The sequence below is a fragment of the Ranitomeya imitator genome, chromosome 2, assembly GCF_032444005.1.
Source record: "Ranitomeya imitator isolate aRanImi1 chromosome 2, aRanImi1.pri, whole genome shotgun sequence".
NCBI lineage: Eukaryota > Metazoa > Chordata > Amphibia > Anura > Dendrobatidae > Ranitomeya > Ranitomeya imitator.
The window spans coordinates 360,481,107-360,625,285 of record NC_091283.1 but is presented as its reverse complement, the minus strand read 5'-3'; the positions used below and the strand labels follow the sequence as shown (position 1 = coordinate 360,625,285).

The following is a 144,179-nucleotide window of genomic DNA, read 5'->3' as shown; positions in this document are numbered from 1 at the left end:
CGTACCTCCAGTGTCCTCTGAAGTAAATTACGCTACTGATTGGGTTGGCTCGTGACCCGCTATTGGTCATAGGAATAGGAGTTGGTGGCAGCAGATTGTACTGAGCTTGTTGGGTAATGCTGGCAGTGACGGAACGGGGTTTATAAGTGTATTGCTTGCCTGCGGCTGGGAAAAAAATATATCACCCTCACGGCTGCGTGTCCAGTAGCCAGTACATAGCAGGCAGCCTTTCTGGTGACTCATTATCCTAGGTGCAGTTCCCTGACTGACCTCAGGGTAAGGGGGCACCAGAGAACTGCAAGTTCCAAATCGGAACTGGGAAGTAGGATGTAAATAAATTCCTGCATAACGAACTGGGGGCAACCAAATACCCCCGGTTCATGACACTTTGGTGGCAGCGGTGGGATGATAAAAATATCCCCCCTGTGATTTGTGACAACCCCTGATTATATAATACTGGCTGAGAGCCCGGTGTTGCCTCGGCATAGTAACTAACTGTAATATAATTATTATATTGCACATAAAACCATTTCACATCATATACTCAACACTACAGATTTGCAACACAAATTAACTAAACGATTGCCTAAGTACTGATACTGTTTTATTTGCAACTCATTCAAGAGCCTTTTGATAAACGTTTTTGGTTTTTCCTTCAGGTGCAAAGATGAACAGATTTTTGGCAGTTCCAACTCTTGAACAGGCCACGTAAAGTTGACCATGAGAAAAGCATGGAGATTGCAAATCAATCCCTACTACCTTCGAGGACTGTCCCTGAGCCTTGCTAATGGACATTGCAAATGCCAGTAGACGTGGAAACTTGAAGCCTTTAAAATTAAAAAGCAAATAAGATGGAATGAGAGGAATTCTTGGAATGAAAAGGTCCTCTCCTTTGGCACATCCTGTTGCTGAGCTGTGTATCTAATTCTGTCCTGTGCAGGGACGCTGCTACCATTAGGCGATTTGAGCCCTTTGGCTCAGGCGGCAGAAGAGAGAGGGCGGCAGACTCTATAGTAACTGGATTTGCGCTGCTAGGTTTTTTTTTTATAAAACTCCGGGGTTAAGTGCCCGCCCCCCCCCTCCCTCCCTCCTAATGAAGACGTAATACTCACCTTCCTCCAGCGGTGGCTGCAACTGCGTCTCAGCGCCGGCAGCATGTCCGGTCTTCAGCGGTCACATGGTACCGCTCATTTAAGGTCATGAATATGCGCATATTCATGACCTTAATTAGCGCTATCATGTGACCGCTGAAGACAAGAAGGAAGAAGCTGCAGAAGTGATGCCAGGAAGTTCTGTTCTGTGCCGGGCTGTGAAAGGTGAGTATGACAGGGAAAAAGGATGGGGAGCCATGCACGCAGGGTGGGAGGATAGGGGAGGGATGCACGCAGGGAGAAAGATAGGGGAGCCAAGCACGCAGGGGAGAAGGATGGGGGAGCCATGAACGCAGGGGAGAAGGATGGAGGAGCAATGAACGCAGGGGAGAAGGATGGGGGAGCCGTGAACGCAGGGGAGAAGGATGGGGGAGCCGTGAATGCAGGGGAGAAGGATGGGGGAGCCGTGAACGCAGGGGAGAAGGATGGGGGAGCCGTGAACGCAGGGGAGAAGGATGGGGGAGCCGTGAACGCAGGGGAGAAGGATGGGGGAGCCGTGAACGCAGGGGAGAAGGATGGGGGAGCCATGAACGCAGGGGAGAAGGATGGGGGAGCCGTGAACGCAGGGGAGAAGGATGGGGGACCCATGCACGCAGGGGAGAAGGATGGGGGAGCCGTGAACGCAGGGGAGAAGGATGGGGGAGACATGAACGCAGGGGAGAAGGATGGGGGAGCCGTGAACGCAGGGGAGAAGGATGGTGGAGCCATGAACGCAGGGGAGAAGGATGGGGGAGCCATGAACGCAGGGGAGAAGGATGGGGAAGCCATGCACGCAGGGGAGAAGGATGGGGAGCCATGAACGCAGAGGAGAAGGATGGGGGAGCCATGAACGCAGGGGAGAAGGATGGGGGAGCCATGAACGCAGGGGAGGATGGGGGAGCCATGAACGCAGGGGAGAAGGATGGGGGAGCCATGAACGCAGGGGAGAAGGATGGGGGAGCCATGAACGCAGGGGAGAAGGATGGGGGAGCCATGCACGCAGGGGAGAAGGATGGGGAGCCATGCACGCAGGGGAGAAGGATGGGGGAGCCATGAACGCAGGGGAGGATGGGGGAGCCATGCACGCAGGGTGGGAGGATAGAGGAGCCATGCACGCAGGGGAGAAGGATGGGGGAGCCATGCACACAGGGTGGGAGGATGGAGTATAAATATGGAGTATAAATACTAGGCCCTATAGGGGGGACACAGTGTGAGAGGACAGTGTGAAGAGGGGGCCGGTATAGAAAGGAGAGGTCAGTGTGAAGAGCATGTACCATAAGAGGGACAGTGTGGGGGTCATATTTTGTGCAGACAATATAGTGAGGGGCAATTTTTTATTCCTTAGCATTATAATGACACTTGTATCTTTAAGGGCGTCTTATGGAGACTTTCTGCAAAAGATCGGAAAAGATGGAAGTCTGCAGAGACGGCTGTGGATGAGAAAACTCATCATGGGATCTGGACAAGATGAAGAAAAGCAGAACGGCTCCAGAGTCAACGCCATCTATAAGGTACCTGGATGTAAATGTTATTTGTGATACTAACTAATTCTCATGTTTTTATTTATGTTAGGAGCTTTAAAGGGGATATCCAGGTTTGTGATGAGTCTGCAGTCATTCTTTGTGATTGCAGACTTCTGACTTCTCACAGTGCGAACTGCACGCTGTCAGGATTCTCTCGTGCTGGTGATTTACATACATGCGGTCACGTGCTGACTAGACATGTGTAGCCTCCGTCATTGAAAATTAACTAAGCGAGGCCGGGCACGTCTAGGCGGAATGTGGTCAGAAGTATACAAATCACATGCTTGTGCTGACATGAACTTCCACCGGCAAGGGAGAATCCTAGTAGTGTGCAGTGCATGCGTTGTGAGAATTCAGAAGCTGCAATGTCAGGATCCAGGTCTGCAGGTTCCAGTAGTCGTCACATGGACACTTTACCCATATGCGACTTTCACACTTATGGTCCTGTGACAATGAACTTCTCTTCTGCTTCTCTCAGTTTTTCACTGAACATTGAGAGCATTGGGGGGAGCAGCTTGTGGGCACATTACTAAGTGTGCAAATCGCATACGTCCTTGGTGGAGGGGGGGGGGGGGCACCAAAATGAATTCTTGTCCCTGGTGTCAGAAACCCTAGATACACCTCTGCTGGTATGCTACTGCGAGCGGTGATTACCGGGTCCGGTGGAGAGATGTGTGTGCACAGGCAGTGAGGCAGGGACTGTGGGGGGGGCGCCATTTTTCCGTTCGCCTCAGGCAGCAGAGAGGCTAGGTTCACCCCTGGTCCTGCGTGATACTGGCTCCTGAGCCATGTATCTAATCCTATCCTGTGCGATACCATCTGCTGAGCTGTGTATCTAATTCTTTCCGGTGTGATACACTCTGCTGAGCCATGTATTTAATCCTATCCTGTGTGATACTGTCTGCTGAGCCGTGTATCTAATCCTATCTTGTGTGATACTGTCTTATGAGCCGTGTATCTAATTCTATCCTTTGTGATACTGTCTGCTGAGCTGTGTATGTAATGATATATTGTGTGATACTAACTGCTGGGCTGTGTATCTAATCCTATCCTGTGTGATACTGTCTCCTGAGCCGTGTATCTAATTCTGTCCTGTGTGTTACGGTCTGCTGAACCGTGTCTCTAATCCTATCCTGTGTGACACTCTCTGATGAGCTGTGTATTGAATCACATCCTTTGTGATACTGTCTGCTGAGCTGGGTATCTAATCCTATCTTGTGTGACAATATCTGCTGAGCTGTGTATCTAATCCTATCCTGTGTGACACTGTCTGCTGAGCTGTGTATCCAATCCTTTCCTGTGTGATAGTCTGCTGAGCTGTGTATCTAATCCTATCCTGTGTGATACCGTCTCCTGAGCTGGGAATATAATTCTGTCCTTTGTGATACTGTCTGCTGAGCTGTGCATCTAATCCTATACTGTGTGATACAGTCTGCTGAGCTGGGTATCTAATCCTATCTTGTGTGACAATATCTGCTGAGCTGTGTATCTAATCCTATCCTGTGTGACACTGTCTGCTGAGCTGTGTATCCAATCCTTTCCTGTGTGATAGTCTGCTGAGCTGTGTATCTAATCCTATCCTCTGTGATACTGTCTGCTGAGCCGTGTATCTAATCCAATCCTGTGTGATCCTGTCTGCAGAGCCGTGTATCTAATCCTATTCTATGTGATACAGTCTGCTGAGCCGTGTATCTAATCCTATCCTGTCTGATACAGTCTGCTGAGCTGTGTATCTAATCCTGTCCTGTGTGTTACTGTCTGCTGAGCCATGTATCTGATCCTGTCCTGTGTGTTACTGTCTGCTGAGCCGTGTATCTGATCCTGTCCTGTGTGTTACTGTCTGCTGAGCCGTGTATCTAATCCTATCCTGTGTGATACAGTCTGCTGGGCTGTGTTTCTAATCAGCTCAGCAGACAGTATCACACAGGATAAGATTAGATACACAGTTCAGCAGACAGTATCACACAGGATAAGATTAGATACACAGTTCAGCAGACAATAACACACAGGATAGGATTAGATACACAGCTCAGCAGATGGTATCACACAGGATAGGATTAGACACACAGCTCAGCAGATGGTATCACACAGTATAGGATATCGATACACGTCTTAGCAGACAGTATCACACAGTATAGGATTAGATACACGGATCATCAGACTGTATCACACAGGATAGGATTAGATACAAGGCTCAACAGACAAACACAGGATAGGATCAGATACACGGCTCAGCAGACAGTATCACACAGGATAGAATTAGATACACAGCTCAGCAGATTTTCACAAAGGATAGGATTAGATACACGGCTCAGGACACAGTATCACACAGGATAAGATTAGATACACAGCTCAGCAGTCAGTATCACACAGGATAGGATCAGATACACATCTCAGGAAACAGTATCACACAGGACAAAATTAGATACACAGCTCATGAGATGGCACAGCTCACCAGACAATATCACACAGGATAGGATTAGATACACAGCTCAGCAGACAGTATCACACAGCATAGGATTAGATACATGGCTAGGAAGACAGACACACACAGGATAGGATTAGATACATGGTTCAGCAGACAGTATCAAACAGGATAGGTGTATCTAATCCTATTCTGTGTGATGCTGTCTGCTGAGCCATGAATCTAATCCTATCCTGTGTGATACTCTCTGCTGAGTCATATATCTAATCCTCTACTTTGGCACATCCTGTTGCTGAGCGGTGTATCTAATCCTATCCTGTGTGATACCATCTGCTGAGCCGTGTATCTAATCCTGTCCTGTGTGTTACTGTCTGCTGAACTGTGTATCTAATCCTATCATGTGTGACAATGTCTGCTGACCTGTGTATCTAATCCTATCCTGTGTGATAGTCTGCTGAGCTGTGTATCTAATTTTATCCTGTGTTACTGTCTGCTGAGCCCTGTATCTAATCCTATCTTGTGTGATACTGCTTGCATAGTCATATCTAATCCCCTCCTTTGGCACATTCTGTTGCTGAGCTGTGTATCTAATTCTGTTTTGTGTGATACTGTCTCCTGAGCTGTGCATCTAATCCTATCCTGTGTGGTATTGACTGCTGAGCTGTATATCTAATCTTATCCTATGTGATACTGTCTACTAAGACGTGTATCTAACCCTATCCTGTGTGATACTGTCTGTTGTGTCATATCTAATCCACTCCTTTGTCACATCCTGTTGCTGAGCTGTGCATCTAATCCTATCCTGTGATAGTCTGACTGAGCCGTGTATCTAATCCTGTCCTGTGTGTTACTGTCTACTGAGCCGTGTATCTAATCCTGTCCTGTGTGTTACTGTCTGCTGAAAATATAAAAATCATACAGTTAATATAACTTCCTGTGTGAATAAGACATAAATTCATGAAACAGGTATTTTTTGTTCAATCCTTCCTTTGAAAGTAAAATTCTAAGGGAAAATGAAAGATAAAGGTTAATTTCTTATTTATTTAAAACCAAAATAATTTAAATATTTTATACATATGTATATATTTAATAAACGTATTTAATGTAATTCTAAATATTTTTTACTGGAGTAAATTTTAATTATTTCACTATACATATAAAAATACAGCTAATATAATCTCTACTTATACAAATATGCTACAGTATTTACTGTATATTATATTAATATATGTAACTGCAGAATTATAGTGAATAAAATAATTACATTAATAAATAATACATTGTATAACTCATCATATAATATACCAGTAATTACATTTTTAGCCAATTCCTAAACCAAAATTTACCTATTTGTTGATAATTTGTTGAAAACCTAAAACTGCCATCTTTAGTCTTATGAGCTGTGAAAACGGAGTGTTCAGCTCACCCCCTGAGATACTCACCTGCTTCCATTTGTCAATTTCCGCCATCTTTAGGCCGGGGACACACACAACGTATTAAAAAACGGTCCATTTTTGACGGACGAGAATCGCACAAATGTTACCAAAACAGTGATCCATGTGCAGTGCGAGGATGCGATTTTCTCGCAACAAATGATCCGTTTGACATCCGTGTGACATCCGTATGGCATCCGTATGGCGAGATTTTCTCGCAGGCTTGCAAAATGGACATATAACGTATTTTCCACCTGAAAAAATGTAAATCATCACCAAGAACATTATTTAATGGCCCTAAACACAGGTGCCACACACCAATCTATGCAGTAGAGTCCCTGCTTGTGTTGGTGCACTTCGGATTGATGAGCAACATGTCTGATCTACTGACTTTTAACACCACAGAGCGTGTGCTTTACAACTGGGTATTTTCCCAGCGTTTTGGCCAGCCATACCCAGTTATTGTAGATCCGAGCAGGCGGAGACGGATGTGGGTACATCCACTTATAAAGCAACGGATCAATAAAGGCCATTTCAGCCGTCTGTATGCTGCTCTGAGGTCAAATCTGGACAAGTTCTTCAACTATTGTCGGATGAGGATTCAAACCTTTGATATTTTGTTGGATATTTTGCGACCAGGGATCACGAAGAAGGACACCAGGATGCGCAAATCTATTTCAGCAGAGGAGCGCCTTATCCTTACCTTACGGTATGTCTAAATAATCTTTGTCCAAAATTATTTAACACTTTAATGTTGTTCCCCCTTATTCAAAGTAGCTAATTAAATGTTTAGGTAACTTCAACATCATTTGGCCTTCTTAGATAATATTTAATTTTGTCAAAGATGAAAGCCATCGCATGTCCTTAATGATTTAATAAGCATGCCATTTTTTTAAACATTTTTGTTGTTGCAAATATAACACTGTATTGTGTTCACTTTATATTTTTAAAGAATACTCGGTTTTCTTTTAGCTTCCTTGCCACTGGCCTATCATATGCGGCCCTGCATTTAGAGTTTCTACTGGGCAAATCTACAATTTCTGGTATTGTGCGGGATACATGCACGGAAATCTGGAGAAGACTCCATCAAGAGGTGATGCCAGAACCCAAAATGGCCGACTGGTTAAATATTGCTCAAGGATTTCAGGACACCTGCCAGTTTCCGCACTGTATTGGGGCACTTGACGGAAAGCACATCCGTGTGCGTAAGCCGCCAGGTTCAGGGACCCAATTCTATAATTATAAACAGTTTTTCTCTGTAGTGCTGTTGGCCCTAGTCGACAGCAACTACAGGTTTATAATTGTAGACATTGGGGCCTATGGGAGAACTGGAGACTCTAGAGTCTTCAGTTCTTCCATTATGGGTCGGCGGCTGCGCAACAATGAATTGGATCTCCCACCCCCAAGTCACATACCAGGTGCTAATTTGGATGCGGTGCCTTACATGATGGTAGCAGATGAGGCGTTTCAATTATCAAGGAACGTCATGAGGCCATATCCACGAAGAGGCCTGGACCACCGGCGCAGAATTTTTAATTTGCGTCTTTCCCGTGCCCGCCGTCTGGTCGAGTGTTCATTCGGCATTCTCAGTGCAAAATGGCGGGTACTTCAGTCAGCAATCCAACTGAGTGAAGGCAATGTAAATGGCGTGATAAAAGCATGTGTTGTTCTTCACAACTTTACAAGATACCATGATTGCCCATCATCTGCTTCCAATGAAATTGATTCTGCAAATACTGTCTTGACAACTACACGTGTTCTTCCTTCACGTCGTCAGCCCTCAAGCCTTAAAGTTCTTGATGTTTTAACAAATTATTTTGTGTCACCAGAGGGATCGACTGTTTGGCAAGACAATGCTGTTTTGCAGTAAAGTTAAGTTAGATTGTAAGTTAATAAATACCATAATTTTCCGGATTCTATTGTGTATTATGTATCTCAACCAGAAATTAGCTAAGTGTGTTAAGTTGACAAATCATGTATGTAGTTTGACCAATACATAACACTCCGATTTGCAAACAAATTTTTACTGCTCATATTATATATTTATATATTCTCCAAACATATTATCAGCATATGTAATTAGAGCCATATGAACAAGACAGATTTACATGCCAAGGTAAAAAAAAAAGGCCATACAACAGCCAAAATGACAGGACAAAAAATTTTAAACAAAATTACAGGTTCTGGTAGGTTGGGGGTGGTGATGGTGATGGCGGGTGTCCAGCATGTGCGGAACTTTGCCTGGGTGGTTGACCAACCAGACTGTCAACCTGTGTTAGTGTTGATCTAAATTGAGGTTGTTGTGGCAAGTTTCGATCATGTGTATGACTTAACACTTGATGTTGAGGGTAGAAGGGCATCAAGTCCCATTTGGTCAGACCCCCCAATATGGCCATGTCGAGCAGACATGTTGGGACCAGCCTCCAAACATGTGTCTGTTCAAGTGGTCATATTGGGCAGTTGCAGGATAATCATAAATTGCCCTGTTTTGTGGTTGTTGGGTGCTTTGGGCATACTGATGTTGTGGAGCTATAGGTTCGGGGGTGGTTCTGCGACAGTTTGTGATTGGTCCTGTGGAAGGTCTTGCACCGCCAGAAGGTTGGTAGCTGACATTTGCCACCGTTCCAGCTAATTAAAAACATCAGTGGGGTTGTTTGGGGTGTGGCTGCATCTATCAATATTTGGATACAACCTCTGGTCCGCAGCCTGAGCGAGCGTGGAATGGGCCGTAAATAGCAGGCAAGACTGCGGAAGTACGCTTCCTCCCCATCGTCATGGGCAGCTCTGGACAAATAGTCCAACACCTCTGTATCCACTTGCCTCCTGGTGCCAATGTTCGAAGCCACCCTTCTGCGCCGACCACGGTTTGGTCTGGTATTAGGCTGTGGTGAGGTATCCAGAGCCAAGGTTGGACTGCTGCTCTGGGCTCCTTCCTCCACCTCTGGATTTGCCTCCTGTGTGGCAGAAGACGCTGCTGCTGGTTGTGGTGGTGGTGGTTGGTTGCTGCCTGTTGTTTGCCCAGATGGTCCAGCCATTCTGCCTCTTCACCAACAGGGTCAATCACCAACTCAGAGTCAGATGCAGTCTCCCTCTCTGTCAGATTTGACTCTGTTCTGTATTTCACAAAAGATTTTTATTTAGAAAAAATACATACATATTCACGTAATAAGATGTGTCACATTTTTTGAGACATGCATGCACTTACGGTCTGAGCTCCATCACCGGTGCAAGAAAATTAAGGCGATCAAAATATAGGTATTTTCTTTTTTTGTGGCTGCATCACCACTCCGCCCAGGAAGTTGTCGTTCGCGCCGGTATTGGTCACGGCAACTCCGCCAGCGTCTAGTGACATCATTGACTGCAAAGATACAACATTTGGTATATAAAAATCACGCACATAACTCAAACAGGGTTTGCAATCACACACAGGCCCAGGAGCCAAGGGGGACATAAAATTCCTTGGGGAATATATTAAAGGACAATAGCTACTACATTTCATCCATATTTGTGTGTCTTGGTAATGTTTTTGCATCTTCAACCAAGAGCATGGATCATTTACTTCACTCAAACACACCACATATGATGTGTTCATGCTTATTTTTATCATGAACCCAATATAAAAACCCATTTTTGCATAAAGGATGGTACTTACAAATTTCTTGCTGAACCTCTTGAGGTCGATCATCAAAATCGGGGAACATGTGGCGACATATTGACCTCCATGCTGCGTCTTTACGTGCACGGTCCGCATAATGTGCGTCGCGTTGGTCCCATAATTCGGGTCTATCATGGACCAGAGCAATCAGCATCTCAACATTTATATGCCTGGCCATGCTGCTACAACAGTACACTCCGTGGAGGCGTGCTTCCTGGTTTGCAATCCAGCGTGGGCCAGAAATTAGCATGCCAAAGCTTCCTGATAATGGATGATTCAATTTCCTGTCACCTGGAGAAGTCTTCCGTATTTCTCGCAATGCACACGCATGGTCCGTATGTAATCCGATTTTTTCTCGCACCCATAGACTTGCATTGATGATTCTCGGCCGAGATACGCTGACAATCACAGCATGCTGCGATTTCACTCGGATCCTGAATACGGCCGAGAAAATATCGGATGATGGGAGCTGCCCCATAGATTAACATTGGGACGAGTGCTATGCGATTTTTTAGCGCATTGCACTCGTCCGTATTACGGTCTAGTGTGACCCCGGCCTTACAGAGAGATCTGAGCCTTCAGCTTTTAACCCTTTCAGAGGAACTTCTTTAATAGACTCCTCAATCGTTTCATAGGGTTTGTAGCAAATATGTAATTTTCTTCGTACTTCATAGATTTGGTTTTGGGTCAGTTTTGGAGATTTTGATTTTGGCTTTTGATAAGATTGAATTCTGCCTGTTTAAAAAAACTTAGTGTGATTTGTTTTCCTTTCAAGATTCTCGTGTTTTCTAGAAAAATCAAGGGATTGCGCACATTCAAATAAAGAATCTTTCTGTGACGCAATAACACGAGATACAGGATTTAAGAATTTAAATTTGTTTACAAAACAATTTATCATGGATTGTTGATTCAAATTCGTACAGACCAATTTGTAAACCCTTTCAAAAATGGACATAAAAGTAAACGTACATTCTTTCCGGCCAATCTTCAATTTTAGAAGAATATCAAGATCTGGATAATTTTCTTTTAACCCCTTCCCGACCTTTGACGCACCGTATGCGTCATGAAAACCTGTGCCATTCCGACCCGTGACGCAGCATATGCGTCATGGCCAGAATGGGCTCCTGCAGGCCGGGTGAAAGGGTTAACTGTAATTTCACCCGGCCTGCAGGGACAGGAGGAGTTGTACTTTAGCCCAGGGGGGGTGGCTTCACCCCCCGTGGCTACAATCGCTCTGATTGGCTGTTGAAAGTGAAACTGCCAATCAGAGCGATTTGTAATATTTCACCTAAAAAACTGGTGAAATATTACAATCCAGCCATGGCCGATGCTGCAATATCATCGGCCATGGCTGGAAACACTTATGTGCCCCCACCCCACCCCACCGATCGCCCCCCTAGCCCTCCGATCTGTGGTCCGCTCCCCTCCGTCCTGTGCTCCGTTCCCCCGTCCTCCTGTCCGCTCCCCCCGTGCTCCAATCCCACCCCCCGTGCTCCAATCCCACCCCCCTGCAGTCCGATCCACCCCCCGTGCTCCAATCCCACCCCCCTGCAGTCCGATCCACCCCCCCGCACTCCGATCCACCCCCCCGCACTGCGATCCACTCCCCCCCGCACTGCGATCCACCCCCCATGCTCCGATGCACCCCCCCGTGCTCCCCCCCCGTGCTCCCCCCACCCCATCATACTTACCGAGCCTCCCGGGGTCTGTCCGTCTTGTTTCCTGGGCGCCGCCATCTTCCAAAATGGCGGGCGCATGCGCAGTGCGCCCGCCGAATCTGCCGGCCGGTAGATTCGTTTCAAGTACATTTTGATCACTGTGATAAAACCTCACAGTGATCAAAATAAAAAAAATACTAAATGACCCCCCCCCCCCCTTTGTCACCCCCATAGGTAGGGACAATCTAATATATAATTGCCTAGAATACTACTTCCTGCAATTTGTGCCAACTTCCGTGGCTTTGTCCGGAGCTAATGTCCGGAGCTAATGTCCGGAGCTAATGTCCGGAGATAAGTGACGTCAACAGTGTCCAGTGTCTGATTGGTTGCCGCCTGCTGCGAGCGACCAATCAGAAACGTGCCGTACTGTGACACACTCCGCCCGCCATTTTGGTGTGATTTTTGAATTTTTACCTCACAGCAAGTTTCTACTGCGTGGAGGCGGGCCCAGTGACGTTGCTCTTCAAGCTCCTGCCGAATTTCGTCAAAAAAATGATAATACCATTTACCAAAACTATATACATTTAGTTGTGAAGTGGTTCAGTGACATTTTCACACCAATTTTGAACTTTTGTTTGGTGTTTTCTCCATATACTGCCTATTATTCACTGACTGTTATACTGAGAGACTGCCGTTTATTAACCTCTTCTTTGCCACATTGGGTATATTGCTCTATTATTTGCCACATAAGGACATTGTCCATTATTGCCCAGCAATTTCTCTGCAATATAAACTGCCTATTTATTAATATCTGCATTCCTGCAAAGAACTATTGCCTATTATTAACTGGCTATTTTCCTACTACCTGACACTGCCTCTTATTAACCTGTTGTTTGCCACCACCACGCTTAAAGCTGTTTAGCTTAGCCAACATGAGCTCTAATAGTAAGGATACTAATGACACAGAGCCCAAAGCTGCTGATGGCGCACGTAAGATTAGGTCTGATTGAAAGTATACTAATAATGCAGAGCAAAAAGACGCCGATGCCGCACGTAAGCGCAAACAGCGTGCTAACAAGAGTACAGAGGATAGATGCAAGCGCATGGACACTGTTAAGTATACTAATGACACAGAGTCCAAAGCTTATGATGGCGCACGTAAGATCAGGTCTGATATAAAGTATGGTAATGATGCAGAGCGAAAAGCCGCCGATGCCGGACATAAGCGCAAACAGCGTGTTAACAAGAGTACAGAGGATAGATGCAAGTGCCTGGATACTGTTAAGTATACTAATGACACAGAGCCCAAAGCTGCTGATGGCGCACGTAAGATCAGGTCTGATATAAAGTATGGTAATGATGCAGAGCGAAAAGCCGTCGATGCCGCACGTAAGCGCAAACAGCGTGTTAACAAGAGTACAGAGGATAGATGCAAGCGCCTGGATACTGTTAAGTATACTAATGACACAGAGTCCAAAGCTGCTGATGGCGCACGTAAGATCAGGTCTGATATAAAGTATGGTAATGATGCAGAGCGAAAAGCCGCCGATGCCGCACGTAAGCGCAAACAGCGTGCTAACAAGAGTACAGAGGAGAGATGCAAGCGCCTGGACACTGTTAAGTATACTAATGACACAGAGCCCAAAGCTGCTGATGGCGCACGTAACATCAGGTCTGATAATAAGTATACCAATGACGCTGAGCGAAAAGCCGCTGATGCCGCACGTAAGCACAAACAGCGTGCTAACGAGACTACAGAGGACAGACATAAGCGCCTGGACACTGTTAATGCTGCTTGCAATAAACGCATTACTAATGAGTCTTTTGAGGACAAAACTAATCGATTAAGTAATAAAGCTGCTGCTGCACGCTCTCAACGTTGCAAACATAATATTTCCACGTCCTCAGTCATAGATTCTGCCCACAATACAGCTTCTTTGTCTCCATTCATAGAATGTGTGCAGCTTGAAGCTCCTTTAACCGTTGGTAAATCTGCACGTAAGCGCAAACACTGTCCTACTTACACTCCAAATGATAAACGCCGTCGCCTGCACACTGTTAAGTCTGCTTATAAGACATGCTTCACACCTGACTCTTCTAAGGCAACAAACAAACCATTACCAAATGCAGCTGGTGCACGCCGTGAATGGCGCAAAAAAACCGCTTGCACCTCCATATTAATAAACTCTGACCACGATACACCTTCCAACTCCTCAGTGATCGTCTGATGTCTTTCATCCCTCCCCTCATAAGCATGTTCATGGATCCTGTGTAACTGTACCTTAAATAACAAGAATTGTCAAGAGCTGGTGAGTGCAGCCATTTTTTGTTCTTTCTTACTATTATTTATTAATTGTATTATTCTTACATTTGAATAAATAAAGTATATATGGATTCTAGACTCCCGATTCTTTAGAATCGGGCTGCCATCTAGTAATAAAATAAAGAAATTTTTTTTTCTTCCACTAATGTTGGGATTAGGATTAGGGTTAGGGTTAGGGCTAGGGATAGGGCTAGGGTTAGGGTTAGGGCTAGGGTTTCGGTATGTGCACATGTATTCTGGTCCTCTGCGGATTTTTTGTGTTGGAGGTAAAATTGAGGGGTTTCCACTGTTTAGGCAAATCAGGGGTCTCCAAACGCAACATGGCGCCACCATTGATTCCAGCCAATCTTGTATTCAAAAAGTCAAATGGTGCTCCCTCACTTCCGAGCCCCGACGTGTGCCCAAACAGTGGTTTACCCCCACATATGGGGTACCAGCATACTCAGGATAAACTGCGCAACAATTATTGGGGTCCAATTTCTCCTGTTACCCTTGTGAAAATAAAAAATTGCTTGCTAAACCATCATTTTTGAGGAAAGAAAAATGATTTTTTATTTTCACGGCTCTGCGTTGTAAACGTCTGTGAAGCACTTGGGGGTTCAAAGTGCTCACCACATATCTAGATAAGTTCCTTGGGGGGTCTAGTTTCCAAAATGGGGTCACTTGTGGGGGGTTTCTACTGTTTAAGCACACCAGGGGCTCTGCAAACGCAACGTGACGCCCGCAGACCATTCCATCAAAGTCTGCATTTCAAAAGTCACTACTTCCCTTCTGAGCCCCGGCATGTGCCCAAACAGTGGTTTACCCCCACATATGGGGTATCACCGTACTCAGAAGAAACTGGACAACAACTATTGGGGTCAAATTTCTCCTGTTACCCATGGGAAAATTAAAAAATTCTGGGCTAAAAAATTATTTTTGAGGAAAGAAAACGTATTTATTATTTTCACTGCTCTGCGTTATAAACTTCTGTGAAGCACTTGGGGGTTCAAAGTGCTCACCACACATCTAGATAAGTTCCTTTGGGGGTCTGGTTTCGAAAATGGGGTCACTTGTGGGGGGTTTCTACTGTTTAGCCACATCAGGGGCTCTGCAAATGCAACGACATCACTACTTCCCTTCCAAACCCCGACATGTGCCCAAACAGTGGTTTACCCCCACATATGGGGTATCAGCGTACTCAAGAGAAACTGGACAACAATTTTGGGGTCAAATTTCTCCTGTTACCCTTGGGAAAATAAAAATTGTGGGCTAAAAAATCATTTTTGAGAATTTTTTATTTTTATTTTCATGGTTCTACGTTATAAACTTCTGTGAAGCACTTGGGGGTTCAAAGTGCTCACCACACATCTAGATTAGTTCCTTTGGGGGTCTAGTTTCCAAAATGGGGTCATTTATGGGGGATCTGCAATGTTTAGGCACACAGGGGCTATCCAAACGCGACATGGTGTCCACTAATGATTGGAGCTAATTTTCCATTTAAAAAGCCAAATGGCGTTCCTTCCCTTCCGAGCCCTGCCGTGCGCCAAAACAGTGGTTTACCCCCACATATGGGGTATCAGCGTACTCAGGACAAACTGGACAACAACATTTGGGGTCCAAATTCTCCTATTACCCTTGGCAAAATAGGAAATTCCAGGCCAAAAATTAATTTTTGAGGAAAGAAAAATTATTTTTTATTTTCATGGCTCTGCGTTATAAACTTCTGTGAAGCACCTGGGGGTTTAAAGTGCTCAATATGCATCTAGATAAGTTCCTTGGGGGGTCTAGTTTCCAAAATGGGGTCACTTGTGGGGGAGTTGCAATGTTTAGGCACACAGGGGCTCTCCAAACGCGACATGGTGTCCGCTAACAATTGGAGCTAATTTTCCATTCAAAAAGTCAAATGGCGCTCCTTCCCTTCCGAACCTTACCATGTGCCCAAACAGTGGTTTACCCCCACATGTGAGGTATCGGTGTACTCAGGAGAAATTGCCCAACAAATTTTAGGATCCATTTTATCCTGTTGCCCATGTGAAAATGAAAAAATTGAGGCTAAAATAATTTTTGTGTGAAAAAAAAGTACTTTTTCATTTTTACGGATCAATTTGTGAAGCACCTGAGGGTTTAATGTGCTCACTATGCATCTAGATAAGTTCCTTGGGGCATCTAGTTTCCAAAATGGGGTCACTTGTGGGGGAGCTCCAATTTTTAGGCACACGGGGGCTCTCCAAACACGACATGGTGTCCGCTAAAGAGTGCAGCCAATTTTTCATTCAAAAAGTCAAATGGCGCTCCTTCCCTTCCAAGCCCTGCCGTGCGCCCAAACAGTGGTTTACCCCCACATATGAGGTATCAGCGTACTCCGGACAAATTGGACAACAACTTTCGTGGTTCAGTTTCTCTTTTTACCATTGGGAAAATAAAAAAATTGTTGCTAAAAGATCATTTTTGTGACTAAAAAGTTAAATGTTCATTTTTTCCTTCCATGTTGCTTCTGCTGCTGTGAAGCACCTGAAGGGTTAATAAACTTCTTGAATGTGGTTTTGTGCACCTTGAGGGGTGCAGTTTTTAGAATGGTGTCACTTTTGGGTATTTTCAGCCATATAGACCCCTCAAACTGACTTCAAATGTGAGGTGGTCCCTAAAAAAAATGGTTTTGTAAATTTCGTTGTAAAAATGAGAAATCGTTGGTCAAATTTTAACCCTTATAACTTCCTAGCAAAAAAAAATTTTGTTTCCAAAATTGTGCTCATGTAAAGTAGACATGTGGGAAATGTTATTTATTAACTATTTTGTGTCACATAACTCTCTGGTTTAACAGAATAAAAATTCAAAATGTGAAAATTGTGAAATTTTAAAAATTTTCGCCAAATTTCCATTTTTATCACAAATAAACGCAGAATTTATTGACCTAAATTTACCACTATCATGAAGCCCAATATGTCACGAAAAAACAGTCTCAGAACCGCTAGGATCCGTTGAAGCGTTCCTGAGTTATTACCTCATAAAGGGACACTGGTCAGAATTGCAAAAAACGGCAAGGTCTTTAAGGTCAAAATAGGCTGGGTCATGAAGGGGTTAATCCACAGAATATCAAAATTTTTAATCTTTCTACATCAGTCATGTCTTCATGGAACTAATCATTCTGCATTTTTAATGAAAACCTCCTGGAGAAAATTAAGGGAAGCCAAATTTTAAACAATTGATTTCTCTGCACATTAGTCAAATCAAACTTATCAGCAAAACTCTCAAATATCTCTGAATTTCTGCACACATGGATTTTGTCATCATATGCAGGAATGATTTTGCACAATTTTAGCAAGATTTTTCTAGATTCACCCTTCAAATTACAATCAATCTTGGGAACATCATTAATTTCCATTTCCTTAGAAATTCTTTCTACACTGAACAGCCGCACAGCCAGCTCTTCCCTCTCCTAGTGTATCCTCACCCACCCCCTGCAGACTGTGAGCCCTCGCGGGCAGGGTCCTCCCTCCTTATGTACTCGTGTGCCTTGTTATCTGCTCATGTTTAATGTATTTGTCTATATTTGCCCCGTATTCACATGTAAAGCGCCATGGAATAAATGGCGCTATAAAAATGTATAATAATAATAATAATAAATTTTGGACTTCTCTGTAACATACTTGTGAAATACATCAATCATATGTAAAATATTTTTCAGTTGCTCTTTTTCTTTTTTCCTAGATACTAGCTTAGAATCTAACTTTAAATTGGCGATTCTGCATTCTGCAAATAAAGAAAACCAAAATATTTCTAAGCTAGATTTGTATAAACTTCTATCTGACTTGATTTAGCATATGAATTAATCAAATCCATTGGTCTTACCTTGAAATCTCAGCTTGTAGTCCCTTTGCTGCACAACGCTGGGCTCTGGACTTCAGCACGGCTATTTTCAGCTCGTCTGTCTTCAGCACTTTCGATGCTAGAGCTTGTCAATCCATCTGACACCTGTTAAAGTCTCCTTAATTCGTAGGTTCTTGTATGAGATCTTTGTGACTTGAAGTTTTGAAGTGGAATTCCTGAATACTTGCACAATCTAGCGGAACTCTTCTGTCTTCCCCCGTGTGCAAGAAGAAGGAAATTCACGCAAAAATAGCACAAAAAATCAAAACTGGCTGGCTTGGCCAATGTTAAAAATGGTTATTTCGCAAAAATATTTAATCAAGACTTAACCAGGTGCGTTATTCTTAAAAGAAAAATGTCATGGTATTCTGATGAAAAGTATAGTGGTTTATTGAATTGTCCACAGAAAAACCAAATTGCAGAAAACATAAAAGTAGATTGTCCATGTGTAGATATCAGCGCTTGTCTTGTTACTCATCTTTCCCAAGGTCCTGAATGGTAAAACCGTCTGTCTGTGTGAAGTTTGAAGGTCATCATGGCTGCCAACTATCAGCTGTTGTTCCTTCCTTGTCGGACGTCCATGGAGAATGATGGTGAAGCAGGAGGTGACAACCCCCACGTGACAAAAGGCCCCACACCATCCTAAGAGACGTTTATATGTGTTCAACACAGATCACGTGTTCTCTGTATATGGTGGTAACTTATGCTCTGAGCTACATACACAGAAATAGCTTTTGGTAGTGTCAGCAAAAAGCAATGTGCTCAGTATAGAATAAGAATGATTCAATTAATTAATATTTAACAGATACACAACTCAGGAAACAGTATCACACAGGACAAAATTAGATACACAGCTCATGAGATGGTATCACACAGGATAGGATTAGATACACAGCTCACCAGGCAATATCACACAGGATAAAATTAGATACACAGCTCAGCAGACAGTATCACATAGGATAGGATTAGATACACAGCTCAGCAGACAGTATCACATAGCATAGGATTAGATACACAGCTCAGCAACAGGATGTGCCAAAGGAGGGGATTAGATATATGACTCAGCAGACATTATCACACAGGATAGGATTAGATTCACTGCTCAGCAGACAGAAACACACAGGATAGGATTAGATACATGGCTCAGCACAGTATCACACAGGATAGGTGTATCTAATCCTATTCTGTGTGATGCTGTCTGCTGAGCTGTGAATCTAATCCTATCCTGTGTGTTACTGTCTGCCTAGCCGTGTATCTAATCCTATCCTGTTTGATACTGTCTGCTGAGCCGTGAATCTAATCCTATCCTGTGTGTTACTGTCTGCCTAGCTATGTATCTAATCCTATCTTGTGTGATACTGTCTGCTGAGTCATATATCTAATCCCCTCCTTTGGCACATCCTGTTGCTGAGCGGTGTATCTAATCCTATCCTGTGTGATACCATCTGATGAGCTGTGTATCTAATTCTATCCTGTGTGATAGTCTCCTGAGCTGTGTATCTAATCCTATCCTGTGTGATACCATCTGCTGAGCCGTGTATCTAATCCTGTCCTGTGTGTTACTATCTGCTGAACTGTGTATCTAATCTTATCCTGTGTTACTGTCTGCTGAGGTGTGTATCGATATCCTATACTGTGTGATACTGTCTGCTGAGCCATGTATTTAATCCTGTTCTGCGTGTTACTGTCTGCTGAGCTGTGTATCTAATCCTATCCTTTGTGATACTGTCTGCTGAGCTGTGTATCTAATTTTATTTTGTGTTACTATCTGCTGAGCAGTGTATCTAATCCGATCATGTGTGACAGTCTGCTGAGCTCTGTATCTAATCCTATCCTTTGTGATACTGTCTGCTGAGCTGCGTATCTAATTTTATCCTGTGTTATTGTCTGCTGAGCCGTGTATCTAATCCTATTTTGTGTGTTACTGTCTGCCGAGCTGTCTATCTAATCCTATCCTGTGTGATACTGCTTGCATAGTCATATATCTAATCCCCTCCTTTGGCACATTCTGTTGCTGAGCTGTGTATCTAATTCTGTTGTGTGATACGGTCTCCTGAGCCGTGTATCTAATCCTATCCTGTGTGGTATTGACTGCTGAGCTGTATATCTAATCTTATCCTATGTGATACTGTCTGCTAAGACGTTTATCTAAAGGTACGGTCACACTCAGCGACGCTGCAGCGATATAGACAACAAGCCGATCGCTGGAGCGTCGCTGTTTAGGTCGCTGTAGCATACCTCCCAACTTTTGAGGAAGGGAAAGAGGGACAAAGTCAGCATAGCGCGCCGCGGCAAATTTTAGGCCACACCTCTGACCACACCCATTTCACAACTAGCCACGCCCCAACCACACCCATTTAGCACTTCTGATCAGAATGTTTCGTAAACAATAATTATAAACAAAAAAATATGGCCACACACGACACTCCATACTGTACAATGGCCCCACACGATGCTCCATACTGTACAATGGCCCCACACGACGCTCCATACTGTACAATGGCCACACACGACGCTCCATACTGTACAATGGCCCCACACGACGCTCCATACTGTACAATGGCCACACACGACGCTCCATACTGTACAATGGCCACACTCGATGCTCCATACTGTACAATGGCCACACACGATGCTCCATAGTGTACAATGGCCACACACGACGCTCCATAGTGTACAATGGCCACACACGACGCTCCATACTGTACAATGGCCCCACACGACGCTCCATACTGTACAATGGCCACACACGACGCTCCATACTGTACAATGGCCCCACACGACGCTCCATACTGTACAATGGCCCCACACGACGCTCCATAGTGTACAATGGCCACACACGACGCTCCATACTGTACAATGGCCACACACGACGCTCCATACTGTATAATGGCCACACACGACGCTCCATACTGTATAATGGCCACACATGACGCTCCATACTGTACAATGGCCATTGGCCACATTATGCTCCATACTGTATAATGGCCCCACATGATGCTGCGTACAGCATACTTGCCCCACGTGATGGTCCATACAGTATTATGGCGCCACATTATGCTTTGTACAGTATAATGGCCCCACACGATGCTGGGTATAGAATAATGGCCACACATAATGCTGGGTACAGTATAATGGCCACACATGGTTACCCCACCCCCTATCATTGCCTTCTCCATCACTACACACAGACACCTTTCACCGCGCTCCCTCGCAGCAGCTGGATGACACCCACGGCGCTGAATGGTGTCATCCAGCTGCGCCGCTGACTGCTCACGTCGCTGCAGCTGTGATATGCCACTGATAAAGACCTCCGTGTCTCCTGTGCCAGTCCGTATCAGAGCGAGGAGCAATATCTGCTCCGATCTGACACATGCGACTCCGCTCCATACACCTCGTACACACACGACTCCGCTCCATACACCTTGCACATGCGGCTCCGCTCCGTACACCTCATACATACGGCTCCTCCCCATACACCTTGTACACACACGGCTCCGCTCCGTACACCTTATACACACACAGCTCCGCTCCGTACACCTCATACACACGGCTCCTCTCCATACATCTCGTACACACATGGCTCCGCTCAATACACCTTGCACATGAGGCTCTGCTCCGTACACCTCGTACACACGACTGCGCTCCATTCACCTTGCACATGCGGCTCCGCTCCATACACCTCTTACACACACGACTCCGCTCCATACGCCTCGTACACACACGGCTCCGCTCCGTACGCCTCGCACACACACGGCTCCGCTCCGTACGCCTCGTACACACACGGCTCCGCTCCGTACGCCTTGCACACACACGGCTCCGCTCCGTACGCCTCGTACACACACGGCTCCGCTCCGTACGCCTCGCACACACACGGCTCCGCTCCGTACGCCTCGTACACACACGGCTCCGCTCCGTACGCCTCGCACACACACGGCTCCGCTCCGTACGCCTCGCACACACACGGCTCCGCTCCGTACGCCTCGCACACACACGGCTCCGCTCCGTACGCCTCGCACACACGCTGCTCTGCACACCTCGTACACACGCTGCTCCGCTCCGTACACCTCGTACGCACGGCTCCGTACACGTCTTACACACACGACTCTGCTCCATACACCTTTCACACGCTGCTCCGATTCATACACCTTGTACACACACGGCTCTGCTACATTACAGTGTCAGACTGTGACAGGGGCTTTGGTTTAGCCCTTTTTATGCGTGGGGGGGGGGCGGGAATAGCAGTCACAATAGCGTCGTGTTGTCACCCTCTCCCAGGGAGACAGACCTGTCAGGGAGTCATCGATCTCACTCACACTGATCTGCAGATAACACAGCAGTGAGCAGCCCAGGCACACAGAGGCTGTGAGTGTGTCCGTCCTCCCTGCTGAGCCCTGCTCATTCCAAGCACACTAGCCGGGCATTATAATCAGCAGCTCCAGTCCACTCACACTGCTCTGCTGCTTACATTGCCGCCGGCACCCAGGCTGTGTCCGGCTGTTACCTCCATCTAGAAGTGTCCCCTCTCTCTCCCTCTCTGACAGTGACGCTGGGAGACTCAGGAACATGGGGAAGGGGCGTGGCCTAACAAAAGGGGGTGTGACGGAGTTCTCCTGCTGTCTCCCGGGATCAGAGCGTCCTGCGCAGGACAGCGGGGCAAAGACTCAAATCCGGGAAAGTCCCGCACAATGAGGGACGGTTGGGAGGTATGCTGTAGAGACGTCAAACACAGCAGCTCCAGAACGATGCAGGAGCGATCCAGTGACGTAATGGCGACTCACTTCTCGTTTTCGCTGGTTGTTAGCTCCATGTCAAACACCTGGAGTGTACCGATCCGACACACATCTAGGGGCCCTATGCTCGTTGCTGGCGTCGTTGCTTTTGCTGTCAAACACGACGATACACGCCGACCTGGCGACGAAATAAAGTTCTGGACTTCTAGCTCCGACCAGTGATGGCACAGCGGGATCCAGATCGCTGCTGCATGTCAAACACAACGAGATCGCTATCCAGGACGCTGCAAAGTCACAGATCGTTGTCGTTCTCTTTGCAAAGTTGCTGAGTGTGATGGTACCTTAACCCTATCCTGTGTGATACTGTCTGTTGAGTCATATCTAATCCACTCCTTTGTCACATCCTGTTGCTGAGCTGTGTATCTAATCCTATCCTGTGTAATACAGTCTGCTGAGTCGTGCATCTAATTCTATCCTGTGTGATACTGTCTGCTGAGCTGTGTATCTAATCCTATCCTGTGTGATACTGTCTGCTGAGCCATGTATCTAATCCTATCCTGTGTGATATTGTCTGCTGAGTCGTGTATCTAGTCCTATCCTGTGTGATACAGTCTGCTGAGCCGTGTATCTAATCCTATACTGTGTGATACTGAGCTCCCCCTGCAGTTTGTCTCAGAGGGTGGTCTGTGTCGGCACGGTAATAAATGTTATTTCCAGCTTTACAGAAGGACGATAACACCATAGAAATGATAGGAGTAATAGGCCTCAGTTACCACAGCTGTCTACAAGGAAAACTGTTGCTCATAGCAACCAATCACAGCTCAGCTTCTTATAAACCCATAGAGGAAGCATTAGCGAAACAGCGCTGTCGGGGTGAGAGCACACGTGCAGTTTGGGACCTTCCACACTCACTCACATTCAGGTATGATCACGTTTTGTTTTTTTTTCCGCTGGTTCTCCATGTAGCAACCATATCTGCAGTATTGTAACATTGGTGTAAGGATTTCTAGACCGGTTATCTTCACCGTTTGTATTGGCACACATGTGCAATACGTGGCTGCACTGAGCACTAAGCACTTTATATTAACAATCATCAGCTGGTTACATTCATTTTGTGATTTACTTGATCATGGTTTGCTATTCATTATGTGGAGAGCATTTATTATATGACCTTTCATGAAATGATTAGCGCTTTCATTATTTATTTATAAAAAAGATCTGCCTTGTCAGACTGATTATTATCATCTTTTGTGCACACATGATTTTTGTAGCCTCTTCATTATTCAGTTTATTTAGCTGTATCTGACAGTTTGTTTAGCACCATTCATACATATATATTCAGTTTCTTTTGTTTGTAGGATGCAGCGGGCACTTTAAGTAGCATTTGCTAGCCGTCACCTTTGTAGCATTTTTTGCACATAAGGCGCATCATTTTTAGTATTAATATTATGTCAGGCTGACTATATATCCTGTTGCGCATGAAAGTTTCATGAATTATGGCATAAATTCTTGAAACATACCTGGTTTATAGACATTCATTTGGCAATAGGTCTCCTTGTCTGTGTGTTCTTCTTTTGTGTGGCTCTTATAGCTTTGTTTGGTATTTTTTACATCATTTTAATCATATTCAATAAAATTCATAATATTTTAATATTGTTGCTTTATCGTCTTTTCTACTCTTTATTTAAGTAGTAGTGTGTATTTATATTGTATCTGACGTTTTTTGCAAGGAATTTTTTTCAAGACTGTGTTGAATAATTATAAACTGCTCTGTAGAAATGAAAGATGCCTAGTGATTGGTTGCCGATACATACACACACATACACGTAACATAGTAACATAGTTAGTAGTAAGGCCGAAAAAAGACATTTGTCCATCCAGTTCAGCCTATATTCCATCATAATAAATCCCCAGATCTTCGTCCTTCTACAGAACCTAATAATTGTATGATACAATATTGTTCTGCTCCAGGAAGACATCCAGGCCTCTCTTGAGAGAGCGAATGATGGATATATATGGATATATATATCTATATATATATGAGGCATCGTGATTACTCGCTAATCCCACCCCCTGCACAGTAGCTCCGCCTCCCACCACATCACCACACAATCCCGCCCCCAAAACATCACCACATAATCCCGCCCCAACACATCACCACCCATAATCCCACCCCTTCACCCCATCACCACCCATAATTCCACCCCCCCACCCCATCACCACCCATAATTCCACCCCCCCACCCCATCACCACCCATAATCCCACCCCCCGTAATCCCACCCCTTCACCACCCATAATCCTGCCTCCCCACCCCATCACCACCCATAATCCCAACCCCCCACCCATAATGCTGCCCCATCACCACCCATAAACCAGCCCCCCACCCCATTACCACAGATAATCCCACCCTCACATTACCACACAATCCTGACCCCCACAACACTGCATATAATCCTGCCCCCCACATCACTCGTTAGTCCCGCCCCCTGCACAGTAGCTCGGTCACCACATCACCACACATAATCCCACCCCCCACCACATAATCCCGCCCCCCAACACATCACCACACATAATTCCGCCCCCCACCCCATCACCACAGACAATCCCACCCCCACCCCATCACCACACAATCCTGCCCCCCAACACATCACCACACATAATCCTGCCCCCCACCCCATTACCACAGATAATCCCGCGCCCCACCACATCACACTCGCTAATGCTGCCCCCTGCACAGTAGCTCCGCCCCACCACATAACCACACAATCCCACCCCCACCACATCACCACATAATCCCGCCCCCCAACACATCACCACACACAATCCCGCCCCCCCACCACCACATAATCCTGCCCCCACCCCATCACCACTCATAATCCTGCCCCCCACCCCATCACCACCAATAATCCCGCCCCCACCCTATCACCACCCATAACGCCCCCCACCACATTACCACATAATCCCGCCTTCCACCCCATTACCACAGATAATCCTGCCCCCCACCACGTTACCACACGTAATCTCGCACCCTTACCACATCACTCGCTAATCCCGCCCCCTGCACAGTAGCTCTGCCCCTACCACATCACCACACATAATCCCATCACCACACAATCCCGCCCCCAACACATCACCACACACAATCCCGCCCCCCACCCCATCACCACCCATAATCCCTCCCCATCACCACCCATAATCCCGCCCCCCAACACATCACCACACACAATCCCGCCCCCCCACCCCATCACCACATAATCCTGCCCCCACCCCATCACCACTCATAATCCTGCCCCCCACCCCATCACCAACAATAATCCCGCCCCCACCCTATCACCACCCATAACGCCCCCCCACCACATTACCACATAATCCCGCCTTCCACCCCATTACCACAGATAATCCTGCCCCCCACCACGTTACCACACGTAATCTCGCACCCTTACCACATCACTCGCTAATCCCGCCCCCTGCACAGTAGCTCTGCCCCCACCACATCACCACACATAATCCCACCCCCCACCCCATCACCACACAATCCCGCCCCCAACACATCACCACACACAATCCCGCCCCCCACCCCATCACCACCCATAATCCCTCCCCCTCCCCATCACCACCCATAATCCCTCCCCCCACGCCATCACCACCCATAATCCCACCCCCCCACCCCATCACCACCCATAATCCCTCCCCCCCACCCCATCACCACCCATAATCCCTCCCCCCCACCCCACCCATAATCCCACAACCCATAATCCCGCCTCCCATCACCACCCATAATCCCACCCCCCACCCCATTACCACAGATAATCACACCCCCCACCACATTACCACACAATCCCGCCCACCCACACATTATCCCCCCCACACATTATCCCCCCACCACGCATAATCCCACCCCCACCCATCACCATGCATAATCCCGCCCCCCAACACATCACTATGCATAATCCCGTCCCCCACATCACCATGCATAATCCCGCCCCTCCACATCACCATGCATAATCATGCCCCCCCACATTACCACACAATCCTGCCCCCCCACCACATTACACACATAATCCCACCCCCCCACCACATTACCACACATAATCCCACCCCCATTACCACAGATAATTAACGCCCCCCGATCCCATTACCACAGATAAACCCGCCCCAACCACATTACCACACAATCATGCCCCCCACACATTACAACAGATAATACCGCCCCCCCAACATTACCACTCATAATCCCGCCCCCCACCCCATTACCACAGATAATACCGCCCCCCACCACATTACGACACAATCCCACCCCACACATTACCACACATAATCCCGCCCCCACCACATTACCACACATAATCCCGCCCCCCACATTACCACACAATCCCGCCCCCACCACATCACCACACATAATCCCGCCCCCCCACATTACCACACACAATCTCATCCCCACACATTAAATTGTACCTGGTAGAAGCTCCTCTCCTCTTCTCGTCCAACTACATGCACCACCGACCCCATTCTCTCACACCTCCTCCATTCTCTCTCTCCAGTCGTCACAACTCACCTAACTACAATTTTTAATCTCCCCTTCTCCTCTGGCATTTTCCCCTCCTCCTTCAAACACTATCATTACTCCATTACTAAAGAAACCCACCCTCGACCCATCCTGCACAAACAACTACAGACCAGTCTCCAATCTCCCCTTCATCTCAAAACTCTTGGAGTGCCTTACCCGTTACCTCTCCCCTCATTCCCTCCTAGACCCTGCACAGTCCGGTTTCCGCCCCCTAACATTCGACAGAAACTGCACTCATCAAGGTGACCAATGACCTTCTGACAGCAAAATGTAACGGTGACCACTCTCTGCTCATTCTCCTCGACCTTTCTGCAGCTTTCGACACTGTTGACCACCCTCTCCTACTCATTAGGATCCAGTCAGTAGGCATTAAGGACACTGATCTCTCCTGGTTCTCCTCCTACCTTTCTGACCGCTCCTTCAGAGTTCTGTTCTCTGGCTCCACTTCATCTCCTCATCCTCTCACTGTTGGGGTACCTCAGGGCTTAGTCCTTGGCCCCCTTCTCTTCTCCCTCTACACAGCCCCAATTGGACAGACCATCAGCAGATTTGGCTTTCAGTACCATCTTTATGCCGATGACACACAACTATACACGTCATCCCCTGACCTTACCCCCGCTGTATTACAGAACGCCAGTGACTGTCTGCAGTCTCTAACATCATGTCCGCTCTCTATCTGAAACTCAACCTCTCCAAAACTGAACTACTTCTGCTCCCGCCTTCTACTAACCTCCCTAAATATGACATTTCCTTCTCTGTGGGTGGCACCATAATAACACCCCGGCAGCAGGCGCGCTGTCTGGGTGTTATGTTTGACTCTGATCTCTCCTTCACATCCCATATACAATCTCTTGCCCGCTCATGCCGCTTACACCTAAAGAACATCTCTAGAATCCACCCTTTTCTCACCATGGAGACAACAAGATCCACTCCCGCCTGGACTACTGCAACGCTCTATTAATTGGCCTCCCCCTCACTTGACTTTCCCCTCTCCAGTCCATCCTTAATGCGGCAGCCAGGGTTGTCCATCTGGCTAATCATTACTCAGATGCATCCGCTCTTCACCAGTCATTACACTGGCTGCCCATTCACTACAGGATACAATTCAAAGTAATTGTTCTCACCCACAAAGCTCTTCACAGTGCGGCACCCCCATCTCCTCCCTCATTTCGGTCTATTGGCCTAGCCGACCACTGCGCTCTGCAAATGACTTTCGGCTAATCTCTGCACTAATCCGTACCTCCCACTCCTGACTCCAAGACTTCTCCCGCGCTGCGCCAATCCTCTGGAATGCTCTACCCCAAGATATTAGGACCATCCACAACTTGCATAGTTTTCGGCGCTCGCTCAAAACAAATTTGTTCAGAGCCGCCTACCATGTTAACTAATCAAAGTCATTTCATGTTTGGGTGTGTAGCCCACTCACTATCTCCATCTACACCCCCACCCCCTGAAGATGGGTGGACCATCATTGTAAATACATCATTGTAAATACACACCTGTACTTTGTATCTCCCCCACCTCATTGCAGATTGTAAACTCTCACGAGCAGGGTCGTTTTATTTCGCTTTATTGTATTGTTAACGTTGTTACCTATGACTGTTTGAAACTGTTAAACTGTAAAGCGCTGCGGACTATGTTGGTGCTACATAAAGATTATTATTATTATTAAGGAAAGATCTTTGAATATGACGAAAATGACTATATATTTAATTGTGTTTACAGAGAAATTTTAACTTAATTTATGTTTCGTTATGAAATTTGTTTAGATGCTGGAATGAATAAAAAACGCACGTCTTACTGAATCCAGTTTGTTTTTGATTTTACACTGTGAATAAAATGTATTATTAGTATTATTCAGATTTTTAATGATCATTATTGTTATTAACTTCATTTTAAGTTAATTTACCACCTGCGTAAGCGCTATTGAATGTTGTCATTATTTACTTTAGTTTAATCACCAGCAGCGTTAGATAGCAATGAGCGTGCCGAGCGTTAGCTGGCTGGAAACAGCTAGTATATATATATATGAGGCATCATGATTACTCGCTAATCCCGCCTCCTGCACAGTAGCTCCACCTTCCACCACATCACAACACATAATCCCGCCCCCCACATCACCACAAAATCCCGCCCCCAACACATCACCACACATAATCCCGCCCCCACCCCATTACCACACACAATCCCGCCCCCGACCACATCACCACACACAATCCCGCTCCCACCCCATTACCACACATAATCCCACCCCATCACCACACACAATCCCGCCCCCCCACCCCATCATCACCCATACTCCCGCTCCCCCAACCCATCACCACCCATAATCCCACTCCCCCACCAAATCACCACCCATAATCCCGCCCCCCATCCCATCACCACTGATAATCCCTCCCCCCACCCCATCACCACACCTAATCCCGCCCCCACATTACCACACAGTCCCGCCTCCACCACATTACCACCCATAATCCCGCCCTCACCCATCACCACCCATAATCCCGCCCCCACCCCATTACCACAGATAATCATGCCCCCCACCACATCACCACACGTATTCCCGCCCCCCACATCACATTCGTTAATTCCGCCCCTTCACAGTAGCTCCGCCCCACCACATCACCACATAATCCCACCCCCACCACATAATCTCGCCCCCAACACATCACCACACATAATTCCGCCCCCCACCCCATCACCACACATAATCCCGCCCCCCACAATCCCACCCCCCACCCCATTACCACACATAATCCCACCCCCCCACACCCTTACCACACATAATCCCGCCCCATCACATTACCACACATAATCCCGCCCCCACCACAATACCACACATAATCCCGCCCCCACCACATTACCACACATAATCCCGTCCCCCACATTACCACACATAATCCCGCCCCCCACCACAATACCACACATAATCCCTCCCACTACATTACCACACATAATCCCGCCCCCCCACCATATTACCACACATAATCCTGCCCCCACCCCATTACCACAGATAATCCCGCCCTCACCACATTACCACACAAACCCGCCCCCCCACCACATCACCACACATATTCCCGCCCCCCACATCACACTCGCTAATCCCGCCCCCTTCACAGTAGCTTCGCCCCCACATCAACACACATAATCCCGCCCCCCACCACAATACCACACATAATCCCTCCCACTACATTACCACACATAATCCCGCCCCCCCACCATATTACCACACATAATCCTGCCCCCACCCCATTACCACAGATAATCCCGCCCTCACCACATTACCACACAAACCCGCCCCCCACCACATCACCACACATATTCCCGCCCCCCATATCACACTCGCTAATCCCGCCCCCTTCACAGTAGCTTCGCCCCCACATCACCACACATAATCCCGCCCCACACCACATAATCTCGCCCCCAACACATCACCACACATAATTCCGCCCCCCCAACACGTCACCACACATAATTCCGCCCCCACCCCATTACCACACAATCCCGCCCCCCCAACACATCACCACACATATTCCTGCCCCCCACCCCATTACCACACAATCCCGCCCCCACATCACACTCGTTAATCCCACCCCCTGCACAGTAGCTCCGCCCCCACCACATCACCACACATAATCCCACCCCCACCACATAATCCCACCCCTTCACCACATAATCCCGCCCCAACCCCATATCCCGCCCCCACCCATAATCCCGCCCCCAACACATAATTACGCATAATCACGCCCCCCACATCACCAGGGATAATCCCGCCTCTCCACATCACCACACATAATACCGCCCCCCATCCCATCACCACCAAAAAAACCCGCCCCCCCACCCCATCAACACCCATAAACCTGCCCCCACCCCATCACCACCCATAAACCCGCCCCCCACCCCATTACCACAGATAATCCCACCCCCACCACATCACACTCGTTAATCCCGCCCCCTGCACAGTAGCTTCGCCCCCACATCGCCACACAATCCCGCCCCAACACATCACCACAGATAATCCCGCCCCCCATCACCACACAATCCCGTTCCTCATCACCACACATAATCCCGCCCCCACCCCATTACCACCACATCACACTCTCTAATCCCACCCCCTGTACAGTAGCCTCGCCCCCACATCACCACACATAATCCCACCCCCCATTACCACATAATCCCGCCCCCCACCACATCACCACATAATCCCGCCCCCACCACATCACCACATAATCCCGCCGCCCAACATCACCACATAATCCCGCCCCCCACATCACCACATAATCCCACCCCCATCACCACACAATACCGCCCCTCACCCAATCACCACCCATAAAACCGCCCCCCCACTTCATTACCACAGATAATCACGCCATCCACCCCATTACCACAGATAATCATGCCCCCCACCACATTACCACACAATCCCGCCCCCCACACATTACCAGACATAATCCCCCCTACCACATCACCACGCATAATCCCGCCCCCACCCATAATCCCACCCCCAACACATCATTACACATAATCCCGCCCCCCACATCACCAGGCATAATCCCGCCTCTCCACATCACCACGCATAATCTCGCCCCCCACCACAATACCACACAATTTCACCCCCCACCACATTACCACACATAATCCCACCCCCCACCACATTACCAGATAATCCCGCCCCCCACCATATTGCCACACATAATCCCGCACCCCCACCCCATTACCATAGATAATCCCGCCTCCACCACATTACCACAGATAATACTGTCCCCCACCACATTACCACATAATCCCGCCCCCCACCACATTACCACACAATCCCGCCCCCCACACATTATTACAGATAATACTGCCCCACCACATTACCACAGATAATGTGGTGGGGGCGGTATTATCTGTGGTAATGTGGTGGGGCAGTATTATCTGTAATAATGTGGGGGGGCGGGATTGTGTGGTAATGTGGTGGGGGCGGGATTTTCTCTGGTAATGGGGTGGGGGCGGGATTGTGTGGTGATGTGGTGGGGGATGGGATTGTGTGGGGTGATGTGGTGGGGGCGGAGCTACTGTGCAGGGGGCGGGATTAGTGAGTGTGATGTGGGGGCAGGATTATGTGTGGTGATGGTGCTGCGGGATTATGTGTGGTGATGTTGGGGGCGGGATTGTGTGTAGTAATGTGGTGGGGGCGGTATTACTACACATAATCCCGCCCCCCACATCACCACACATAATCCCGCCCCCACATCACACTCAATAATCCCGCCCCCTGCACAGTAGCTCTGCCCCCACATCACCACACATAATCCCATCCCCCACATCACCACACATAATCCTGCCCCCCCACATTGCCACACATAATCTCGCCCCCCACCACATTACCACACATAATCCCGCCCCCACCCCATTACCACATAATCCCGCCCCCCACAACACCACACATAATCCCACCCTCCCACCACATTACCACACAATCCCCCCCACCACATTACCACACATAATCCCGTCCCCACACATTAAATTGTACCTGGTAGAAGTCAAGGAAGGATCTTTGATAATGACAAAAATGACTATGCATTTAATTGTATTTACAGAGAAATTTTAACTTAATTTATGTTTCGTTATGAAAGTTGTTTAGATGCTGGAATTAATAAAAAACGCACATCTTACTGAATCCAGTTTGTTTTTGATTTTACACTGTGAATAAAATGTATTAGTATTATTCAGATTTTTTATGATTCTTATTGTTATTAACTTCATTTTAAGTTAATTTACCACCTGTTTAAGCGCTATTAAATGTTGTCATTATATACTTTAGTTTAATCACCAGCAGCGTTAATTAGATAGCAATGAACGTGCCGAGCGTTAGCTGGCTGGAAACAGCTATATATATATATATATATATATATATATATATATCTCAAGCAAAAAAAGAAGGCAGCACTCCAAGATCAGATAAAGGTGAAAAAAGGCTGTGAAGTTTATTTCAGACCCACATTTCAGACCCACATCTCGCGACGTTTCGGCTCGCACTGAGCCTTTCTCAAGCAATGGGTGGTAACAAGTTGTGTCCTTATATACAAACCATCCTCAATCATTTACATAATACATAGCCAAATATGTGTTTACAAATATTTATAATACATATACATTATATTTCCACAGTGCTCCAAGTGTTACCCTATATAAAGTGCATAGTGCTAAAGTGCTTTTTAATTTCTCTCCTTTCCCCCTGCCCACAAGTAATACTGCTTTTAGGGTTATTCATAGTTAATTAATGTACATAAAAGGATTCATAACCTCATATATTATTGATGTATGGCGCTTACCCTGCCGAATAGACGGAGTCACCTGGAGGACTAACATGCCGCTGATTTTCGGCGTTCTCTAGGATCTACTGCGCATGTCAAAAACCTCCCATTCCCATGTGGTATGACGCTAGCCAGTGAGACAACAGACGTTACTTCATTTCATCCGCGCCTGCGCACAAGGACAATGTCTGCCCCGCACTTCCATCTTAGTTGTGGCAGCGCAAAGCTATTAGATAAGCTCTCTCTATTAATGTTCCTTGCTGTTTACGCAATAAATCCATCTTATATCCAGATATCAAAGGGGCCACTATAACATTCCACCTTCGGCAAGCAGGACAACACCTTATTCAGGTTGTCTCCCGCTGCCCATGGACCTTTACTTCGACCTGTGACCTTCTCAGACCACATAATCTCCGTAAGAGGACCCATATCAGTGTGCCTTTCTTATGCCCAGTATCTTAAACAGAGCAGAGATACTTTCAATATTAAATTAATATATTCGCTATTGAATGCCAAATTGTATATTTATTAGTCATATGAAGACAATCTCAACTGGCCAGCATACCAACATCAGGAAAATATACGGGGAATAACTATAAATTATAACAGATAAAAAAATAAAAAAATTATATTAATAATTGTGTCCTCCACCGTGAACATCCAATTCGTAAACAGCAGGGCAAGGACCTTTTTGCTGGGAGCGGAGATGTATCTAAAAAAATACAAACATAACACTTATTAAAATTGGAGCAGTAGAACAGTCTTCATTCTGCATGTTCCATATAACCGGAATGTATACATTCCGGTTATATGGAACATGCAGAATGAACATAACACTTATTAAAATTGGAGCAGTAGAACAGTCTTCATTCTGCATGTTCCATATAACCGGAATGTATACATTCCGGTTATATGGAACATGCAGAATGAAGACTGTTCTACTGCTCCAATTTTAATAAGTGTTATGTTTGTATTTTTTTAGATACATCTCCGCTCCCAGCAAAAAGGTCCTTGCCCTGCTGTTTACGAATTGGATGTTCACGGTGGAGGACACAATTATTAATATAATTTTTTTATTTTTTTATCTGTTATAATTTATAGTTATTCCCCGTATATTTTCCTGATGTTGGTATGCTGGCCAGTTGAGATTGTCTTCATATGACTAATAAATATACAATTTGGCATTCAATAGCGAATATATTAATTTAATATTGAAAGTATCTCTGCTCTGTTTAAGATACTGGGCATAAGAAAGGCACACTGATATGGGTCCTCTTACGGAGATTATGTGGTCTGAGAAGGTCACAGGTCGAAGTAAAGGTCCATGGGCAGCGGGAGACAACCTGAATAAGGTGTTGTCCTGCTTGCCGAAGGTGGAATGTTATAGTGGCCCCTTTGATATCTGGATATAAGATGGATTTATTGCGTAAACAGCAAGGAACATTAATAGAGAGAGCTTATCTAATAGCTTTGCGCTGCCACAACTAAGATGGAAGTGCGGGGCAGACATTGTCCTTGTGCGCAGGCGCGGATGAAATGAAGTAACGTCTGTTGTCTCACTGGCTAGCGTCATACCACATGGGAATGGGAGGTTTTTAACATGCGCAGTAGATCCTAGAGAACGCCAAAAATCAGCGGCATGTTAGTCCTCCAGGTGACTCCGTCTATTCGGCAGGGTAAGCGCCATACATCAATAATATATGAGGTTATGAATCCTTTTATGTACATTAATTAACTATGAATAACCCTAAAAGCAGTATTACTTGTGGGCAGGGGGAAAGGAGAGAAATTAAAAAGCACTTTAGCACTATGCACTTTATATAGGGTAACACTTGGAGCACTGTGGAAATATAATGTATATGTATTATAAATATTTGTAAACACATATTTGGCTATGTATTATGTAAATGATTGAGGATGGTTTGTATATAAGGACACAACTTGTTACCACCCATTGCTTGAGAAAGGCTCAGTGCGAGCCGAAACGTCGCGAGATGTGGGTCCGAAATAAACTTCACAGCCTTTTTTCACCTTTATCTGATGTTGGAGTGCTGCCTTCTTTTTTTGCTTGATATATTACGTGGTTGGACTAGTGGATGGTCCTATCCAGGAGGCTTGGCACCCACCGGTGAGGATTGTGCTGCTCTCGTTTTTTCCTATCTATTTTTGTCCGGAGTAGCGTGCACAATTATAACATAGTTTTGCTTTACAAACTACAATTAATTATTCTGAAGCCATTTTTGTTGTTCTATGGAGGAAGGAGCCATGGAACATGGAGTGTTTAAATATACACCTGAGGATGAGGAGCGTATCCTTGGTGGACTTGATGGAGAAGCAATTTTTCTTAAAACACCATCCATACCAGAACTTAAGCGCAAGTATGAAAGTGATATCAAACATATGATCAATTTACAGCTGCATATGGTAACCTTGGGTCAATACTATAAAGAAGGGAAGATCCCTAGAGGTTTGAGGTCAAATATACGCCCAAACCTATTTCAAGGTGACACTATGTATTGTGCACGCTTTGTCATGTTGTCTAATAAATATGCTATGGACACTATTTTGCTGAACATAGAGTATTTACAAGAAGAAAGTAAGAAAATGCAAGTAAATACTGAAGGAATTGAACAAAAAATTAAGGCATTAATAACGATAGAAGATTGGAATATTTTTAAAGAAAAGGTTGACAAAGAAAGTGTAAAATTACGCAATGAATTGGAGGAGATAAAGAGAAAGAAATGGAATAGAGATCTGGAGGACTATGAAGCGGGACATATCTATTCATGGCAGAGAGAGGGCAATAAATCCATGTGGAAGAAGAAAGGTGGACATGGAAGAAACCGATGTAATGATAAATATGTGGGACATGTTGTTAACGTTGATTCTTCTTATAGATCAGGAAAAAACAATAGAAGGACAATCGAACACAAGAGGAGAGGAGGCAAGCGGCACCACCGGGAACAGAAAAAAACCGGAGAAAAACAGACTTCAGCCACAGAGGCAGGTGGCCAACAAGAAACGAGATCAGACCTCGTAGTTAACATCTCGGACAAGGTACTTACTCCAGCACAGACCTCTATCCTCAGTAAAGGATTATCATTTTCTCCCTGCTCACATACTAACTGGTTCAATGTGCAAATGGACTTGGAGAGATTTTTTAGATCCATAAAATTAAAAGAGTGGTTTCATGACAAAAACATAATGTATACTGTAGAAAATACTGAGTTTAATTCTAAATCTATGGGACTGAGAAAAAGTAGTGAGTTTGTACCGCAAGTAAATTCTGCAGTTATCAGTGCGTTTGAAAAGGTGGTAAGAGGGGAGATAGAGGAATTGAGGAATGGGGCTACTAAAAATTTCAAACATCCGAACATTACGGTGGAGGAATCCAAGGCATTGAAGGAGCTTGTCCATGATGACGACATCATCATTAAACCCGCGGATAAGGGGGGTGCTGTCGTCATCATGGACAAGCACAAATATATTGCAGAGATTGAGGGCCAACTTAGAGATGGTACGGTGTATCATAAATTGGAAGGTGACCCGAAATTTACCATTATGGCTGAAATTAAAAAATGTCTAGAAGATGCAGTAAAAAATAACGTAATAGATCAAGAGCTTATGGATTATCTATATATAGAATTCCCGAGAACACCTGTAATATATACGACCCCTAAAATCCACAAGACACTAAAGGACCCCCCTGGACGACCTATAGTGTCGGGGGTGGACTCAGTGTTCAGTAGGATGGGTACATTTTTAGACAAGATCCTCAACCCAATTGCCAGAAAAAGCAAATCATATATCCAAGACACAACAGATTTTTTTTAAAAATTGGAAGACATTAAATTAGAGGGAGAGACAATTTTGGCGTCATTTGATGTCATCTCTCTCTATACATCAATTGAACACCAAACTGGATTAAAAGCAGTAGAAAAGAAGTTAAATACAATTGAAGTGTCTATGGAAGGGAAACAATTTATATTGAAATTATTGGAAATTATTTTGGGGCGGAGCTACTTTCTTTTTGGGGATACGTTTTACTCGCAACAACGCGGTACAGCAATGGGGGCCAGTATGGCCCCCGCTTATGCAAACCTGGTAATGAGTGTCCTGGAGGAGGATCTCGTCTATGTGTCCCACCACTTCCAGCATGTGCTGGTGTGGTGGAGATACATAGACGACGTCTTCCTCCTATGGACAGGGACAGAAATAGAGCTTACGTACTTCCATGAGTATTTAAATACGATAGATAGAACTATTAAATTCACGTTGATATCTTCAAGGACAAGTATACAGTTCCTGGATGTCTTGGTGAGACAGGAGAACGGTGAACTCACTACAACCTTATTTGTCAAGGAAACAGATAAAAACAACCTGTTAATGTTCAATAGTCAACATCCCAGTAGTATGATTAGGTCAATACCCCTTAGCCAAATGCTAAGGGTACGCAGAATAGTGAAAGAGGAAAATGAGATTGAGGGAATAATAGACAAACTGGCACAAAAGTTCTTGAAGAGAGGATACCCGAGGAAATTACTTAATGGAGTCAAGCATGGGATACTCAATAGAAATAGAAGTGAATTAATTGAGAAAAATACAGAGAAAAAAATGCTAAATAGAATCCCATGTGTAATGACATATACGGAAGAGAGTGGAGCTATCTCGGAGGTAATTAGGAAACATTGGGGTATGTTGGGCAAATGCCTACCCAATATTAAAGAGTTTAGAGAACCTCCACTTTTTTCATACCGTAGAAATAAAAATCTTGGTGATCATATAGTAAAATCAGATATTGGTTCCCTCAAAAACACTGGTCAAACCACAATCACAGGTAACAAACAGCATGGGTGTTTCCCATGTTTATTATGTGTAAATTGTAAATATATGATAAAGGGATCTACTTTTGATCATCCAGTTACAAATAAGCAATATAGAATTCGTGAATATCTTACATGTAACTCTGACCATGTTATTTATCTATTGGAATGCCCCTGCAAATTATGGTATATTGGGGAAACAACATGCGAGTTTAAAACCCGCATGAATAACCATCGCTTCTCAATAAGGAAAAAAAGACAAGATCTACCAGTCTCGAAACATTTTGTAGAATTTAAACATACGGAAAAGGATCTAAAATTTAGAATCATAGATAGAGTCCCAGCGCAAAGAAGAGGGGGAGACAGAATAAATCTCCTAAAAAAATTGGAACTTCGTTGGATCTATGAACTAAATACACTAAAACCTAAAGGTTTAAATGTAGAATTTAAAATCTATCCATCAATGGTGCTACCTTAATGGGATATATCTATATGAATTGGGGTATATACATTCCGGTTATATGGAACATGCAGAATGAAGACTGTTCTACTGCTCCAATTTTAATAAGTGTTATGTTTGTATTTTTTTAGATACATCTCCGCTCCCAGCAAAAAGGTCCTTGCCCTGCTGTTTACGAATTGGATGTTCACGGTGGAGGACACAATTATTAATATAATTTTTTTATTTTTTTATCTGTTATAATTTATAGTTATTCCCCGTATATTTTCCTGATGTTGGTATGCTGGCCAGTTGAGATTGTCTTCATATGACTAATAAATATACAATTTGGCATTCAATAGCGAATATATTAATTTAATATTGAAAGTATCTCTGCTCTGTTTAAGATACTGGGCATAAGAAAGGCACACTGATATGGGTCCTCTTACGGAGATTATGTGGTCTGAGAAGGTCACAGGTCGAAGTAAAGGTCCATGGGCAGCGGGAGACAACCTGAATAAGGTGTTGTCCTGCTTGCCGAAGGTGGAATGTTATAGTGGCCCCTTTGATATCTGGATATAAGATGGATTTATTGCGTAAACAGCAAGGAACATTAATAGAGAGAGCTTATCTAATAGCTTTGCGCTGCCACAACTAAGATGGAAGTGCGGGGCAGACATTGTCCTTGTGCGCAGGCGCGGATGAAATGAAGTAACGTCTGTTGTCTCACTGGCTAGCGTCATACCACATGGGAATGGGAGGTTTTTGACATGCGCAGTAGATCCTAGAGAACGCCGAAAATCAGCGGCATGTTAGTCCTCCAGGTGACTCCGTCTATTCGGCAGGGTAAGCGCCATACATCAATAATATATGAGGTTATGAATCCTTTTATGTACATTAATTAACTATGAATAACCCTAAAAGCAGTATTACTTGTGGGCAGGGGGAAAGGAGAGAAATTAAAAAGCACTTTAGCACTATGCACTTTATATAGGGTAACACTTGGAGCACTGTGGAAATATAATGTATATGTATTATAAATGTTTGTAAACACATATTTGGCTATGTATTATGTAAATGATTGAGGATGGTTTGTATATAAGGACACAACTTATTACCACCCATTGCTTGAGAAAGGCTCAGTGCGAGCCGAAACGTCGCGAGATGTGGGTCTGAAATAAACTTCACAGCCTTTTTTCACCTTTATCTGATGTTGGAGTGCTGCCTTCTTTTTTTGCTTGATATATTACGTGGTTGGACTAGTGGATGGTCCTATCCAGGAGGCTTGGCACCCACCGGTGAGGATTGTGCTGCTCTCGTTTTTTCCTATCTATATATATATCTATATATATATATATCTATATATATCTATATATATATCTATATATCTATATATAGATATATATATAGATATATATATATATATATCTATATATATATCTATCTATCTATCTATATAGATAGATAGATAGATATACAGTGGGGCAAAAATGTATTGTCAGTCAGCAATAGTGCAAGTTCCACCACTTAAAAAGATGAGAGGCGTCTGTAATTTACATCATAGGTAGACCTCAACTATGGGAGACAAACTGAGAAAAAAAAAATCCAGAAAATCACATTGTCTGTTTTTTTAACATTTTATTTGCATATTATGGTGGAAAATAAGTATTTGGTCAGAAACAGACAATCAAGATTTCTGGCTCTCACAGACCTGTAACTTCTTCTTTAAGAGTCTCCTCTTTCCTCCACTCATTACCTGTAGTAATGGCACCTGTTTAAACTTGTTATCAGTATAAAAAGACACCTGTGCACACCCTCAAACAGTCTGACTCCAAACTCCACTATGGTGAAGACCAAAGAGCTGTCAAAGGACACCAGAAACAAAATGGTAGCCCTGCACCAGGCTGGGAAGACTGAATCTGCAATAGCCAACCAGCTTGGAGTGAAGAAATCAACAGTGGGAGCAATAATTAGAAAATGGAAGACATACAAGACCACTGATAATCTCCCTCGATCTGGGGCTCCACGCAAAATCCCACCCCGTGGGGTCAGAATGATCACAAGAACGGTGAGCAAAAATCCCAGAACCACGCGGGGGGACCTAGTGAATGAACTGCAGAGAGCTGGGACCAATGTAACAAGGCCTACCATAAGTAACACACTACGCCACCATGGACTCAGATCCTGCAGTGCCAGACATGTCCCACTGCTTAAAGGGACACTGTCACCTGAATTTGGAGGGAACAATCTTCAGCCATGGAGGCGGGGTTTTGGGGTTTTTGATTCACCCTTTCCTTACCCGCTGGCTGCATGCTGGCTGCAATATTGGATTGAAGTTCATTCTCTGTCCTCCGTAGTACACGCCTGGGCAAGGCAAGATTGCCTTGTGCAGGCATGTACTACGGAAGACAGAGAATGAACTTCAATCCAATATTGCAGCCAGCATGCAGCCAGCGGGTAAGGAAAGGGTGAATCAAAAACCCCAAAACCCCGCCTCCATGGCTGAAGATTGTTCCCTCCAAATTCAGGTGACAGTGTCCTTTTAAGCCAGTACATGTCCGGGCACATCTGAAGTTTGCTAGAGAGCATTTGGATGATCCAGTGGAGTTTGGGGAGAATGTCCTATGGTCTGATGAAACCAAACTGGAACTGTTTGGTAGAAACACAACTTGTCGTGTTTGGAGGAAAAAGAATACTGAGTTGCATCCATCAAACACTATACCTACTGTAAAGCATGGTGGTGGAAACATCATGCTTTGGGGCTGTTTCTCTGCAAAGGGGCCAGGACGACTGATCCGGGTACATGAAAGAATGAATGGGGCCATGTATCGTGAGATTTTGAGTGCAAACCTCCTTCCATCAGCAAGGGCATTGAAGATGAAACGTGGCTGGGTCTTTCAACATGACAATGATCCAAAGCACACCGCCAGGGCAACGAAGGAGTGGCTTCGTAAGAAGCATTTCAAGGTCCTGGAGTGGCCTAGCCAGTCTTCAGATCTCAACCCTATAGAAAACCTTTGGAGAGAGTTGAAAGTCCGTGTTGCCAAGCGAAAAGCCAAAAACATCACTGCTCTAGAGGAGATCTGCATGGAGGAATGTGCCAACATAACAACAACAGTGTGTGGCAACCTTGTGAAGACTTACAGAAAACGTTTGACCTCTGTCATTGCCAACAAAGGATATATTACAAAGTATTGAGATGAAATTTTGTTTCTGACCAAATACTTATTTTCCACCATAATATGCAAATAAAATGATAAAAAAACAGACAATGTGATTTTCTGGATTTTTTTTTCTCAGTTTGTCTCCCATAGTTGAGGTCTACCTATGATGTAAATTACAGACGCCTCTCATCTCTTTAAGTGGTGGAACTTGCACTATTGCTGACTGACTAAATACTTTTTTGCCCCAATATATATATATATATATATATATATATATATATATATATATATCTACCGTCTTTCTGTCTGTCACGGATATTCTTTGGTCGCAGCCTCTGTCTGTCATGGAAATCCAAGTCGCTGATTAGTCGTGGCAAAATGCCCACGACCATTGCCACAACCAATCAGTGACGGCCATAGTCTGTCAGCGAAATGGCCGCTGCTTTACTGCCCTGCAGTCAGTGCTGAGCGCTCACACAGGGTTAATGCCAGCGTTGACGGAGCGCGGTGTAACGCACTCCGGTAACGCAGCTATTAACTCTGTGTGACCAACTTTTTACTATTGATGCTGCGTATGCAGCATCAATAGTAAAAAGATCTAATGTTACAAATAATAATTTAAAAAAAAAGGTTATTCTCACCCTCCGACATCGCCCGCTGTCCTCGGCAGTGCAAGCGGCAGGTTCCGGTGGCAAGGATGCTATGCGAGAAGGACCTGCTATGATGTCACGGTCATGTGACCACGACGTCATCACAGGTCCTGCGCTCATACCAACACTGGGACCGGAAGCTGCCGCGTGCACCGCACACAGGCGCCAAGACTTCAAGGGGCCTTCGGAAGGTGAGTATGTGTTTATTTTTTATTTTCAGTCTTCTTTAACCACGCATATAGTGCCCACATTGCTATATACTGCGTGGGCTCTGTTACATACTACATCTTTGTGCTATACGCTATGTGGCTGAACAATATACAATGTGGCTGAGCAATATACAATGTGACTGTGCAATATACGTGACTGTCCAATATACGTGGCTTATTACGTGCTCTGTGCTATATACTACGTAGCTGTGCAATATACTATGTGGCTGTGGTGGTTCTGTTATATACTACGTCGACTGTGCAATATACTACGTGGCTATGTTATATACTACGTCGCTGACCAATATACTACATAGCTGTGCAATACACTACGTGACTGTTAAATACTACGTGGCTGTGCAATATACTACATACCTGTGCAATATACTACGTGGCTGTTATATACTACGTGGCTCTGCTATATACTACGAGGCTCTACAATATACTACGTGGCTATGTTATATACTACGTGGCTGACCAATATATTACATACCTGTGCAATACACTACGTGACTTATATACTACGTAGCTCTGCTATATACTACGTACGCTGTTACATACTACGTAGCTCTGTTATATGCTACGTAGCTATGTTACATACTACGTCGGTTGTGTTATATACTACGTCACTGTGCAACATAGTACGTAACCTGTGCTATATACTACTTGCATATTCTAGAATACCCGATACGTTAGAATAGGGCCACCATCTAGTAGATATATATATATATACACATAATTTTCTAAGGGGTACTTCAGTCTGTCTGTCCTTCTGTCACGGATATTCATTCGTCGTGGCCTCTGTCTATCATGTAAATCCAAGTCGCTGATTGGTCGCCGCAAAACAGCCACGACCAATCAGCAACGGGCACAGTCTGGAAGAAAATTGCCGTTCCGCTCCCCGCAGTCAGTGTCCCCGGCGCTCCGCTCCCCGCAATCAGTGTCCCCGGCGCTCCGCTCCCCGCAGTCAGTGTCCCCGGCGCTCCGCTCCCCGCAGTCAGTGTCCCCGGCGCCCACTCCATACTCCCCTCCGGTCACCGCTAACACAGGGTTAATGCCGGCAGTAACGGACCACTGCATGGGTAACGCATTCCGTTATCGCCGCTATTAACCCTGTGTGTCCCCAACCTTTTACTATTGATGCTGCCTATGCGGCATCAATAGTAAAAGAAAGTAATGTTAAAAATAGTAAAAAAAACAAAAAACCTGCTATACTCACCCTCCGTGGTCTACTGAGCCGCTCGCGCCTGCCGCCATCTTCCTGTCCCAGCGATGCTTTGCGAAATTACCCAGAAGACCTAGCGGTCTTGCGAGACCGCTAAGTCATATGGGTAATTTCGCAACGCATCCTGGGAATGCAAGATGGCGGCAGCCGCACGCCCATATCTATAGCGCCGTTGGATCCCAGGAAGCGGAGAGACGGGACGCTGAGGAGCAGCGACCAGAATGGTGAGAATGTTCAACTACAAGGGGCCCTCTGATCGTTAGGTATGTTTATTTTTTATTTTTTTAACCTGTGACATACTTGGCTCGGTAATATACTACGTCACTGGGCAATATACTACGTGGCTCTGTGCTGTATACTACAAGGCTGGGCAATATACTACGTGGCTCTGTGCTGTATACTACAAGGCTGGGCAATATACTATGTGGCTGGACAATATACTACGTGGCTGGACAATATACTACCTTGCTCTGCAATAAACTACGTGGCTCTGTGCTGTATACTACGTGGCTGGACAATATACTACCTCGCTCTGCAATATACTACGTGGCTCTGTGCTGTATACTATGTGGCTGGGCAATATACTATGTAACTGGGCAATATACTACGTCACTGGGCAATATACTACGTCACTGGGCAATATACTACGTCACTGGACAGTGTACTACGCGGCTGCGCAATATACTACGTGGCTGGGCAATATACTACGTGGCTGGACAATATACTACGTGGACATGCATATTCTAGAATACCCGATGCGTTAGAATCGGGCCACCATCTAGTATGTATGTATGTATGTATGTATGTATGTATGTATGTATGTATGTATGTATGTATGTATATATATATATATATATATATATATATATATATATATATATATAGATGGCCAGCCAATCATAGTATTGCCACTACGGAGATGGCTACTGCATTACAGTGACTAGCAGGCAATCCCCTGCATGTTTACTGGCTGTGTAACACACACCATACATGCAAAGTGGGGATTCAAACTTCAAATCTGAGCAGCGGCTAATGCTCAACGAATATTTACAAGCACCCAGATACTCAAGTGATAGCAGAGTATCACTGAGCACGTTCGCTCATCCCTAGTATTTATCCTTTAATCATTCGACTGTTTGTTATGTTTTTGTACAATTTGTCAATAACGTATGTAGTGTCTCCCAGTCTGAGTTATTTTTGATAGTCAACAAAACACGATTCTAGTACCGTATATACTCGAGTATAAGCCGACCCCCTTAAATTTTGCCACAAAAAACTGGGAAAACTTATTGACTCATTTGTACTCATAAGTAAGAAAGTATGCGGCACTCACCCCAAATTCTGCAGTGGAAAGCGTGAATTTTAATGGAAAACTTCAACAGATAAACATCCGTTACAACATAAGGTAAGCAGGAGGGTGCGGTGTTGGAGCTTGACTCGAGTATAAGCCTAGGGTAGGAAATGCAGCAGCTACCGGTGAATTTCAAAAATAAAAATAGATGCTCCATACCGTTCATTATTGCCCCATAAGATGCTCCATATAATGCTCTGCACCGTTCATTATGGCCCCATAGATGCTCCTTATAAAACTGTGCCACATTTAATGCTCTGCACCGTTGATTATGGCCCCATGGATGCTCCATAGAAAGCTGTGCCCTATATAGAATGCTCTGCACCGTTCATTATGGCCCCATAGATCAGGGGTGTCAAACTGCATTCCTCGAAGGTCTCAAACCATGTGTGTTTTCAAGATTTCCTTAGCATTGCACAAGGTGCTGGAATCATTCTCTGCAGGTGATTAAATTATCACCTGTGCAGTACAAGGAAATCCTGAAAACATGACCTGTTTGCAGCCCTCGAGGAATGCAGTTTGACACCCCTGCCATAGATGCTCCTTATAAAGTTGTGCCATATATAATGCTGCTGCAATAAAAAAAAAAAAAATCACATACTCACCTCTCTTCGCTCAGGACGCCGGCACTTTCAATATTTACCTGCTCCTCGAGCGGCTCCGTCTCCAGCACCGACGCTCAGCAGAGGGCGCGCACTAACTACGTCACCGCGCCCTATAACCTGAGCGTCACTGCCAGAGGACGCTGTAGACGGAGCCGCACCGGAGCGAGGAGCAGGTAAATATCGCGCAGTGCTGTGCTCCCCGTATACTTACCTGCTCCCGGCGCGGTCCCTGCAGTCCCTGGCGCTGCATCTTCTTACTGTATTGAGCGGTCACAGTTACCGCTCATTTACAGCAATGAATATGCGGTTCCACCCTTATGGGAGGTGGAGCCGCATATTCATTTCTGGAATGAGCGGTGCCATGTGACCACTCAGTACAGGAAGAATATGCAGCGCCGGGAAAGCCAGGGACTGCAGGGACCGCGCCGGGAGTAGGTAAGTATAATTACACAGCCCCCGCTCCCCCTCCCCTACTGACCTCCCGGTATATGACTCGAGTATAAGCCGAGAGGGGGATTTTCAGCCCAAAAAAATGGGCTGAAAATCTCGGCTTATACTCGAGTATATACGGTAATTTATTTTTCACACTCTACTGTAGGTATGATAATGGTTTCGCTCTGTGCAAGATTTCTGAATCTAATTGGACAACCCTTTCTCACTGGAAAAGGAAAGATTAATCCAGCTTCAACTCTACAAATCCAAGACATGTTTAAACTGATTATATTTTAACTTTGAAAAAATAAAGAATTAGTCATATCAAAAAGCCTTTTTTTCCTTTCTTGGTTGAAACATGTAGGAAAAATGTATTTAAAAATCACAGTTTCATTCTTAAACTTGGTTCACTGTCTCCCCTTTTGAACATATCAAACAACAAGCGTAAGTCAGAGAGAAGCGGTGGCCCTAGCTTCCTGTTGATGTTCAATACATCCGAAGGCAGGAACAGTGAAGCCAGCGCTGATTTTGTAACAACCTCACATGAGCCCAGGGAACGTGAGTGCCAAGACTACTGGAACGACACTGGCACGGAAAGTGAGTATGAATATTTTTATTTGAAATATGACAAACATTAGGAATGACAAGGGGTTGTCCTAATAATCGACATCCCCTTTAGGAAATACATTTTTTTGTTAAAACATTTCCAACATTCTGAACATGAAAAAGGCTTCACCCCCTTTGTGACTTTTCTGATGTTAAAGAGTTAATTTTAGTGTAAAACATTTCCTATATTATGAACATGAAAAAGGCTTCTCCCCTGTGTGGGTTGTCAGGTGACAAGAAAGATTCTCTTTCTGGTTAAAACATTTCCCACATTCTGAACATGAAAACGGCTTTTCCCCTGTGTGATTTCTCTGGTGATTAACCAAATCTAATTTCTGTGTAAAACCTTTCCCACATTCTGAACATTAAAAAGCCTTCTCCCCTTTATGGGTTCTTTGGTGTATAACAAGATTCCATTTCTTGTTAAAACATTTCCCACATTCTGAACATGAAAACGGCTTCTCCCCTGTGTGGGTTCTCTGGTGTATAACCAAAGCTGATTTCTGTGTAAAACATTTCCCACATTCTGAACACGAAAATGGCTTCTCCCCTGTGTGGGTTCTTTGGTGTGTAAGAAGATTCCATTTCTCGTTAAAACATTTCCCACATTCTGAACATGAAAACGGTTTTTCCCCTGTGTGGGTTCTCTGGTGTATAACCAAATCTGATTTCTGTGTAAAACATTTCCCACATTCTGAACAGGAAAATGGCTTCTCCCCTGTGTGGGTTCTTTGGTGTGTAACAAGATTCCATTTCTCGTTAAAACATTTCCCACATTCTGAACATGAAAACGGCTTCTCCCCTGTGTGGGTTCTCTGGTGTATAACCAAATCTGATTTCTGTGTAAAACATTTCCCACATTCTGAACAGGAAAATGGCTTCTCCCCTGTGTGGGTTCTCTGGTGCTTAACTAAATCGGATTTCTCATTAAAACATTTCCCACATTCTGAACAGGAAAATGGCTTCTCCCCTGTGTGGGTTCTTTGGTGTGTAATAAGATTACATTTATGATTAAAACATTTCCCACATTCTGAACATGAAAACGGCTTCACCCCTGTGTGGGTTCTCTGGTGCCTAACCAAATTCGATTTCTCCTTAAAACATTTCCCACATTCTGAACAAGAAAAAGGTTTCTCCCCTGTGTTGGTTCTCTGGTGCCTAACCAAATCTGATTTCTCGTTAAAACATTTCCCATATTCTGAACATAGAAAAGGCTTCTCCCCTGTGTGTTTTCTCTGGTGCCTAACCAAAGTCGATTTCTGATTAAAACATTTCCCACATTCTGAACAGGAAAAAGGCTTCTCCCCTGTATGGGTTCTCTGGTGCGCACCCAAAGTCGATTTCTGATTAAAACATTTCCCACATTCTGAACATGAAAACAGCTTATCCCCTTTGTGAGTTCTCTGGTGCTTAACCAAATCTGATTTCTGTGTAAAACATTTCCTACATTCTGAACAGGAAAACGGCTTCTCCCCTGTGTGGGTTCTCTGGTGTATAACCAAAGCTGATTTCTTGTCAAAACATTTACCACATTCTGAACATGAAAACGGCTTTTCCCGTGTGTGAGTTCTCTGGTGCTTAACCAAATCTGATTTCTGTGTAAAACATTTCCCACATTCTGAACAGGAAAACGGCTTCTCCCCAGTGTGGGTTCTCTGGTGTATAACCAAAGCTGATTTTCGATTAAAACATTTCCCACATTCTGAACAGAAAAAAGGCTTCTCCCCTTTGTGGGTTCTCTGGTGCTTAACTAAATCGGATTTCTCGTTAAAAAATTTCCCACATTCTGAACGTGAAAAAGCCTTCTCCCCTGTGTGGGTTGCTTGGTGTATAACAAGATTACATTTCTGATTAAAACATTTCCCACATTCTGAATATGAATACAGCTTCTCCCCTGTGTGGGTTCTCTGGTGCCTAACCAAAGTCGATTTCAGATTAAAACATTTCCCACATTCTGAACATGAAAACGGCTTCTCCCCTGCATGGGTTCTTTGGTGTCTAACAAGATGCGATTTGTGCTTAAAACATATATTTGGAGTAACGGTGTTCAATTCATTTGTATCCAGTGGGATTTCAAAATCATCTGATTTAAATATTGAAGATGTTAGCTGTTCCTCTGATCTCTTGGTACAGTCATCTGCCAAGATATAAACAAATTATTATTTTTGAATAAAATATCTTTGAATGTCATTTCACATTTCTACTTAAACTGTCTGTAAAAATTGCAAGTTAAGTAAAAATATTGAATTCTTCACTAAGACAATGACAGATCACAGTCTAATAGAAAGTCTCAAAGGATGAACCAGTAGAGCGTGTTGTTGAACTGTTAGTTCATTCTGCCTCCCAAATATGAAATAAAAAACCTCAAAGAAACATTATGTTGACGAACATAATACTAATAAAAAATTCTATTCGTCTCACAAAAAAAACAAAGTCCCCACTCAAGTCAATCATCTGTTAGTGGAAAAACAGAGGTTTCCACATTATTAGTTGCTTAAAGGCTCTTGAAAAGTAACAATAATAATTTGATTTCTATAGCGTCAACATATTCCGCAGCACTATACATTTTAGAGGGGACTTGTACAGAAAATGGACATTAAGCATAACAAACACCTAGATCAAAACAGATACCTAGAGAAATGAGGTCCCTGCTCACAAGCATACAATCTATGAGGAAAAGAGGAGACACAAAAGGTGGATGGTAACGATTTCTTTCGTTGTTCGGACCGGCCAAAGTGTAAGAATCGGGTGTTCATGTAATACATGAACTGGTTATCAGCCTAAGTATGTAACAGTACAGACACAGAGGGCTATTAAATGCATAAAGCATGTGAGAACATAATGCGAGGAACCTGGTTATGGTAAAAAAATGTCAATAGGCAACACAGGGATAGTTAGGTTAATGAGTTGAGACGGTAAGCCAGTCTGAACAAATGCATTTTTAGTGAACGCTTAACTCCTTCCCAACCTTTGACGCAGCGTATGCGTCATGAAAACCTGTGCCAAACTGACCTGTGACGCAGCATATGCGTCATGGTCGGATCGCGCTCCTGCAGGCTGGGTGAAAGGGTTAACTGTAATTTCACCCGACCTGCAGGGACAGGGGGAGTTGTACTTGAGCCCGGGGGGTGGGGAGGTGGCTTCGCCTTTCGCTTTTCCCCCCTTCCCCCCGTGGCTACGATCGCTGTGATTGGCTGTTGAAAGTGACGTTTCACTTTCACTCAGAGCGATAGTAATATTTCACCAATGAAAATTGGTGAAATATTACAATCCAGCCATGGCCGATGCTGCAATAGCATCAGCCATGGCTGGAGATCGCGATCTGCCCCCCCACCGATCTCCTCCCCTCCGTTCGGTCATTAGCTGTCCTCCGCTCCTCTTCGTCCTCCTGTCCGCTCCCCCCGCAGTCTGATCTCCCCCTCCGCCCGCTGTCCGATCCCCCCCATCATACTTACCGACCTCCCGTGTCCCTCCCGATTTCCGTCCGTCTGCTCCATGGGCGCCGCCATCTTGCAAAATGTCGGGCGCATGCACAGTGCGCCCGCCGAATCTGCCGGCCAGCAGATTCGTTACAAGTACATTTTGATCGCTGTGATAGAACCTATCACGGCGATCAAAATAAAAAAATAATAAATAAACCCCCCCTTTATCACCCCCATAGGTAGGGACAAAAATAAAATAAAGAAAATATTTTTTTTTCCCCACTAGGGTTAGGGCTAGGGTTAGAATTAGGGTTAGAACCAGGGTGGATAAAAATCAATGTTTTAAAAAAAAAATTAAAAAAAAAAATCGGATTTTTTTTTATTTAAATCGGATTTTTTTCAATAAACTGCTTTTTGAGGAAAATATTTTACCATCCAAAGCTTCTTCCATCATGAGATAAAGCTGAGTTGTTTAACTCAGTAGAATAAAGGCTGTATATGTGTAACATTCACAATGCCATGCTCTTCCAGAGGTTTCTGTAGGATTAGTGGGCAGTTTCTCTCCTATATTATCACAGACGCTCGCTTTACTTACGTTCTCAAAACTGAATTTGACTCCGCAGAGGTCCCAGCCTCTTCTTCACGGCAAAAATGTTACAGCATAAACAGAGTTGAGAAAAAGACCTTAATCCTATTGTTCTACAAACCTATGAATACAGAATCAACCCCTTCAGTGCCAAGTCCAAGAAGTTAGACAATATGTTTCTGATTGTTTGGAGTGGAATAGATCTGCACAACACAAGAAGAATGTGAATCTAAGTGTGAGGAGGAGGAAGGGCAAGCAGACAAGAAAATGAAAGTGAAACTTTGAGCACAATACTGCAGCATAGCCACAGACAGACAAGTCTGGATCTGTTTGTGTGTACGATCTGAGGTTTATTACATTCTTTCCTTATAATGGCAGCAGGCCGTAAAAGAGACCCAGTTTAGGAATATTTTAATGAAGCTCCTTCGCCTATCGGTAAGGCAGGCATGCGTGCAAAATGCAAACGATGCAACAAAGAGATGCAAGGCCTGGTGGCGCGAATGAGGCAACATCATGAGAAGTGCGGTGATGAAGATGACCAAACACTTCTGAACAGGCAGGATCTTCAGGTTGGTAAACATTTTTATTGAATCCTATTTAAGACTGAACTGTCATGTGTGAGAAAAATTATATTTCTTATTACTGCATGTTACTGTCATTTGGTACAGTTATAAAGAAAAACAAATATTCCTTTTGGGGCAGGGGCAGTGATGTGTTGCGTACAATAAGCAGAAATTGTATAAACAATAAAATAACAGCATTGACTTTTTTTGTTTAGGGGAATTCATGGATTCTGGAAACTATCCACCTCCAAGATCACCATCATCCTGTTCTACAGTTTCAGAGTTATCCATCCAGGATAGTGCTTCATTAGCAGCAGCATCATCATCAGACACCCACAGCTACATATCACCATCACCCAAAAGGAAGAAAAAACCTTTACCTCCTGGAACCACCATAGATAGGTTTGTGATAAGAACTGGCAGATTAGAAAAAGAGTTGATGAAAAAATTGCCCAGTTTATTTATGCAACGAACTCTTCTTTCCGTCTGACTGAGAACCCACATTTCATTAATATGGTTCAGTCACTGAGACCAGGATACAGTCCACCCAGCAGAGCTGATGTTGCAGGGAAACTGCTGGATCAAGTGTATGACAGAGAAATGGAGCAATGTGCAACAGCTCTGGAGGGTAAAATTGTTAACCTAAGTATTGATGGGTGGAGTAATGTCCACAATGATCCTATTGTATGTGCTTGTATAACGACAGAAGAAGGTAAAGTCTTCCTTGCACAAACAACTGATACGTCAGGAAATGCACACACAGCAGAATACTTACAAGAAGTGGCAGTAAAAGCTATAACGACATGTGAACAAAAATTCAAATGTCTAGTATGCAGTTTGGTCACTGACAATGCTGCAAACGTATCCAAGATGAGAAGAGATTTAGAAGAGCAGGGAGGGAATACAAAGCTGCTAATAACATATGGTTGCAGTGCTCATTTGCTGCACCTCTTAGCCAAAGACTTAAGTGTTCCAGAAATAAAGGCTAATGTTTTTGAAATTGCTAAATACTTCCGTAATAATCATTTTGCTGCAGCAGCTCTGAAAAGGATGGGTGGAACCAAGCTAACGCTCCCACAAGATGTTAGATGGAACTCTGTGGTGGACTGTTTTGAGCAGTATATCAAAAACTGGCCTATTCTGATGACACTTTGTGAAGAAAATCGAGATAAAATAGATGGCACTGTCACGGCCAAAATCCTCAACATTGGGCTTAAGAGAAATGTTGAACATATGCTGAGCTTCCTGAAACCCATCTCTCAAGCTTTAAACAAAATACAGAAAAATAGCTGTTTTATTGCGGATGCTGTTGAAATTTGGAAGGAACTGAGTGAACACTTAAAAACAGAACTACACATGGACAGAATTAAATTACAAGCAGTAAACAAACGAATGGGACAAGCACTGACTCCAGCTCATTTTTTGGCAAATATTGTCAATATCCAATATCAGGGTCAAAACCTAAGTGCTGAGGAAGAGGAGTTAGCTATGACATGGGTATCCAGCAATCATCCATCTTTAATGCCAACTATAATAAACTTCAGAGATAAGGGGGAACCATTCAAGAAATATGTTTGCTGAAGATATTTTAAGGAAGGTCACACCAGTAAACTGGTGGAAGTCACTTAAGCGCTTGGATTTAGAGACTGTTCAAGTAATGATTTCACTTTTAACAGCAGTAGCTTCTTCTGCAGGCGTTGAAAGAATATTCTCTTCCTTTGGAATCATTCATTCTAAATTGAGAAATCGGTTGGGACCCAATAAAGCAGGAAAGCTTGTTTTTCTTTTCCAGATTATGAATAGGAACAAAGAAATGATGATGAAGATGACGACAAGAGAGCTACAGAGGACAGCAGGGACAGTAGTATTTAAGTTTTTCATTTGTCGGCTGGGCTGACAGTCTAAGTTTCTTATAATATATATATATTTTGTTTAGCCAAATTAGTTAACAAACATGGATGTTTGTTTAAGCAAATAGCTTATGCTGTAATGTTGTTATTGTTTCAGTTGAATAAATCTATTTAAATTATTAAGGTCAGGATTATTTTTCTCCTTCCTAAGTACAACAGAACAGTGGTGTCCAAATATGAATGATTAACCCATTAACCCCTTACCGGCATCGGACGTACTATACCGTCCGATGCCGGCTCCCCTGCTTTGATGCAGGGCTCCGCGGTGAGCCCGCACCAAAGCCGGGACATGTCAGCTGTTTTGAACAGCTGACATGTGCCCGTAATAGGCGCGGGCAGAATAGCGATCTGCCCGCACCTATTAACTAGTTAAATGCCGCTGTCAAACGCAGACAGCGGCATTTAACTACCGCTTCCGGCCGGGCGGCCGGAAATGACGTCATCGCCGACCCCCGTCACATGATCGGGGGTCGGCGATGCTTGTGAATGGTAACCATAGAGGTCCTAGAGACCTCTATGGTTACTGATTGCCCGTCGCTGTGAGCGCCACCCTGTGGTCGGCGCTCACAGCACACGTGCAATTCTGCTACATAGCAGCGATCAGCAGATCGCTGCTATGTAGCAGAGCCGATCGTGCTGTGCCTGCTTATAGCCTCCCATGGAGGCTATTGAAGCATGGCAAAAGTTAAAAAAAAAAGTTTAAAAAAATGTGAAAAAAATAAAAAAAAACATAAAAGTTTAAATCACCCCCCTTTCGCCCCAATCAAAATAAATCAATAAAAAAAATATCAAATCTACGCATATTTGGTATCGCCGCGCTCAGAATCGCCCGATCAATTAAAAAAAAGTATTAACTTGATCGCTAAACAGCGTAGCGGGAAAAAAATTCGAAACGAAAGAATTACGTTTTTTTGGTCGCCGCGACATTGCATTAAAATGCAATAACGGGCGATCAAAAGAACGTATCTGCACCGAAATGCTATCATTAAAAACGTCATCTCGGCACACAAAAAATAAGCCCTCAACCGACCCCAGATGATGAAAAATGGAGACGCTACGAGTATCGGAAAATGGCGCAATTTTTTTTTTTTTTTTTTAGCAAAGTTTGGAATTTTTTTTCACCACTTAGATAAAAAATAACCTAGTCATGTTTGGTGTCTATGAACTCGTAATGACCTGGAGAATCATAATGGCAGGTCATTTTTAGCATTTAGTGAACCTAGCAAAAAAGCCAAACAAAAAACAAGTGTGGGATTGCACTTTTTTTGCAATTTCACCGCACTTGGAATTTTTTTCCCGTTTTCTAGTACACGACATGCTAAAACCAATGATGTCGTTCAAAAGTACAACTCGTCCCGCAAAAAATAAGCCCTCACATGGCCAAATTGACGGAAAAATAAAAAAGTTATGGCTCTGGGAAGGAGGGGAGCGAAAAACGAACACGGAAAAACGAAAAATCCCCCGGTCATGAAGGGGTTAAACTGGGGAGAAGAAACTAATATAAAAAGTGATTCTAAAAATCTTCATCTACTTGCATGTTAAAGTAGCAAGAACTAGTTTAGGTAGAAACTTTGATTTAAATCACTGATTTAAATCAAGCCTTACTGACTAGTGATTTAAATCGTGATTTAAATCAGTTAGATTTAAATCAAATCCACCCTGGTTAGAACTAGGGTTAGGGTTAGAATTAGGCTATGTGCACATGGTGCGGATTTGGCTGCGGATCCGCCGCTGCGGATTCATAGCAGTTTTCCATCAGATTTACAGTACCACGTAAACCTATGGAAAACCAAATCCGCTGTGCCCATGGTGCGGAAAATACCGCGCGGAAACGCTGTGTTGTATTTTCCGCAGCATGTCAATTCTTTGTGCGGATTCCGCAGCGTTTTACACCTGTTCCTCAATAGGAATTCGCAAGTGAAATCCGCACAAAAAACACTGGAAATCAGCGGTAAATCCGCAGGTAAAACGCAGTGCGTTTTACCTGCGGATTTTTCAAAAATGGTGCAGAAAAATCTCACACGAATCCGCAACGTGGGCACATAGCCTTAGGCTAGGTTCACACTGCGTTAGTGCAGTCCGTTCAACGCATACATTGAACGGACTGCGCTAACGCAAGTGCCGACCTTTGCACAGCGCTAGCGCAGATGGAGCTTCTGCTAGCTCCATCTGCGTTAGCAGTGACGGACCCGGAAACGCTGCAGCCCGCGTCTCGGGTCCGTCACTCAAATGACGGCACATCGCTAGCGCACACCCATTGTGGGCGTGCGCTAGGGATACATCCGACATTGCAGTCTATGGTGGCGTTAACGGACTACGTTACACCGCGTTATGCCGCGGTGTAGTCAGATAAACGTAGAGCCATAACGCAATGTGAACCCAGCCTTAAGGTTAGGGTTGGAATTAGAGTTAGGGTTGGAATTAGGGCCAGGGTTGGAAATAGGGTTAAGATTAGACTGTGGTTAGGGTTATGGTTAGGGGTATGGTTAGGGGTGTGTTGGGGTTTGGGTTGTGGTTAGGGTTGGGATTAGGGTTAGGATTAGGGTGAGGGTTGGGATTAGGGTTACGATTAGGGTTAGGGTTGGGATTATGGGTGTGTTGGGGTTAAGGTTGTGATTAGGGTTATGGCTAGAGTTGGGATTAGGGTTAGGGGTGTGTTGGGGTTAGTGTTGGAGTTAGAATTGAGGTGTTTCCACTGTTTAGACACATCAGGGGTCTCCAAACACAACATGGCGCCACCATTGATTCCAGCCAATCTTGCATTCAAAAAGTCAAATGGTGCTCCCTCCCTTCCCAACCCCGACGTGCGCCCAAACCGTGGTTTACCCTCACGTATGGGGTACCAGCATACTCAGGACAAACTGGGCAACAATTATTGGGGTCCAATTTCTCCTGTTACACTTGTGAAAAAAAAAATTGCTTGCTAAAACATCATTTTTGAGGAAAGAAAAATGAGTTTTTATTTTCACGGCTCTGCGTTGTAAACTTCTGTGAAGCACTTGTGGGTTCAAAGTGTTCACCGCATATCTAGATAAGTTCCCTGGGTGGTCTAGCTTCCAAAATGGGGTCACTTGTGGGGGGTTTCTACTGTTTAGGCACATCAGGGGCTCTGCAAACGCAACATAACGCCCGCAGACCATTCCATCAAAGTCTGCATTTCAAAAGTCACTACTTCCCTTCCAAGTCCCAACATGTGCCCAAACAGTGGTTTACCCCCACATATGGGGTATCAGCGTACTCAGGACAAACTGGGCAACAACTGTTGGGGTCCAATTCTTCCTATTACCCTTGTTAAAATTAAAAATTGCTTGCTAAAACATTTTTTGAGAAAAGAAAAATGATTTTTTATTTTCACAGCTCTGCGTTATAAACTTCTGTGAAGCACTTGGGGGTTTAAAGTGGTCACCGCACATCTAGATTAGTTCCATGGGAGGTCTAGTTTCCAAAATGGGGTCACATGTGGGGGAGCTCCAATGTTTAGGCACACAGGGGCTTTCCAAACAGGACATGGTGTCCGCTAATGATTGGAGCTAATTTTTCATTCAAAAGTCAAATGGCGCTCCTTCCCTTCTGAGCCTTGTCGTGTGCACAAACAGTGGTTTGTGACCACATATGCGGTATCGGTGTACTCAGGAGAAATTGCCCAACACATTTTAGGATCAATTTTATCCTGTTGCCCATGTGAAAATGAAAAAATTGAGGTTAAAGAAATTTTTTGTGAAAAAAAGTCCTTTTTTATTTTTACGGATCAATTTGTGAAGCACCTGGGGGTTCAAAGTGCTCACTATGCATCTAGATAAGCTCCTTGGGGGGTATAGTTTCCAAAATGGGGTCATTTGTGGGGGAGCTCCAATATTTAGACACACAGGGGCTCTCCAAACGCAACATGGTGTCCGCTAAAGATTGGAGCCAATTTTTCATTGAAAAAGTCAAATGGCGCTCCTTCCCTTCCGAGCCCTCTTGTGCGTCCAAACAGTGGTTTCCCCCCACATCTGGGGTATCGGTGTACTCAGGACAAATTGTACAATAACTTTTGGGGTCCAGTTTCCCTTTTTACCTGTGGGAAAATTAAAAAATTGTTACTAAAACATCATTTTTGTGACTAAAAAGTTAAATGTTCATTTTTTCCTTCCATGTTGCTTCTGCTGCTGTGAAGCACCTGAAGGGTTAATAAACTTCTTGAATGTGGTTTTGAGTACCTTGTGGGGTGCAGTTTTTAGAATGGTGTCACTTTTGGGTATTTTCAGCCATATAGACCCCTCAAACTGACTTCAAATGTGAGGTGGTCCCTAAAAAAAATGGTTTTGTAAATTTCGTTGTAAAAATGAGAAATCGCTGGTCAAATTTTAATCCTTATAACTTCCTAGCAAAAAAAAAAAATACGTAAGCTACTTACTGGTAGCGGTGTTTTTCAGGAGCCCATGACAGCACCACGAGAGAGGGGATCCGCCCTTCAGGGACAGGAAACCTCAGACATATAAGGGCGGCACCTCACTCCCCCGTCAGTTGGTTTACAGAGTATGAAAGGACCTTCAAGGTTAGTAGCATACAAACAATTTTAAAACATGGTACAATTCACCCAGTGAATAAACTTAGGAATTAATTAAAGGAAGTGTTGACCCATACAAGCAGAGAGGGTAGGGAATATAAGGGTGCTGTCATGGGCTCCTGAAAAACACCGCTACCAGTAAGTAGCTTACGTATTTATTCAGTCGCCATGACAGCACCACGAGACTTTCAGAGAAGTAAAAGAGACTAGGGAGGGACAACTGCTTCAAGCACCCTTCTCCCAAACGTGAGGTTGGAGGAGCCACCCAGATCTAATCTATAGTGCCTAAAAAAGGTAGATGGAGAAGACCATGTGGCCGCCTTACAAATGTCTTCAATCGACACCTCTGCTCTCTCCGCACAGGATGTGGCGACGGCACAAGTGGAGTGAGCTTTTATACCCTCTGGAATTTCTATCCCACCTGCGGTATAAGCGAGAGAGATCGCCTCCCTGATCCATCTGGCTAGTGTGTTTTTTGATACTCTAAGGCAGGGGTCCCCAACTCCAGTCCTCAAGGCCCACCAACATGTCATGTTTTCAGGATTTCCTTAGTCTTGCCCAGGTAATAATTGCATCACCTGTGCAATGCAAAGGAAATCCTGAAAACATGACCTGTTGGTGGGCCTTGAGGACTGGAGTTGGGGACCCCTGCTCTAAGGGTACCGTCACACAGTGGCATTTTGATCGCTACGATGGCACGATCCGTGACGCTCCAGCATCGTAACAATATCGCTCCAGCGTCGTAGACTGCTGTCACACTTTGCAATGTACGACGCTGGAGCGATAATTTCATGACGTATGTGCGATGTAGAAGCCGTTGGTTACTATGCGCACATCGTATACAATATCGTGCACACCTTTGTTACACCATGCGATCATGCCGCCACAGCGGGACACTAGATGACGAAAGAAAGTTTCAAACGATCTGCTACGACGTACGATTCTCAGCGGGGTCCCTGATCGCAGGAGCGTGTCAGACACAGTGAGATCGCTGGAACGTCACGGATATATCGCTGGAACGTCACAAATCGTGCCGTCGTAGCGATCAAAATGCCACTGTGTGACGGTACCCTAAGACCCTTTCTAATTCCCTGGTAAGATATAAATAAGGAGTTATCTTTTTTCCAGGTATCTGTAACTGAAATATATTTAAGAAGACACCTTCTTACATCCAAACAATGACATCTATGCTCCTTATCATTAGAGGGATTAGAACAAAACGAAGGTAGGACCACCTCTTGTGATCTATGAAATTTTTAAGCAACTTTTGGAAGATAAAGGGGGTCAGGTTTCATAACTCTATCCTCCCTAAACTGCATGTATGGAGGTTGTCTAGATAATGCTTGTAGATCACTAACCCTTCTTGCGGACGTGAGTGCAACTAAGAGGGCCGTTTTAACCGACAGGATCTTTATTGGGACAGTATCAATAGGCTCGAACGGGGCTTGTGTTAGAGCTGAGAGTACAAGATTTAGGTCCCATGGAACTATTTTTTGTTTAATGACTGGTCTGGATCTAGTAACAGCCTTGAAGAACCTAGATATCCAGTGATTGCCCCCAGAGTTGACACCTGAACTTGAGGGTGCTAGTGGCCAAGCCCATTTCTAGGCCCCTTTGCAAAAATTCTAAAATTTGAGTAATACAAGGTTTTTGGTCAATCTGTGCTCCTGAACTTGATAGGAACTTTTTCCAAACCCTGACAAATGTTTGTCGTAGAGGTTTTCCTAATCTTAATAAGTGTATTTATAAGATTTCGAGAAAATCCTTTCCCCCCTTAGTAGCGACCTCTCAAATTCCATGCTGTTAGGCGTAAGTTGGCTACTCGTGGATGCAGAATTGGACCCTGGGAGAGAAGGTCTGGTAATTCTGGGAGGATCCATGGCTGGGAAATAGACACCTTCCTCAGCCATGGGAACCACGACCTCCTGGGCCAGAACGGTGCTATTAGGATCACTCGGGCCCTGTCTTCCCGTATTTTCCTCAGAACTATAGGAATTAGGTTTAGAGGGGGAAAGGCATAAGCGAGACTGAAGTTCCAAGAGATTAGAAGAGCGTCTACTGCATACATGTTGTCCCTTGGATTTAAGGAACAGAATTGGTGTAGTTTTCTGTTTCCTCGGTTGGCAAAGAGATCTATTTCTGGACATCCCCATAAATGCACGATCTGATTGAAGACAGCCGGTTTTAGAGACCAGTCCCCTTGTCTGAGTTCGTTGCGGCTTAGATAATCGGCCATGGTATTGAGCTTTCCCTGTAAGTGAAGAGCCGTAAGGGAAAGTAGGTGATTCTCGGCCATCTGAAAAATACGATTCGCAACCTCCATTAACGAACCAGACCGCGTACCTCCTTGATGGTTAATATAGGCAACGGTTACCTGGTTGTCAGAAAACAGCCTGACATGTCTACCTTGTAGGGCTATAAGGAAACTACTTAACGCGCGCTCTACCGCTAACAATTCTTTTAGATTAGAGAATGAGTTTTGTTCAGACTGGGACCACAGTCCCTGGATCCAACTATTCTCTCAGTGTGCCCCCCAACCCTTGGGGCTAGCATCAGTTGTTATTACCCGCGTTATATGATTTGTCCAGGGTACCCCTCTACAAAGATTTGGTATGTGCGTCCACCAAATTAAAGAATTAATAGTCTCAACAGATAGTGAAAATTTATTTTCGAGATTAGCTCCTAGCCGACAAAAATTATGTAGAACATCCCACTGCAGAGTTCAGGTGTGAAACTGAGCCCAGAGAATTGCCGGAATACAAGTAGTAAGTGAACCCAAAAGTGACATCGCTCCTCTTAAGGAGACTAAAGGATATTCTGGTGGCCAGCCGATGAATACTATCCACTTTTGAGTCCGGCAGGCGACATTCCTGCTGACTAGAGTCTATGATAAGACCTAAAAACTCTTGTGATTTTAAGAGCTGCAGACGAGATTTTTTGAGAATAATAATCCATCATAATTTGTGTAATGCTGCTATCACTTTCCCCAATTGGTCTTTACAATGTGACTCTGAATGTCCCACAATCAATAAATCATCTAGGTACGGAATTATTAGTATGTTCTGTTCGTGAAGGTGTGCTATAACCTCTACCATGATCTTAGTAAATACACGGGGTGCAACTGCAACACTAAAGGGAAGTGCCTGATACTGAAAGTGCTCTACTGTGCCGGCAAGTGAAACCGCCACCCTAAGAAAACGCTGATGATCTACATGTATTGGGACATGATAATAGGCGTCTTTCAGACATAAGACAACCATGAAGCAATTGTAAAAGAGAAGCTTTATTGCCGTTTTTGCAGACTCCATTTTAAAGGATGGGACCAGCAAGAATTCATTCAGGCCTTTTAAGTTGATGATGGTACGATATGATCCATCAGGTTTTTTTTAATCAGGAATAAAGGGGAATAAAACCCCTTACCTCGCTCTTCCGTGGGTACTCTAATCAGAACCCTTTTTTGTTGGAGTTCCTGGACTTCTGACTCCAGTGCCAATTGTTCTGCAGGAGAAGAACGGATGGGTGTTAATTTAAAGGGAACCGGTCACTCCGTTTTTTCAAGATGAGCTACAAATACCGTTAAATAGGGGCAGAGCTGTGCTTTACATTAGTGTAATTTGTGAGCCTTTATTCCCCACCTATGCTGCCGAAATACCTTTGTAAAGTCGCCGTTTTGGGCTGTCACTCACGCTAGTCAGGTCATATGGGCGTGGTGACAGCGCTGTTTCTCCCCCAGATCTCCGTTGGTGGCGTAGTGGTGTGCACATGTCCAACTGGCGAATCCAGTGCGCAGCTTGAAGGAAAACAGCGCGATCTGCGCTATTCAGCAGTTTATCGGTGGGCGCGGCCATCTTTGTGAGGCCGCGCGTGCGCAGATGGTTCTTATCGGCTTGCCGGGGCTTCAGGAAAATGGCCGCGGGATGCCGCGCGTGCGCACATGGAGATCTCGGCGGCCATTTTCCTGAAGCCAAGTTCGCATCTCGGCTGCAGGAAAATGGCAGCCGCGATCGCCATCTGCGCACGCGTGGCATCCCGCGGCCATTTTCCTGAAGCCCCGGGAAGCCGAGAAGAACCATCTGCGCACCAATAAACGGTTGAATAGCGCAGATCGCGCTGTTTTCCTTTAAGCTGCGCAGTGGATTCGCCAGTTGGACATATGACCTGACCAGCTTGAGTGACAGCCCAAAACGGCGACTTTACAAAGGTATTTCGGCAGCATAGGTGGGGAATAAAGGCTCACAAAATACACTAATGTAAAGCACAGCTCTGCCCCTATTTAACGGTATTTGTAGCTCATCTTGAAAAAAACGGGGTGACAGGTTCCCTTTAAATTTGTCTTGAGGAACATGATGGAACTCGAATCTTAGACCCTCTTTAATGATATTGAGAATCCACGGACTATTGGTGATCTGCATCCAGGCCGGTTAGAAGGCTAAAAGCCTACCGCCCACCTGGACCGCCAGTCATTGTGGTTTTTTAAAGGGAACCTGTCACCTGAATTTGGCGGGACCAGTTTTGGGTCATATGGGCGGAGTTTTCAGGTGTTTGATTCACCCTTTCCTTACCCGCTGGCTGCATGCTGGACGAAATATTGGATTGAAGTTCATTCTCTGTCCTCCGTAGTACACGCCTGCGCAAGGCAAGATTACCTTGCGCAGGCGTGTACTACGGAGGACAGAGAATGAACTTCAATCCAATATTGCGGCCAGCATGCAGCCAGCGGGTAAGGAAAGGGTGAATCAAACACCTGAAAACTCCGCCCATATGACCCAAAACTGGTCCCGCCAAATTCAGGTGACAGGTTCCCTTTAAAGTCCTGAGAGGAATTAAACATATATCCTCTACCTCTTCTCCTGTTGCTGTTATACAGTCATGGTCAAAAGTATTGACACCCCTGCAATTCTGTCAGATATAACTCATTTTCTTCCTGAAAATGATTGCAAACACAAATTATTTGGTATTATTATCTTCATTTAATTTGTCTTAAATGAAAAAACACAAAAGCGAATGAAGCAAAAAGCAAAACATTGATCATTTCACACAAAACTCCAAAAATGGGCCAGACAAAAGTATTGGCACCCTCAGCCTAATACTTGGTTGCACAACCTTTAGCCAAAATAACTGCGACCAACCGCTTCCGGTAACCATCAATGAGTTTCTTACAATGCTCTGCTGGAATTTTAGACCATTCTTCTTTGGCAAACTGCTCCAGGTCCCTGATATTTGAAGGGTGCCTTCTCCAAACTGCCATTTTTAGATCTCTCCACAGGTGTTCTATGGGATTCAGGTCTGGACTCATTGCTGGCCACCTTAGAAGTCTCCACTGCTTTCTCTCAAACCATTTTCTAGTGCTTTTTGAAGTGTGTTTTGGGTCATTGTCCTTCTGGAAGACCCATGACCTCTGAGGGAGACCCAGCTTTCTCACACTGGGCCCTACATTATGCTGCAAAATTTGTTGGTAGTCTTCAGACTTCATAATGCCATGCACACGGTCAAGCAGTCCAGTGCCAGAGGCAGCAAAGCAACCCCAAAACATCAGGGAACCTCCGCCATGTTTGACTGTAGGGACCGTGTTCTTTTCTTTGAATGCCTCTTTTTCTCCTGTAAACTCTATGTTGATGCCTTTGCCCAAAAAGCTCTACTTTTGTCTCATCTGACCAGAGAACATTTGGCAAACTTCAGTCTGGCTTTTGTATGTCTCGGAGTAAGAAGTGGGGTCTTCCTGGGTCTCCTACCATACAGTCCCTTTTCATTCAGATGCCGACGGATAGTACGGGTTGACACTGTTGTACCCTCGGACTGCAGGGCAACTTGAACTTGTTTGGATGTTAGTCGAGGTTCTTTATCCAACATCCGCACAATCTTGCGTTGAAATCTCTTGTCAATTTTTCTTTTCTGTCCACGTCTAGGGAGGTTGGCCACAGTGCCATGGGCTTTAAACTTCTTGATGACACTGCGCACGGTAGACACGAGAACATTCAGGTCTTTGGAGATGGACTTGTAGCCTTGAGATTGCTCATGCTTCCTCACAATTTGGTTTCTCAAGTCCTCAGACAGTTCTTTGGTCTTCTTTCTTTTCTCCATGCTCAATGTGGTACACACAAGGACACAGGACAGAGGTTGAGTCAACTTTAATCCATGTCAACTGGTTGCAAGTGTGATTTAGTTATTGCGCCAACACCTGTTAGGTGCCACAGGTAAGTTAGAGGTGCTGTTAATTACACAAATTAGAGAAGCATCACATGATTTTTCGAACAGTGCCAATACTTTTGTCCACCCCCTTTTTTATGTTTAGTGTGGAATTATATCCAATTTGGCTTTAGGACAATTCTTTTTGTGTTTTTTTCATTTAAGACAAATTAAATGAAGATAATACCAAATAATTTGTGTTTGCAATCATTTTCAGGAAGAAAATGAGTATTATCTGACAGAATTGCAGGGGTGTCAATACTTTTGGCCATGACTGTATCTGGTTGATTCTCTATTTGAATCCCTGTCTGGTCTTCTGCAATAAGACCATCCTCTGTTGTAATCTAGTCTATAAAAGGGTCTCCCCGAGAAAGGGAATCGCTTCTTACTGTCTCCTGCCTTTTCCAGTAGGTTATCTAGCACAGGTCCAAACAAATGAACACCATCACAGGGAATGCTACACAACTTTGATCTGGCCTGTAAGTCTTCTGGCCAACATTTTATCCAAAGTGCTCTACGGGCTGCGTTAGATAAGGCTGAAGACCTGGCGGCCAGCCTAACAGAATCCGCTGATGCATCCGAAAGGAAAGCTGCTGCATCTTGAATTATCGACATAGAAGATAGAATCTAATTCCTAGGAACCTTATCTTTGAGTTGATCTTCTAGGTGGCCCAGCCACACCATCAACGACCGGGCTGTGCAAGTGGCCGCAATTGCCGGCCTCAGAGATCCCGCTGATGTTTCCCAAGCACCTTTAAGGAAAATGTCAGCTTTCCTATCTAGCGAGTCCTTTAGATTCCCTAAATCCTCAAATGGGAGAGAAGTTTTTTTTGCATGCCTTGGCCACTGCCGCATCCAGTTTCAGGACCTTGTCCCATGAGGATGAAGCTTCCTCCTCGAAAGGATACCTCGTTTTGAACACTGATGGAAGCGACCCCTTCCTTTCGGGTTTCTTCCATTCTTTTGTAATCAGTGACTTAATTTTATCCACTACTGGAAAAAACTTTCGGGATTTTCGATCTATGCCCTTGAACATTATGTCCTGAATGGAACATTCTGACTGGGTCTCTACAATCCCCATAGTGTTGTTGATGGCTTTGACTAGGTGATTAACCTTATCCAGTGACAAACAAGCTCGGCTAGATTCTATGTCCTCTGACGATGAAGATGACGGAAGAGAATCCGAACTCACACGACCCGTGTCTGAATCCACATCTGAGACTGGGGATGAAATCTCCTTCCTCTTTTTGGCAACTGTCTTCTGAGACCTGGATCTCATGGAATCTGACCTCCTGTTTAACCATCTCTCTAAGTGTAGGCGTAAGGTCAGGGGCCTCTTCCTCAATTAAATGTTGCATGCAGGATCTGCACAACTTCTTTTTATGTACATCTGGAAGTGGATCTGCACACATGGCACACTCCCTATGTTTGGACTTGGAAACACATTTCCTCCCCTAATAAGGAGGGACAGTAATCAGTAAGTGGACTTTCACGTAGATCACTTACCCATCCCTGCAGCGAATGGTACCGTGAGTGGGGGGTCCTTTTTAGCCGGTGACTCCTTACAGCTTGAGGACTTATTTGATTTCTGAGCCCCTTTAGCTCCACCAGCGCGACTGCCACTAGAACGCCACTGGGAGGTCACCTGAGGCTCTTCCAACTCCTGCTGCTGCCTGTCCAGCTGCGGTGCTCCTTCTGGCGATTCCATCATGAAAATGGATCAGGAACACCTTACAGCTGTCATGTGCTGCTTAAAATTTGCCCCCATGGTACCATCCCCGGATGGGGGACAGCAGGATTTCTGGGTGGTGTGTCCAGTACCAAGCGCTGATAGGGCATGCCTCCCAGGTTCGCGTCTCGGCACCCCCCCCCGTGATCAAGCCCGGTACTGACATCAGGGCGCCGCCATTGACCGAGACGGCGCTACTGCGCATGCCTGGCCGCGTCATCAGGCCACGCTGCCCAGCCGCAACATCCGGAAACGTCACTTCCGGTCGCGACCGCGGCCTTGCAAGCCGATGTGCGACCGAGGATGCCTGCACCGCCTGGAGCAACATGCGTGCCTGCATCAGGCAGCGGACAGATCTCCAGATGCCCCAGCAGACACGACCACCGCAAAACACAGCCCCATATACTTACCAGGTACGTTCGCGGTCCACATCAGAAGTCAGCCTATCCAAACTAAAGGTACCTTCACACATAACGATATTGTTAACGATATCGTTGCTTTTTGTGACGTAGCAACGATATCGTTAATGAAATCGTTATGTGTGACAGCGACCAACGATCAGGCCCCTGCTGGGAGATCGTTGGTCGCTGAATAAAGTCCAGAACTTTATTTCGTCGCTGGACTCCTGCTGACATCGCTGGATCGGCGTGTGTGACACCGATCCAGCGATGTCTTCACTGGTAACCAGGGTAAATATCGGGTAACTAAGCGCAGGGCCGCGCTTAGTAACCCGATGTTTACCCTGGATACCATCCTAAAAGTAAAAAAAAACAAACAAACACTACATACTTACCTACAGCCGTCTGTCCTCCAGCGCTGTGCTCTGCACTCCTCCTGTACTGGCTGTGAGCCGGAAAGCAGAGCGGTGACGTCACCGCTCTGCTTTCCGGCTCACAGCCAGTACAGGAGGAGAGCAGAGAAGCAGAGCGCAGCGCTGGAAGACAGACGGCTGTAGGTAAGTATGTAGTGTTTGTTTTTTTTTTACTTTTAGGATGGTATCCAGGGTAAACATCGGGTTACTAAGCGCGGCCCTGCGCTTAGTTACCCGATATTTACCCTGGTTACCGGCATCGTTGGTCGCTGGAGAGCGGTCTGTGTGACAGCTCTCCAGCGACCAAACAGCGACGCTGCAGCGATCGACATCGTTGTCGGTATCGCTGCAGCGTCGCTTAATGTGAAGGGGCCTTAAGGCCGCTTCTCACTGCTGTCACCAACACTAGACAGTACCCCTGCCGTGTGGTGCTTTCACAAACTGATCAGGCCGAGATAAGGGACCCCCGGCTACCTGCGTCGGCCTGCCAGGAGTGGGTTATCTTCTTTTTCTTCGACCCTCTTCTTAGGGCCTTCCTGAAGAGGTTCCCCTGTCAGGGACAGGAAACCAACTGACGGGGGGGGGGGGGGGGGGAAGGGGGAAAAAGTGTCACATAACTCTCTCGTTTAACAGAATAAAAAATCAAAATTTGAAAATTGCGAAATTTTCAAAATTTTAGTCAAATTTCCATTTTTTTCACAAATAAATGCAAAAATTATCGACCTAAATTTACCACTAACATGAAGCCCAATATGTCATGAAAAAACAATTTCAGAACCGCTAGGATTCGTTGAAGCGTTCCTGAGTTATTACCTCATAAAGGGACACTGGTCAGAATTGCAAAAAACGGCCAGGTCATTAAGGTCAAAATAGGCTGGGTCATGAAGGGGTTAAAACTGTGGGGATTGGGGATTAATGGTATTAACCTGGGTAGTGCATTCCAAAGAATTAGCGCAGCATGTGAAAGGTCTTGGAAACGGGAGTGGGAGGTTCTGATTATTGAGGATGCTAACCTCAGGTCATAAGCAGAACGGAGGGCACGGGTAGGGTGGCAGACAGAGGAGGGAGGAAATGTAGGGTGGTGGTGAGCCATGGAGCGCTTTGTGGATGAGGGTAATAAGTTTGTACTGGATTCTGGGGTAGATGGGTAACCAGTGTAATGACTGGCACAAGGTAGAGGTATCGGTGTAATGATTGGTGAAAAATATGATCCTGGCTGCAGCATTCAAGACAGATTGGAGAGGGGAGAGTTTGGTAAGAGGGAGACCGATTAGTAGAGAGCTCCATTAGTCCACACGAGAATGAATAAGAGAAACAGTGAGAGTTTTTGCAGTCGAAAGGAAGGGTTGAATTCTAGAAATGTTTTTGAGGTGCAGATACATGGCTTCCATTAACCAATCCATCAATAACCACTCTCCCAAAGTCAAATATCCTTTTTGCTTCTGAGCCTTTCAGTGTGCCCAAACCACATTTAGCATCCATGTATTTGGCATTACTATAGTGAGACAAACCCACTTAATTTACGGTGTGTGTGTGTGTCTCCTGGAGCACAATCTGGTCATTATTTGTTGGGTAATAAAATGGCATATAGGCATTTTTCTTTCTCCCACATCCACTGAGTGCCAATTTCCAGAAAGTGCCTGTGGAATCAAAAAGCCAGTACTCCAATAAATTAAATATCTGAGGGTTAAGATTTCTGAAATGGAGTCACTTTATGGGGATTTCTACTGCTCTGGTTTTCTGAATTTTTTTCATATTAGGGCTACTTAAGATGGTGTCACATTTCTTCAAAGATCTGCTCCTACGATGTCTGCTTTTGTCACCAGGCGTGTCCTTATTCACATGGAAGCAGGGCTGGTAATGGGGTAAACATTGGAACCCGAAGCTCTGGATGATGTAGGCTCAGTTCAGCCACTAACATTAGGGTGCCTGGGGCAAGTAGTGCAATCCAGTCTGGCAGTATGAGTGTATGTGCTGTCCAGCTGAAGTAATCTGCTCCCTGATTCGGCCAATAGCATAGCACCAGATACAGCCTTGTTCTCCTTTGGTTCAGTTCTCTATGCTCAGCTGCCAGCTTGTGTATTTGTATCCTGCTGTGATCACGGCCTGTTTGCTGACTACTATTGCGTCTTCTGATTTTGTAATTTCTCTGCCTTAAGGTACCGTCACACTCAGCGACGCTGCAGCGATATAGACAACAAGCCGATCGCTGCAGCGTCGTTGTTTAGGTCGCTGTAGAGACGTCAAACACAGCAACACCAGAACGATGCAGGAGCGATCCAGCGACGTAACGGCGACTCACTTATCGTTCTCGCTGGTTGTTAGCTCCATGTAAAAACATTGCTGGCATCGTTGCTTTTGCTGTCAAACATGACGATACACGCCGACCTGACGACGAAATAAAGTTCTGGACTTCTAGCTCCGACCAGCGATGTCACAGTGGGATCCAGATCGCTGCTGCATGTCAAACACAACGAGATCGCTATCCAGGACGCTGCAACGTCACAGATCTTTGTCGTTCTCATTGTAAAGTTGCTTAGTGTGAAGGTACCTTTACTGGTTCTGGAGAAAAGAAAACGTATCAACTAAATACCATGTTTTTTCCATCTTTTGACTAGCACTTGCTTATTACTGTGATTTTTTTTTACAACAGAGTATTTTTGACCTCACTGTGCTCTTTTGTGTCTTACTAGTTCTGACCCGGCTACTTAACTATTGTTCTTTCCATTTTACACCACCAAACAGCAGGCAACACTATGGTCCAAGCCTGGGAGGGTCTCTATGTAAAGCTGGAGTCACACATAACGATATCGTTAACGATATCATTGCAACGTCACGCTTTTTATGATGTAGCAACAATCCCGCTAACGATCTCGTTATGTGTGACAGCGACCAACGATCAGGCCCCGGCTGAGAGATCGTTGGTCATTGGGGAATGATCAGGACCTTTTTTTGGTCGCTGATCACCCGCTGTCATCTCTGGATCGGCGTGTGTGACGCCGATCCAGCGATGTGTTCACTTGTAACCAGGGTAAATATCGGGTTACTAAGTGCAGGGCCACGCATAGTAACCCGATATTTACCCTGGTTACCATTGTAAAAGTAAAAAAAAAAAACACTACATACTCACATTCTGATGTCTGTCACGTCCCCCGCCGTCAGCTTTCCTGCACTGACTGTGTCAGCGCTGGCCGTAAAGCAGAGCACAGCGGTGACGTCACCGCTGTTACTGCCGGCGCTGACACAGTCAGTGCAGGGAAGCTGACGGCGGGGGACGTGACAGACATCAGAATGTGAGTATGTAGTTTTTTTTTTTTTTTTTCCTTTTACAATGGTAACCAGGGTAAATATCGGGTTACTAAGCGCGGCCCTGCACTTAGTAACCCGATGTTTACCCTGGTTACCTGGGTGCTGCAGGGGGACTTCGGCATCATTGAAGACAGTTTCAACGATGCCGAAGTCGTTCCCCTGATCGTAGGTCGCAGGAGAGAGCTGTCTGTGTGACAGCTCCCCAGCGACCAGACAACGACTTACCAACGATCACGGCCAGGTCGTATCGCTCGTCGTGATCATTGGTAAGTCGTTTAGTGTGACTAAAGCTTAAGTCCAGATCCATGTAGAGGTGTTAATTCGGTGATGAGTAAGACAATCCTTGGGATCAGGAAAAAGGAGTAGATAGCGCCAAGCCTGTTCATGGTGGCCATCTTTTGAGCTGCCAGGTGGTCACAAACACTGCTCCCGATACATTGTGTCTGCAAACTATTCCAGTAAGATCTGGATTCAAATAGCTAAATGACGCTCCTTCCCTTCTCAACACTGAAATGTGCCCAGACAGTACTGTACAACCATATATAGGGTATTGTCGGGTTCAAGAGAAGTTGTATAATTATTTGTGAGGTTCATCTGTATGCTATTCCACTTTGTGAAAGTGAAAAAAATTGGGGCTTATATTTTGTGAAGAATTCTAAAATTATCACCAAATAAAGTGACATGTCAGATTTCAAAAATTGGCCCTGATTAGGAACACAAAACTGGCTACGGGAAATGGTTATCAGAGTATTTTGGGCACTAACTATTGTAGTCAAAAACGGTGACTATAGACAATAACTCATCTAAAGGAATGATCAAACTCAACAGTCTTCATCAGTAAAAAATGAGTAACTAGTGGTGAAACCTCTCTGGAGTAATTAAAGAATGGGCTTGGTGTATCAGGAACACCGTGACTGATGCATAGATCGGATCAGCACACGTGTCCAACCTGGGTAATAGGTTACCTGGTTCTTAGTGCATGGAGGGTTTGCTGGGCGGGCATGACCTCTGGCATGCAGGACCTTTGACACGTGACCGTAGAGGAAGGGTAAGGGGCGAAGCCAAGCAACGAGCTCCCGGAGGAGATATAGAGCAACGGGGACCGGCAGGACTGAGGGGAGATCAGGCGAACTGAGGTCAGTGCAGGGAGATCAGCAGGGAATCAAAACAAGAGAATGGTCAGGTCAAAGCCGAGAGTCCGATACTGGGAGAGCGACGGAAGTACCAGGGGATCAGGCAAAACAGGCAGTCACAAGATGAAGCAGGAGTCAATACCAGGCGAACAACAAATGGCACAGAATCAGCAGACAAGAGGAAGACGGGAACAGACCATGTCAAAAACGGGGAATCACACAAAAGCATGCACAAGGCACAAACACTCAAGGGTCAACTAAGGCTACTTTAACACATCAGGATTTTTCATTCCGACCCATTATGGCCATCTTTAGAAAAACCGGAACAGGCGAAATTAAAAACCAGAACCGTTTTTTCCCCATTGACTTGTATTAGCGTCGGATTGCGGAGCATGGCCCACCATTCCATCCAGTATTTTTCGGATCAGGCGAAAATTTTGATTCCGGCATCTGGAAAAAACGTCTACATTAACGTTTTCTGTCAACGGCGAAAAAGCCAGAAAACCCGGATCCGGCGTTTCCGGCTTTTTGCTACAATGCATGTCTATGGACGCCGGAATGTGCCGAACCCGGAAAAAGCTGGATCCTGCGACCTGATCCAGCTTTTTAATCTGAGCATGCTAAGAGCCTGCCAGCATAGAGCCAAAAGCCTGCCAGCAAGAGAGCCAAGAGCCTTCCGCCAGAGCCTTGCCTGCCAGAGAGCATGCCAGCAGAGAGCCAAGAGCCTGCCAGAGAGCAGAGAGCCTAGCCTGCCATCAGCCATGTTTTCTTCTGGGAGCCCTCCCCAATGTCGGAAGCGCACTGAGGTAAATAAAAGTTCTGTTTTTAGTGATTTTTTTGTGTGCCCCATCTATCTATTGATATCTATCTATCTGTCCCATATCTATCCATCTATCTATCTGTATATATATATATATATACACATATACATATATACATATACATATATACATATATATATATATATATATATATATATATATATATATATATATATATATATACACCCACACACACACACATACATACATACACACAGTACAGACCAGAAGTTTGAGCACACCTCATTTAAAGATTTTTCTGTATTTTCATGACTACGAAAATTGTAAATTCACACTGAAGGCATTAAAACTATGAAATAACACATGTGGAATTATATACTTAACAAAAAAGTGTGAAACAACTGAAAATATGTCTTATATTCTAGGTTCTTCAAAGCAGCCACCTTTTGCTTTGATGACTGCTTTGCCTCAGGAGACCGCCACCGCGGGACACTTCAACAGTCCCAGCTGCTCTGCACCTTCCTAGCCTTCCTTCGCATCTGATTCCTCGGTCCCATCCACCAGCACTGGAGCATACTGGCCGGCTGCATTGCATGAATCTGCTGGTGAGGATATACCGTATATACTAGAGTATAAGCCGAGATTTTCAGCCCAAATTTTTGGGCTGAAAGTGCCCCTCTCAGCTTATACTCAAGTCACGGTCGGTGGCAGGGTCGGCGGGTGAGGGGGAGAGGTCTGAGGCATACTTACCTGCTCCCAGCGCTCCCCCCTGCCCGTCCCACGGTCTTCGGGTGCCGCAGCTCTTCCCCTGTTCAGCGGTCACATGGGACCGCTCACTAAACTTATGAATATGGACTCCACCCCCATAGGGGTGGAGCCGCATATTCATTCCTCTAATGAGCGGTGCCAGTGACCGCTGACAGAGGAAGAGGCTGCGGCACCCGAAGACTAGCTGTCCGGGAGAAGGAGCGGGACGCCGGGAGCAGGTAAGTATTACATATTCACCTGTCCACGTTCTACCGGCCGGGCGCCGCTCAGTCTTCCCGTCCTCTGGCTCTGACTGTTCAGGTCAGAGGGCGCGATGACGTATTAGTGTGCGCGCGGCCCTCTGCCTGAACAGTCTCCGCGGAGAGACGCCGAGACGGGACGCTGAGGAGCTGCGGCAGCGAGAGGCGAGTATGGCATTTTTTTTTTTTTATTGCAGCAGCCGCAGAATTATATATACCGGTAGCACAGTTTTATATGGCACATCTATGGGGCAATAATGAACGGTGCAGAGCACTATATGGCAAAGCTTTCTATGGCACATCTATGGGGCAATAATGAACGGTGCAGAGTACTATATGGGGCACAGCTTTATATGGCACATCTATGGGGCAATAATGAACGGTGCAGAGCACTATATGGCACAGCTTTATATGGCACATCTATGGGGCAATAATGAATGGTGCAGCTTTATATGGCACATCTATGGGGCAATAATGAACGGTGCAGAGCACTATATGGCACAGTTTTATATGGCACATCTATGGGGCAATAATGAACAGTATGGAGCATTATATATGGCACAGCTTTATATGGAGCATCTATGGGGCAATAATGAACACTATGGAGTATTATATGTGGCACAGCTTTATATGGAGCATCTATGGGGCAATAATGAACAGTATGGAGCATTATATGTGGCACAGCTTTATACGGAGCATCTATGGGGCAATAATGAACAGTATGCAGCATTATATATGGCACAGCTTTATGTGGAGCATCTTATGGGGCAATAATGAACGGTATGGATCATCTATTTTTATTTTTGAAATTCACCGGTAGCTGCTGCATTTCCTACCCTAGGCTTATACTCGAGTCAATAAGTTTTCCCAGTTTTTTGTGGCAAAATTAGGGGGGTCGGCTTATACTCGAGTATATACGGTAGCTTTTCCTTTACCCCACCCCTCTGATGCTGCCACCTCTACTACACCTGTGGCTTCGGGGTGGCAGCGCCAGAGGGGTCAGGTACAGAGCTATGGGCCAGAGTTCTTGCACCTGAATGCATCCTTCCAGAACTGTCTGAAAGTTTTGTCCGAGCAAGTGGCTGCAGGTTTCAATTTCGTATATAAAAGCATTCTCGAGTTGCATACACTTCTGCTACGGATGCATTCAGAAGTAAGACAATCACCGAACCACACTTTTTTCCGGTCGGTACTCGAGCGCATGGATAAGCTATCTCCTGATCAGCAGATGCAAGTAATGCAATTATGCCAGTCTACTCTAGCGCTTGTTACCTCCAAAGCCACCACACCTGCCCACCTCCTGCACCTGCCCCCCTCAAGTCACTGTCCTTCACTCCTGCCACTACCATCATCCTGACCCATACCAGCATCCTGACCCGTACCAACATCCTGCCCCATACCAGTTCCCAACAACATCTTCCACGCCTCCTGTCCCTGCCCACTACCACCAGTCTCCTTCACCTATCATGTCACTTTCCAACCCTCTTCTCCACCCATCACCTCTTCTGCCTCCCAATCCATCAACTACACCCCTCACAAAAGCAAGAGGGAGGCCACCAAGATTAACCCCAGAAGCACTAGACAAAACCCCAGAGGCACAAACAATGACAGTTCCCCCCTCTCAATGGGGGGGGGGGACACTGGCCCCCAAGCTTATCAGGATGCCTGGCATGAAACGCCCGAACCAGACGATCGGCGTGTACAGACTGGGAAGGGACCCAAGATCGATCCTCTGGACCATACCCCTTCCAGTGTACCAGATACTGCAAGGAGCGAAGTACAAGACTAGAATCTACAATGTGTCCAACCTCATATTCCATGTGACCCTCCACCAACACCGGGGAAACAGCTGACACAGAATCCTCCTCAACATGCCCCAAGGGTTTTAAAAGGGACTTGTGTAACACATTGGAAATCCTGAATGAGGCTGGAAGGCGTAACCTATAGGCTACAGGATTGACTATTTCCACAATTTTATAAGGACCAATGAACTTTGGACCCAACTTGGCTGATGGAACCTTGAGTTTGATATTCTGCGTGGAAAGCCAAAACGTTTCTCCAACCTGAAATGTACGACCCGAGACTCTCTTCTTGTCTGTGAAGAACTTATATCTACCCTGAGATTTGGAGATATTACGACTGACCTCATCCCACAGATTTCTTATAACGCTGTACAGACCCCTCTGCCCCAGGACAACCCAAATCAAGTGGAAAAATTCCCCAAAATGTGGACTGAACCCAAAGTTAACCAGGAATGGGGACATACTGGTGGACTGACTCACGCGGGTGTTAAAGGCAAACTCAGCCAAAGGCAACGCATCACACCAATCATTCTGCTCAAGAGAGGCCAAACATCTAAGAATTTGTTCAAGGGACTGATTGGTGTGTTCAGTCTGACCATTACTCTCAGGGTGGTATGCAGAAGAAAAAGACAATGTAATACACAATATTTTACAGAACGCCCTCCAGAAACTAGCCACAAATTGCACACCTCTGTCAGACACAATGATGGGTACCCCATGCAGACAAACCATGTGTTGCACAAACAGCTTGGACAAGGTTTCTGCAGAGGGTAATGCGGATAAGGGTACAAAGTCAGCCTGCTTGGAAAACCTGTCCACCACCACCCACACAATGGTATTACCCCTGGAAGGAGGGAGATTGGTGATAAAGTCCATGGACAGATGAGCCCATGGTCTATCAGGAACTGACAAAGGCATCAGTTCCCCGGCCGGCTATGAGAGCTCTTAGAACAGACACAAACCCCACATGCAGATACAAATTCTTTTACATCCGTACCCAATGAGGGCCACCAAAAAGCCCTAGCCACGGCCTCTCGCGTGGCCGAAATTGCATGATGAGACTCATGAAATTCTTGAAGGAGTCTACACCGCAATTGTAACAGGACAAACAATTTACCCCCGGCTTAGAGACAGAAGAGGCAGAGCGTCAACAATCTCTCGCCCCAGCTCCGATGAGAACTCAGCCACCACCATCCCGGGACGAAGAATGGAGGGTTGCGGTGTGGGGGGAATGGGGGCGGGGGGAGTTCACAGAATCAAAACTTCGAGATAAAGCATCAGCTTTGATATTTTTGGACCCAGGACGAAAAGCAATGGAAAACTGAAATTGAGAAGAAAAAATAAATAAATAAAAGAGACCATCGGGCCTGTCTGGGGGTCAATCTTTTAGCAGACTCAATATATGCCAAATTTTTTATGATCAGTAATCACAGTGATCGAATTAATTGCTCCTTCCAAAAAGTGCCTCCATTCTTCAAATGCCAATTTGACAACAAGAAGTTCTCTATTGCCCACATTGTAATTTCTTTCGGCTGAATAGAACTTTCTGGAAAAGAAGGCACTTGGCTTGAGATTGGTCAAAGTGGCAGGTCCCTGGGACAACACTGCTCCCACCCCCACCTCAGAAGCATCCACCTCCACAATAAAAGCTTTGGACGGATCTGGCTGGACTAAAATCAGAGCGAACATAAAACCTTGGCAGATACAGACCAATTGTTTTTACATCTGCACCCTTGTGTGTGAGATCAGAAAGTGGCTTGACCACCTGTGAAAACCCCTTAATAAATTTTCAGTAATAATTTGCGAATCCCAAGAAGCACTGAAGAACATTAAGATCCCAGGGTTGGACTCAGTCAACAATAGCCTGCACCTTCTTGGGATCCATGAAAAACCACGCAAATGACACAATTAGTCCCAGAAAAGACAGCTCCTGTACAGAAAAAAACATTTCTCCATTTTGGCGAACAATTGATTTTCCCTGAGTCTTTGGAGAACAGTTCGTACATGTAACAGATGGGTATGACTATCAGGGGATTACACCAAAATGTCATGAAGGTAGATAACTACAAAGCAGCCTATAAAGGTCAGCAAACACCACATTAATGAAATTTATAAATATAGTGGAAGCATTTGTAAGACCAAATGGCTTAACCAGATTTTACAGAGTCCCTCAGATGTGAGGAACGCAGTTTTCCACTCATCCTCCTCCCGAACCCTTATCAGATTATAAGCTACCCGAAGGTCTAGTTTGGAGAACCATTTAACCTGACAACTGGTTACACAGATATGGAATAAGGGGGAGAGGGTACATGTTTATCACGGTAATTTTGTTCAGTTCTCGAAATTCGAAGCAGGGACGTAAACCGCCATCATTTTCTTTACGAAAAAAACCCTGCAGCCACAAGAAAGACAGAAGGACATATATGCCCCTAGCGAAGACTTTCCGCAATATACTCCTTCATGGCTGAATGTTCAGGGCTGGACAAATTGAACAGACGGTGTTAAGGCAATTTAGGCCTAGGAGCCAACTCAATGGCACAATCAAAAGGTTTATGTGGTGGTGGTAAGACCTTGGCCTTGCTTTCAAGAATACGTCTTCAAAGTGTTTTGGGTACTAAGGAATACCCTCCAGACCAACAGACAGGTTTCACAGAATTAGAACATTGACCGACAGTCACATTGAATAATTTCCCCAGTCTCCCAATTGATGACTGGGTTGTGTCGTTGCAAGGGCCTCAAAAAAATGCATCCACCGACATTCACTCAGAGGCCGTGGAATGTAGAGAAAAAGCCCAAGACTGAGGGGATCCTCTCAGCAGCGATATAATGGCCAACACCCTCTGACTCATCAAAAAACCGGGATATCCACCAATCAAAAAACAGTATATCAAAGCAGAGGAACGCTGTTCCACAGAGATTACTTGCATATCCCTATGTTTAGGGTTCCCCACTGAGTTGGAGGGACATTAGTTTCCCCTGATGAGTTATACACAACGAAACGCGTAGGGAATATGTGTCTGGTATTTTGGGGTTAAAATTACTATCCTGACAGCGTGGACAAGCATGTGTGCGGCCGGAATTGTGGGCCCCCCCCCCCTCCCAGATGCTGCGGATGTGAGTGGTCTTACCCTTACCGAAAAAGAAGTCCGGAGGTGAGATCGTTCTAATTATTATAAACTGGTCACCGTCACTGCATCTCCATATGATCGATGGAGACAAGAGATATGCGGTTTGTGATTTATGTGTCACGTGCTCCCTTATAGGAGGTGATTCTTTCCCTTAAGAGATTGACATTGAAGTGTTGTCTAGAAATTCTCGGGGATTTGGTGATTTGTTCATTCCCTGTGTATGGGAATTTTTTCTGTGAGTCCTTTAGGTTTTATTTTTATGTGGTTGGTTATACCAATTTTAGCAAAAATATATTTAAAGTTACTTTTTATATATTAGTCACACCCTGCTTTGATATACTCAGACTTTCATCCCCTGAAGAGCAGGGTCTTAATGGAAAAAAAAAGGTTACATCCCTCCTTGAAGACTCTGAATTTCTCTTTGTCTCCAGAGAAGGTGTCTGGCAACTTCACCAGAGGTTCAGGAGGAATCAGAGTAACATCTCTGGCACCCGTTCCCTGGACTCCTGATTACAAAGCCCCTTGCATCGTATCAGTCACCTGCTACTGAGACTGAACAAGGACTTGCTGCTCAACATTCAGTTTATGCATCACCTGAGTCAGATGTTTCACCAGCTCAGAAAGGGTGCACACAGAATCCATAATACCACCCACCAGGAAAATTTAATTGGGTCAGTGACAGTGTTGAGCGATACCTTCCGATATCCGAAAATATCAGTATTGGAGTGGATCGACCGATAACCAAAAAATATCAGATACCGATACCGGAAACCAATGCAAGTCAATGGGACACAAATATCGGAATTAAAATAAACCCTTTCTTTCCTGTAGGTTAATTCTACATGAAGGAAAACTACTAAGAATAATGTACAATGTATTGGGGGAGGTGGAGGAGACATTAAAGGCATAGTGGTTTAGCCCAATCAAATGGAATAGCAGGAATTATTATTTTTTTTTTTTAAGATGTTCGGAGTTACAAAGATATTGACTATGTTAAGCTTTTTTATATTTTGTCAGATATTTGTTTCACTGCTTCCATGCTCTTCACCTTTTTTACTTCTCCCACTTTCTTCTTCATCATCCTCAGCAGCATCTTTTTCATCAACTTCTTCACCTTCTTCCTATTATTCTATTTTTTTACATTCTTCATATTCTTTTTAATTTAACCATTATTCTTCTTCATATTTTACTTCTTCATTATATTATTTGTGACAGGCATTCCTGTAGTTACCTATAAAAGTTTGAAGATTACACCTTCCGTTCTGCCTGTCACAAAAGATTTACAACAGGATTTGTCCGCGTTCAGTTTGGCCTGCAGCAGCAGGTTTTTTCCAGGGGCACCACGAGGAGGAACGGACTCACCCCCATACACTGCTTAGTCGTCTTCTGCTTATAATTTACATAATATCTTTTGCTCTGATTTTTAGTCTTATGCTTAATGTTCTTCTGCTTTTTGCTCTGCAGCTTCTTGTTCTTCTGCATCTTGGTCTTCTGTCTCTTGTTCTTCTGTAACTTGGTGGTTGTCTTCTTGTTCTTTGTCCTTTTGGTTACCTTCTTCAGGGTCATCTTCTTGGTCTTCGGGGTCATCGTCTCTGGGGTCGTCGTCTTCTTCTTCAGGGTAGTCTTCAGGGTCGTCGTCTCCGGGGTCGTCGTCTTTTTCGGGGTGGTCTTAAGGGTCGTCGTCTTTAGGGTCGTCATCAGGGAGATCCAGAGAGATTACCAAAAACCATTTCAAAAAGTTTGAACTTGGAAATGTAGCAGAAGGTACAAGAAGGCTGAGGAACTGCCGAGAACCAGCTGATGGTACTGGAACCCGGATGAGTAGCCGAAGGTACAAGAGCCAATGGAACTACCGAGGACCAGCTGATGGTACTGGAACCCAGTTACTAAGCAGGAGGTACCCGTGCCAGAAAGCACTACCAAGGACCACCAGACGTTGGTGGAACTCTGATACAGAGAAGGAGGCACCTAAGCCAAAGGCTCTGCCTGGAACCAGCTGACAGTACTGGAACCAGGATGGGGAGCAGAAGTTACAAGAGCCAATGAACTACCGACGACCAGCTGACGGTACTGGAACCTGGTTACTAAGCAGGAGGTACCCGTGCCAGAAAGCACTATCAAGGACCACCAGATGTTGGTGGAACTCTGATACCGAGGAGGAGGCACCTAAGCCAAAGGCTCTGCTTAGAACCAGCTGACGGTACTGGAACCCAGGGGGACCTATTCAAGATTGACTTCCAAAGAACCAGCTAATGGTGCTGGAACTCAGATAGGCAGCAGAAGGTCCACATGAAAAAAAAATTGCAAGGCCACGAGCCGGCCGGAGTTACCGAAAATCCACAGTCCTACAGGGGGAGCTTGTCCTATTGGCACTATGGAACCAGCCTTGATTGCCAGTTCCCGCAGCCCACATAGGAAGTACCTAAACTGCAGGCACCATGGAGTCAGCTAACCCGACAGCAATCCGACAGGCGTGTTGGAGGCAAAGTGACCTTGACACTACCCGGAAACAGTTGGCGTGCTGGAACCAGGCTGGGCAGCAGGGAGCACCCGTGCCAAAGACACTGTCGAACAGCAACTGGCAGTGTTGGAGCCCAGGGATTACAGGAGAAACAGAGTGTAGGCAGAGGCCTAATTGGAGTGTTATGCTGTAAGAATCAGGCTGCACTCAGATGACACCCGAGTGCAGTCCTATTGTGAGTGTGATGATTCAAAGAGGGAAAACGGAAAGTGGACCCTCTAGACCGCGACGACGAACCCCTCACGGACGAGCTGACCAGATAGACCGCCCCCTATACAGGGAGAGTTAGGGGCAGGCCCATGCTATCGCCATGGAAGCTGGAGGACCAGGACGGGAGAAGATCAAGAAGAGGCGGAGATAGCAGGACCACAGTGTTATGCTATAAGAATCAGGCTGCACTCAGATGACACCCGTGTGCAGTCCTATAGAGAGTACTGCAGAGACACAGGACTGATGGGTAAACTGCAGCAGTACAAGGACTGGCGGAGGAACTGGGGAAACGCAGAGGCTAGCAGGATACAGGAAAGACAGGATAAACCCAAAGTCAGAGGGAAAACGAACTTCACAGAGACTAAGAGCAGCCAGGAACACCTGAAGGAACAAATGATAACCAGGCACAGAGGGACGGCAGGAAGCAGTTTAAATACCTATAGGCAAGGTAGCACTTCCAGGTAACAGACCTCCAGAACCATAGAGAGGACAATAAGGAGAGCCGACCTCCGGGTCCTAGTCCTCCAGGACCATAGAGGAGACGAAAAGGAGGACCGACAGAAGATCAGAAGTGTACACGCGCAGCACTGAACCTGGTATGCGCGCGCACGAGAAGCAGAGGCCGGGAGCGAGCGCGGAGAGAGAGATGCTGACTGGGGAGGCGGCAGCAGCGGTATGATAGTACCCCCGTCTTTACATCCCTCCTTCCTCTTTAGGCCAGAAAGAAACTTAGCTAAAATTCGAGGAGCCTGAATATTCTCCCGAGGCTCCCAGGATCTCTCCTCAGGACCGAAACTCCTTCAGTCGACCAAAAACAAAGTTCTACCTCTAATTTTTTTCATGGCCAAAATGTCCTTAACCTCAAAAACATTGTCTGCGGAAACAGGCGAAGGTGAAGAAAGAGTCGAGGTGTGAAACCGATTAAAAACTACAGGCTTAAGGAGAGATACATGAAAGGAATTAGGGATACGAAGAGAGGCAGGTAACTTAAGTTTGTAAGAGACGTTGTTAAAACGTGCCAAAACCTCGAAAGGACCAATCTAACGGGGACCCAGTTTATGTGAAGGTATTTTAAGGCGAATAAATCTAGAAGAAAGCCAGACCTTATCCCCAGGATGGAACACAGGAGAATCGAGACGCCTTTTATCAGCATGCCTCTTCATCCTATGCTGAGCTAGTTCGAGAGCAGACTTGGTCTCCTGTCAAACCCTGGAGAATTCTCTAGACAGAAGATCTGCCGCCGGCACAGTAGAGACAGGAGGAACTGGTAGAGGAAGGCCAGGGTGTTGTCCGTAGACGACAAAAAATGGAGATTTGGTAGAAGCTTCGCTGGTGTGGTTATTATAAGAAAACTCGGCCCATGGTAGTAAGTCAGACCAATCATTTTGATGAGCGTTGGAGAAATGCCGGAGATAAGTAACCAGGATCTGATTGGTACGCTCCACTTGGCCGTTGGACTGTGGATGATAGGCCGAAGAAAAATCAAGCGAAATGTTCAGAGACTTACAGAGAGATCTCCAGAAACGAGCGGTGAACTGAACTCCCCGGTCACAAACAATGTGCTGTGGAAGACCATGAATACGAAAAATATGTTGAACAAAAATCTTCGCCAGTTCAGGAGCCGAAGGCAGACCAGGAAGAGCAATGAAATGTGCCATTTTAGAAAAACAGTCCACAACCACGAGGATGATGGTACAACCACAGGAGGGAGGCAGATCAATTAAGAAATCCATTGCAATATGTTGCCACGGAGCAGTAGGCACTGGAAGAGGAAGAAGAAGCCCGGAAGGAAGCCGCCTGGGTACTTTGTTCTTGGCACAGGAAGGAAAAGAGACGACAAAAGCTTGGACATCCTTCAAAAGAGTCGGCCACCAGTAGTAACGAGATATTAGATCAAGAGTTTTCTTGACACTGACATGTCCTGATAGCTTGGAAGCATGTCCCCAGAGTAACACACGTCTCCTGTTCCTCTCAGAAATGAAAGTCTTACCTGGAGGTAAAGAGGTCATAGATACTGGAGCAAGTGTGATGATTCTAGCGGGGTCAATGGTGTGCGAGGAATCCTCCTCAGTGTCCACCGACAAGAAGGACCTGGATAGAGTGTCAGCTTTGAAGTTCTTTTCTCCAGGCAGGAAGCGAAGTTCAAAGTCAAATCGGACAAAGAACAAGGCCCACCTGGCCTGTCGTGGATTCAGTCGGTGCGCTGAACGGATGTATGCCAAATTCTTATGATCCGTAAAGATGACAAAGGGATGTAAGCTCCTTCCAACAGATATCTCCACTCCTCTAAGGCCAATTTAATGGCCAAAAGTTCTCTGTCGCCAATGGAATAATTTCTTTCAGAAGAAGAGAAACTCTTGGAGAAGAAACCACAGGGCACAAGATGACAAGTAGAAGACTTCTGCGACAGCACAGCTCCGGCACCGACAGCAGAGGCGTCAACCTCTAGGAAGAAGGGTTTATTAGCTTCAGGGCGATGGAGTAAAGGAGCGGAGGCGAATGCTTCTTTGAGAGAGTGGAAAGCCTTTTCAGCCTCTGCTGGCCAAAGATGAGGATTGGCACCCTTCTTTATCAAAGAGGAGATGGAAGCCGACAAGGAGAAATGCGGAATAAATTGCCGATAGTAATTAGCGAATCCTAGAAAGCGCTGAATCGCCTTAACCCCAAGCGGACGTGGCCAGTTGAGTACGGCAGAAACTTTAGCCGGATCCATACACAGACCAGAATCAGAGATGATGAAGCCCAGGAATGGCAGGGACGACTGTTCGAAGGCACACTTCTCAAGTTTAGCATTTGGACGATTATCCCTCAGACGGAGAAGACCTTGCCGCACATGTCTCCTATGAGAAAGCAGATCCGGTGAAAACACTAGAATGTCGTCCAAGTACACCACTACACAGGTGTAAAGTAGGTCCCGAAAAACATCATTCACCAACTCTTGAAAAACTGCAGGAGCATTACATAAGCCAAAAGGTATCACCAAATACTCAAAATGACCGTCTCTGGTGTTAAACGCAGTCTTCCATTCGTCACCCGAACGAATTCGGATCAAGTTGTAAGCTCCTCTGATGTCCAGTTTAGTGAAGATTCGTGCTCCACGCAGACGATCAAAAAGTTCTGGAATGAGAGGAAGTGGATACTTGTTTTAAATGGTGATGTTATTGAGGCCATGGTAATCAATGCAGGGACGAAGGGAACCGTCCTTCTTGACTAAGAAAAAACCAGCGCCTGCAGGTGAGGACTTCTGTATAAAGCCCCTGGCCAGATTCTCTTGAACGTATTCAGACATGGCTAAAGTCTCGGAGGGTGACAGAGGATAAATACGACCTCTAGGAGTAGAGCCAGATACAAGATCTATCAGACAGTCGTATGGGCGATGTGGAGGTAAGACCTCTGCTTCCTTTTTGTTGAAAATGTCCGAAAAAGAGTGATAAGCTGCGGGTAGATTCGCTCGTTCTGGAGCCGAGGGGGAGAGACTAGCAGGCTTGACGGGAAGCAGGCATCTGTCTTGACAACACTGTCCCCAGGATAGGACGTCCCCAGTACGCCAATTCAGAGTAGGTTCATGGTTTCTTAGCCAGGGGAGTCCTAAAAGAAATGCATGGGATAAAGACGGTAAAACATAAAATGCCAACTTTTCTCGATGTAAAGCTCCAATATGAATCTCAATCTCCTCTGTGACAGAAGAAACGACCTCCCACAAAGGCTGACTGTCGACAGAAGCTATTTGCCTAGGAACCTCCAAGGATCTGACAGGAATCCCAAGCCTCTCGACCAGCTCAAGTTGAACAAAATTCGCAGCCGCACCAGAATCCACATAAGCCTCAAGAGAGAAGCGACTGGAACCCATGTGTAAAATGACAGGAAAAATCAAAAGGTGGAGAGGAATCATGGCTACCTAGGGAGGCCTCTCTTACCTGACCTAGGCGGAGGCGTTTCCCGGCTTCTGGGAACAAGAACGCAGAAGATGAGAAGCGCTGCCACAATAAAAGCATAAGCCCTGTGCAAGTCTCTCCTTTCGGCGTTGTTCGGCAGACTTGAGTTGATCAACCTGCATAGGCTCAGGGGAAGAAGAGTAAGAAGCTGCAGTGGTTTGGGAAAGAGAAGTACCACGTGTAACGGAGAATAAACGAGGTCTCCTCTCCCTGACAACCTCACGAGAAAGCTCCTGGAACCGCAAATCAATGCGAGTCACCAAAGAGATATGGTCATCTAAAGCAGAAGGAGTATCCCGCCCTGCCAGCTCATCCTTAATACGGGAAGACAAACCTCGCCAAAATGCTCCCACCAAGGCCTCACTATTCCAACCTAAATCAGATGACAGCATCTGGAAACGGACGGCATATTGGGCATATTGAGCTACAGAAAGGGTCCCCTGACAAAGGTTGAAAAGGGACTCCGTAGTTGATACCAGACGACCAGGTTCATCAAACACCTTGTGGAAGAGAGCAAGTTGAGAAACCACAGGATCATCTCGCTCCCAAAGAGGGTTCACCCAAGCCAAAGCCTCGCCCTCCAAATGGGACACCACAAAAGCCACCTTAGCACGGTCAGTTAGGTACAGTAGCGGGGATAATTCAAAGTGTATTTGGCACTGGTTGAGAAACCCGCGACATAATTTAGGTTCCCCGCCATACCGAGGTGGCCTGGCAAGATGGGGCGAGGGATGTGGAGCGGACGCCTGAACAGGTGCAGAAGCGGCAGTCTGAAGAGAAAGGTCGATTATCGACAGAGGCCATAAAATTCAAAATATGAGACTAAGTGTCCCGTTGTTGACTTAACTCTTGCTGAAGAGACGCCAACTGAGTAGCGTTACCAGGGTCGGTAGACTGTAATGTTGCGAGACGAGACTCCATGTTATTGAGAAAGGTCATGATTCTAGTCTGGTTCTCCCGCAAAAAAAAGTAACTCCTTTTGAGTGGCAGAGACACCAGCGGGGTCCATGGCCTGGTTATACTGTAAGAATCAGGCTGCACTCAGATGACACCCGAGTGCAGTCCTATTGTGAGTGTGACGATTCAGAGAGGGAAAGCGGAAAGTGGACCCTCTAGACCGCGACGACGAACCCCTCACGGACGAGCTGACCAGATAGACCGCCCCCTATACAGGGAGAGTTAGGGGCAGGCCCGTGAGAGACTATCGCCACGGAAGCTGGAGGACCAGGACGGGAGAAGACCATGAAGAGGCGGAGATAGTAGGACCACAGTGTTATGCTATAAGAATCAGGCTGCACTCAGATGACACCCGAGTGCAGTCCTATAGAGAGTACTGCAGAGACACAGGACTGATGGGTAAACTGCAGCAGTACAGGGACTGGCGGAGGAACTGAGGAAACGTAGAGGCTAGCAGGATACAGGAAAGACAGGATAAACCCAAAGTCAAAGGGAAAACGAACTTCATAGAGACTAAGAGCGGCCAGGAACACCTGAAGGAACATATGATAACCCGGCACAGAGGGACGGCAGGAAGCAGTTTAAATACTTATAGGCAGGGTAGCACTTCCAGGTAACAGACCTCCAGAACCATAGAGAGGACAATAAGGAGAGCCGACCTCCGGGTCCTAGTCCTCCAGGACCATAGAGGAGACGAAGAGGAGGACCGACAGAAGATCAGAAGTGCACATGCGCAGCACTGAACCTGGTATGCGCGCGCACGAGAAGCAGAGGCCGGGAGCAAGCGCGGAGAGAGAGACGCTGACTGGGGAGGCGGCAGCAGCGGTATGATATGGAGTAAGTTTAAAATCTGTAGTAGTGTGAATGTGGAGGGAGCAGGAGAAATTGCCGCGCACACAGCTGAGGATCAGCTGACGTTACTGAACCCCAATACACTGGAGCATGTGTTGACAGTGCAGACAGCACTTCCGAGCAGCAACTGGCGGTGTTGGAGCCCAGGGATTACAGGAGAAACAGAGTGTAGGCAAAGGCCTAATTGGAGCAAATTGAAAGGGAACCTGTCACCCCCCCCAGGCTAATGGTGCACAAAGAGAAGGTGGCTCTTTTACTTATGCTCCTTGCACACGCTGAACTAAACACTTATAAAATGTACCCCCTCATACCGTGAAACCGTCCCAGAGGCGGGACTTTCCTTCTTAATCAGACGCAGCACAGCCGTCATTCATACCCCCTTGGCGCCGCCACCTCAGCGTTGTTCGAATCTGTCCCGGAGCCTGCGCAGTTATGTTATACCTTGGCCATGCGCAATTAGCGCTGCCCGTCTTCTGACATCATTTGATGTCAGGCTGACGCCTGTGCGGCCGCGCTGCCGGAGATCCAGTGTCTTTCTGATTTATTCACACTGCGAGGCTGGGATTCATGGGCATGCGCTGTGCATATCTTCGCCTCTCACTCATCTCCTTCCGCCTTCTTCACACTGTGCGGTGTCAGCTGATCCCTAATCACATGCAACGGCCGTGACGCCGCACAGTCTGAAGAAGGCGGAGGAAGATGAGTGAGAGGCAAAGATATGCACTGCGCATGCCCATGAATCCCAGCCCCGCAGTGTGAATAAATCAGAAGGCACTGCGGGGCGGGATCTCGGGCAGCTCAGCCGCAGTCAGCCTGAGATCAATCGATGTCAGAAGACAGGCAGCGCTAACTGCGAATGGCCAAGGGATAACAACAGCGAAGGCTCCGGGACAGATTCAAACAACGCTCAGGAGGTGGCGCCCAGCGCCAAGGGGGTATGAATGATGGGTGTGCCGCATCTGATTAGGAAAGACCCTCCTCCGGAACGGTTTCACGGTATGAGGGGGCATATTTTATAAGTGTTTAGTTCAGCGTGTGGAAGGAGCATAACTAAAAGAGCCACCTTTGCCAAATGCAGCATTAGTGCTGCACAAGGTGGCTCTTTTAGTTACAAACGCCTGGGGGGGGGGGGGGTGACAGGTTCCCTTTAATATCTGTAGTAGTGTGAGTGTGGACGGAGCAGGAGAAATTGCCGGATACACAGCAGGGGAGCAACTGGCGTTACTGAACCCCAGTAATACGGCAGCAAGTGTTGACTGTGCAGACGGCACTTCTGAGCAGCAACTGGCAGTGTTGGAGCCCAGGGATTACAGTTCAGGTGATAGAAACATGAACACAACAGGAGACCTGGATACTGTTGCCAACCAATTATTTAATCTGGAAGAGGACTGGCAAATTCCTGCGAGATCCAGGCCTTGTTCATTTTCAGAAAAGTAAGCCGGTCAACGTTATCGGAGGATAGTCGCATGCGACGGTCTGTTAGTACACCACCTGCGGCACTAAAGACGCGTTCCGATAATACACTAGCAGCAGGGCAAGCCAGCACCTCCAATGCATACTGGCTAAGCTCTGTCCATGTATCCAGCTTAGAGACCAAAAACATGAATGGGGAAGAGCCGTCTGGGAGTACGCTAAGAGGCCAAGACATGTAGTCTGTCACCATCTGACGGAAACGTTGCCTCCTGCTGACTGAAGCCGTCTGTGATGGTGTAGACATTTGTGTCGGGCACACAAAACTTTGCCACATTTGGGCCATACTAGTCTTGCCTTGTGCTGAGGCACTGCTTCTGCTCCCTCTTTGTGCAGAGCTTCCTCCACTGCCTCGACGCACTGAGCTGCTTTGTAAAGCACTAGCAGCACTGCTCTGGGTTGGAATGGAGAACATGATGGAATGCTCCAGTGTGTCTTGGTACTCCCGCATTTTACGCTCCTGGTTCAAATCCCGCATTTTATGCTCCCGGTTCAATGATGTTATGAGGCTTTGTAAGTTGTCCCGGTAGCGAGGATCTAGGAGGGTGTACACCCAATAATCAGCCGTGTTGAGAATGTGGGCGATCGTTTCTCAGGCACGGCAGCATGAAATCAAACATGTGCTGCAGACTGCCAACTGGCCAAGAAACGCTGTCCCCTACTTGAGGCGTGATCTGCCTGCTCTGCATCACCCCACCCTCGCTCTACATACTGACTACTAGAGCATTGTGTAACTCCCTCCTCTGGACAGATGTCTTCCTCCTCCACTGACTCCTCCTCATCCTCCTCACAAAGTGTCCCCTGCCTAGGCCCTTGTGAGGAACCACAGACTGTCCAGAAGCAGATGGCATTTGTGACTCCTCATCCTCCACCTCTTCCACAACCTCATCCCTTAGCGCTGGCAGTGTTTTTTCAAGCAGGCAGATAAGGGGGATAGTCATTCTGACTAGCGCATCATCTGCACTCGCCATCCGCGTGGAATCATTGAAGGCATGCAAAACCTGGCAGATGTCCTTCATAGTGGCCCACTCAGTGGTGGTGAAGTCTGAACGGCGCGCAGTGCGACTTTTTTGCGTCTGATGCAGCTGGTACTCCATTACTGCTGCCTGCTGCTCACACAACCACTCCCAACATATTTCCACCCAGTGGGTAGGTCACATATGATGCGATGTTCCGGAAGGTGGAATCGGCGCAGCAGAGCGGCAATGCGCAATCTTGCCATGCTGGAACGCCGCAAGTGAGCGCACTTTAGGTGGACCTTGTGCAGCAGGGCATCAAGATCCGGATAGTCCCTCAAAAAACTCTGCACGACCAAGTTGAGCACATGTGCCAGACATGGGATGTGAGTGAGGTTGCCTATGCCAAGAGCTGCCACCAGATTTCGGCCATTATCACACACTACCATGCCTGGCTGGAGATTCGCTGGCACAAACTACACGTCACTCTCCTGCTTGATGGCATTCCAGAGCCCCTGCGCTGTGTGGCTTCGATTCCTCAAAGAAATTAATTTCAATACGGCCTGTTGACGTTTGGCCACGGCTGTGCTCATATCGGTCGTAACAGGTAAGTATTCATGGGTCCATGTGGAGGTAGACTGACGCCTCCTGCAGCGCTGATTCAGAGGAACTGGAGTATGAGGAGGAGTCAATGTGTATTATTATTATTTATTGTTATAGCGCCATTTATTCCATGGCGCTTTACATGTGAGGAGGGGTATACATAATAAAAACAAGTACAATAATCTTAAACAATACAAGTCATAACTGGTACAAGAGGAGTGAGGACCCTGCCCGCGAAGGCTCACAATCTACAAGGGATGGGTGAGAATACAGTAGGTGAGGATAGAGCTGGTCATGCAGCGGTTTGGTCGATCGGTGGTTACTGCAGGTTGTAGGCTTGTCGGAAGAGGTGGGTCTTAAGGTTCTTTTTGAAGGTTTCGATGGTAGGCGAAAGTCTGATCTGTTGTGGTAGAGGGTTCCAGAGTAGGGGTGATATGCGAGAGAAATCTTGTATACGATTGTGGGAAGAGGAGATAAGAGGGGAGTAGAGAAGGAGATCTTGTGAGGATCGGAGGTTGCGTGTAGGTAAGTACTGGGAGACGAGGTCACAGATGTATGGAGGAGACAGGTTGTGGATGGCTTTGTACGTCATGGTTAGGGTTTTGTACTGGAGTCTCTGGGCAATGGGGAGCCAGGGAAGGGATTGACAGAGGGGAGAGGCCGGGGAATAGCGGGGGGACAGGTGGATTAGTCGGGCAGCAGAGTTTAGAATAGATTGGAGGGGTGCGAGAGTGTTAGAGGGGAGGCCACAGAGAAGGAGGTTGCAGTAGTCAAGGCGAGAGATGATGAGGGCATGGACTACATTGGGAGAAATCCCCAAAGGTGTGTTCACACTGAGGATTTGTGCTGAGTGCTTGGAGTAGAACGTTTGGGGAGGTTTTTGGGAGCATTTCTATTCTAATAACTCCTGAAAAAATAAATAAGTCGGTGGAAACACATCCCAACAGCATTTTTCTTTGTCTTGGTAGCAGAAGTTCTTGAGGTGCGCCTTGGTGAAGTCGCTGTCATAGATAAGTCCATGTAAAGAAAAAGAAAATACACGTCCGCACCGCTGTTATTAGTTAGACCCTTATTCCTCTCTTAAGCTGTAACCTTATGCCGTATATAGCCTTTTTTTACAAAAAAAGTTCCACCGGGGTGCTGCTAATACAACAGTTCATAAAGAATCTCAAAAAATAAGAACAAAAGGGATGAAGCGCACTCACCGGTGATGAACCAACAGATTTATTTGTAAAGCGCTGCGGAATATGTTGGCGCTATATAAATAAAAATTATTATTATTATTATTCGGACATAACTTATGTGCTGCAGGGAGGGTTGTGAACACACACGGACGACGGCCGTTTCATGCTTAAAGCACTTCAACAGGAAGGAAGTGAGGTGGGTCTTTTACCTGTGAGATCTTCTGACCCCTCCCTCCTCCTCACATGTCACCATGGCTAAATAACCACAATCCGGAAAACATGTGAAATAACAAGTGAAATAACACACTGTATAAAAAGTTTTTAAGATCTGTACCCGGCTTCACAACATTTACCCAATGGGCAGTGAGGGAAAGGTATCGTCCTTGTCCATGGTGACTGTCCACGCATCGGTGGTCAGGTGGACCTTGCTACTGACGGCGTTTAGTAGCGCATGTTTAAGGTTTCCTTCCACATGCTTTTGCAGGGCAGGGATGGCTTGCCCGCTGAAATAAAAGGCACGTTGTATTGTGGGACTGCCAATGCCATTGAGTTACGGAAGGTGTCAGTCTCCACCAGCCTGAATGAGAGCATGTCAAGGGACAGTAGTTTTGCAATGCCAACATTCAGAGCCTGTGCTCAGGGGTGGTTTGCCGAGAATGGCCACCTTTTCTCCCATGCCTGTGCTACAGATGGCTCTAGACTGGGCTGGGAGTGTGAGGATGACAGGGAACGTGGTGCTGTGGGTGGAATTACACTGTCTCTGTCCAACAGTGCCAGAGGTTCTTCCATGGTGATCCTGTGAGGAAGCAGAACCAGCCGTGTGTGAGCTGGAGGAAGAGGCTACAACACGAGCTGAAGAGGTGGTAGGTGGAGCTGTAGGTTGGCCTAGGTCTTCAGTATGTTTTTGTAACTCCACCATGTGCTTGGTCCGCACATGTTTCCACAAATTTGTGGTATTGAGGTTGCTGACATTTCTACCTCGTTTGATTTTCTGACTACACAGCTTGCATTTGACAAAGCAAATGTCATCTGCAACTGTGTCAAAAAAGGACCAGGCACTGCAAGTCTTGGGAGCGCCCATTTTGGGTTTTGGAAGAGGCATGCTCCTAATGGGTGCCAAAGTGGAGGCTACAGGCAACCCAGTCTGCCCCCTCTCTCCTTTATGGGCTGTTCGGGGAATCTTTTCCTCAGAGCTGCTCCCACCACCTTCCTGTACCGCACGCCATGATGGGTCAAGGACCTCATCATCTACACTACCCTCTTCCAACAACTGCTTCTCCTGGGTAGTCTCGGCAGCACAGTACGCACCAGAAAGTGGCACCTGAGTCTCATCATCAGATGCGTACTGAGGTGTGCTGACCGTAGGCACTGGTCCACCCGCTTCTTCAGATTCAGAGAGACAAAGCAGTTGCGCATCACTGCATACTGACTCTTCTTCAATTTCTCAAATGCTGCTTGGCTTGCCCCTTCTTTCCAAGCCAAAAGATTCAGAGAACAGAAGTAGAGATGGCTCCTGTCCAGGGCTCTCTGACTGCCTGGGCAATTTGGCAGGTGGTGAAGAGACAGATGGGTGCTCTTCAGTGCTCTGGACCTGAGAGGATGTGGCACTAATTGAAGTCGATGCGCTAGCTGCCATCCATCCGACAACGGCTTCAATTTGTTCGTCCAGCAACAGTGGGGTACGACGAGTTCCTACAAGGCTGCGCATAAAGGACTGTTCCCTAGTAAAACTGGGGATGCTGAGTCACTGGTGCCCGCAGCAGGCACAGAATCCCCATGTCCTCTCCCTGCAGAAACTCCACGCCCACGTGCCTTACTCCCTGCCTTCTTCATCTTGGTAGACTGATAAAGATAGGCAGAAAAGTACTAAGGGCTTAGTGTGCTTATTCCTGAACAGGTATAAGAAACACTAATTTTATAAAGTGTGGACTAGACTTTAATATGAGCTAATGTGGCCTACACAACTGTAAAGTGGAGTGTTTGGTGAACTTTATTAACTTTTTGTTTTTTTTCCACAAAAAGACACTGGATGTGCCCAAAGATGTAAAACCGATAGTATCACAAACTTTTTGTAGCTATTACAATGCAGGAAGGCAACCTACAATGCAATAGATGAGGCTCCAAAAATAGGCTAATACTAATTTGGCTGGGGATGCAGGGCACAAGGCTGCAGAAAGGCTCCTCTATCTACTCCTATATAGTGCATGCAATCTAGCAGGATACGGAAGGAAACACACCACTAATAGGAGAAATCAGGAAAAATGGGCAGCACTAATGAAAAAAAGAACAATGTAACAGTATGAGGCAGTGACGCACGCCGAGTGGACTACAACCAGATGTGGCTACAGAACAGACTAAAGCGTGAGATGCACTCACACACAGTGACCTCGCAGACCGCCATGAATGGCGCCGCAAGGCTGCAGAAAAGCTCCTCTATCTCCTCCTATATAGTGCACCCCAATCAAGCTGGATATGGATGGAAACACACCACTAATAGGAGAAATCAGGAAAAATGTGATGCACTAATGAAAAAAAGGACAATGTAACAGTGTGAGGCAGTGACGCACGCTGAGCGGACTACAACCAGATGTGGCTGCAGAACACACTGCAGCGAGAGCTGAACTCACACACACAGACCTTGCAGACAGCCGTGAACGGCGCTGCAAGGCTGCAGAAAAGCTCCTCCATCTATTCCTATATAGTGTTTGCACGCTATCTAGCTGGATACGGATGTAAACACACTAATAAGAGAAATCAGCAAAAATGTGCAGCAGCACAAATGCAAAAAAGGACAATGTAACAGTATGAGGCAGTGACGCACGCTGAGGGAACTAAAACCAGATGTGGCTGCAGAACACACTGCAACGTGAGCTGCACTCACATACACAGAGACCTTGCAGACAGCCGTGTACAGCGCAGCAAGGCAAAAAAAAAAGGTTCTCACACAGCAGTTGCTACAGTAGCCTGGGTAAAGCACAATGAAGCAAATCGTTAATCTCACACTGTCCCTCAGTCAGAACAACAGAGTCCTGTCCCTAACTGAATTCACAGCAGAATGAACCCAAAATGGCGGCGGCGGCTTTTATAGTGCATCATGACATCATTTCAGCAGCCAATCACAGCTATGCCAGTAGTTACATGCCTAACATGCATAACAGGATGTGCCCACACTTCTTAGGATTCCTCATTGGCTGAATTAAATCAAACTGGCTCATAGCATTATGGGAACTTCCGATTCCGGTATTCAATATTGCAAAAGTATCGGAACTCAGTATCGGAATTCCAATAACGTGAATATCGGCCGATACCTGATATTTGCAGTATCGGAATGCTCAACATTAGTCAGTGATAATATCAGGAACACCGTGACTGATGCAAAGATCAGATCAGTTCAAGTGTCCAACCTGGGAACTGGGTTACCTGCTTTTTCATGCACGGACGGTTTGCCGGGACGGGCGTGACTGCTGGCGTGCTTAACCTGCGACACGTGACCGTAGAGGAAGGATCAGAGGCGGAGACAACCAGTGAGCTCCAGGAGGAGATATCAGAGAGCGGCGGGGACCGGCAGGGCCAAGTGGAGGTCAGGTGAACAGAGGTCAGTGACGGGAGATCAGTGGGGAATCAGAACGAGACAAGAGAATGGTCAGGTCAAAGCCGAGAGTCATATATCGGGAGAGCAATGGAGGTACCAGGGGAACAGGCAAGACAAGCAGTCACAAGATGAAGCAGAAGTTAATACCAGGTGAACCATAAACGGTACAGAATCAGCAGACAAAAGCAAAATGAGAACAGACCAGGTCAAAAACAGGGGGACTACATGGCAGCATGCACAAGGCATAAGTACTAAAGGGTCAACTAACTCAGCCGTGGGCAGGAGTATCACTGACAGACGGACAGCCCAAGAGAGGCTATTCAAAGCCCTCACAAAGCCAGAGGGAGGCCACCAAGATTAACCCCAGAAGCACTAGACAAAACTTCATATAGACCATGACATGGTGGTTGTTGGCAATCTAAACTATCATAAGTGCCAATATTTTCTGTCCGATGAGTTCCAAGAAGAAATATTAGATATTCAAAGATAAGCGTAGAGAAAGTATTAGCGCCCCCATTTCAGGAGAGATTGTGCAGTAATCTGAATTCCTTAAGATTGAAAACATAATGGTATTTGTGACGTGGAGTGAATCCATGATACTAGGGCTCGAGCCATGCCAACACATCTCTTGCAGGAGTGAATAAATGTATGCTACAGCCACCAGTCACGCACAGCTTAGAGATATATCATGGCACAGGTGTAATGTATTTTAGTTATCGTGATCCTGTTTGAAACTAGTTGGTTTTAAAAGAAATTGAAAAGTCAGGATAAAGGGAAACTCGGCTGTTATTGTAGAGAAATTCACACTTGGCCTCACTGCACATTTATTCTTGTCGATCATAAAAGTGAAATTAGGCCAGAAAGACTGGACCTGGGCTTATAGGGACCATATGAGCACATTCAGTAGCACAGAAAAGAGAGAAGGTAGATTTATCCAATAAGATATCAGGGTTCTAGGAAGCCAACAGCATCATTACCCTCCGCTTTCTCTTACAGACCCTTAATAATATTTTTCTTCAAATGATTTTTTAACTTGTCAGTACATTGTACGTTTGAGGTTATTTGTCTTTGTAGTTTACAGATCTGGGCAGGTTACTGGCAGCATCTCCTAATTTCAGGGGGGTAGGTGTATCTTCCAGGCTATACGTTCTACAGAAAAGGGCTTTTAATGCCCAAAGTCATTTGAACAGTTTTGTATTGAGAATGTTGTGGTCTAGAGACGAAATGGTGATCACACGATTGTGATACGGATGGACTACACCACCAATAAAGCAGCCACAGCCGGTGACTGAGAAGAATCTGTGACTTCTCTGAATTTAGTGGTTACTACTCACCTGGGTAGTCATATGTAGGAATCTCCTCTTTACACTGCTCATCATTCCTCACATAGGTCTCTATAGTATTAATATGGGTCAGATCTTCACCCTGAAACAAATATTGTAAAAGTGGTAGAAACATGTAATTAGTATGACCAAAAACAACACGACAGCAGTAGTTATTGGAGACAAATACTATAGCTGCAGTTCGGTATAAGGCCGGCTTTACACTCAGCGTATGAAAATACGGTCCGTATATTACGGCCGTAATACGCTGAAAAGTCCCGAAAATAGTGGTCCGTAGCTCCTCCGTAGGCAGGGTGTGTCAGCGTTTTTTGCGCATGGCATCCTCCGTATGTAATCCGTACGGCATCCGTACTGCGTGGTTTTCTCGAAGGCTTGCAAAACCAACATACCGCTATAGAAGTGATCCATGTGTCCCAAAAAGAAAAAAAAAAAATATAAATATATATATATATATATATATATATATATATATATATATATATATATATATATATATATATATATATATATATATATATATATATATATATATATATATATATATAGTTAGGGCCAGAAATATTTGGACAGTGACACAATTTTCGCAAGTTGGGCTCTGCATGCCACCACATTGGATTTGAAATGAAACCTCTACAACAGAATTCAAGTGCAGATTGTAACGTTTAATTTGAAGGGTTGAACAAAAATATCTGATAGAAAATGTAGGAATTGTACACATTTCTTTACAAACACTCCACATTTTAGGAGGTCAAAAGTAATTGGACAAATAAACATAACCCAAACAAAATATTTTTATTTTCAATGTTTTGTTGCAAATCCTTTGGAGGCAATCACTGCCTTAAGTCTGGAACCCATGGACATCACCAAACACTGGGTTTCCTCCTTCTTAATGCTTTGCCAGGCCTTTACAGCCGCAGCCTTCAGGTCTTGCTTGTTTGTGGGTCTTTCCGTCTTAAGTCTGGATTTGAGCAAGTGAAATGCATGCTCAATTGGGTTTAGATCTGGAGATTGACTTGGCCATTGCAGAATGTTCCACTTTTTGCCACTCATGAACTCCTGGGTAGCTTTGGCTGTATGCTTGGGGTCATTGTCCATCTGTACTATGAAGCGCCGTCCAATCAACTTTGCAGCATTTGGCTGAATCTGGGCTGAAAGTATATCCCGGTACACTTCAGAATTCATCCGGCTACTCTTGTCTGCTCTTATGTCATCAATAAACACAAGTGACCCAGTGCCATTGAAAGCCATGCATGCCCATGCCATCACGTTGCCTCCACCATGTTTTACAGAGGATGTGGTGTGCCTTGGATCATGTGCCGTTCCCTTTCTTCTCCAAACTTTTTTCTTCCCATCATTCTGGTACAGGTTGATCTTTGTCTCATCTGTCCATAGAATACTTTTCCAGAACTGAGCTGGCTTCTTGAGGTGTTTTTCTGCAAATTTAACTCTGGCCTGTCTATTTTTGGTATTGATTAATGGTTTGCATCTAGATGTGAACCCTTTGTATTTACTGTCATGGAGTCTTCTCTTTACTGTTGACTTAGAGACAGATACACCTACTTCACTGAGAGTGTTCTGGACTTCAGTTGATGTTGTGAACGGGTTCTTCTTCACCAAATTAAGTATGCGGCGATCATCCACCACTGTTGTCATCCGTGGACGCCCAGGCCTTTTTGAGTTCCCAAGCTCACCAGTCAATTCCTTTTTTCTCAGAATGTACCCAACTGTTGATTTTGCTACTCCAAGCATGTCTGCTATCTCTCTGATGGATTTTTTCTTTTTTTTCAGCCTCAGGATGTTCTGCTTCACCTCAATTGAGAGTTCCTTTGACCGCATGTTGTCTGCTCACAGCAACAGCTTCCAAATGCAAAACCACACACCTGGAATCCACCCCTGACCTTTTAACTACTTCATTGATTACAGGTTAACGAGGGAGACGCCTTCAGAGTTAATTGCAGCCCTTAGAGTCCATTGTCCAATTACTTTTGGTCCCTTGAAAAAGAGGACGCTATGCATTACAGAGCTATGATTCCTAAACCCTTTCTCCGATTTGGATGTGGAAACTATCATATTGCAGCTGGGAGTGTGCACTTTCAGCCCATATTATATATATAATTGTATTTCTGAACATGTTTTTGTAAACAGCTAAAATAACAAAACTTGTGTCACTGTCCAAATATTTCTGGCCCTAACTAATATATATATATATATATAATATATATATATATATATATATATATATATATATATATATATATATATATATATATATATATATATATATATATATATATATATATATATATCAGTAGACACATATATGTATATATTAATATTTTTTCCAGCGCTATACAGCTTGAAAGCCGGTAATTCAATTACCGGCTTTTTCTTTCTCCTTCCTAAAACCCGACATGATTTGAGACATGGTTTACATACAGTAAACCAAGTCTTCTCTCCTTTTTTTTTTGCAGATTCCACACTACTAATGTTAGTAGTGTGTATCTGCAAAATTTGGCCGTTCTATCTACTAAATTAAAGGGTTAAATGGCGGAAAAAATTGGCGTGGGCTCCCGCACAATTTTCTCCGCCAGAGTAGTAAAGCCAGTGACTGAGGGCAGATATTAATAGCCTGGAGAGGGTCCACGGTTATTGGCCCCCCCCGGCTAAAAACACCTGCCCCCAGCCACCCCAGAAAAGGCACATCTGGAAGATGCGCCTATTCTGGCACTTGGCCACTCTCTTCCCATTCCCGTGTAGCGGTGGGATATGGGGTAATGAAGGGTTAATGCCACCTTGCTATTGTAAGGTGACATTAAGCCTAATTAATAATGGAGAGGCGTCAATTATGACACCCATCCATTATTAATCCAATACTAGTAAAGGGTTAAATAAAACACAAACACATTATTTAAAATTATTTTAATGAAATAAAAACAATGGTTGTTGGAGTATTTTATTCTACGCCCAATCCAGTCACTGAAGACCCTCGTTCTGTAAGTAAAAAACATAATAAACCAACAATATCCTTACCCTCCGCAGATCTGTAACGTCCAACGATGTAAATCCATCTGAAGGGGTTAAAATATTTTGCAGCCACGAGCTTTGCTAATGCAATGATGCTCATGGCTGCAAAAACCCCGGAAAATGAAGGTAAAGTAGGTCAATGACCTATATTTAGCTTCATTTGCGGTGAGGCGCCCTCTGCTGGCTGTTCCTAGATCGTGGGAACTTTCCTAGAAAGCTCCCAGGCTTTCTAGGTAAGTTCCCACGATCTATGAACAGCCAGCAGAGGGCGCCTCACCGCAAATGAAGCTAAATATAGATCATTGACCTATATTTAGCTCATTCCCCGGGGTTTTGCAGCGAGGAGCAGCCTGCATTAGCGGAACTCCTTGCTGCAAAATGTTTTAACCCCTTCAGAAGGATTTACATCGTTGGACTTTACAGATCTGCGGAAGGTAAGTATATTGTTGGTTTATTATGTTTTTTCTTTTACAGAACGAGGGTCTTCAGTGATTGGATTGGGCGTTAAAATAAAATATTACAACAACCTTTGTTTTTATTTCATTAAAATAATTTTTAATAATGTGTTTTTTTTAACCCTTTAATTCAATTGGATTAATAATGGATAGGTGTCATAATTGACGCCTCTCCATTATTAATTAGGCTTAATGTCACCTTACAATAGCAAGGTGGCATTAACCCTTCATTACCCCATATCCCACCGCTACACGGGAATGGGAAGAGAGTGGCCAAGTGCCAGAATAGGCGCATCTTCCAGATGTGCCTTTTCTGGGGTGGCTGGGGGCAGGTGTTTTTAGCCAGGGGGGGGGGCCCAATAACCATGGACCCTCTCCAGGCTATTAATATCTGCCCTCAGTCACTGGCTTTACTACTCTGGCGGAGAAAATTGTGCGGGAGCCCACGCCAATTTTTTCCGCCATTTAACCCTTTAATTTAGTAGATAGAACGGCCAAATTTTGCAGATACACACTACTGACATTAGCAGTGTGGAATCTGCAAAAAAAAATGGAGAGAAGACCTGGTTTACTGTATGTAAACCAGGTCTCATATCATGTCAGGTTTTAGGAAGGAGAAAGAAAAAGCCGGTAATTGAATTACCGGCTTTCAAGCTGTATAGCGCTGGAATAAATATTAATATATATACATATATGTGTCTCACTGACATATATATATATATATATATATATATATATATATATATATATATATATATATATATATATATATATATATATATATATATATATATATATATATATATATATATACCTATTCTATGTGTACACATTTATTCTACCTATTGGACTGGAAGCTGTCAGTGTGATTTTACTGTACACCGCACTGAATTGCCGGCTTTTCTCTCTAACAGCGCTGCGTATTTCTCGCAAGTCACGCTGCTTGTCTGTGTGTAATCCGTATTTTTCACGCTTCCATAGACTTTCATTGGCGTATTTCTTGCGCAGTACGGTGACAAACGCAGCATGCTGCGATTTTGTACGGCCGTAGAAAGCCGTATAATACTGATCAGTAAAATACGGCAGATAGTAGCAGGGGCATAGAGAATAATTGTGCCGTATGTTTTGCGAGTTTTACGGACGTAGTTTCTGCGCTCTTACGTCCGTAAAACTCGCAAGTGTGAAGCCGGCCTAAATCGAACCTGTTAGTTCCTTATTACAAATTTGAAAATTTGAAGATGTTTTACACCACAAAAGTGTAAAAAAAAACTTGAGGAATTGAGGCCCTAATGTCTATGGTCATCTTTAGTAATGTCATCTCCGCCATTTGCACTGCACAAGTTTAAAATGTATAATACTGGTGGATAAAACAAGACCGAGCACAATACCGTCACAGCCGTCTACATATCATAGAGAAGATCTCATGACACCTTCTCTCAATCTACCTGATAATCCTGGGGAAGATCGGGATCGGCTTGTTTACAGTCCTGTGGAAGAAGAAGACGGAGACATCTCTCTGGTGTTGTCCTCAAACTGGATAGATCTGGAGGAATCACATACAGGGACTGAATTCATTCTTTACATACAGGTAATTATAGACGGTTTGTATTTAGTACTGTCTATTACCTGGTGATGTGAGGGGCTGGGGAACCTCCATCATGATGTCCTCGTACAGATCTTTGTGTCCGTCTAAATACATCCACTCCTCCATGGAGAAATATATGGAGACATCCTGACACCTTATAGGAACCTGACACATACAATGATACTGTCATCACCCAGATCTCTTCACACAGTTACTGTATAATGTCCCAGCATTCCCAGCAGTGTCACCTCTCCAGTCAGCAGCTCAATCATCTTGTAGCTGAGTTCTAGGATCTTCTGGTCATTGATGGCCTCATGCATCAGGGGGTGAGGTGGAGGCCCTGTGATTGGGCTAAGCAGTCTTCCCCATCCCTCAGACACAAGGACCTGACAGTGCTCACTAGAGGTCTTCTTCATTACTATATAATCCTGGTTATGGAGAGACACATTGATAAATCTCACTAAAGACATTTCTGGAGTCCTCACCTCTCCAGTTCTGTCCATCTGTTATTTCCATAGATATGAATGATGTAATGTGGAATCATCAGAATCTCTCACCTCTCCAGTAAGACTGAAGAGGATCTCTAGGGTGAGGTGTAATATCCTCTCCACCATCTTGTCTCTGTCCATAATCATCCTTGATGGGTAAATCAGGAAAATTTTCTTATATAGAATATCTTCACTGACAGGATCTGATATTGTTGAGTCCTGATTGAGAAGATGAGCCGATGTAACATCATAAAAATCCTATGTAATAATAAAATTACTGGAGATAATAATGGGAAACATCTCAGAAGATAGAACATGTAGGTGTTGTATTCTGTAATATTGTGTGGACTGGAACATAAGTTGAATTTCTGACTAAGGCTAGTTTCACATTTGCTTTAAAAAACGCAGCGTTTTTAACGCAAACGCATGTGGTGCAAAAAACGCATGTAAACGCGTTAAAACGCTGCGTTTTTTAGACGCATGCGTTTTTGCATGTGGTAAAAAAATGCGGCGTTTTGACGCATTTACATGCGTTTTTTCCTGCGTTTACGTTTTTGAAACGCATGATGAGAAGTGTGTGACAGATGCCAATCATCAAAATCAACTAGAAAACTCACTATAAACAGAAATAGCTAGGGTTAGGATCCCTAGTAACCATAGGGATCCTAACCCTAACCCTAGGGATCCTAACCCTAGGGATCCTAACCCTAGGGATCCTAACCCTAGGGATCCTAACCCTAGGGATCCTAACCCTAGGGATCCTAACCCTAACCCTAGGGATCCTAACCCTAGGGATCCTAACCCTAGGGATCCTAACCCTAACCCTAGGGATCCTAACCCTAGGGATCCTAACCCTAGGGATCCTAACCCTAGGGATCCTAACCCTAGGGATCCTAACCCTAGGGATCCTAACCCTAGGGATCCTAACCCTAGGGATCCTAACCCTAGGGATCCTAACCCTAGGGATCCTAACCCTAGGGATCCTAACCCTAGGGATCCTAACCCTAGGGATCCTAACCCTAAGACTTTGGATGCCAGGCGAGACACTGGCGGGTCTATTACAGGAGATTCAGCCCAATCTTTCCTTAGATCAGTTGAATAAGGATACTTCGCCTCAAGAGGTTTTTGTCCTGTGAAGCGTTTATCCAGTCGCTGCCTGTGTTGATTAAATATAGCCCGAAACTCCAGGTGAAAGGCAAATGCTCTAAGAGGGCGTTTATTCCTCTTGAAGGACACAGCGTGACCAGGCACGGAGCCAGAGTCTTCATCAACCTTCAGAATCTGGGTGACAGCCTCAATCAGTGAATCCCCCATTTTCTGAAAATCTGGCGAATCCAGATCCAAGGAGACATCCGATTCATACTCAGAATCGTGTTCACTACAAACCTCTGGAGAGGCAGAGTGAGAAACGGAGCTCACGGACGCCAAGGCATGTGACTGCTCAGGTGACGTCCTACGGATCCGCTTTCCAGATGCCTGTACTTTCTAGAGTACTTGCTGCTAGCTGACGGCTACGTCAATCATACGAACACTACTATCCACAGAAGTAACACAGAAAGATTCAATAGCTTTGGCCAGAGAAGCCATGGATTGCAACAGTGACAAAACCCACTCAGGGGTACTCAGTACACTGGGCTCAGTGGCAGTGGCAGGATCCTGAATGTATTTGGGGTCACAGGCTTTGCAGAGCATTGAACTCTCAGCTTTAGGAAATGCAGACTGGCAGGAGTTACATGAAGTGAAAAAGACTAATAGTCTTAGCAGTTTTCTTTGGTGCCTTAGGCTGGGACATGATGTACCCCTCTATGTGCCCCTTTAAATAAAAGGGATTCCTACAGAGTTTGGGGTACAGCAGAGGTGCAGGAGAGCGATAGTGCAGCGCTCCCTTACCCAGATCCCCTGTCTCTTCTTTGCAGTGTGGCACTCCTGATGTGGCTAGCGCTGTCCTCAGCGCTGATGCCTCCGGATCCTTGTGCCAGGAAGCCGCTTCTGGATGCCAGCGTGTGTCTGGAGGCGGCATGGGAAGGAGAAAGATGGCCGCCGAGATCTGCATAGTGGGTGGGGCCGCCGGAGTCTCCAGCTGCGGCCTGCAAAAGGCCAAAGCTGGGGGCTAAATTTTTCGGTGCCGGACAGGAGAAGCCGGATGTTCGCCTACCTGCTGCCAGTATGGGACCCCATTGCCAGCGCTGACCCTGACGGCCTGCTCAGAGCCCTCCAGCCCCAGCAGTTACCCGGAGAAGTTGCTGGGTGGCGGGTAACGCAGCTGTATGCAGCAGGTCAGGATACAGTAAGTCCTCCTTCTGTCACTGCTGATTTTGGATGGTGCAGGGATAAAGGGTGAACCCTCAATCCACCATCTCTTTCATAGGGAGGTGGAGAGAGACCATCCACCTCCTTGCATCATCCGCTTTAACAGTGGGGGGCTGCACGGATGCCAAAAAAGTGCCTCTATACATCCAAGGGGCTCAATCCCCCAGGATGGACAGGGCTGATTGTCTGGCATTAGGCATGGCTGCAGAAGAGGGTACATGGAGGTGACACTCCATGTGCTAGTCTGTTGATGGTGCGGGGAGATCGGTGCCCTTGAAAGAACCCGTCGGCCCTAAAAATCAGCCCAGGTAAGGCTTCCTACATCGCAGGAGGGGGTACGTGTAGGCGACACTTCACGTTCCCGCCTTTTGTTGGTTTGGGGAGATCAGAAACTTGTAAGGATCCGTCGCCCCCTCGTCCGAAGGGAAAAGCAAAAATCTAAAAATTGAAAAGTTAAAATAAAAAAGTTTTTTTTTTTTTAAGACCAGACCCGTGTGCCTCATACGGACACTAAACATGAACGGCTTCTCTTGGAGCCAGCATGAGGGTGTATACTGCAGAGGAGGAGCTAGCTTTCTTTGTATTAACTTAGTGTCAGCCTCCTAGTGGCAGCAGCATTACACCCATGGTCCTGTGTCCTCCAATGAGAAGGAGAAAAGAGGAATGCAATGATGACCAATAATTCGGAGTACTTGTACAAAAGAGGGATACAATTGAGCAGAGTATATAGCCCGTTACATAGACTTTTTTATACGCTTTTTACGCAGTTTGGAGCCTCCTGATGGCTGGGAGTAAACCTGCAGTCCTGTGTCACCCAATGTTATTAATGAGGAAAGGAGCTCTATAAACAAAACACCCCGACATGCAGCCCAAAGCAAGTGACATTACACATTATTCGGCAATGCACCCCCATGCACAAAACATCACCCTCTTCCCCACATCAGCCCTCCAGCAAGCAGCAACACCCCCGCCTTCCCCATGCAGACTCCCAGCACGCAGCCCTATGCAAGTAACAGGACCTCCTCCTTCTCCACGCAGACCACATCATGCAGCCCCACACAAGTAACAGCAGCCCTTCCTTCCCACGCAGATCCCAAGCCCTACGCAAGTGACAGGAACCCATCGTTCCCCATGCAGACCCGCAGGACGCAGCCCCATGCAAGTAACCGGCCCCCTCCTTAAACATGGAGACTCCCAGTGCCACTCAAGTAACAGCACTCCCTTCTTCCCATGCAGACCCCCAGTCCCACGAAAGTAACAGCACTCCCTTCTCCCCACATAGACCCCCAGTCACACAAAAGTAACAGGACCCCTCCTTCCACACATAGACCTCCAGCCCCATGCAAGTAACAGGACCCCTCCTTCCCCACGCAGACCCCCAGCCACACGCAAATACCAGGCCCCCACCTTCCCCACGCAGACCCCCAGCCACACACACAAGTAACAGGACCCCTCCTTCCCCACGCAGACCCCCAGCCACACACACAAGTAACAGGACCCCTCCTTCCCCACGCAGACCCCAATCCAAGAAATACAAAGTCTCCCTGTTCCCTGTGCGCCCCTCAAACATGCAGCCCCCCTTGCAGGAATATCCACTTGTCTGTGCCCCCAAATCACCTCAGTGTAATCTCTGCAGCCTCCGCACAATGCGGCTTCCTGGTGTCAGGTTTGCAATGGAGGAAGAGGCTCCGCCCCTCCTGTGACATCATCTCCTCACATGGTCACATGACCTGACGTCAGCAGAAGTCCTTCACCAGTTTGGATTTAGCCTTGTCCTCATCTAGTGGGGGCTCTGCAGGTGGAGGGATGTGGAGATCCCCCATTACTGGCGCATTAATACTAGAAATATATTGCACAGGGGATATCGCAGCCAATTCCCACAAGAAGGATCCTGGAAACACAGAAATGATTCTTTCTCTGCAGTTTCTATAAGACTTAAATGGCACCTGTCACCCCCCCAAAATCGAAGGTGAGCTAAGGCTACTTTCAGACTAGCGTCGTACGACGCACGTCGCAATGCGTCGTTTTGCAGAAAAAACGCATCCTGCAAAGTTGTTTGCAGGATGCGTTTTTTTCTCCATAGACTTGTATTAGCGACGCATTGCCACACGTGGCAACCGTCGTGTTGTGGCAGACCGTCGGCACCAAAAAACGTTGCATTGTAATAATGCATCCGCTGCCCCCTATGTGCTGCGTTGACACAGGATACGTCGGCATGACGCACTGCGACGGGCTGACGCCGACGCTAGTGTGAAAGTAGCCTAAGGCCACCGACATCAGGGACTTATCTACAGTATTCTGTAATGCTGTAGATAAGCCCCCAATGTATCCTGAAAGATGAGAAAAAGAGGTTAGATTATACTCACCTGGGCGGGCGGGCGATCCGATGGGCGTCGCGGTCCGGGGCCTCCCATCTTCATAGGATGACATCCTCTTCTTGTCTTCACGCTGCGGCGCAGGCGTATTTTGTCTGCCCTGTTGAGAGCAGAGCAAAGTACTGCAGTGCGCAGGCGCCGGGAAAGGTCAGAGAGGCCCAGCACCTGCACACTGCAGTACTTTGCTCTGCCCTCAACAGGGCAGACAAAGTACGCCGGAGCGACAGCGTGAAGACAAGAAGAGGACGTCATCGTAAGAAGATGGGAGGCCCCGGACCGCGACGCCCATCGGACCGGACGGCAGCGGGACCACGCTTGGGTGAGTATAATATAACCTGTTTTTCTCATCTTTCAGGATACATTGGGGGCTTATCTACAGCAATATAGAATGCTGTAGATAAGCCCCTGGTGCCGGTGGGCTTAGCTCACCTTCGATTTTGGGAGTGTCAGATTCCCTTTAATACATTGATGATTCCGGAGAGTAATAGAAATACGGCAGAAAACAGAGGAAGAAAGTTCATAAAAGAAGCTTCATAGAAAGACGTTGAAGTTACAGATGCCATTTAACCCTTTAACTGATTCCAGCACTTTATCAAGTAACTCCCACCAGAACTGTAGCAGGTAAAGACCCCAATATCCACAGGTGTCCCTTTTAATTGGGGGGAATCTTTCACCTCTAATAATCCTCTGACAGTTCTGACAAAAAGAAAAGTGCCCCTTTATGGATGTGACAGAAAGTCTGTTTAGTCAGTTTAGCCTAACCCCTTCCCGACCTGTGACACCACGTAGGCATCATGAAAGTCGGTGCCAATCCAACCTGTGACGCCTATGTGGCATCATGGCAGGATCGCGTTCCTGCAGGTCGGGTGAACGGGTTAACTGAAATGTCACCCGACCTGCGGGTACAGGGGGCTACGATCCCTCCTGGTGACCTATCTGTTACCCCCCAGATGTGGAACTAGTGTCCAGGTGACGCTAGCTCTCCAATCAGATGTGGAGAGGTGGAGTACAGTATAGCTGCATCGCTCTTCAGCTTCATCCAGTCCCTGAAAAGCGACGTGCTTGCATGCTGCCCTGACCGACTGATCACCGCTGCTGCTGCTGTCGCCACCGCCATCAGGTACTTCCCTTTGCTGACCTCTGCTCCCCCCGTCGTCCGATTCCAGCCCCCTCCGCTGCTGCTGCCGGCTCCGCCTCCATCTGCTGCATCTCCTAAGCCCGCTCCTGCCCCCCCGTGCCTCACAGCCCCCTCCTGCCCCGGTGATCACCCCCCACCCCAGTGATCACCCGATCACGCCCTGATCTCCCCTGCCCTGCTGATGGGCCCCCCTGCCACGGTGATCGCCCCCTGCCCCGCTGATGGCCCCCTGATCACCCCTGCCTGGGAGATCGCCCCCCTGCCCTGGCGATTGCCCCCTGCCTTGGTGATCACTCCCTACCCCGGTGATTGCCCCCTGCCCCGCTGATGGCCCCCCTGATCGCCCCCTGATCACTCCCTCCCACGCTGATGGCCGCCCTGTCCCTGCGATTGCCCCCTGCCACGGCGATCGCCCCCTGCCCTGCTGATGGTCCCCCTGTCCCGGGGATCACCCCCTCTGCCCCAGTTTACCCATTAGGGTTAGAGTTGGGCTAAAGTTAGTCTTAGGGTTGGAGCTAAAATTGGGGTTAGGGGTTGGGGCTAAAGTTAGGGTTAGGTTTGGGGCTAAAATTAGGGTTAGGTTTGGGGCTAAGGTTAGGGTTGGGGCTAAAATTAGGTTTAGGGTTGGGATTAGGGTTAGGCCTGTGGCTAAAATTAGGGTTAGGGTTGAGGCTAAAGTTAGTGTTAGGGTAGGGATTAGGGTTAGAGTTGCGATTAGGTTTAGGAGTGTGTTAGGGTTGGGTTTGTGGTTAGGGTTGGGAAGAGGGTTAGGGGTGTGTTAGGGTTAGGTTTGTGGTTGGGGTTAGGGGTGTGCTGGGGTTAGGGATGGAGTTAGAATTGTGGGGTTTCCACTGTTTACACACATCAGGGGCTCTTCAAACTTGACATGACGCCTGCAGACCATTCCATCAAAGTCTGCATTCTAAAACGTCACTACTTCCCTTCCAAGCCCCGACATGTGCCCAAACAGTGGTTCCCCTCGCATATGGGGTATCAGCGTACTCAGGACAAATTGGACAACACTTTTGTGGTCCAATTTCTCCTGTTACTCTTGGGGGAAAAAATTGGGCAATAAAAGATCATGTTTGTGAAAAAAAATATGATTTTTTTTTATTATTTTCACATCCGGGCACTATGAAGTTTAGTGAAACACCTGGGTGTTTAAAGTTCTCACCACACATCTAGATAAGTTCCTTGGGGGGTATAGTTTCCAAAATGGGGTCCCTTGTGGAGGGTTTCCACTGTTTAGGTAAATCAGGGGCTCTCCAAACGTGACATGACGCCCGCGGACTGTTCCATCAAAGTATGAATTCCAAAACATCACTACCTCCCTTCCAATCCTCAACGTGTGCCCATACAGTAGTTTTCTCCCACATGTGGGGTATCAGCGTACTCAGGACAAGTTGGACAACAACTTTTGGGGGTCCAATTTCTCTTGTTACTCTTGGGGAAAAAAATTGGGGACTAAAACATGATGTTTGCAGAAAAAAATATGATTTTTTTTTTATTTTCACACCCGGGCACTATAAAGTTTAGTGAAACACCTGGGGGTTCAAAGTTCTCACCACACATCTAGATAAGTTCCTTGGGGGGTATAGTTTCCAAAATGGGGTCACTTGTCTGGGATCTCCAATGTTTAGGCACACAGGGGCTCTCAATACGCCACATGGTGTCCACGATAGGAGCTAATTTTCTATTAAAAAAGTCAAATGGCGCTCCTTCACTTCCGAGCCCTGCTGTGAACCCAAACAGTGGTTTACTCCCACATATGAGGTATTGGTGAATTCAGAAGAAATTTCCCAACAAATTCCAGGATCCATTTTATCCTGTTGCCCATGAGAAAATGAAAGAATTGAGGTAAAAGAAAATTTTTGTGGAAAAAAAGTACTTTTTCATTTTTACGGATCAATTTATGAAGCACCTGGGGGTTAAAGTGCTCACTATGAATCTATATAAGTTCTTTAGAGGGTCTAGTTTCCAAAATGGTGTAACTTGTGGGGGAGCTCCAATGTTTAGGCACACAGGTGCTCTCCATACGCAATATGGTGTCCGCCAACGATTGGAGCTAATTTTCCATTCAAAAAGTCAAATGGCGCTCCTTCCCTTCTGAGCCCTGCCGTGCGCACAAACAGTGGTTTGTATAGTAGAACAAGACGTGCACTCTCGCTATGGGTGGTGCAGACTGAACATGGAGGGTTGCTCCAGATTATGTTCATACAACAACAGTCGCACTCAATAAAGATTATCGGAGGTTGGATTTTTGAACGTTTCGACCCACAGGGTCTTTCTCAAACCTTATAAAAACAAACAAAGGGTACAGGGTATCACCAAATATGAACATAAACTATTTACAAAATTATATACAGACAATAATTATATACAACACAAACGAATAGACAGGAACAAAATCCCTCTGTATATGCTACATATGTCTAGTCGCCAAGGAAAGACTAGGACGAGGCGACAAAGTAAGGATTATAAGAATAAACAGGTATACGTCCTCAGGTTTGTAATATGCTGCTGGGATAACAGTGGAGCGTGAAATATCTGCAGAACAGAAGACTGCTGGGGTGTCAAGCCTAATAACAACATTGACGTAAGGAAAACAGAGTTTTGATTAAATAAAAACAAATTACAATGCATAACAATAGCGAGTACTAAATGGCAAGATGCACAGGCAAGATGCCCTGGTCTGTTGCTATAGGAGTGAAAAAATGAACTACCTAGGTGGTGGAATCTCTAATAGAAAGCCCACATGAGATGAAGGTAACTATCAGAAATAGTTATATGTTTGAGAAACAGAAAAATGATAAATGAACAAAAATGAAAATGAATGAAAAAATGGATGAAAAGAAGTTGAAAAAAATAAAGAAAATGAATGAACAAAATGAAATAAATGTGAAAAGAATGAAAAAATAATAAAAAAATAATAAAAAATATAATAATAAAATAAAATTAAAAAATTGGAATAAATGAAAAATTGAATGGAATGAACGAAAAAGAATATTGATGAAAACAATAAAAAGTAAAAAATAAAAAATAATAAATAAATAAAAAGTAAAAATAAATATAAAAATAAAAATTGCACAATGTACCATACTCACCCCACGGGGCAGGTGAAGGGCTAATGTGTCTGAAAAAAGAAGATATAGGTTAGTAAGATAGAAGATGCAGTTCCACCACCTGTATAGATAAAAAGTTCACATACGTCGATATATATACGTATACAAGAAGAACATTTGGTTACTTGAATGTAAGGTCCAGTTCTCTGTTGAGGCCTCTTGGAGCCAATGTTTGCAGGGTGTAGATCCAGTAGGCCTCCCTCTCCTTCAATAGTTTAATATGATTTCCACCTCTTCGAGGCCTCTTGACTTGTTCGATTATTTGTACTCTCAGTTGCGAGACACTGTGGTTTGCGCTAATGAAATGGTGTGGGACTGGTAGCCAGGTCTTCCTGCAGCGTATAGTAGATTTGTGACTAGCGATTCTGTCACGTAGATGTTGGGTGGTCTCACCCACGTAGAGTAGGCCACAAGGGCATTTCAGGAGATATACCACATAGTTAGTGTCACATGTGTGGAAGCCTTTAATGTTATAATGTTTGCCCGAGTGGGGGTGGGAAATTCTATCACCCTTGATAATATTGGAGCAACATGCGCAGTTGAGGCAGGGGAATGTGCCTCTGCGTTCAGTGCCAAGAAAGGTCTGTTTGGGGACCCGGGAGAAGCTCCCTATGTCTGCTCTGACTAGGCTGTCCCTAATGTTCTGTGGGCGTCGTTTGCACATGAGTGCCGGGGTTTGGAAAGATTCAATGTTGGGGTAGGATTTGGCCAAGATGGACCAATGTTTACGGATGGTGGTGTAGATTGTGGGCATTACTGGATGATGTGTATGCACGAATGTCACCCTTTCTCTGGTAGACCTGGTAGGTGATTCAGGGTGAGGTTCTAAGGCTCTGGCTTTCTCTTTGGTGAGGAGTTCTTGGGGGTAACGTCTGTTTCTAAATTTATTAGCCATTTCATCAAGGCGGGTGGGGATAAGATTCCTATCGGATACTATCCTTTTAATGCGTGCGAACTGAGACCGGGGTAAACTGTTTTTAGTGGAGGTGGGATGGCAGCTGGTGTAGTGGAGTAGATTGTTGGTATCTGTGGGTTTAGTGAAAATGTCAGTAGAAAGGGTACCTGTGTCATTTTGGCTCACCAGAGTGTCTAAAAATGAAATTTGTGTCGTATGCCAATTTAAAGTAAATTGCAATTCTGGTCTGATGGAGTTGAGAGCCTCGGTGAAAGAGAACAGGTCCTCTGGGGACCCTCCCCATAGACAAAAAATATCGTCGATGAAACGTAACCAACATTTGCTAAACTGTTGGAAAAGGGTGTTGGTGTATACGTGAGAACGTTCGAAGTTGTCCATATAAATATTCGCATAGGCGGGCGCCACGTTCGCGCCCATGGCGGTCCCGCGTATCTGTTGGTAAAACTGATCACCAAATAAAAAATAATTTTCCCTTAATACGGTGGACAAAAGATCGAGGCACAATTGGGTGGAGTTGTTACTGAGGTGTGATGACTGAAGAAGCTCTGCAACTGCAGTGATACCTAGATCATGATCTATGGAGGTATATAGGCTTTTTACATCGAAGGTTGCCAATATGCAATCCGGAGGGATATTAGTAATTTGACCAATAGAATGAAGGAAATGACCTTTGTCTAAGATGAATGATTGAGTTTTTTTAGTTAGAGGTGTCAGTATTTTTTCCAAGAATACCGAGATGGGAGCTAGAATGGAGTCTGTTGAAGCCACAATTGGGCGGCCTGGGGGATTGGTTAAGGATTTGTGAACTTTTGGCAGGGTATAAAATACCGGAGTGACCGGGTTATGGTTAACTAGAAAAGTGGCTGTTTTAGAGTCGATGGTGTTTAAAGCTACGTATTTAGAGAGAATCTGTTGTATTTTAGATTTTATTGTAAGCACCGGGTCACGAGGAATGGGTAGATACGTGGTTGTGTCAGACAGTTGGCGACGGATTTCGTTAGTGTAATCTGTTTGGTTCTGAATCACAATGGCTCTGCCTTTGTCAGCGGGTTTTATGACTATATGTTTGTTATCTTTGAGGGACTTGATGGCTTGCTTCTCAATAGGAGAGATGTTGTTACTGGTGGGTAGATGGCCCTTTTGATGTTGGTCTAAGACTTTATTCACATCCTTCTGGACTAAATCAATAAAGGCTTCTGTGGCATTAAATGAACGGGGCGGACAAAAATTGCTTGGGTTTCGCAGGCCCAGCTGAGTGATGGATAGATCGGGAGCAGGGTTCCCTTCAAGTGGAGGGACCCTATTCCCTCTGATCTCTTGTTCCTGTCCGAAGTATGTCTTTAGGCGAACGTTACTGAAAAAACGTTCAAGGTCTTGGGATAATTGGAATTTATCCCATGGAGGGGTAGGGCAAAATGACAGCCCTCGTTGAAGAATAGCTAGTTCAGTTGGGCTAAGTGTGTATGTAGAGATGTTAAGGATGGAGGTGGAGGGATTACCTGTGATCTGGTCATCATCCGATCTGCGGTGTTTCCGGGCGGCCCTCCTTGTGCGTCTCCTCCTGTCTGACGGCCACGTGCTCTGGTGGGTGGTCGTCTCTGTAAAAAACGGTTCTGAGAGAAAGTGCCTGTGGAGCTGTCGCTGTCTGTGCTGTGCGAGCCGGTGAATCTTGGGTTGTAGTTGTAACCTCGTCGCCAGGAGCCCGTATTGGTGGAATCTTTCCATCTGTAAACCCGGTCTTGAGTATAATCGTCCGAATCTCTCTGGAACTTGGATCTCTTCTTATCCTGTAGGGCCTTACGATGATCCTCAATAATTTTATCCGTTTTAGATTTCAGACTTTGCCACTCAGTACCTGAGAGGGTAGAACAAAGTTGTTCCTCAATAGAAGTGATCTTCTGTGTAGACTCGGTAATAGCAGTCTGGAGTGTCTCTATGGTTAAGAGTATAATGTCCAACGAACACTTGTTGAGTATAGACTGAAATTTCTCGCAGAATTCAGGTTTATCTGAGAATAGGGTGGGTCTCAGATGGCACCGCAAACCCCGCGGTATTCTGCTGAGTTTGTGATACTCAGCTAAGGTGGTAGCGTGTAGATCGTACGAAGTCAGTCGTTTCCGTTCCCTTTCGTAGTCCCTGGTTCGTACTTCCTGTACAGGAATTTTCAGGAAATCACCTGATGTGGTTATTTTGGAGAGTATCCTAGATGCTGTCGTCTCGTCGAAGGCGAAGGTATTGGTCGTCATCGAGGGAGCGGGTGCAGACGTCAACTCGAAATCTAGTATAGTAGAACAAGACGTGCACTCTCGCTATGGGTGGTGCAGACTGAACATGGAGGGTTGCTCCAGATTATGTTCATACAACAACAGTCGCACTCAATAAAGATTATCGGAGGTTGGATTTTTGAACGTTTCAACCCACAGGGTCTTTCTCAAACCTTATAAAAACAAACAAAGGGTACAGGGTATCACCAAATATGAACATAAACTATTTACAAAATTATATACAGACAATAATTATATACAACACAAACGAATAGACAGGAACAAAATCCCTCTGTATATGCTACATATGTCTAGTCGCCAAGGAAAGACTAGGACGAGGCGACAAAGTAAGGATTATAAGAATAAACAGGAATACGTCCTCAGGTTTGTAATATGCTGCTGGGATAACGGTGGAGCGTGAAATATCTGAAGAACAGAAGACTGCTGGGGTGTCAAGCCTAATAACAACATTGACGTAAGGAAAACAGAGTTTTGATTAAATAAAAACAAATTACAATGCATAACAATAGCGAGTACTAAATGGCAAGATGCACAGGCAAGATGCCCTGGTCTGTTGCTATATGAGTGAAAAAATGAACTACCTAGGTGGTGGAATCTCTAAATGGTGGACAAATAACCATAGAAAAATGGGAGCACAAATAACCATAGAAAAATGGGAGCACAAATAACCATAGAAAAATGGGAGCACAAAATGGTACACTGGTGTAATCTGAAATATGGACAAAATGAACTAACCAGGTGGTGGAAGGAATGACTTAAATGGCAGACAACTAACCTTAGACTTGTAGGAGCGGAGGACATAGGTCACTGGGTGGGTGCAGGAGTCCCGATCGGGGCTATGGGAAAAAGGGCCACTGGGTTAAGATGGTATACAGATGGTATAAAGAAGAGTGAAAGGACCCAGGTAGGGGGGGTATGTACGGGGATGAAAGGAAAAAGACCAGCAAAATTACCTTTGACTATGAAGATATCGGTGTCTGCGGTGGTGGTGTGTGAGGAGGGCTAAGGAACTGAGCGTACTTATGAGCAGAGCGGCAGGAAGTGGGGGGGGCGCGCCTGGATGGCGAAAATGAGGTATGGAACGCTGGGAGCCAGGTTGCGCAAGCGCTATCTGAAGGGGGAGCGCGGCTGGAGGGTGAGAACGAGGTGTGGGACGCTGGGAGCCAGGTTGCGCAAGCGCCATATGTCCGCAGCTGTGTCAGGGCCGAGGGAAACAAGCGTTAGTAAGTGGGCAGGGCCAAAGCGCTGGGAGCCGGGCTGCGCGTGCGCATGAAGAATGTGGCCGCGCTGTGTGTAAAGAATAGGAGGGTAGAAGCAGGATATATAGAAGAGTGTCGGGAGGGTTGAGCGGCACGATACTACTGGTAGTGTTAACCCCTAGTAGTGCTAAAAAGGGGGACAGTAGCCATGGAAGCGGGGTGATCGGACAGGGGGCTCCCAATATGTGGCATTGTACATTGTACACTACTAGGGGTTAACACTACCAGTAGTATCGTGCCGCTCAACCCTCCCGACACTCTTCTATATATCCTGCTTCTACCCTCCTATTCTTTACACACAGCGCGGTCACATTCTTCATGCGCACGCGCAGCCCGGCTCCCAGCGCTTTGGCCCTGCCCACTTACTAACGCTTGTTTCCCTCGGCCCTGACACAGCTGCGGACATATGGCGCTTGCGCAACCTGGCTCCCAGCGTCCCACACCTTGTTCTCACCCTCCAGCCGCGCTCCCCCTTCAGATAGCGCTTGCGCAACCTGGCTCCCAGCGTTCCATACCTCATTTTCGCCATCCAGGCGCGCCCCCCCCACTTCCTGCCACTCTGCTCATAAGTACGCTCAGTTCCTTAGCCCTCCTCACACACCACCACCGCAGACACCGGTATCTTCATAGTCAAAGGTAATTTTGCTGGTCTTTTTCCTTTCATCCCCGTACATACCCCCCCTACCTGGGTCCTTTTACTCTTCTTTATACCATCTGTATACCATCTTAACCCAGTGGCCCTTTTTCCCATAGCCCCGATCGGGACTCCTGCACCCACCCAGTGACCTATGTCCTCCGCTCCTACAAGTCTAAGGTTAGTTGTCTGCCATTTAAGTCATTCCTTCCACCACCTGGTTAGTTCATTTTGTCCATATTTCAGATTACACCAGTGTACCATTTTGTGCTCCCATTTTTCTATGGTTATTTGTGCTCCCATTTTTCTATGGTTATTTGTCCACCATTTAGAGATTCCACCACCTAGGTAGTTCATTTTTTCACTCATATAGCAACAGACCAGGGCATCTTGCCTGTGCATCTTGCCATTTAGTACTCGCTATTGTTATGCATTGTAATTTGTTTTTATTTAATCAAAACTCTGTTTTCCTTACGTCAATGTTGTTATTAGGCTTGACACCCCAGCAGTCTTCTGTTCTTCAGATATTTCACGCTCCACCGTTATCCCAGCAGCATATTACAAACCTGAGGACGTATACCTGTTTATTCTTATAATCCTTACTTTGTCGCCTCGTCCTAGTCTTTCCTTGGCGACTAGACATATGTAGCATATACAGAGGGATTTTGTTCCTGTCTATTCGTTTGTGTTGTATATAATTATTGTCTGTATATAATTTTGTAAATAGTTTATGTTCATATTTGGTGATACCCTGTACCCTTTGTTTGTTTTTATAAGGTTTGAGAAAGACCCTGTGGGTCGAAACGTTCAAAAATCCAACCTCCGATAATCTTTGAGTGCGACTGTTGTTGTATGAACAAACAGTGGTTTGTGACACATATAAAGCATTATTATATTCAGGAGGAATTGCCCAACAAATTTTAGGATCCATTTTATCCTGCTGCCCATGTGAAAATGAAAAAATTGAGGCTAAAAGAACATTTTTGTTGGAAAAATTAAAATGTCAATTTTTTCCTTCCATGTTGCTTTAGTTCCTGTGAAGCACCTGAAGGGTTAATAATTTTCTTGAATGTAGTTTTGAGTAGCTTGAGGGGTGCAGTTTTTAGAATGGTGTCACTTTTGGGTGTTTTCTGTCATATAGGCCCCTCAAAGGGACTTTAAATGTGATGTGGTCACGCAAAAAAAAATGGTTTTGTAAATTTTGCTGGAAAAATGAGAAATTGCTGATAAACTTTGAACCCTTATAACTTCCTAACAAAAATATTTTTTCCCAATATTGTGCTGATGTAAAGTAGACATGTTGGAAATGTTATTGATTAACTGTTTTGTGTCACATAACTCTCTGGTTTAACAGAATAAAAATTCAAAATTTGAAAATTGCAAAATTTTCTTAATTTTTTCCAAATTTCTGATTTTTTTACAAATAAACACAAAAATTATCGACCTAAATTTACCACTATCATGAAGCCTCGTATGTCACGAAGAAACAGTCTCAGAATCGCTAGGATCCGTTGAAGCGTTCCTGAGTTACTACCTCATAAAGGGACTCTGGTCAGAATGGCAAAACAATGGCCAGGTCATTAACCCCTTTACCCCCAAGTGTGGTTTGAACGTTATGGACCGGGCCAATTTTTACAATTCTGACCACTGTCCCTTTATGAGGTTATAACTCTGGAACGCTTCAACGGATCCCGGTGATTCTGACATTGTTTTCTCGTGACATATTGTACTTCATGATAGTGGTAAAATTTCTTTGATATTACCTGGGTTTATTTGTGGAAAAAAAAACGGAAATATGGCGAAAATTTTGAAAATTTCGCAATTTTCCAACTTTGAATTTTTATGCAATTAAATCACAGAGATATGTCACACAAAATACTTAATAAGTAACATTTCCCACATGTCTACTTTACATCAGCACAATTTTGGAACCAAAATTTTTTTTTGTTAGGGAGTTATAAGGGTTAAAAGTTGACCAGCAATTTCTCATTTTTACAACACCATTTTATTTTAGGGACCACATCTCATTTGAAGTCATTTTGAGGGGTCTATATGATAGAAAATACCCAAGTGTGACACCATTCTAAAAACTGCACCCCTCAAGGTTCTCAAAATCACATTCAAGAAGTTTATTAACCCTTCAGGTGTTTCACAGGAATTTTTGGAATGTTTAAATAAAAATTAAAATTTAACTTTTTTTCACAAAAAATTTACTTTAGCTCCAATTTGTTTTATTTTACCAAGGGTTACAGGAGAAAATGGACCCCAAACCTTGTTGTACAATTTGTCCTGAGTACGCCGACACCCCATAAGTGGAAGTAAACCACTGTTTGGGCGCATGACAGAGCTTGGAAGGGAAGGAGCGCCATTTGACTTTTTAATGCAAAATTGACTGGAATTGAGATGGGATGCCATGTTGCGTTTGGAGAGCCACTGATGTGCCTAAACATTGAAACCTTCCACAAGTGACACCATTTTGGAAAGTAGACCCCCTAAGGAACTTATCTAGAGGTGTGGTGAGCACTTTGACCCACCAAGTGCTTCACAGAAGTTTATAATGCAGAACCTAAAAAATCATTTTTTTTTCCAAAAATTATCTTTTCGCCCCCAATTTTTTATTTTCCCAATGGTAAGAGAAGAAATTGGAACCAAAAAGTTGTTGTACAATTTGTCCTGAGTACGCTGATACCCCATATGTGGGGGTAAACCACTGTTTGGGCACATGGGAGAGCTCGGAAGGGAAGGAGCGCCGTTTGACTTTTCAATGCAAAATTCACAGGAATTGAGATGAGACGCCATGTTGCGTTTGGAGAGCCACTGATGTGCCTAAACATTGAAACCCCCAACAAGTGACACCATTTTGGAAAGTAGACCCCCTAAGGAACTTATCTAGATATGTGGTGAGCACTTTGACCCACCAATAGCTTCACAGAAGTTTATAATGCAGAGCCGTAAAAATAAAACAAATTTTTTTTCCCACAAAAATTATTTTTTAGCCCCCAATTTTGTATTTTCCCGAGGGTAACAGGAGAAATTGGACCCCAAAAGTTGTTGTGCAATTTGTCCTGAGTGTGCTGATACCCCATATGTGGGGGGGAACCACCGTTTGGGCGCATGGGAGGGCTCGGAAGGGAAGGAGCGCCATTTGGAATGCAGACTTAGATGGAATGGTCTGCAGGCGTCACATTGCGTTTGCAGAGCCCCTAATGTACCTAAACAGTAGAAACCCCCCACAAGTGACCCCATATTGGAAACTAGACCCCCCCACGAACTTATCTAGATGTGTTGTGAGAACTTTGAGCCCCCAAGTGTTTCACTACAGTTTATAATGCAGAGCCGTGAAAATAAAAAATCCTTTTTTTTCCCACAATAATTATTTTTTAGCCCCCAGTTTTGTATTTTCCCAAGGGTAACAGGAGAAATTGGACCCCAAAAGTTGTTGTCCAATTTGTCCTGAGAACGCTGATACCCCATATGTTGGGGTAAATGTTGTGAATTCTGTTGTCGAACTCCCTCCTGTGGTCGTGAATGGTACTTCGGCGAGTTCTGTCTATGGGCTCCCTCTGGTGGCTATGAGTGAAGCTGCGGCTTCTGAGGTTCCTTACACAGGTTACGTGGTTTATCCTTTGGTTGGCAGTTCTATTTAACTCCTCTCAGATCGTTACTCCATGCCAGCTGTCAATGTTTTTGCATTTGTTCAGTTCGCTCCTGGATCTCTCTGGTGACCTGCCTTCTCCTGCAGAAGCTAAGTTCCTGATAGTCATTATTTGTTCACTGTTTTCTTGTCCAGCTGGTTATCATGATTTTGTCTTGCTAGCTGGAAGCTCTGGGATGCAGAGTGGCCCCTCCGCACCGTGAGTCGGTGCGGAGGTGTTTTTTGCACACTCTGCGTGGTCTTTTGTAGGTTTTTGTGCTGATCGCAAAGTTACCTTTCCTATCCTCTGTCTATTTAGTAAGTCTGGCCTCCCTTTACTGAAACCTGTTTCATTTCTGCGTTTGTGACTTTCTTCTTTACTCACAGTCAATATATGTGGGGGGCTTCCTTTACCTTTGGGGAATTTCTCTGAGGCAAGGTAGGCTTTATTTTCCATCTCTAGGGCTAGATAGCTCTTAGGCTGTGACGAGGCGCCTAGGTCTGGTCAGGAGCGCTCCACGGCTATTTCTAGTGTGTGTGATAGGATTAGGGCTTGCGGTCAGCAGAGTTCCCACATCCCAGAGCTCGTCCTGTATGTGGTTTAACTATCAGGTCATTCCGGGTGCTCCTAACCACCAGGTCATAACAGGTAAACTCCTGTTTGGGCACACGGGAGAGCTTGGAAGGGAAGGAGCACTGTTTTACTTTTTTAACGCAGAATTGGCTGGAATTAAGATCGGACGCCATGTCGCGTTTGGAGAGCCCCTGATGTGTCTAAATAGTGGAAACCCCCCAATTATAACTGAAACCCTAATCCAAACACACCCCTAACCCTAATTCCAATGGTAACCCTAACCACACCTCTAACCCAGACACACCCCTAACCCTAATCCCAACCCTATTCCCAACCGCAAATGTAATCCAAACCCTAACCCTAACTTTAGCCCCAACCCTAACTGTAGCCTTAACCCTAACTGTAGCCTTAACCCTAGCCCTAACCCTAGCCCTAACCCTAGCCCTAACCCTTGCCCTAATCCTAGCCCTAACCCTAGCCCTAACCCTAATGGGAAAATGGAAATAAATACATTTTTTTAATTTTTTTATTTTTCCCTAACTAAGGGGGTGATGAAGGGGGGTTTGATTTACTTTTATAGCGGGTTATTTAGCGGATTTTTATGATTGGCAGCCGTCACACACTGAAAGACGCTTTTTATTGCAAAAAATATTTTTTGCGTTACCACATTTTGAGAGCTATAATTTTTCCATATTTGAGTTCACAGAGTCATGTGAGGTCTTGTTTTTTGCGGGACGAGTTGATGTTTTTATTGGTAACATTTTCGGGCACGTGACGTTTTTTGATCGCTTTTTATTCCGATTTTTGTGAGGCAGAATTACCAAAAACCAGCTATTCATGAATTTCTTTTGGGGGAGGCGTTTATACCGTTCAGCGTTTGGTAAAATTGATAAAGCAGTTTTATTCTTTGGGTCAGTACGATTACAGTGACACCTTATTTATATCAATTTTTTATGTTTTGGCGCTTTTATATAATAAAAACTATTTTATAGAAAAAATAATTATTTTTGCATCACTTTATTCTGAGGACTAGAACTTTTTTATTTTTTTTCTGATGTTGCTGTATGGCGGCTCGTTTTTTGCGGGACAAGATGACGCTTTCAGCGGTACCATGGTTATTTATATCCGTCTTTTTGATCGCGTGTTATTCCACTTTTTGTTCGGCGGTATGATAATAAAGCGTTGTTTTTTGTCTCGTTTTTTTTTTCTTACGGTGTTTACTGAAGGGGTTAACTAGTGGGACAGTTTTATAGGTCGGGTCGTTATGGACGCAGTGATACTAAATATGTGTACTTTTATTGTTTTATTTTTTTATTTAGATAAAGAAATGTATTTATGGGAATAATATTTTTTTTTTTTTCATTATTTAGGATTTTTTTTTTTTTTTTACACACTTGTAAATTTTTTTTTTTACTTTTTTACTTTGTCCAGGGGGGGACAGTACAGATCGGTGATCTGCCAGTTTGCACAGCACTTTGACAGATCACCGATCTGTCAAAGAGCGCTGCAGCGTTACAAAGTGCCTGCTCTGAGCAGGCACTTGGTAAGCCACATCCCTCCCTGCAGGACCTGGATCCGTGGCCATCTTGGATCTGGGACTTGCTGCAGGGAGGAAGGTAGGAGACCCCTGGAGCAACGCGATCACATCGCGTTGCTGCGGGGGTCTCAGGGAAGCCCACAGGGAGCCCCCTCCCTGCGCGATGCTTCCATGTACCGCCGGCACATCGCGATCATGATTGATCGCGGTGTGCCGGGGGTTAATGTGCCGGGGGCGGTCCGTGACCGCTCCTGGCACATAGTGCCGGATGTCAGCTGCGATAAGCAGCTGACACCCGGCCGCGATCGGCCGCGCTCCCCCCATGAGCGCGGCCGATCGTCTATGACGTACTATTCCGTCCTTGGGAAGTAGGGCCCACCCCACATGGATGGAATAGTACGTCTAATGGCAGAAAGGGGTTAAGGTCAATAGGATGGGTCATGAAGCGGTTAATAGTATCAGCTCTACTCCAATGGCGAGATAGCAATTTACCCTGAAGAGTCACAAATTGTGGGGTTGTTATACAATGTTATATTTAGGGTTTTTTGTGATGTCACTTTATAGGAATCACAATGGTTTTGTTCCTTTTCCGCTGATAGATACAAACAACCCAACTATGAAAGATGGGAACCAAAGATACCTGTATTACTCTTATAGCAAAGTGCCTCTTTATTGCCCTCCACATAGTCTTGTCTGGAAACATTCATATAGATGGCCAGTGGTGATGGAGTCAGGGATGGACTGTGGTCAAATATGTTTCTTGAGCCGTAGTAGAAGAGGAAGATGTTGTCCTCATGAAATAGTTATTTCTCATGTCATGTGTAATGAATATCTCCTGCTGTATTGCTAATGCCAATTTCAGTGTCGATAAATGAGACAAGAATTAGTTATGGAAGATGAGTCTATGAGAAACGGATTCAGTTGCGAACTCCGAGGAAGAAACTGCTTTTTGTCCGTGGCCTTAAATATGCAGGTTTTATTAGTAGATGTATAAGGAAGAAGACCTGTTTGTGGGTGCCTGTAATTGGATATGGATGTGACAGAAAGTCTGTTTAGTCACTTTAACTTCATAGTATAAGCTCTAATTCAATGGTGAGATAGCTATTTATCCTGAAGAGTCACAAATTGTGGGGTTGTTAAAGAAATGTTATATTTAGACACACACAGAATAATGTTCCCTCAGTACCGCCATCCTCCCTGAACAATGTAATAATACAACATGCCCCACATAATACGTTACCACTATATAATAAATCCTCACTCCCAGTCGTGATGCCATATAGTGACCCTTTTTTGGTTCCCACACACAGAATAAGGGCTGTTTTCCACTTGCGAGATACACGTCCGTGTCTCGCATGTGGAAACGAAGCTCTGGAGCCGGCACTGTGGAGCGGAGCGTGCAACTCCATGTGTTCCTATACAGCCGCACGCTCTGCTCTGGAGTGCTGACTCCAGAGCTTCGTTTCCACATGCAAGACACGGACGTATATTTCGCAAGTGGAAAAGAGGCCTAAGGATGAATATCAGATAATGCTTACACTCACTTTGCCAGCACCACCCTGTCTTCTACACGGTCCAGTCTCAGTAGCCATGCTTCTTGACTACATAATCCTCACCCTGATCCTCCTTCCTTCCACCATGTCAAGTGCCTGGAGGCAAGTGATTCCACACTTGGACACTCCGAAGATTCTGGCCTCTCACACTGAACGTTTCAAGCGGAACATGAGGATATCGCATGTAGCGATGCCCAATATTGGTGCAGCCACGCTGACAAGAAGGCGATGGTGGGAAAATGTAATTAATGTTACAATAGGTGGATGATGATGAGAAACAATTGCCAACAACTGGATGTTGTTACATCAGCAAGTTAGGAGGAGGACCAAGGTGCAGAAGTGGAAGACTAGGTGGTGGACTATCAAGTAGACGATAAAGTCACTGACCCAACCTGGAATGGTGACATGCAGAGCAAGGACAGCAGAGCACAGGGGAAGGGATCCACAGCACCACAACATGCAGTGGGGTGGCCAGAAACACAAGGTGGGCAACTGTTCCTCAGAGCACCAACATGGGTGAAGTTGCCAAGGCCAAGGTTTAGATGTTTGAGTCTGGCGCTCAGGCACATGCAAGCAAAGCACCTGACTACTTGGACCGAACGCCATGGTCCAGAAACAGTGACACCACTGCCTCTCCCTTGTCCTACATGCATGCCAATCCCCTGTCCGTGATGTAGGTGAAGATTCCTCCCACTCTGCACCTATCATTGCACACTTGCAACCACCACAGCAACCACATCCAAGTCTTTGTCCCAGGGAGCGTTCATTTGTCCCTACCCCAATCCTTGGAACACAAGCGTAAATACACAGCCAATCACCCACAAGACACAATACTAAATGGCGACATTTCCATACTGCTTGCCCTGGAAATGTTGCAGTTTACGCTTGTGGAGACGAAAGCTTTCTGCAACATCATGGCGGTGGCTGTCCCTCGGTGCTCGGTCGCCTACAGCCACGATTTTTCCCTGTGTACCGTCACCGCCTTACATAATCACGTGTCCAATAACATCAGCCGTTCCATGACCAATGCTGTTACTGGGAAAGTCCACTTAACCACGGACACCTTGACAAGTGCTTGTGGCCAGGGATGCTACATTTCCCTGATGGCACACTGGGTGAACATTGTAGAAGCTGGGACCAAGTCTGACCCTGGGACAGAACATGTGCTGCCTACACTGAGAATTAAGGGCCCTGGTTTAATCAGGGTTGCCCCCACCTTCTACAGCAGTTCCTGTACCTCCTCAACCACTGTTTCCAGAATATCAACATAAGTCACAAGTTGGAAGCACTGCAGCACTGCCTCCACCAACAGGCTCTGCTAAACCTAATCTGCTTAGGTGACAAACTTCACACAGCTGTAGAGTGGTTGAAAGGTCTAACAGACCAGACTGATCTGTGGCTCTCACCCCTGCACCTACAACCAGGCATGATGGTGTATGACAATGGTCATAAACTGGTGGCGGCTCAGAAGCTGTCATGTACAGGGTAGGAAAGACTAAGTGCAACACAAATGGATGAGGGGAAGGGAGCCCAACACTAGGGAAGCTGGGAGTGGAGACTCCTAGGCAGATCTAATGTGACCTTGTCTGCCCTAAGTGTCCCTATATAGGTTCCGCACTTATCACCGAGCAGGATACCTAAAACCTGCCTAACCCTAGCAGTAAGCCAAGCTTAGGGAAGGACAGTGTAAACACTGATCGATCCCCGCTATAACTAAAGACAGAGGGGATTGACAAACAAGGGGAACACCTAGCTTGAGTGGACTTGGAAACAAACAGATGTCCTCCAAACATCAAAGAGGAAGATAGCTGACTGCTATAGCTCCAAGCCTCAACAGTCGGAAATGGAAATATCACTGGCAACTCCCAGCAGCAAGCTGGGTCCAGGTGTGTCAATTAGAGACAGGGGAGGCTGCCACTGGGTCCTAAAATCAGAAGGACTAGGAAGGAGTCTGCAAAGCTAACTGCTGAGACCTTCTGCAGCTAGATGTAGTGTGACTTTCTACACTCTGCAGCCTCTGACACACCCGTGACAGAAGCTTGGCAATTTCGCATACGTCCCATGCTTGGCCCATGTGCTCAACTTAGTGGTTAAGCGATATCTCAAAACCTACCCAAATCTGCCCGAGTTACTTGTGAGCAAACGATGAGTGTATGCCCATTTCCACAAGTCAGCTATAGCTGCGGCTGCCCTGGCACTGCTGCAGCAGCTTTTGTAATTTCCAGCTCATCAACAAGTGCGATGTCACCATGTGTTGGAACTCAACTTTACATACAGTGGGGCAAAAAAGTATTTAGTCAGTCAGCAATAGTGCAAGTTCCACCACTTAAAAAGATGAGAGGCGTCTGTAATTTACATCATAGGTAGACCTCAACTATTGGAGACAAACTGAGAAAAAAAAATCCAGAAAATCACATTGTTTGTTTTTTTTATCATTTTTTTTTCCTTTTATGGTGGAAAATAAGTATTTGGTCAGAAACAAACAATCAAGATTTCTGGCTCTCACAGACTTGTAACTTCTTCTTTAAGAGTCTCCTCTTTCCTCCACTCATTACCTGTAGTAATGGCACCTGTTTAAACTTGTTATCAGTATAAAAAGACACCTGTGCACACCCTCAAACAGTCTGACTCCAAACTCCACTATGGTGAAGACCAAAGAGCTGTCAAAGGACACCAGAAACAAAATTGTAGCCCTGCACCAGGCTGGGAAGACTGAATCTGCAATAGCCAACCAGCTTGGAGTGAAGAAATCAACAGTGGGAGCAATAATTAGAAAATGGAAGACATACAAGACCATTGATAATCTCCCTCGATCTGGGGCTCCACGCAAAATCCCTCCCCGTGGGGTCAGAATGATCACAAGAACGGTGAGCAAAAATCCCAGAACCACGCGGGGGGACCTAGTGAATGAACTGCAGAGAGCTGGGACCAATGTAACAAGGCCTACCATAAGTAACACACTACGCCACCATGGACTCAGATCCTGCAGTGCCAGACGTGTCCCACTGCTTAAGCCAGTACATGTCCGGGCCCGTCTGAAGTTTGCTAGAGAGCATTTGGATGATCCAGAGGAGTTTTGGGAGAATGTCCTATGGTCTGATGAAACCAAACTGGAACTGTTTGGTAGAAACACAACTTGTCATGTTTGGAGGAAAAAGAATACTGAGTTGCATCCATCAAATACCATGCCTACTGTAAAGCATGGTGGTGGAAACATCATACTTTGGGGCTGTTTCTCTGCAAAGGGGCCAGGACGACTGATCCGGGTACATGAAAGAATGAATGGGGCCATGTATCGTGAGATTTTGAGTGCAAACCTCCTTCCATCAGCAAGGGCATTGAAGATGAAACGTGGCTGGGTCTTTCAACATGACAATGATCCAAAGCACACCGCCAGGGCAACGAAGGAGGGGCTTCGTAAGAAGCATTTCAAGGTCTTGGAGTGGCCTAGCCAGTCTCCAGATTTCAACCCTATAGAAAACCTTTGGAGGGAGTTGAAAGTCCGTGTTGCCAAGTGAAAAGCCAAAAACATCACTGCTCTAGAGGAGATCTGCATGGAGGAATGGGCCAACATACCAACAACAGTGTGTGGCAACCTTGTGAAGACTTACAGAAAACGTTTGACCTCTGTCATTGCCAACAAAGTATATATTACAAAGTATTGAGATGAAATTTTGTTTCTGACCAAATACTTATTTTCCACCATAATATGCAAATAAAATGATAAAAAAACAGACTGTGATTTTCTGGATTTTTTTTCTCAGTTTGTCTCTCATAGTTGAGGTCTACCTATGATGTAAATTACAGACACCTCTCATCTTTTTAAGGGGTGGAACTTGCACTATTGCTGACTGACTAAATACTTTTTTGCCCCACTGTATGTTGGCAAGGCGTGGTAAGCAACAGAAGGCAGTAGAATACCAGCTACACCCTGCCCGTCGGTATTCCAGTCAGCCTCCGCACATAAGAGTTGACGAGTGAGCATGGATGTGTGACATCTGTGTGGTTCTCCAAAACCTTGAGGACTTGTCCTAGATGGTGAACAGCAATGACACCATAAAGAGTGTCACCATCCCTCTGTCTACTGAAATGCTTGCTGCTCACAATTAAAGAGGAGACTTTGCAGGCGAAGCAAGTTGAGATTGAGCAAGAAACGATACTGGGTGATGCTACAAAGCCCAGCCTCATATCATCTTCTCAATGCAGATTGGGTGATAATGAAGAGCAAAAGGATCTGGTTGCCTGCGCTACAGATGGCACTGCTCACACAACCTTCCTCACGTCTATTTAGCGTGGATAGCCTGAAGATGGGGATGATGAGGAGGAGAACATGAGCAGTCGTCTACTTGGTGAGGACTGGGAAGTCTTAAGGTACTGTCACATTTAGCGACGCTGCAGCGATCCAGACAACGATCCCGATCGCTGCAGCGTCGCTGTTTGGTCGCTGGAGAGCTATCACACAGATAGCTCTCCAGCGACCAACGATGCCAGTCCCCTGGTAACCAGGGTAAACATCGGGTTACTAAGCGCAGGGCCGCGCTTAGTAACCCGATGTTTACCCTGGTTACCAGCGTAAACGTAAAAAAAAACAACCACTACATACTTACATTCCGGTGTCTGTCCTCCGGCGCTGTGCTTCTCTGCACTGACTGTGAGCGCCAGCCGGAAAGCAGAGCGGTGACGTCACCGCTGTGCTCTGCTTTCCGGCTGGCCGGCGCTCACAGTGCAGAGAAGCACAGCGCCGGAGGACAGACAGCGGAAGGCAAGTATGTAGTGTTTTTTTTTTTTACGTTTACGCTGGTAACCAGGGTAAACTTCGGGTTACTAAGCGCGGCCCTGCGCTTAGTAACCCGATGTTTACCCTGGTTACCAGTGAAGACATCGCTGAATCGGTGTCACACACGCCGATTCAGCGATGTCTGCAGGAGGTCCAGCGAAGAAATAAAGTTCTGGACTTTCTGCACCGACCAGTGATGGCACAGCAGGATCCTGATCGCTGCTGCCTGTCAAACTCAACGATATCGCTAGCCAGGACGCTGCAACGTCATGGATCGCTAGCAATATCGTTCAGTGTGAAGGTACCTTTAGCTGTTCGCAGTATGACACACGTGGCTGAATTTATGTTCCGCTTCCATTCCCTTGACCCCCTCGTTGTACGCATTTTGGCCAACAATAATCACTGATTGGTCACCATTTTAGACCCAAGCAACAAGGAGAACTTTACATCTCTCCTTCCTGTGGCGAAGAGGTCTATTAAAATGTTGCAGTATCAGAAGGACCTAGTTGAAGGAGTATTAAAAAAAATCCAATCTGACAACACTGGTGGCAGAGTTCACAGTTACTTAGACAACCAAGGAGTGGAGATGAGGGAGACACACACCAGATGCATCAGAGGCAGGGGAACACTCTTAAAAGGTCTGGGAGTTTTCTCAGACCCTCCCAGCTCCTAGAGCCTCATGCGCAGGGTACTCTGACAAGGAGGGATACGTTTTGGAAGATGCTGAAGAAGTACCTTGCTGACCGTACCAGCATCTTCCGTGATTCCTCTGTGCCTTACAACTATTGGGTATCCAAGCTAGACATGTGGCATGAATTGCCTCTCTACGCCTTGGATGTCCTGACCAGCTCTGCCTCTTGCATTTTGTTAGAATGGGTTTTTAGTGCCACCAGGGGTATTATAACGATACACACATAGGTCTGCCAACTGAAAATGCTGACAGGCTGACTCTTATCAAAATGAACAAGGGCTGGATTGGCCTAGACTTCTCAACACCACAGAATGACAGCAACGGAACATAAACTTAAATCTTTTTTTAACCCCTTAACCCCCAAGGGTGGTTTACACGTTAATGACCGGGCCAATTTTTACAATTCTGACCACTGTCCCTTTATGAGGTTATAACTCTGGAACGCTTCAACGGATCCTGATGATTCTGACAATGTTTTCTCGTGACATATTGTATTTCATGATAGTGGTAAAATTTCTTTGATATTTGCTGCGTTTCTTTGTGAAAAAATGGAAATTTGATGAAAATTTAGCAATTTTCCAACTTTGAATTTTTATGCCCTTAAATCACAGAGATATGTCACAGAAAATGCTTAATAAGTAACATTTCCTACATGTCTACTTCAGACCAGCACAATTGTGGAAACAACATTTTTTTTGTTAGGGAGTTATAAGGGTTAAAAGTTGACCAGCAATTTCTCATTTTTACAACACCATATTTGTTTAGGGACCACATCACATTTGAAGTCACTTTGAGGGATCTATATGATAGAAAATACCAAATTGTGACACCATTCTAAAAACTGCAACCCTCAAGGTGCTCAAAACCACATCCAAGAAGTCTATTAAACCTTCAGGTGTTTCACAGGAATTTTTGGAATGTTTTAAAAAAAATAACATTTAAGTTTTTCTCACCAAAAATTTACTTTAGCTCCAATTTGTTTTATTTTACCAAGGGTAACAGGAGAAATTGGACCCCAAAAGTTGTTACACAATTTGTCCTGAGTACGACAATACCCCAAATGTGGGGGTAAACCACTATTTGTGCGCATGGCAGAGCTCGGAAGGGAAGGAGCGCCTTTTGACTTTTCAATGCAAAATTGACTGGAATTGAGATCGGAAGCCATGTTGCGTTTGGAGAGCCCCTGATGTGCCTAAACATTAAAACCCCCCACAAGTGACACCATTTTGGAAAGTAGACCCCCTAAGGAACTTATCTAGTTGTGTGGGGAGCACTTTGACCCACCCAGTGTTTCACTACAGTTTATAACTGAGAGCCTTGAAAATAAAAAATATTTTTTTTCCACAAAAATTATATTTTAGCCCCCAGTTTTGTATTTTCCTAAGGGTAACAGGAGAAATTGGACCCCAAGAGTTATTGTCCAATTTGTTGTGAGTACGCTGATACTCCATATGTGGGGATGAACCACCGTTTGGGCGCATGGCAGAGCTCGGAAGGGAAGGAGCGCCGTTTGGAATGCAGACTTAGAGGGATTGGTCTGCAGGCGTCACGTTGCATTTGCGGAGCCCCTGATGTACCTCAACAGTAGAAACCCCCCCCACAAGTGACCCCATATTGGAAACTAGACTCCCCAAGGAACTTAGATGTGTTGTGAGAACTGTGAACCCCCAAGTGTTTCACTACAGTTTATAACGCAGAGCCGTGAAAATAAAAAAACTTTTTTTTCCACAAAATTATATTTAGCCCCCGGTTTTGTATTTTTCTAAGGGCAACAGGAGAAATTGGACCCCCAAAAGTTGTTGTCCAATTTGTCCTATTTGTCCTGAGTACACTGATACCCCATATGTTGGGGTAAACCCCTGTTTTGGCGCATGGGAGAGCTCGGAACCCTAACCCTAACTTTAGGCCCAACCCTAACTTTAGCCCCAACCCTAACTCAAACTTTAGCCCCAACCCCCACCCTGACTTTAGCCCCAATCCTAACCCCAACTGTAGCCCTAACCTTAACCCTAAATTTAGCCCCAAACCTAACTTTAGCCCCAACCCTAACCCAAACTTTAACCCAACCCTAACTTTAGCCTCAACCCTAACCCTAATTTTAGCCCCAACACTAACCCTAACTGTAGCCCCAACCCTAACTTTAGCCCTAACCCTAACCATAACCCCAACCATAACCCTAACGGAAAAATGGAAATAAATACATTTTTTTTTAATTTTATTATTTTTCTCTAACTAAGGCGGCGATGAAGGGTTTTTTTTCTTTTATAGCGTTTTTTTAGCAGATTTTTATGATTCGCATTTTGAGAGCTTTAATTTCTCCATAGTTTGGTCCACAGAGTCATGTGAGGTCTTGTTTTTTGTAGGATGAGTTGACGTTTTTATAGGTACCATTTTCGGGCATGTGACATTTTTTGATTGCTTTTTATTCCAATTTTTGTGACGCAGAATGACCAAAAACCAGCTATTCATTAATTTCTTTTGGGTGGCCGTTCATACTGTTCCACGTTTGGTAAAATTGATAAAGCAGTTTCATTCTTCTGGTCAGTACGATTACAGCGATACCTCATTTATATCTTTTTATGTTTTGGCACTTTTATACGATAAAAACGATTTTATATAAAAAATAATTATTTTTGCATCGCTTTATTCTGAGGACTATAACTTATTTTTTTCGCTGATGATGCTGTATTGCAGCTCGTTTTTTGCGGGACAAGATGAAGTTTTCAGCGGTACCATGGTTACTTATATCCGTCTTTTTGATCGCGTGTTATTCCACTTTTTGTTCGGCGGTATGATAATAAAGCGTTGTTTTTTGCCTCGTTTTTTTTTTACGGTGTTCACTGAAGGGGTTAACTAGTGGGACAGTTTTATAGGTCAGGTCGTTACGGACGCGGCGATACTAAATATGTGTACTTTTATTTATTTTTTTATTTAGATAAAGAAATGTATTTATTAGAACAATTTTTTTTTTCTTTATTTAGGAATTTTTTTTTTTTTACTTTTTTACGTTGCCCCGGGGGGGACATCACTGTATAGTGTCAGATCACAGATCTGACACTTTGCGGTGCACTGTGTCAGATCAGCGTTCTGACAGGCACTGGAGGGAGGCTTCACGGCACCTGCTCTGAGCAGGCGATTGAAAGCCACCTCCCTGCAGGACTCGGAAGGCCCCCTGCGGCCATTTTGGATCCGGGGCCTGCAGGCAGGAGGAGGTAGGAAACCCTCGGAGCCACACGATCACATCGCGTTGCTCCGAGGGTCTCCGGGAAGCACGCAGGGAGCTTCCTCCCTGCGCAATGCTTCCGTGTGCCGCCGGAACACTGCGATCATGTTTGATCGCAGTGTGCCGGGGTTAGTGCCGGATATCAGCTATAATAATCAGCTGACAACCGGCGGCGATCGACCGCGCTCCCCCCGTGAGCACGGTCGATCACCTATGACGTACTATCCCGTCACTGGGAATTAAGTCCCAGGTCACCTCGATGGGATAGTATGTCATATTGGATAAAGGGGTTAATCTAGTCTATTCCCATGCTCCCCTTCCAACCCAAACATCAGTGTACGCTTCAGGAGTTCATCTTTTTTTTTTTTGTCGTCCTCCTCCACCACCATATCAACAGGGTGACCATGCTACCCTCACTATAAATTTTTTAAAGGTGTTTATGATGCCCACATTAACGGTTTTTAGAGGCCTACCTCAAACATTCTTTGATATACTGTAAATGTATACCCCCAAGGGTAAATGTTTTTGAGCCCATGCACTTAGTGCATGGGCATTACCAGTATAAGATATCCACTTCTTAATCAGTGGAAAAAAATGTTTTGTGAGGCCCTCACCTACGTCTCTTTTAAAGGGTATTGTAGTGCCTCCTAATTTTTGGCATCCCTTGCACTTAGTGCATACACTTTATCAGTGTAGGAGACCTACTCCTTAGTAATAGGAAAAAAATGCTTTTCTGAGGCTCCACCTTCTAGTTCAGGAAACATTTTTGGAAACCAAAAGAACTGGTGGGTTTTATTAATATATGATCCAGTGCCTTGTTGTGGGCTATCAGGTGGTCTTTACATAGGGAGTTCTCACACTGCATACAGGATATCACAGCTAGGACAAGAAACTCTGTACAGAAAGTACAGAAGTTCCTGGTTTCCTCCATATCACGCTGAGTAGATGCGAAACTCTCCACTATATTTCCTAGCAGAATTGATGAAATAACAGTCCTTGATGCTGCTACATTAAACTAATCTTTTTTTTCAGTGCTTATTCAAATAGATTCTCTTCTGTTATAATAATACTGCTCTTATCTGCAATTTCTGTAAGGTGAGGTGTGGCAGAAGGTATAGTGTATGACAGGCATCTAGTCAGGGATTATTGCTTTATAAATCGTAAGCCTTGTAGCTGTTTTTTTCCACACACTCATTGACCGATTAATGTTTTTTATGGTGATCTGTATTCAGAAATTCATCAAAGCTGGCAGTGTTACTTGCATTCCTCCAGCTTTGGCTGCTGCCACGTACATTAAAATATATTTTCATGGCCAACTCAAATCCCTTATGTAATCTACAATAATATCGCCCTTATCTGAAATTCAAGTACGGTGAGATATGGCTGTATGTATATGCAGCGCCCCAGGGTCCTGGTCGTTGCAGTAATGTCATTCTTCCACCAGGGGGAGTGATGTTGCGTCTGAAGGCAATAAAGGAGATCACCTTATCAGGTATCACAAATCACACAATACACTTCACACTCCAGTCCACCAGGGGGAGCTATGCTCCTATCTAGTAGGGCACTCCTCACAGTTGGGTAAAACTGGTGGTCTGGATAGGAAGTTAGACAGAATCTGACTGGGCTTCACCCAGGCAGCACCTGTCAGGCAGACAGGGGGAAGGAGGAACACCTAAGAGCTGCAGACAGAGAGAGGTCCCTGACAGGGGTGGGATCCTGTCAGAGGCCTAGATAGAGAGTTACGGAGCTGCACCTGCCCCGATGTGCGGCAGCATCCTAAGAAAGGACACGAAGAGAATTGCGTTGCTGAGAGTGAGAAACGAAGTCATAACACAAGGAGAGGAATCCAGAGGGAGTTCTGCCCTGCAATAGGCTGCCTTCCTCTGAGGCGCAGAAGCCGGTAGCCAGAACACCAAGGGAGCAATCGTCTCCAAGCCTTGATTCAGAGACTAGCAGGAGTTAATTCCACGTTAGCTGCCCGACCTTACACCCTGGAGGCACGGTGGCAACTTGTGGGTGCTGGGGTGTCTCTAGGGTCCCTGTAAAAAGCCTCAGGCCATCAGTCATACGGGTTTGTCCTATCCATACCATCTGGGGGACAGAGAGAAAGAGATAGAACACCTAGAACACCGACATCAGTTGTGAGGACCTCACCGAGAAGCTCAGCAGGGAGGTACTACAACACTCAGGCGCTAGAGGAAGGCTACTGATTTCCACTTGGATAAGGGGACTCTGGAATTGCTTTCAGACCGGCCAGACTCTGCCTGCCCAGTGATCTGGTGCTCTGAACTGTGGATGTTGAAGCCTTCAGTAAAAAGTAAAGAGACTGCAACCTTGTGTCCTCGTTATTCACTGCGCCTTACAACATCCACCATCTACACTCTGGGAAGCCCTGGGGACATACTTCACCTGTGGGAAGGTATACCACCTAGCTGCCATAACATCACCCCAGCGGACCCCTAATCAGCGTCGGTCACCCTGACCGAATACCACAGGTGGCGTCACGAACACTATCCCTTTAAAGACCTTTCCCCCATTTTTCAACGGACATTCCCTAGGGCCATGGACCGGATCAGCCACCGTGACATCCCCACCGAGAACAGAAGGGCCCGGATCCGAGTACCCCACTGCCCTACTGGGGGGCGATCCATATAGCTTATGACACGCATCTAGTCAGGGATTATTGCCATATAAATTTTAAGCTTTGCTGCTGTTTTTTTCTATGCACTCATTGACTGATTTATTTTTTTCACGATGATCTGATCTGTACTCTGAAATTCATCAACGAAGGCAAAATTAACTGATTTAATGTGTCCATTCGCAGTTTCTCTGTAGCATCTGTATGTAAGATGTAGTGGTGGGAGACTTTACGTTACAGGAGCTGAAATTGCCACTTTTGAACTCGGTTTCGTTTCCATGATTTCTGATTTCTGAGTGCTTTTTGAAGTATGTTTTGGGACATTGCTCTGTTGGAAGACCCATGACATAGGTAGGATGCAAACCCAGCTTTCTGACCCTGGGCACTAAATTGAGACCCAAAATCCTTTGGGAATCTTCACATTTCATTATGCCTTCCATACATCAAAGCTACCATGGCCAGAGGCAGCCAAAAAAACCCAAAATGTCTTTGAACAATGATCTGATCTGTACTCCCAAATTCATCAAAGCAGGCAAAATTAACTGATTTAATGTGTCCATTTGCAGTTTCTCTGTAGAATCTGTATGTAACACATAGTGGTGGGAGACTTTACGTTACTGGAGCTGAAATTGCCACTTTTGAACTTTGCTTTGCTTCCATCCACTTCTGAGTGCTTCTTGAAGTATGTTTGGGGTCATTGTCATGCTGAAAAACACATAGGTAGGATGCAAACCCAACTGTCTGACCCTGGGCACTACATTGCGACCCAAAATCCTTTGGGAATCTTCACATTTCATAATGCCTTGCATACAATCAAAACTACCAGAGCCAGAGACAGCAAAACAACCCCAAAATGTATTTGAACCTACACCATATTTAACTGTAACTGCGGTGTTCTTTTATTTGTTGGCCTTATTCCATTTAAAGAGTAGAATGATGTGCTTTACCAAAAAACTATCTTGGCCTCACTAGCGTTCTAAAAACAGTGGGGGGTGGGGGTAGGGCACCTGCTCACCCTCTATGTTTCAAACTTTACAATGTTAATAGGAAAAAGAAAATTTGCCACTTCAGGTGGATAAATTATATTGCAGTAGCAATATAATTAGAACATCTAATTCCACCAAAACATGTCCATCAACGTGGATCACTCAAATACTACTTATATTACACAAGGGAGTTTCAAATAAGAAAAAAACCCAAAGAAGAGTGTTAATACAAAGAATATAAATTTATTTAGACATAAAATGTACAAAATTATAGCAAGATAAAGCTAATCATGCAAGGTAGGGGGAGTAGCTATCCACGTATCATAATGGTATCGATATAATCAATACGCAGCCAAATCTAAGTAACTACCAGACAAATTTCCCATTTAGAAACCATCATATAGTCACAGGCATATCTTGAGCAGCACAGATGTAGAGAAATCTCAATTAGCCCAGTAAAATCAGCGTACATCCATAGACATAAAGTGACTTAGTATAACCAGTATCAGCAAGTGCTGTGTCTAGGGATAGCGCTGTAATATCAAAATATGGGCAATAAAATAAAGAATAGTGTGCTTAGCATAGATTACCTATTGAAAAGTGTGGTAGCCGGACCCCTGCCTGCCGCCTCAACACGCGTTTCGCCGGTCTTCTTCAGGAGGCGTGGCTTGGGTCATGTGTGTGTCACGTTATATAGTGCTAGACAGCCAATAAAATGCAGGGCCGCTATAAAGTCGGCGCATGCGCGGATGTCGCGGCGCCAGAAAGGGCACTTCCTGCAGCGCCCGTGGAGCGCAAGCAGTCCACCGTCGCTAAGCGACGGCGACTACGTGCAGTCACAGTGGGCGCGTTAGGAAGGCCCAGGACGCCTCGATCTCGGGCATGCGCACAAGCCGGCAAGGAATGTGATGTGAATATCCTGAGACTGCGCTCTATGTAAGATCTAGCTGTCAGCTCTGCGCATGCACGGGAGAGATAGCAGCCGAGGAAAGAGACCCGAGCATGCCCCAGTCCCGGGCACACACACAACCAGCACAGAGTAAAGATGTGCACAGAAGAGAGTTCTAACAGATATAAAGCAGCATCATAAATCTTACGCCTATACTAATGTAGCAGTTGTAAAGGGATATCATATACACTGCCTCAAAAAATGATAAACTATCACCAATCAACAAATAGAAGACATAGAAGAAAAAAATTAAAAAGATATTACTCAAATAATAAGATATATACAGATAAGTGCTAATAATAATGCTAATTAAAAATAATATTTAGCAGTGTATAAATAAATATGAATGTAAATAAACTAAAGATAAAAATATATACTATGTGATCTGTAGATATAAATTATGTACAAAAATCGAATTAGCACAAATAGAGTGCTAATAGTTAATTATCCATATGTGTATAGTGTATATAACATAAAGTGTCCATATGTGATACCAATAGTTATAGCATAGTGTAAATAGGTATAAAGATAATAAGGCGCTAAAAAAGTATCAAAAAATTGCCATAATAAAAAAACCAAAATATATACAGATAGATATAAATATAAATATCAATAACGCCATAGTGAATGGATATTCATGTTTTCTATTTTTACGCTTTTCTTCTTATATCGGGACTGAAGAGCCGTTATTGTCCGCCGAAAGTTCATTCAGTGGATCGGTGATATGAGGCAGCCTTTTTAACCCCGCAGTCAATCAACATTCCTCACAGTTCATATCCAAGGTGAGTGTAATATGTATAAGCACTATATAGATACAGGAAAGAAGAAAATTAAAAACTGATCGTAGACAGTTAAAAACAATGACCACACATGATAACTGTCAAAAATAAAATTAATATTAAAAACCCAGAGTATATTCCAAGGAATTGTAAAGAAATTATAAAAAAGAACTAAATCCGTGACTTTCATTAAGCCCATTGGGTACTAATGTATTAAGACGAAAAATCCATCTACTCTCAACCTGAGATAGGATCTTGAACAGATTGCCCCCCCTTATGCCAAGGTTTACCTGATCAATAGCTAGAACTTGAAGACCCTTTGCATCTGATTCATGAGCTGTTCTAAAATGTCTGGGGAGAGTTTTTAATTGATCTCCCTCCTTGCTTTCTTTTGATTTTTCAATGTCGCGCACATGCTCGCATATTCTGACACGAAGCTCTCTAGTCGTCATTCCAATGTACATTAAGTTACATGGGCAGCGTGCGAGATAGATCACGCCTTGGGATGAACAAGTAAGATATTTCCTAATTGAAAATTTCTTTGATCCCTCTGAATTGGAAAATTCTTTACTTTTTATAGTATTTGTACAGGCTTTGCATCTTTTGCAAGGGAAGAAACCTTGGATTTCTCCGAAGACACTAGTTTGTATCTGATCTTTCTTTGAACCATAATGACTTCTAACCAGTAAGTCAGATAGGTTTTTAGATCTTTTACCCGTAATCAGAGGCTTAGGGGTGAGTATCTTGTTCAAAATTGGATCAACCAGCAATACATTCCAACGATCATGTATAATTTTAGTAAACTGTTTCCACTGATTGTTATAGGGCATAATAAGTCTCACATCTTTATTAGATGATTCTTGCTTTTTCTTATGGGAGTACAGCAGTTGGTTTCTGGTTGAGCTTCGTGCTTTATTGTAAGCTTGTCTGATTGGGCGATGTCCATATCCTCTTTCTCTAAATCTTGCATAAAGCTCTTTTGCTTGTTCTTCATATGCTTGTTCAGTTGAACATATTCTTTTAGCTCTCACATATTGACTAATAGGGATAGATTTGATCGTAGAGGGTAGGTGAGATGAAGTCGCATGTAGGATCGAGTTTGTTGCGGTCGGTTTTCTAAAGATCGTTGTAGAGATCGATCCTTTAGGATCGACCGAAATATCGATATCCAAAAATGTGACTCTACGTCCATATGAGTAGGTCAAATAGATATTCATATCGTTGTTATTTAACTGACACATTAAAACATTGAGTTCTTCAATGGTTCCCTCCCATACAAAAATAATATCGTCAATATATCTTGACCAATTATGTACTTTTTCAATACCAGGTATAGATGAACATTGGAAGATATCACGTTCCCATAATCTTAAAAAAGGTTGGCATATGAGGGGGCACAAGCCGCCCCCATAGCCGTACCTTGTAATTGGAGAAAGATTTGATCTTTAAATGTGAAGCAATTATGAGTTAAAATGAACTCTAAAAGAGTCAGTAGAAGTTCAACCAAAGGTCTTTCCATATTGCTGTTATTAAGAAACCAAGATATTGCAGCTATACCCTGAGAATGCCGTATTGATGAATATAGAGCCTCTATATCTGCGGTAACTAGGATCATATTATCATCTAGATGGAGTTGATCAAGTCTTTTTAAGGCTGCCGTTGTGTCTAGTATATGAGATGGCAAAGTAGTAACGATCGGTTTTAAATAGTAGTCTATAACTTTACAAATTATTTCATTGAGACTATCATTGCCTGACACAATGGGTCGGCCGGGAGGATCTAGGGGGTCTTTATGCAATTTGGGGAGGAGGTAGAATGTTGGTAGTTTAGGTTTTAAAGTCTCAATTGTTTCGAGTAATTTTTTGGGAATAATTCCCATAGTATAAGCCTCCATTAGTATGTTAACCAATTCATTCTGATGTTGTTTATGGACACTTTATGTTATATACACTATACACATATGGATAATTAACTATTAGCACTCTATTTGTGCTAATTCGATTTTTGTACATAATTTATATCTACAGATCACATAGTATATATTTTTATCTTTAGTTTATTTACATTCATATTTATTTATACACTGCTAAATATTATTTTTAATTAGCATTATTATTAGCACTTATCTGTATATATCTTATTATTTGAGTAATATCTTTTTAATTTTTTCTTCTATGTCTTCTATTTGTTGATTGGTGATAGTTTATCATTTTTTGAGGCAGTGTATATGATATCCCTTTACAACTGCTACATTAGTATAGGCGTAAGATTTATGATGCTGCTTTATATCTGTTAGAACTCTCTTCTGTGCACATCTTTACTCTGTGCTGGTTGTGTGTGTGCCCGGGACTGGGGCATGCTCGGGTCTCTTTCCTCGGCTGCTATCTCTCCCGTGCATGCGCAGAGCTGACAGCTAGATCTTACATAGAGCGCAGTCTCAGGATATTCACATCACATTCCTTGCCGGCTTGTGCGCATGCCCGAGATCGAGGCGTCCTGGGCCTTCCTAACGCGCCCACTGTGACTGCACGTAGTCGCCGTCGCTTAGCGACGGTGGACTGCTTGCGCTCCACGGGCGCTGCAGGAAGTGCCCTTTCTGGCGCCGCGACATCCGCGCATGCGCCGACTTTATAGCGGCCCTGCATTTTATTGGCTGTCTAGCACTATATAACGTGACACACACATGACCCAAGTCACGCCTCCTGAAGAAGACCGGCGAAACGCGCGTTGAGGCGGCAGGCAGGGGTCCGGCTACCACACTTTTCAATAGGTAATCGATGCTAAGCACACTATTCTTTATTTTATTGCCCATATTTTGATATTACAGCGCTATCCCTAGACACAGCACTTGCTGATACTGGTTATACTAAGTCACTTTATATCTATGGATGTACGCTGATTTTACTGGGCTAATTGAGATTTCTCTACATCTGTGCTGCTCAAGATATGCCTGTGACTATATGATGGTTTCTAAATGGGAAATTTGTCTGGTAGTTACTTAGATTTGGCTGCGTATTAATTATATCGATACCATTATGATACGTGGATAGCTACTCCCCCTACCTTGCATGATTAGCTTTACCTTGTTATAATTTTGTACATTTTATGTCTAAATAAATTTATATTCTTTGTATAAACACTCTTCTTTGGGTTTTTTTCTTATTTGAAACTCCCTTGTGTAATATAAGGCTATGCAAAGCATAGGACTGGTTGTTGGCCCTCTAATATTAGAGTGAGGGCCACCTCATGGCCCTCTATCAATAGTAAGGGCCATCTGCTGACCTTCTAACATTAGTAAGGCCGCCTGATGGCCCTGAAAAAAAAATAGCCCAAGGTGTGGAGGAGCATTTATTTTACTCATTTATTTTGTCTTATATGCAAGTTATGATTCTTGAAAGGAATGTTTCTTAACATTTTTCTGGTAAAATCCATTGTCAGTCCATAAAGGTGGCATAATACTCTTGACAACATTGTTCCCAGTAGCGGCCTGTTATTCAGAGATGCTTCCAGGGGTCTTCTCTATGCTGTTGCCCTCGATTTCAGCAATTTTTAGACCCCTCCAGATCTCGCGGTGGGGCCGCCAAAAAAATGCTCGAGTTTCCCATTGACTTCCATTATACTCATTACTCGGATCGAGTACCCGAGCATTATGATTTGCTCTAGTCAAGTAACGATTACCCAAACATTTTACGGCTCACTCATCACTAATAGGGAATCTTCAGGTAGGGGTTCTGTCTGAATCACCTATTTCAGAGATTTACAAGGAAACCTAGGTTTAAGCGCTCAGAGTGGAGCGCAGCATAAATATGAGCCGAGTGTTACTGCAATTTTTGGAAAGCAGAATGAATAAAATTCAACAGCAGGTGAAGAATTGGCTTTATTTTTTACACCATTCCTCGTGCAGGATAAGTGTTTAGACAACTCTATTCTTCGGGTCGGTGCTATTACAGCAATACCAGTGTCTTACAACTTTCCCCTGATGAAGACGCCTTAGTAGCGTCGATACGCATGGGGCCGTCATCTCCCTCTTGGACTTTCCTCTGTCGGCTACCCCCTCGTATACTCCAGCCCTACTAAGGGGTACACGTATTCGTGTACTTGCTTCTCTGGCAACCCCTCCCTTTGAGTACCCTGACTACCAAGGGATTGGCTCCGTAGTGATCAGGATCTGACCCTACATTGGGTGATTTATTCTATGGGTTGTCAGTATTAAGGTGGGTAGCAGGTATGCTTATATATGGTGCAGCATTCTATTGATTGTGGTGATATTTATGCACTTTTTTCTCATGCCTGCTCCCTTATTAGGGGCTACAGATCACATTTAGCAACTGTAATAGTAGGGGTCTAGACGGGTGGTAGCACGGGGCTTTGAGGATTTCTATTGTGACCGTTTGAGATTATGTGAACCTGCTATTTGATTTCATGCCTTGTGTACCATCTGTATGTTCATATATATTGATATTCATTACTTAGTCCTGGAGGATGAGGGTTGGTCTGCTTGGTTTTTAAATGTTTTTAATTGTGTGTCCTGTTTATTGCCTTTTGTGTAATGATATGTTAAAATAAAATTTATTGTATATGGTTGATCCCAGTTTGTGCATATCCTTTTCTTGTGCTTTTTCTGTTACTGTTTATATGCACGTGGCTGATCGCCTTTATATTATGTGCGGTGCCCGCCTTCCTTTGTTGTTTGTATCAATACCAGTGTCCTTTCCTGGCCCTAACACTAGGGGCACCCTAGCTCGCCCTATTCCTCAGGATACTTCAGATGGTGAAGACGCCGGGGCCTCTGCCCTTTCCTTGTCTGCTAAGTTAGCACTTCATCTGTCCTCTTCCACCACCCAGTGAAGCAGAGGCGCTACTGTGCACCGCAGTACACCAACCCGAAAAACAAGGCAACAAAGACAAGGGTAAACTGAAAATTTCACACACACAAAATATTCACTCACATATAGCAGAGGAATAGACCAGGGTGTGCAAAAAGGAGAAGACAGCAAAACAGGGAAGGATAAGGAATTACCAAGCGTACAAACCAAATAGTCACCTAAATCATCCAGCAATCCTTCTCTAACCAACCTCTCTCCTATAGTCATGCAGCAAGTTCTAACTCTGACAAGGAGTTGGTAATACAGCCCAGATTTTATAGGAAAAGGAGTGGCTAACTGAGCACAGCTGAACACAGTAATTTCCAACATGGCCTATTAACCTCTGTTTTGCTGGAAGAAATAAACATTTAATAAACCAGAGAAGAGCTTCTTCTCAGCGGCGTTGTAGGAGCAACCAGACGCTGCGGTCTTCTGGCTCCGCTCCGTTGCAGTAACCCCTTGACAACCAGAATTATATTGGTTTTTATGTTTGGCAGCTGTCACACACTAAGGCTGCCGTCACACTAGCAGTATTTGGTCAGTATTTTACATCAGTATTTGTAAGCCAAAACCAGGAGTGGAACAATTAGAGGAAAAGTATAATAGAAACATATGCACCACTTCTGCATTTATCACCCACTCCTGGTTTTGGCTTACAAATACTGATGTAAAATACCGACCAAATACTGCTAGAGTGACGGCAGCCTAAAAGACACTTTTTATTGCGCATCACCATATTTTATGAGCTATCATTTTCCTTTATTTCTCTCGACAGAGTCATGTGAGGGATTCTTTTTTGGAGGACGAGTTGACATTTTTAATGGTACCATTTTCAGGCTCATAATTTTTGATCACTTTCTATTCCATTTTTAGGAGGCAGAATGAACAAACAACAGAAATTCAGGATTTATTTTTTAAGCCATTCCTTGTGTGGTAAAATTGCTAAGGCAGCTTTATTCTTCAGGACAGTACTATTACAACGATACCACATTTATGTATATTTTCGCGTTTTGGTGCTTTTACAAACTAAAAACTTTTATATGATAAATGATATTTTCGCCCACGTTACCTAATCCCACACATCCAATAGCAGATCGTCAACCTAACACTAAGGCCGGCGTCACACACAGCGTATGAAAATACGGTCCGTATATTACGGCCGTAATACGCTGAAAAGTCCCGAAAATAGTGGTCCGTAGCTCCTCCAGGGGGGGGGGCCAATAACCGTGGACCCTCTCCAGGCTATTAATATCTGCCCTCAGTCACTGGCTTTACTACTCTGGCGGAGAAAATTGTGCGGGAGCCCACGCCAATTTTTTCCGCCATTTAACCCCTTATTTTACTATCTAGAACAGCCAAATTTTGCATATACACACTACTAACATTAGTAGTGTGGAATATGCAAAAAAAAATGGTGATATGAGATGGTTTACTGTATGTAAACCAGGTCTCATATCATGTCGGGTTTAGGAAGGAGAAAGCAAAAGCCGGTAATTGAATTACCGGCTTTTCTCTCTAACAGCGCTGCGTATTCCTCGCAAGTCACACTGCTGGTCCGTGTGTAATCCGTAATTTTCGGGCTTCCATTGACTTTCATTGACGTTTTATTTGCGCAATATGGTGACAAACGCAGCATGCTGCGATTTTCTACGGCCGTAGAAAGCCGTATAATACGGATCAGTTTAATACGGCAGATAGGAGCAGGGGCATAGAGAATAATTGTGCCGTATTTTTTGCGAGTTTGACGGACGTAGTTTCTGCGCTCATACGTCCGTAAAACTCGCAAGTGTGACGCCGGCCTAAGGCTATGTGCACACGTCAGGATTCCTTGCAGAAATTTCCTGAACAAAACCGGACATTTTCTGCAAGAAATCCGCATGCTTTTTTTTTGCATTTTTCTTGCATTTTTTGCGTGCTTTTTTTTTTGCAGATTTTTTGCGTTTTTTCCGGAGGCTCCCAATGCAATAATATAGTGGGGAATCCACAAAAAATCAGCAAATTAATGAACATGCTGTGTTTTTTACCGTATCACAGCTTGTAAACACTTTTTTGTAGCCAGCCAAGAGTCTTTCAGTTCTTGTTTGAGGGATTATTATTTATTCTTCCTTGGAAAATTCTTCCGGTTCTGTGAGATTCCTGGGTCGTCTTTCATTCACTGCTATTTTGAGGTCTAGCCACAGATTTTCAACGATGTTCAGATCAGGGGACTGTGACGGCGATTGTAAAACCATCAGCTCGCACTTTTTGAGGTAGTCTATTGTGGATTGTGACGTGTTTTTAGGATCATAACCTATTTGTAGAAGCCATCCTCTTTTCAACTTCAGCTGTTTTACAGATAGTGTTATGTTTGCATCAAGAATTTGTTGAAATTTCATTGAATCCATTCTTCACTGTACCAGAGAAATGATCCCCTGGCAACTGGCTGAAACACAATCCCAAAAAATGATTGACCCACCCCTTGCTTAATGGTTGGCAAGATATTCTTTTCCTGAACTTCTATGCCCTTTTTTCTTTAATATACAGTGCCTTGCGAAACTATTTGGCTCCCTGGAACTTTTCAACCTTTTTCCACATATCATGCTTCAAACATAAAGATACCAAATGTAAATTTTTGGTGAAGAATCAACAACAAGTGAAACACAATTGTGAAATTGAACGAAATGTATTAGTTATTTTACATTTTTGTGGAAAATCAAAAACTGAAAAACCTTAATTAAGGGATAAATTCCACAACGCGTTTCA

The 144,179-nt window shown here is 45.0% G+C and overlaps 1 protein-coding gene across 4 annotated transcripts; it reads right to left on the bottom strand.

Moving 5' to 3' along the window:
- Window positions 1-47,092: 47,092 nt before the first annotated feature.
- On the bottom strand, window positions 47,093-105,207 carry LOC138663837 (zinc finger protein 84-like). Of its 4 annotated transcripts, none has more exons than XM_069750184.1 (7): window positions 105,120-105,201; window positions 101,262-101,411; window positions 100,953-101,132; window positions 100,746-100,869; window positions 100,565-100,662; window positions 95,632-95,722; window positions 47,093-49,237 (listed from the first exon to the last, which is right to left on the bottom strand). In XM_069750184.1, exons 2-7 carry the CDS (start codon window positions 101,337-101,339, stop codon window positions 47,466-47,468), a joined length of 2,343 nt encoding a protein of 780 aa, XP_069606285.1. In that variant the 5' UTR covers window positions 101,340-101,411; window positions 105,120-105,201; the 3' UTR covers window positions 47,093-47,465. The 4 variants fall into 4 exon arrangements, with proteins under 4 accessions (XP_069606285.1, XP_069606284.1, XP_069606286.1 ...); XM_069750183.1 differs by having other exon boundaries at window positions 101,262-101,450; window positions 105,120-105,185; XM_069750185.1 differs by lacking the exon at window positions 101,262-101,411 and having other exon boundaries at window positions 105,120-105,177.
- Between the last annotated feature and the right edge of the window lie 38,972 nt (window positions 105,208-144,179).

Excerpts from the sequence above, each read along its gene's own strand:
- LOC138663837 (XM_069750184.1), bottom strand. The coding sequence starts at position 101,339 with ATGATTATGGACAGAGACAAGATGGTGGAGAGGATATTACACCTCACC. Across the intron at positions 100,663-100,745 it reads CCAGCCCCTCACATCACCAG|ATCTATCCAGTTTGAGGACA; the intron begins GTAATAGACAGT and ends TGATTCCTCCAG. Across the intron at positions 49,238-95,631 it reads TCCTACATATGACTACCCAG|ATGACTGTACCAAGAGATCA; the intron begins GTGAGTAGTAAC and ends ATATCTTGGCAG.